We start from the raw sequence: 143,250 nt of genomic DNA on the forward strand, positions 1-143,250 counted from the left end.
AATTTAGTTATAGAAGCGGGGAGTAGTTTGATATTACTATTCCAAGAAAGATCAAGATATCTTAGATGCTTTAACTTGCCAATGGAATTCGGCACTTCTTGAATATTCGAGTGACTCAAATTCAAAGCACGCAAGCATTTAAAACTTGAAACAAGTGTATCATAGACTCGCTTATTCCCCTCAAGTACCGGCAAAAGGAATCCTTTTCCAGGAGGTTGCAGAAGAAGGGTTCTCAGTCTGTCTGCCTCAACCAAGGGAGCTGGAATATCCCATAATGAATTTAATGAATCGAATGTCACGTGGCGAGTTCTTTCAACTACTTTTACTGCATCTGGATTTGAAATTAAGCACTCATCCCCTGCTACAGATTGTGCAAGATCATGTATAAGGTCATGCATTTTGCAACTTTCTATATCTCCATATTTATTTCTTTTTATGTCTTGGAAAAACGACCTCCAAAGCAAATTCATAAAATACTCATGACCAACATCTTCAAGACATATCGTTCTATCTGACGAATGAATAAAGCATTGTGCTGTCCATAACTGAATCAACACTTTCACTTTAATTTCATAATCTTTTGGAAACAACGAACAAAAAACAAAACATTGCTTCAAGTGTGGCGGGAGATGATCATAACTCAACTTAAGTATTGGTAAAATATCATTATCTTGTTGAGTTATTTCGTAAAGTTTATTGGTTTGAAACTTCAACCATTCAGCCTCCGAATTTTTGAAATGTAATAGACTCCCTATGCTCCTTATAGCAAGAGGAACTCGTGCACACTTTTTTACGATCTCCTTTCCAATTTCTACTAACCTTGGATTCTTTGGCTCTTCCACATCTTTAAATGCTATTTTCTTGAATAAATCCCAAGAACTACTTTCAGATAGACCTTCCAAAAAATACGGTGAAGTTGTGCGTGTAATGTCTGCAACTTTTTCATTCCGTGTGGTAATCAAAACTTTGCTTCCCTTCAGGCCACCCACCAATAGATTTTTCAAGTCGGACCATTTATTAGAATTCGCATTCCATACATCGTCTAAAACAAGTAAGTATCGCTTCCCATCAATTGTTTCTCGAAACAAACTTTGCAACGGATCTATCTCAAGACTTTTAGGTTTGTCCTTAGTTGCAGATTCTATGAGCTTTTGAACAATAGTTTTTATGTCAAAAGGATCAGAGACGCATGTCCACAACCTCAGATCAAAATGTCTTTGGACCTCCTCGTCATTGTACACATACTGAGCAAGCGCAGTCTTTCCTTGTCCACCAATCCCAACTATAGGAATGATGGAAACATTCTCTTTCACATTGGAATCGAATAACAACGCTTTAACAACCTTCTTTTCATCCTCTCTCCCAATGACTTCTTCGTCAGGTACAAAAGAGTGTGTATCTTCTCTCCTCCTATGCTCAAGCTGTGTGTGCTCCGTAAAGCTAAAGCTCTTCTTATCTTCTGCTATTTCATTCAGTTTTGCTCTAACTACCTTGATCCTATGACCCATTTTAAGGCCATAAACAAGTTGGTTCGATTTGGAAAAGAATATGCGTGCCTGTAATACCCACAACTATTCAGTATGGTCCATTCCGAAAAGTTAAAACATTTTTTTTTTTGGCTTTGTGTGTAATTAAGGAAAATATGAAGTTCATGTTTGTAATTGTCGTAAATGTAAGTTAGATTTTTTTGAAATGTTTGAATAGTTGTTTCGAAATGTAAGGTAATCTCTCACCAAATTTCACTCATCAAAATAACTAAAAATTACTTTTATCTATTTTGGTGAGCCAATTTTTTAAAGCACATTTAACCGCCTCACTATTTTAATTATTCAATATCATTATTCTATTTAAATAATATTTTTTTTCAGATTTCTTTATTTTTTTCTTTATTTAATCTTTTTTGAATGTTAGTCTTTGTTTAACAGTCATATTTTTGAATATTTTGGAGAAAATAATGGTGTGAGAGTTGAGAGAAGAAAATGGGAGAAAGAAAGGAAAAAAAGTGGTGTTGTGCTGACCGTGTGAGAAAGAAATGAGAAAAAAGGGAAAAAAAAAAATAATAATAAAAAATTGACAATTTTTATAGCTTTTTAAACAGCACTCATCAAAATTAGTTGTGCCTCACCAAAATAGCAAAGGCTACTAGGAATCATGAGCTAATTGTTGTTGTGGACTTATTCTTTAGAAATATGTCGTTGAGGTATTTTAAACTAAAACTTACAAACGACATCATCATGCACGTTTATGAATTTACCTGTTTTGCCTTGTTATCCCCTGCCATGACTTGTCGCCGTAGAAGTTCAGTGGAGTAGTCATCCAGCAAGTCGTCGGCTTCGTACATGACATCCTTGAGCTTCCCCAGCCAATCTTTGACCGCACGGTTGTGGGCCTGTTGCTCCTCCGCATCCAGAAGCACAGCTTGGATGGTGGAAACCGTTTTCCCGAGCTTTTTAAGCTCATCTTTGAAATCACAGAGTAGTCCAATCTCTTGAAGAGCAAGAGAGGCCGAATTCTTAATAATAGTGGCAGCAGTGTCGAAGAGAACTGACTCCGCCATTTGTTGATGGTGAATCAAGTGATTAATGCTGAAACCCGCTGTTGAAGTAGTGATGAGAGGTGTTGGGATCGTAGAATTAAGGAAGATGAGCTTTGCATAAAGCGGAAGGGCAATTGCCAATGGGCACTGCTTTATGAAAGTCCAATGAGGCCGGCCATGTGCGCGCGTTTGTCTCAAGAAAAGGACAGGTTAGCCACCGGAATTGAAGAAAACAAAAAAGCAAAAGTAAGGGACACGTTCAAGTGGGGGATGACAGAGTAGAAGTTGATCATCAGCGATAAACAACGTACGAGAATCGTTCTGATCAGCTGCAAGCAATTTTCATTTTCAATATATGGCGTAACTTTATGTGGGAGTAGTTGGGGATGATTCGTTAAAGTCGCTGATGATAAGTATTCTAATAATGTGGTTTTTAGAAAAAAATAAAAATAAATAAAAAATTTCTTATTGCTTTTTTTCCTTTCCCAATTACTGTTTTTATTTTTCTCTAAATCCCACTTATTAATCAGCACATATATATATATATATATATATATATATATATATATATATATATATATATATATATATATATATATATATATATAAGAACAAAACCAAACAAAAAGAAATCACCTAAAGATTCTATATTTTAATCAAATAAAAAACCAACGAATTTTCATATATTATAAACTACCAAACTTATTCTAAATTAAGAAATATTTTTATTTACTATATATGTATGTCATGTATAACTACTTTTTAAAAGGGTTTGACAATCCCCTAATTTCAAAGTTATCAAAAATTATAGTTATAGACCAAATCTATAATTTTCTTTCTACACGATAAAGATGTCTTTTACTCGTTATATTCAAAAATGGGGGCCTGATTATATACCAAAAAAACAAAAATGAAAAATGCATATTATGGTCATTTGATCGTTTTGTAAGTCCAATGAATGATTTTTTTTTTTTTTTTTCCATGCCATTGAGCGTAGAAAGAGGTCAGGTGTACATGTAGACGTAGATGTTATTTATATTATTTGTAGTCACAAAATGCGAATATTATTTTTAAATATTTATATTTGCATTTGTATCATGTTTTTACTAACCACATATGCGTGGTTATTATCCGTTATCTATTAATGTCCATGAGCTCATTTCACTCTCAAAAAACGCTTTGAGAGTGGAGATAAACAACCCTGGTCTAATAAACTTTAGCGGTGTGAGACACTTTAACACGCCCCTTCACGTGTAGCAACTTTTTGGCCAATCATGTTCAACCGACAAGAGGAAAAAGCCCATCATCACAAGGGACCAGCTCTAATACCATATTAAAATCCACGGGCCAATTTTACTCTCAAAATACGCCTTAAGAAAGGAGGGGACACCATGGCTTATAAAGAGGCCAGGTGAATGTAAACTAGACGATGTAGGACAAATTTAATACGCTCTCTTACTTGTGGCACTATTGGCCAAACACGTAGGCAAAACGGAAAGAAAGGCTCAAAGGAACCTGCTCTGATACCATGATAAAGTTCATTAAACATTACTCTTTCACAAAAGGTACCTTAAAGAAAGAGGTTTGTTTAAGACTTATAAAACCCACAACCCAAGTATACACTGACAATGTGGGACTCTTAACATGCTCTAAACTCATGACCTCTGTTTTGATAGAGGAGAGGACACAATGGCTTATAAACAGCCCGAGTTTAGTAAACCTTAGTGATGTGGGACACTTTAACACGCCCCTTCACGTGTGGCAACTTTTTGGCGAAAAACGTATTCAACTGACATGAGGAAAAAGCCCATCATCGCAATGGACCGACTCTGATACCATATTAAAATCTATTGGCTCATTTTACTCTCAAAATACGCCTTAAAAGATGAGGGAATACAATGGCTTATAAACAGCCTAGGTCTGGTAAACCTTAGCGACATGAGACACTTTAACATTATCTGCATGCATTTTGAGCCTATTTTAGTATTTTAGACTATCTTTAAATTTCTATTAGGACATATTTTAAAGGATTTTAAAAGTAATAGTAATGAACTAGCTATACGAAATAGATCTAACAATGGACGTCTACATATATTTGCACAGTACTGCCACTAGGAGATATAAACATATATTTGAATTATAAACATATATCAAACACCAAATAATTGTTTTGGACAAAAGGATACTCATTACACAATTTGAGAGTCTTTGAGATATGAGAGAACCAAAGATGAGAGGCAAGAGGAAGAAGATGGTGGCTTTGAGCTCTGGTGGCGTCATGGTGAACTGGTGAAGTGAACATAACCAATACTTAATCTCCAAACAAGTCATTTTGGTATTAAAGACCAAAACAATATCATTTTGGTGAATTTAGTAAATATAATATAGGGTTAACTACATTTTTGCTTCATGTAGCTTAACAACTTTATTTTTTTCCTACATAGCTTAACAACTTCATAGCGAAACCATTTCACTTTGTATCGTAGATGGTATCTCACTTATGGTTGAAAATAGATATGGTACCTCCATCCATAAATTGAAAATAGAACTTAGATGCAATATTGGATCTCATTGATATTTTGGTGAAACTGGATTACGCTATGACTCAATTGAGTTTGAGGGAGCGTTTGTGATTTCTCCCATTCAGACCTCTTTAGTTGGTTGCCATTTCTACCCTTTTTGAAAAAAAAGAAGAAGAGGCCGCTGTCGAAGTAGTGATGATAGAGAGGTGTTGGGAGCGTAGAATTAAGGAAGATGAGTTTGCTGTAAAGCAGATGGAGAAGCCAATGGGCACTGCTTAAAGAAAGTCCAATGAGGCCGGCCATGTGCGTTTGTCTCAAGCAAAGGACAGGTTAGCCGGCCACAGGAAGTGAAAAATACAAAAAAGCAGAGGTAAAGACAAGTTAAAGTGGGGGATGACAGACTTGAAGGTCATCAGCCATAATTTATTACTCAATAAACAACTAGAATCGTTCCCAGCAGCAAGCAATTTTCATTTTCAATGGTATACAGGAGGCAGGACAAGTTTAACTTTATGTGGGAGTGATGGGGGATGACACGTTAAAGTCGCTGATGATAAGAACAAAACCAAACAAAAGGGAAAAAGAATTAAAAAAGAATCAACCACAGCCAAATTGAAAAGGACAAATTACCCAACAAAAGCACATACCAGATCAACATACAGATTCATTGAACATCATATATTAAAATATAAATGGAATATAAAATGCAAAATCTCATTTGGGTATAAAACTTTAGACAAGAAAACAAAACGAAACTAAGATATGAACATGAAGAACCTGACTTTTTTCACAGATCTTAAATATAATTTCGACTCTACACAGTTGAGACCCATTTCTTGTGAGACTTGTGCAAGGTCCACAATACATCAACAGCTTGGCTCAAAGTAATCTGCACAATTTAGAGAAGGTAGAGTCATTTACAGGTCATGGGCATGGAATGGATCACATGCATCAAAACACAAGTACTTGAGAGGTCAGCACCAATAATTGTAGGCAAGCTACGTTGATGGTTGAGTATGCAATTATTGGGTCTGTTGGGATTATGACATTAGTCACGTCTGTTATTCAAGCAAGATTTTAGGGTCGTTATTGATATTGAAGGCTAATTGCTGCAAGAGAAAAAGCAGTCTTCCTTGGTTCAAATGAAGAGGAACCATTGACAAGATCCCCTGTAAATCAACCCAAAAAGAAAATGCACAACCATATGCTCTTATGAGCTGCCAAGATTACCAAGTCAAAAAACAGCAATAGGAAATATATGCTCATTTTTTAAATTTAAAAACACATTGCAGAGGAGAAGGTTTACTTGACAAACAATAAGCTAAAAGAGGGAAAATCAAAGTATGATCCAAAATGAGAGCCAACTGTGAGCTAAAATGAACTTGAGCTTTAAATAATACCAATGTTGATATCAGCAAGAATTTTGAGATTTTCAAAATTCGCATTTTAAGTGATCCAAATCCTCACTACATCTGGACATTCTCTTGCTCTAGTAAGTTCTCAGTCAATTCAGCATACCTTGCACTTATTCAATCACACTAACCATTGTGTAACCCTATTGCCCCATTGACCTTTTGGAAAGCTTTGTTGAAATTTAACCTCAATGATTGACTTAGGAATTTCTTTTGAAAAATTACTTAGAATATTCTTCCTACTATGGTCCGATTAAACACCATCTTTCTATCCTCTATATCGAACATGATTGGCCAAAAGTTGCTACACGTGAGGGAGCGTGTTAAAGTGTCCAACATCGCTAAGATTTACTAAACCTAGGCTGTTTATAAGTCATTGTATCCCCTCCTCTCTCAAGATGTCTTTTCAGAGTGAAATGAGCCATGAACTTTAATAGATAACGGATAATAACCACGCATGCGTAATTAGTAAAAACATGATACAAATGTAAATATATGTGTCTAAAAATAATATTCACATTTTGTGACTACAAAAAATATAAATAACATATACGTCTTTGGTTTTTTATTTGATTAAATTATAAAATCTTTAGGTGATGATCGCTTCAAAGCATGCATGTTGTTTTAATTGATAAGATTATTCGATACTCTAGAATTGTGAATCTTGAAATTTAAAGTATTAAAAGAAGTTGTACAAACATACACTAATACTCCAAATGAAAATATATATTGAACTATACAAAATAATTATGTTCTTTTTTTAAATATATGCATTACTTTTTATTATATTGTATTACTAATAATAATGTTCTTTTTCAAATTTGTTTATATAAAGTGATCTTCCAATGGGGGCGTTTCTTCCAGAATAATGATAGTTGTACACCAAGTGAACAACAATCATACAACACCCCTTCATAAGGGGTGGGTCCCACAATGTATGGGACCCACCCCTTGTGAAGGGGTGTTGTATGATTGTTGTACACTTGGTGTACAACAATCACTCCCTTTTCTTCCAAGAAGGTGAAAGGAAGTTGTAATTATCACATTCATTGCCATCCCCCATATTAACGTGACCTGTCCTTTTCTTGAGACAAACGCTCATGGCCGACACTTTCTTTCTGGACGTGATTCACAGGGACGATTTTTCGTTACTTTTTGTTAAAAAAATATTTTTTTTATTAAAAATTAACTACTGATATGACATAAGAGGTCACTTCCTTATTGAATTTGTTTGACAAAGAAATTAAATTTTTTCCACCCTTTTTCATTTATTCCAAAAACAATCAATTCAAAACATTCTAATTTTATATTACATCAATATTTTTTTTTATTATTTAAATAAAAAAAATTCACTACAAAATTTTGTTTTTTTTAACTTTTTTATACAAATTCTTTTTACTTTATATTACATCTATCACTTTCAACTCTCACTATCAATTCTCATTCCCTTACCAAACAAGGTCATTAAAAAATATTATTTTAATAAAAAATGACGGGTGAGGGACGGTAAACTGTCCCCTACAAATCATTTTTCCTTTCTTTAAGCGGTGCCTATTGGACTCTCCATATGCTTTACAGCAAATACATCTTCCTTAATTTTACGCTCCAAACACCTCTCATCAAATTTTTTTTTTTTTTTTTTAAAAAAAAGTACGTTGAGAAAGCAACTAATAAGCTTAGGGCTTAGATTGCTGCACTACAACAGCCCACAACATGGGCACTCCCCTCCTCACATGAGAGTGGGCCCCACCCTCATGTGAAGGGGGTAGTGCACATGTTATGCACTTATTGTAAAAGTATCATTTTCCATAAGCTTAAGAGGAGAAATAAACTAAAATCAACTAACAACTTGTTCTATTGCACGTGTGGTTTGATGCTCATTTTTTTGGCATTTAAATATCATTGCATTAAATGTTACTAACACGAGAGATTGGTTCCTTATTATTTTACATCCATACTGTATGCTTGGCGTACCTCCAGCAGAGACTCATAAGTTTCAAATATTTTTTGTTGTTGCATGTGACTACCTTCGATTTACCAGGAATAAAATTCATCATGATGGCATTATCCCGAATGCTCTTATCATTTCAACTACAATTAACAAGACTGCGCTGGAGCACTATTTTGCGTGGACAACCAAATATGATAAAACTCCTGAAGTCTGGAAGAGTCATTCTCCTCCCTATTTAAAGATAAACTATGATACTACTATCAGAGCAACTTTTTCTACTCAGGCTGTAGTTTGCAGAGACTCTACTGGTTCTATAATCAAGTGTACCTCCCTTATTAGCTCACCTTGATGTGCACTTTACGGTGAGGCTACTGCTGCTCTTCTGACTGCTCTTTTGGAAGTTTTGTTAGGGTTATCTTCTTTTATCTTAGAGGGTGATTCTCTTAAAGTCACAATGACGCTTCAACATCCTGCAATTACTAAAGATTGGAGAATTGCTTCCACCATCTCAAATATTCACTCCACCATCCCACCAATAGTTAGCTGGAAAGCTAGTCATGTTAATCGAAGTGCAAATTTTTGTAACCACCATGTGGCAAATTGGATTGCAACTACAATTCATTCTCGTTACATTCCCATCATTTCCCCTTTATCCACATCTTTTCCTCCATGTATTGGAAAAGACTCCCCCTCTACCTTCTTTATTCCATAAGTTTGTTCTCTCTCTCTTGGTTTTTTTACTATGTACTCACAAAAAAAAAAAAAAAAAAAAAAAAAAAAAAAAAAAAAAAAAAAACTAACAACTTAATATCCTAAATTCCTAATAGGGGGCGGATCTTTCCCATTTACAATAATGATTGAGTTTGGGAGAGCAATGGGTATGCGGTTAGAAAATGAACTGGTTACGGCTCAATGTGTCACTGAATGGGTACAGAAGTTTGTACTTCTTTTGACTTTTTTATCGCTCCAGGAGTTGGAGACTGGAAGAGAGTCAATGATGTCTGAAATGACAGATGATGAGATACGCCAATCAAGGGGGTTCTGGGGATGTTGCAGAGATAGAATGACAACTTGAGAATCACCCTCAATGATAAATTTCTCAAGATTAAGAGAAGTAGCAAGGGAAACTGCTAGACATGCGGCTAAAGCCTCGCCATAATTTGGTAAATAGGGAAAACTTATTGGGTTTTATTATTAGCTAAATTCTGTTGATAAAAAGGTTATTGTATTGTTGTTGAAACTGAGACACCAATCACTTAGAAGATTTTCAAAAATATGTTGCAGTACATTTATCAAGAAATGAAAGTTCTGGAAAGGAAAATATTGCAAGAATATTTATCAAGAAGGAAAAAGCATTACTGTAGAAAATATTCTCCAGAATATTTTGTTCCTGAAAATCCAGATTCCCTGATGAGTGTTTGGACAGCCAGAAGTCATGTCCGGATACAACTGGTAGTAAGTTTGTGTTCTCAGTATGTTTGGAACTTCGACAGCTCAGCGGACGCAAGTCACAATAAGGTCCTATTCTCTCACATATCCGGACAGCCAATTGACACAAATTCCAAAAAGTCACTATTCTACATCATGTCCAGACATAGAAGGCAAGACAGTGGACTCAAAAAAGTTTTTCATACTGATGTCCGGACACTAAGGCAATGTGTCCAGACACGCTTCACAGAAAGCTTACTTTCTAATACATGTCTGGACACCACCGCCTAGAAATCCATTCCTGACTTGTTTTTCAGTTTTCAGAACCTATTTAAATGAGCTTCTATGTAGTGTTTCTATAAGAATTCCATTGTACTAAGAGAAGATTATTTAGGCTTAAATAGATTTATTTATTTTTCTTAGAGTGTTTCTTTTGTATTTGTTTCTTTAAGTGAAGTGCAATAGTCAAGTGTTAGTGTTTGCAAATTCTGCAATTTAGTTATAAAAGCGGGGAGTAGTTTGATATCCCTATTCCAAGTTAGATCAAGATATTTTAGATGCTTTAACTTGCCAATGGAGTTCGGCACTTCTTGAATATTCGAGTTACTCAAATTCAAAGCACGCAAGCATTTAAAACTTGAAATGAGTGTATCATAGACTCGCCTATTCGAATCAAGTTCTAGAAAAAAGAATTCAGATCCTGGATGTTGCAGAAGAAGGGTTCTTAGTCTGTCTACCTCGAGCAAGGGAGCTGGAATATCCCTTAATGAATTTAAAGAATCGAATGCCACATGGCGAGTTCTTTCAACTACTTTTACTGCATTTGGATTTGAAATCAAACACTCATCCCCTGCTACAGATTGTGCAAGATCATATATAAGGTCATGCATTTTGCAGCTTTCTATATCACCATTTTTATTTCTTCGTATGTCTTGGAAAAACGACCTTCAAAGTAAATCCATAAAATACTCGCGACCAACATCTTCAAGACATATCGTTATGTCTGACGAATGAATAAAGCCTTGCATTGTCCATAGCTGAATCAACATCTTCACTCCAATTATAGAATCTTTTGGAAACAGCGAACAAAAGGCAAAACATTGCTTCAAGTGTGGCGGCAGTTGATCATAACTCAACTTCAGTATTGAGAAAATAACATTGTCTTGTTGAGTAATTTTGTGAAGCTTATTGTTTTTAAAGTACAACCATTCATCCAAAAAAATTTTGAAGTATAATAGTGTAATGTCCAAGAAAATATTTAATGAGTTTATTAGGATTAATTAAAATAAGTTTATTAAGTGTGGTAAAATAAAATAAAGTGTTTTATTTTATTCTATAGACTTGTAAATGGTAGTCATGAAAAGAAAATATATGTGGCATTTGTAAGTTTAATCCAACACTAATCAAAAAGAAAAAAAAAAAACTATAATTAAATACAAAATATATATATATATATATATATATATATATATATATATATATATATATATATAGTGAGGCGCACTGTGCGCCTCACTTGATGAAAAAAAAAAAAAGAAAAAAAAAAGAAAGAAAAGAAGATGTTCAGAGGCAGCACGGCTGCCTCTTTTAAAAAAAAAAAAAAAAAAATTAAAGTGTGGGGCTTGCGCCCCACACCTGCGCCCCAAAACGGGGCGCAGCAATTAGTGAGGCGCGCCTCACTCAGTGAGGCGCACCTCACTTAAAAGAAAGACAAAAAAGAAGAAGAGGCAGTCAGTGCCTCTTTCTTTTCTAGCAGAAAGAAGAAACAGAAAAAAAGGGGGGAAAGGCTTCTGAGAAAAATTGTGATCTAGGAAGGTCTAAGGGTCCAATCTCAAATCTAATTTTGGAAATGTGATCTATGCGTGTGGATCTACGTTTTGACCGATCATTTTGAGGTAAAACACTAAATTTATATTTTTGAGATTTTTAATTAAATCTTGTAAATGTGAGTTTAATTGAATGTTCTCTTTAGGTGTTTGGGTATTTGGAGTTTTCTGGAAGCTACCTAAACCTTGGGTATTAATTAGTGAACTTTGGGTAAGTCTTTCTAAAACCCTAACTTTTGGGGTTATGTATCTAAATTGCGATTTTGTGTCTAATCCTAAGTAAACTTTGTGGATTAGTGTTATTTGTGTTAAAATAGCATTGTTATGTTATGGTTTAGTAAAAATAAAATGGTGGTTAGCATTTAGTATGATTAGATTAGTGAATATTAATTTGGGATTTTTTTTAGGTGCTTAAACCCTAGATTTTTAATTTGTGAATTAATTGAATTTAGGTTGTTGATTAATCCCAAAATTATCTATGGATTTCATGAAAATAAGTGTCTATGGGGTTAGGTTTTAATGTTAGTAATTTGTATAATCGGAGATTTTAATTGTAAACCTAATAATAATTCTATGTATAGGCTTAGTTAATTAATAGGTAATAAAGTAAACCTTAGAATTTTATAGGTAACTTAGTGATGTAGCCTTTGAGCGATTCAAGGTGCTACTTAGCATGGTTATTGGTTAAGAAACTGAATGGTGCGTTGTATTGTGTTTTAGCGGCACTTTGTGGGTCGAATCTTGAGTTGTTGGAATTTGGGAGTATAAGCAGCTCAAGGTGAGTATTCTACTCACTGAGAAGTATTATTTTCATAAATGATGAATTGCAAAATATATATTGTTTTACAAATCTGAACCAACTGTATGTTGATTATGAATTGTTTTGGATGATTTGAGTACTTTGGAGTATATTGAAATATTGATGATGTTTTGAACTATGAATATGATTGGTGAGTTTAGAGTGAGTATAAAGATTTAAGTTATGCAAATTGTTAAAGAAATGACATGTTGAATTGATTATGTTTTGTAAAGAAAGCATGTGTTAAAGGCATGATTCGTAAAATAAAAGTATATTGTGTATATTGTTTTGAAGCATGATGCATATGCATATGAACGCTAAACGTGCATCGAAGTGAGGTTCACAACTCACGGGAAACAATGCTTGGGGTAATTCCCATGATGCTTGGGGTAACCCATGATGCTTGGATTAATATCCATGATGCTTGGATTTATTTCCATGATGCTTGGGGTAACCCATGATGCTTGGATTAATTTCCATGATGTGCATTGCATAATCATTCATAGCATGGTTTTGATGAGTGATGTTTTTATATTAAGAGTAGTTTTGCTATACGTATTGGTATGCATAAGAGTTTTAATGGAAAAGAGCTTATGTATATTCCTATCGGATAGTTGCATGATTTAAATGTCATTGATTTCTAACATAAGGGTTATGTAAACCTAAGCAAACAAACCATAAAGTATTATCGTAGGTGAGGTCGTACGTAGTTGTTTCTACAACAAACTTCTGCGTATAATCTTAGCTGCCTATCATGTTTAAATGTTTTCTATAAGTCAGTGTTTACTATATCAGTTATGGGGGTTTTCAAACAAAAATTTATAAAATTGGTGGCTGTTATAGTGTACGCATGACAAAAAGGGAAAAGTTGGTTCTTTGCGAAAACTCAGTGAATAGTATACCTCTGAGGTCTTAGTGTATTTATTTATGCTAAGACGGTGAACTCATTATTTCACCTATATGGATGTGGCTACCCCCACAACCGTATAGATGGAGCTTCTTTGGCTACAGGTACACCCGACTTGGAGGATGACCCCGTAGCTTTGTATTTGGGATACTATGACTAGAGCATGACGCGACAGTTGTAGTGCTATGGACCGCGGGTTGTCCATACTATGGGTATTTTGTATATGGCTCGTGACAAATGCGTCACTTATTCTTTTGTGTAGCCATCCTTTTGTAATAGTTGTAATGATGTTAAGCCTTAAACAGTTAGACATGTGAATAGCTCTTTTGTGTAAACAATATGTTTATATTTAGATATGCTTTTCCGCTGAGTTAATGATTATATCATTATGATTTCCGTTGCATAGATAGAACTCTGATTATCAGGTGCATGTTATGGGGCATGTGCCATATGTTGGCTGAGCGACATGTAGTCGTGCCACTGTGAAGATCCGTTTGTATGTTTTAAAAAAAAAAAAACGGGTCGTCACAAATAGACTCCCTATGCTCCTTATAGCAAGAGGAAATCGTGCACACTTTTGTACGATCTCCCTTCCAATTTCCGCTAGCTTTGGATTCTTTGGCTCTTCCCCATCTTTAAATGCCATTTTCTTAAATAAATCCCAAGAATTACTTTTATATATACTTGCCAAAAAATACGATGAAGCTGTGCGTGTAATGTCTGCAACTTTTTCGTTCCGTGTGGTAACTAGAACTTTGCTTCCCCTCAGGCCACCCACCAACAGATTTTTCAAGTCAGACCATTTATTAGAATTCTCATTCCATACATCCACTACAAAAAATGCTGCAATTCGTCACGTGTCTACAGTAGCGGTTACTGTAGTTACGCGGCCAACTAGCCACTTGTCTTGATGACAACGTGGCAGGTTGCTGAACATAAACAAGTAATTCACGCGGCCATTTGGATACGTGTATTTTTTTTACATGCGTCGAATTGGCCGCGTGTATTTATTACACGCGTCCAATTGACCGCATGTATTTTTACACACGTCCAATTGGCCGCGTGTAATTCTAATTTCCCTCCTCCCCCTTTAACTTTTAATTTCCCCCCATTTTTTTTTTCATTTCCACGTCCCATTACCTTTTCATTGCCGGCTCTCTCTTTTTCATTCCCCACGCCCCTTTGACTTTTCTTTTAAGTTTCCTCTTATTTTTTCTCATTCTGTCTTCATTCTTTCCCTTTTTTCACTATCATTCTCCTTTTTTTTCTTCATTTTCTTCACACAGTCACAGAGAGGGAGATGGAAGAGGGAGACCGAGAGAGCTGGAGAGAGATATTCTGAGATAGATCCGGTGAATGGCGATGGACCTGGAGTTCGGAGGGTCACAGCCCGAGAGGTTAAGCTTGTGGTCGACTGACTCTCAGAGATGGAGGAGATCCGGCCGACTCACGCTCGTCGGCCGGATTTTGAATTTGATTATGGGTTTTTGTTGTTTAGGTTTAATGGCCGACGATTAGTTTTTTTTTTTTTTTCCTGGTTTGATTTCCGGCGACTGGATTGTTGTAGTTTTTGTGATTCTTGGATTTTGTTTGTTATTTGTTTTGGCGTTTTGTTGGTAATTTCTTGGTAATGCAGTCGACGGAGGAATTTTGGGGGATTTTTTGGATTCGATTTCATGGGTAAGGAAGGGGAAGATTACACCGACCTTGAAGAAGTTTCCGGCAATCTGGAAAAAAAAAAAAAAAAAGAAAAAAGAAAAAAAGAAAAGTAGTTTTGGCGAAAGAAAATACCGGTGAAAAAGAAAAAGAGATGAAGAACCGAAAATTATTCTGTTCTTCTTCTCTCCTTTTTTTTTTTTTTTAAAAAAAATAAAATAAAAAATGAAGCAGTTAGCCACGTGTATGTAGTACACGCGGCTAACTGTTTGCCGCGTGTACTTCAATACACGTGACCAAGTGGCCACGAGTATTTAAGTACACGCGGCAAACAGTCAGCCGCATGTACTAAATACGCGTGGCTAACTTTAGTGGCCACGTGTATTGTGGTACACGTGGCAAAATGTGCATTTAGTAACAATCGGATCTAGCACGAATCGCACACATGGCCATTTACACGTGGCAAACTATTTGCCACGTATACTGTGTCCGTACACGTGGCGAAATGCAAGTGGCGAAATGCTATTTTTTTTGTAGTGATCGTCTAAAACAAGTAAGTATCGCTTCCCACCAATTGTTACTCGAAGCTCACTTTGCAACGGATCTATCTCAAGACTTTCAGGTTTCTTCTTAGTTGCTGATTCTATGAGCTTTTGAACAATAGTTTTTACATCAAAAGGATCAGAGATGCATGCCCAAAGCCTCATATCAAAATGCTTTTGGACCTCCTCGTCATTGTACACATACTGAGCAAGTGTGGTCTTTCCTTGTCCACCAATCCCAACAATGGGAATGATGGAAACATTCTCTTTCACATTGGAATCGAATAATAGCGCTTTAACAGCCTTCTTTTCGTCCTCTCTCCCAATGACTTCTTCCTCAAGTACAAAAAAGTGTGAATCTTCTCTCCTCCTATGCTCAAACTGTGTCTCTATAAGGCGTTGAGTGAACCTATAGTTCTTCCTATCCTCTACGATTTCATTCAGTTTTGCTCTAACTGCCTTGATCCTATGACCCATTTTAAGGCCATAAACAAGCTGGTTCGATTTGGAAAAGAAGATGTGTGACGTCCCACATCGCCTGGGAATGAGGATGTGCTTATATGTATAAATGCACCCTATATGACACAACGCGTTTTAAAGCCGTGATGGCAATGAACCTATCAGAACTCCGCAGTTAAGCGAGCCGCTGCGAGAGCAATCCCAGGATGGGTGACCTCCTGGGAAGTCTGGTATGGGGAGCCAAAAGCGGATAGTATTGTGTCATTGAGGGTGGATCGTTACAAATGGTATCAGAGCCATTGCCCAGCCTGAGATGGTGGGAGCGTGCACAAGCCCAAGAGGGTTGCCAGCGGGCACTCGCTGGGATGCCAAGAATGGGGGGATCCCATGAGGGTCGCCAGCAAGGACGCTGGGTCCCAAGGGGGGGTGATTGTGACGTCCCACATCGCCTGGGAATGAGGATGTGCTTATATGTATAAATGCACCTTATATGACACAACGCGTTTTAAAGCCGCGATGGCAATGAACTTATCAGAACTCCGCAGTTAAGCGAGCCGCTGCGAGAGCAATCCCAGGATGGGTGACCTCCTGGGAAGTCTGGTATGGGGAGCCAAAAGCGGACAGTATTGTGTCATTGAGGGTGGATCGTTACAAGATGCGTGCCTGTAATACCCATAAGTACTATTCAGTATAGTGCATTCCGAAAAGTTGAAACATTTTTTTTGGGCTATGTGTGTAATTAAGGAAAATATGAAGGTCATGTTTGTAATTGTCGTAAATTTAAGTTAGATTTTTTTTCGAAATGTTTGAATTAATAGTTGGGTTTAACATTATAATGAGCAAATTGTTTTGCTGTGGATTTATCGTTTCGAAATGTTGTTGAGGTATTTTAAACTAGAACTTACAAACGACATCATGCATGTTTATGAATTTACCTGTTTTGCCTTTGTTATCTCATGCATGTCATGACTTGTCGCCGTAGAAGTTCACTGGAGAAGTCATCTAGCAAGTCGTCGGCTTCGTACATGACATCCTTGAGCTTTCCAAGCCAATCTTTGACTGCGTGGTTGTGGGCCTGCTGCTCCTCGGCATCCAAAAGCACAGCTTGGATGGTGGAAACTGTGTTCCCGAGCTTTTTAAGCTCAACTTTGAAACTACAGAGGCACAGAGCAGTCCAATCTCTTGGAGAGAAAGAGAGCTCAAACTCGTAATGATACTAGCAGAAACGTTGAAGAGAACTGCCTCCGCCATTTGTTGTCAGTGAATCTAATGATGTTGAAACCCACTGTTAAAGTAGTGATGAGAGGTGTTGGGAGCGTAGAATTAAGGAAGATGTATTTGCTGTAATGCAAATGGACAAGCCAAATGGGCACTGCTTAAAGAAAGTCCAATGAATGAGGCCATGCATGTGTGCTTGTCTCAAGAGAAGGACAGGTTAGCCACAGGAATTGAAGTTTTAACGATGAATTGAAGTTTCATCAGACATTCAATCCGACTCAATTGACCCAACATGACAATATTTCTAGAGTACTATCGAAAAATGTTATCGATTAAAACAACATGCATGCATGCTTTCAAATGATCATCACCTAAAGATTATATATTTTAATCAAATAAAAAACCAATGAATTTTCATATATTATAAATTACCAAACTTTTTCTGTTTGGGGTGGTTTGGCCAAAACAAAACTTCCTCAAATAGACTATGTTACGAGATGGATTACATACATAAGTTATATTATTTATTGAAAATAGTATATTAACAAAAGGTAAATACAAAACTTGATTAATAATAAATTATTATATTATTGTAAGCACATCCATGTTGCACTTTGGTTAATCATGAAATATACCTATATACCTATATATCTTAATTATTTCAACACCGCGTGATGAGCGTACAACTGGGCTATCAGCCCACATTTTTGACCTTTGCGTCACTTGGATGATAAAATGATAAGATGATGAGATTTAACGACCGAAATTTGAGACATCAAATCTGAGCGACGAAGAGTAGGAGGAAGACATAATTTTAGAATTACTCCCTATGAATAAAACGTCATTTTCCTGTTCATCCTCTTGTTTTTTTTTTTTTTTTTTTTTTTTTTTTTTTGAAACAAAGTGAACTTCATTAATAATAACAAGCCCCAGAGGGAATTACATTTGACCAAAAGGCCAATACAAGACAGAAGAAGTTCAAACATGCCCGAAGGCAAAACACCACTGCTCGAAGGCCAATTGTGACCGGAGATAAAGAAACTCCACCCACTAAGTCAGAAAAACCCGACTTAAAAGCAGCTACCAAAGGTAAACTGTGAAAAGATCCAGAATATACAAAAAAACATCTACCCAAATAATAAATAAACATTACAAAGATCTTACATGAAGTCCCTCTAAACAATAAAGCACAATAGCACATAAAAGAGAGACAGATCTAGCAAAAAGCCATCAAACAATCCCAAAATGTCCAAAAATTACAAAGGTAGACTGTTCATCCGCTTGTTGTGCCATGATTGGCTATAAATTATACTGTACATGCGTCCGTCATCCGTACATGACGTTTCACAATATATTGCATGTTGAATTTCAAAATATAATTAATATTTATGATTATAATCATTGACATAATTAAAAGGGATCATAACAGAGCATTTATTCAAGTATTTTGCATAATTAAAGAGTTTAATGTGTTTCATAAGCATTTATATACCTTGATCGATCAACATCACTTTCTAACATCTTAACTTTATGATACTGCAAATCATATTCTAATATTAGGTATTAGTCAAAAGACCTTGGGAAACAACAGGCCTCAAGATTCTAAGGTTGAATGGTATAATTGCATGCTCCCCACAAACATGCTATATATGATTCTTTGGTTAATTAATAGCTAGACATTCCTTAATTAGAAGCTAATCATTTAGTTTGAGGATTTGAATTGGCTCTCCCTTTGTAACAAGTGTAGCATCCTCTCTTATGATGTGGCATATGCCGGTGGATAACACTCATCTATTTGTAAGATATTTTTAGGATGGTTTGGTGAAATTCATCCGAAAAAAATGATGCTCCTTAGCACATTTGTAATTTAATGTGCCATAGAGCAACACTTTTTCCGAATGAATTCCAGATAAAGTGTTGCTCCTTAGCATTAACCTTAAGAAAAAGCTCATAAGGGTTACATCTTGCTTTCATTCTTTTATAAAATTTACAATACAAAATACTCATACTTACAGGACAAATGAGGTAAAGAAAGCTAAAAATAAGTATAGTAATCAAATCAATCAAACTTGATTATAACAAACTTTGTTAATTATAATAATCCTATAAGGTAATTATCTTATAATGAATAATCACCCATTATTGAATCATATCTTATATTCTAACAAAAACCCCTCATTTGTTAAGCTTGGTAAGGAAGCAGATTAACTAAAAAAAAAAAAATGAGGTAGATTGAAACCTTGAAGAGTTTTTTGTTTTTTTTTTGTTTTGTTTTTTTTTTTTTTTTTTTTAATGGCGCTTCTAGTTCTTCTAGTGCAACATCAACAACAGTAAGTCCAATGAATAAATCAAATGACACTGAGAATGAGACATGGTTGCGCTATTTCTAACAGCAGATGACCCCAACTTATGGATTATATAGTTAACATTTTGTGACATGACTCAATTGAAATACTAGTAATATGTGATTTTGTTAAGTGTGTAGCCTGTTTTAACTCCTTACTTCTTGCAAGCACATAAACAGGAAGTATGTCCCATCTAAATCCTTCAGAGTTCTGGGTGTGAACCTGAAAAGTGGACATATGTTTGTAGGTAATATGTATTAGAAAAAACGTTAACTAAGACTATAGTTCTCAGACAAATTTAAGGGTTAAAAAGTATTGCTAATCATAATACAAGCATTGTCTTTTGACTTTTTGGTCAATTGTGTTAGATTCACAGGGAAGTTTGGGGGGGGGGGGAACAAAGAAGAGGAAGAAGCTGACATATTGTCATAATATCCTGCATATATACCAATTATTTACAAAGATAATTAAAGTAATGCTAGGGAGTAGAGACCATATATCTTTTTATCATTTTTTATCTTCTCAAAATTAATGTAACTTTTTAAATTACTATTGAATTTGAAATGTACCACTACTGAATTTTGATTCAATAGAGATTTTAAAAGCTATAGTAACTTTGAGAGGATAAAAAGATGGCCTCTAACATTACTCATCTCACCTGTGGCCGTCTGGCATTACTCTTAGCAATAAATGAGCTCATCATTTCTTGGAAAAAATAGCTTGGCATTACTCTTGGAAAAATTGGCTTCATTTTAGAGCTACTTCACATTTTCAAGTAGGGAGCAAGTTGAGTAAAAAGACAATCTCCAGCCAAGAGGAAGTGGAACCATGTGGCAGCTGGAAGGGATGGAAACCAAGATGAAAAATACAAAATGATATATTAGCTGGAGTTCTTTTCAGCAAATAATACGACGTGGGACCTGGATACCTCCCAGTTAGTTATACAGGGAGGTATTTTGGTAATTTCACATTGTGTGAAATTACCAAAATACCCTTCTATACAACCAACTGGCTCCCCAGTTGAAACTCAACTGAAGAGGATCCTATAGCTCATGTGCACCCTCTTCGTAAGAACCTCAAGATCCTCCCCCTGTCAAGCATTCTACCACTTCAACTTTCAGATCCTAATGATATTTGAGAAGATCATTACAAGCCCAATGCCAAATTTGGTTTTCCAACCACAATATTCTAAAAACATTCCATCACTTCACATTTTTGGTTTGTCCAATGAATAATTCTACAAGAGGATCTTCTTGTGTCTCTCTACTAATGAGGTGGATTTTAATCATTTGATCAAAATTTAAAAATGATCAATCACAAGTACAATGATAATTTTAAAAGCCACATCATTAGGCAGGACACAAGAGGGAAACAATACAATTGAAACTGCAATTTCTCTTATCACTATTCTGCCGCAAAAGAATATCTTAAAGTTCCACAAATAAGGTATATGTAACAAAGAAAACCAAGTAAGCTAGAAAAATTAATTACTGAAATTTCACAATTTTTAATGGAATTTTACTTTACAAAAACCCACGTATAGTTGGTGCAGCCGCCAAAGGTACACATCCAATAAGACCAAGGGAAAGCCATTGCCCTCACTAGTTTGATGTTGAATGGTAGGAACTGGAATCAACCTTAATTACTCTGCTATCATAGGATCTGCAAAACCCACACTAATGATAGCTTTAATCATTTCACAGTATATCCTGGAATACAAACAAAGATAGCTTGATAAGATTAGTAAAGAATTTGAAGGTAAGAAGTCTGGATGTTTTACCTAACAACCATCCCTGTATTCACAGTATTCTTCTGGAAATTTTTCAGAAGCCAATAGGGCATCAAGCATGCCAAAGTAAACCTGATAAGAGAGCAAAGCAAAAAATTTAAACACAGACATGTAAATTGGATAGATATAAACCAAAATATCTGTAACGATCCACCCTCAATGACACAATATTGTACACTTTTGGCTCCCCAAACCAGACTTTCCAAGAGGTCACCCATCATGGGATTGCTCTCGCAGAAGCACGCTTAACTGTGGAGTTCTAATAGATCCATGGCCAGCACGGCTTTAAAACGCGTTGTTGTGGTATCAGAACACGTCGCAGCCATGGTGACCCCACCCACAATATTGTCCTCTTTGGTATCTTGAGACTACTCGAACCCTCAACCTCAAGGCTTTGTTCCTTACACCCAACCATTTGGGCTCCATACATGTTGTTGTGGTATCAGAGCACGCCGCAGCCATGGTGACCCTACCCACAATATTGTCCTCTTTGGTATCTTCGGACTACTCGAACCCTCAATCTCAAGGCTTTGTTCCTTATACCCAACCATTTGGGCTCCAGACGCGTTGTGTCATAAAGGATGCATTTATACATATAAGCACATCCTCATTCTCAGGCGATGTAGGACGTCACAATATCCATTTGAGTGCCTTATAAAATCACTCCCTTTTCTGTACCTGACACTACTCCTCTTTTGATGATGTACACACTCACTTTGAACTCAGAAAGATGGGCATAACATTGAAAATTAATATTCATGTACAAATAGGGGAAGCAAGGAAGCTATCTAGTGCCAAAAAGAGCTAAGAATTCCATTAGCACATAATACAGTTCTTGTCCAACCAGCCAAACCTCTTCCACTCATTCATTGCAAATGAGTATTATTTATAGTTATGTTGTGTACAGTCCAAAAGTAGCTATGCATGTATAATTTTTTACTATTAGCTGAATGTCATGTTAAATCTAAGATATTGAAAAGAAACACAAAGATGAAAAACCTCACATTCTTCGCCACTTATAACTAGGCACAAATTTAGATTGTATTTGCTAATCAATCAGCTTCACTCTTATGTGTGTCAGATCTGTGCCATCTAAAGATTAGATTATCAAGTCCCGACATCCATTAAGCTTTGTTCAATTATAGTGAGGTCCATTTAGGAGGCATTTGAATTCCAGGTGGAAGTTAACCAATAAGAAAAATCACACTACTTCAAAGACATAAAATCCTAAAAGAACAATAACATAAAGAGTCTTACAAAAAATTATATATATGAAAATTCCTCACCTATATGCCTTAAAAACAAATTATTCTAACCTTAAGTATTAAAAAAAAAAATATATATTGAATAAGGTATTTGAATGTGGTACCCAAAGGCCTCATCAATGGATCTTCAAAATAGTATAACAATAGAAGAAGCAATGCTATCAATTTCCCCAACCCATTCTATCAATTTCAAGGGCATCATACATAAGCTTCGATACAGAAGTTCACGCTGTCTTTTGGGGTTAAAATTCTTTCAAGCAAGTGTAAGAACCAGCAGATGCAAAATACTTGTTACATGGTTTTTAAGGACAACTGATTCTTGATCATATCTTTCAAGTTCTAAACGACGATAAAAAGTGTTCACCAAATTGTAAGCAGAATACTATATAAAAATGCAAAATATGGTTAACTGAATGTCCCCTTTCTACAAGCTCAGCTCATTGTCATTATTGCAACATTTACTCACCGGAACTTCCTCATCATGGAAGTGCTCTGTATAGTGTCCATTGTTTTGTCTACAAGTGAAGCTAACGTATCCGAGCATAATACAGAAATCCTCCAATGATTCTCACACCCATTTCATGAATTGATTCTTTTCTATGCATATTTCTCTGACCATCAAAAAACCAAATAATAAACTAACACTAACTCAAAATTTCCCAATGAATACAGTAAAAAGGTAAAATCAATCCATGAATAGAGAGTTGCAGTTAGATTCCAGGAAAAATAATAATAAAAGAATCTGTCTAAATCTGAATTGATTATGAGAAAACTCAGAGTTATGCAAAAATTTATCAAGTTTTTATTGAAATTTGGGAGGGAATTGACTTCCATGGTCTATCATAAGTCTTTTACCCAATCTGTCATGCTACCATTTGTAGAATATAAATTACTGTCTAATTGGTGACTTAAAACCCTGAAGAAAAATTGGTGCATTAGGCTACCGATCCATTCCATACGATTAGTAGAAGAACTGCCGATTTGAAAAGTTGGGGATGTGAGCAATTTTTGGCCAATCCTATCCTATTCCTTCTTCACATCTTTCCTCCAAGCGAGGACACCTCGCAATTGGCTAGAAATTTAGAATGGTAAACAAGCTGCAGTTCTAGAAATTTGCAGGACAAACTATTCTCAGTAACCAAATCAACAAAATTCACATATTCTATCACTAAAATTGTGCATGTCTAAACAAAAACATCAAGATTGTGCTTTTAATCCAAACTAAGTTACCAAACACTTACATTAGAGAAAAATATAGAAATCTAAGAGGGAAAAATAGCTTGATTTTAGAGATCCTTTCTTGGCCTTTGTTGATATTATGATCTTTGAGAAGATCATTACAAGCCCTATACTTAATATGCTATTCTAGGAGTACTGTAGTTACCAAAATTGGTTTTCCAACCACAATATCGATATGGCATCAAGAAGATCAAAGCAGCAGAGACATGACATCACTTATTTTCCTTTGGCATCTTAGCAATAAGCGGGTATAGCCAGTCAAAGTTAATCTCTTTGAAGAAGTGAGACTGTCATATCCAAACAGATTACATAAATCTCCACATACATGAATTGCTGGTTTCTAAGAATGTGTTGTGTCAATCAAAAAACCAAATAATAAACTCAACAATAACTCAAAAATTACAGAGCTACTTGTTTTACACAATCTACATTTGACAATGATAAATTCCTAGCTAATAGAGTAATGCAAAATTATATATTACTTTAAAAAAAAAAAAAAAAAAAAAAATTCAACCACAGCCTAATTGGCATGGACAAATTACCAAACAAAAGCACATATGATATTAACATAGTAAAAGAGATCCATTGAACATCATGTAAGAAATTACATATGTGTCTCTCAGACACATTTAATTTGTTGGAAACGGTTAAAATTAAATAATTATCATAACGGTAATTATTTAATTTGTTGTAACGGTTGGAATTTAAATAATTATCATAACGGTAATTATTTAATATAAAGATTTAATATGATTTATTCCACAGTAAATTACATAAAATCAAAACAGTTTTTATATTAATATTTCTGATTTAATTCCTTGATAAGAGGAATAAAATCAGCTAATTATTAAAGATGAGGGTCCCTGACCTACCTATATAAAGAGCCCTATGCATCCATTTATTGGCACCTGTAGGCATAGGTCAGAAGATCTTCAGTCTAAATTTTATTTTATAGAATTTCTATTTATCGCTAAGGCTTCTTCATATGTTTGAGCAAAAATGGCTGGAGGTATTTATATTTAATTCCGCTGCTTATTTTATTTAATTAGCATTTTATTTGATATTATGCTTACACATCATACATTAAAATATAAATGGAATATAAAATGCAAAATCTCATTTCGGCAGAAAACTTTGGACAAGGAAACAAAAGGAAACTAAGATATGAACCTGAAGAACCTAGCCTCTTTCACAAATCCTAAATATAATTTCGTTTCTCACAGTTGAGTTACCTTCCCTGAGATTTGTAAAAGCTCCACAATACATCAATAGTGTGACTCAATGTAATTTGTACAATTTAGAGAAGGTGAAGTTATTTACAGGTCATGAGCATGGAATGGAACACATGCATCATATCGGAAGGCAGATACTTGAGAGTTCAACACCAGTAATTGTAGGCAAGCTACGTTGATGGTTGAGTACAAGGGCGGAGCCTCCTTGGGGGTGGGGGTAGTCCCTAAGCCCTAAAGTTTCCCGTTAAAAAAAAAAATTTCCTATAAATAAATAAAATTTTACTCTTAAATTTTTTATTTTTTTAGTTTAGCCCCACCCATTTTATTTATTTTTTTCTTTTTTTCAATTTGGCTCACCCAAATCCCAAATGCTGACTTCGGTCTATAGACTTGATCAAAGATGGCCCACACATATGCGCTGCAATTATTAGGCTTGTTGGGATTATGGCATTAGTAACATCTGTTATCCAAGCAAGTTTTTAGGGTGGATTGTTACAGATATCGAAGGCTGATTGGTGCAAAAGAGAAAGCAGTACTCCTTGACTAAAATTAAGGAGCTCGTCTATCCGTGGGAGACCCTGGTCCCACGTGGCAGCCTCTTTTACCTTTTGAGTTCTGCCACAATATTTGGGAACAACAGTGAATATGGGAACAAGATATTGAGTTCTGCCGCAATATTTTTTCATTGGATTTTTGTTCTCGTGATAGAAACAAAGGGGGCTTCTATCTCTGTTTTCTGTCGAACAGGGGAGGGGTCTTTTTTGTTTTCTGACAATGGACTAAATAATGTGTTCTACAATTTTCGTTTCTTGTGTTGTTGAGGGGTAATTATTTGGTTTGTAACAAGTAACATATATAATATATTGCAAGCTTGAATACATTCTTGAATTAAGAGAGAAAATAACAATATTTGCTTCTCCTCAGTGACCTCCCGATGCATCATGTCTCCATTACCTCCGAGGGAGGTGCTGATCTAATCCAATGGGTCCAAGGATCTAGCTTTGCTAGTTCCATGCATAAGATGATAGATCCAGATCTTGGAAATAACTATAATTCTAGTGAGCTTAAAAAGCTTCTGGCTGTAGCAAAGCTGTGTATTAAATCTGGGGATAAACCAATGTTTAATATTCCGCAGATACTTCATTATGTCCAGAAGAAGTTAGATGTTTCAGGTGACTAATATTTTCAATGTCCATGTACTTCACAGCAAATTTTCATATATTATTCGAAATTGATTTAATTTTCATGGATGATTATTGCTTAATATCCCAATAATTAGGCAAATGGTTCTTTTCTGTTTACACGATGACAAGCTCTGTTTGTATAATTTTGATCAGATGCTATGCTTCAATGTACTGATGTAGCTCCTACTGGGTGCTTCTTTTCTTTGCAGTATAACATTGTCTCCCAGGAAAATAAATTATACAAGAAAAGCACCTGATTGAATTTAATTACAACTACAATAATGGATCACTTCTTTTTGGGCATGCTTCCTCCTCATCTCCTCCTCATTCTCGACATCATGCATTGTGGTCTCCTCACACTCATCCACCTCCATGTCTGTCAGCTGGGTCGACGACCTTGGTGGCAAAACAACACCCTCCAATGCTGCAACCTGCTCTGGAGTCAAAGAATCAAGGAAGTGGACAGTGAAATGAACAAGTCAAAAATGAATCAAGGAATACAAATACAACCAAAAGGACCCAAATAGCCAAAAATTTGAAATGCCACACAACATATTGCACTCAAACAACCATTCCAAAGCTTAAAGCAACTAAATAGCTTAACAAGTCTCAAACCCATTCCAAAGCTTAGAACTGTATTAATTAGTGAAAACGAGTTAAGGTATATATAGCACTTCATTTACAGTCATGACTGAGATTCCAAGATGTTAGAAGATGATCAAATCGGTTAAGTCCTCCACAATCAAACCAGTCTAGATATATGCCCAAAAAGAAAAACTTATACATTTATAGCATCCAAATACCAAACAAGGAGAAAATCAACAGATACTTCAAAGGAATTGGTTCTTAACAAACTCTAGGATCCAAAAATTAAAACCACATGCAATTCTCTGAAAAGTGTAAACATTTATAGCACAAACAAAGAAAATTGACGCTAGAAAACAAACAAATTAACAAGTCCCTTCTAGAAAAGTTGATCTGCAAGAATGCCTTTACATTCTCTCTGAAATATGCTACTTCTGAATTAACCAAATCAGGACACATATCACAATATCACAACTACCTACATCAAAATAAATTGAATTCAGAATCTGTACAATAACTCTAACTGTTGCTGTATGAGAACAAAAAGAAATTCTAATAATATGTCTGTTAAGTTTTGACTTCCAAAAATTTACACTTTATTTCATCTAAGTTAACTCATATCGTGAAAACTTAAAAATCTTTATCTTCACATAACCCAAATACTTAAATACAAAAATTAGAGTGCCTTTCCCCTCTGAACATTTTGTAAGCATCCATATCGATCACAATGACTAATCTAAACATCATCTTAGAACTCTAATTCAATATTGTTGTAAAATCAACTAATGAATCTAGTTAATGAAAAGGAACCTGCACTAATCATAGGGGAAATGACATACATAGATCTAGAAGGAAAAAAAAAAAAAAGCCTCGGTTTAGTTCTTGACAAATTGTAATAAGAAAGAAACAAAAATTGAAACCTTCTGTAAAATAGCTCATTCATTTTTTTTTTTTTTTTTTTTTTATTAAAAAAAAAAAAAAACTATCTCATTTTCCTTCAAAACCCACTTCCAATATTCCTTTAAAACTCCATATTAACACCTACCCATACCAAGAAATCAAGAAAAATACATGGATAAGTCTCATAGAGAGAGAGACTGACTGTAGAGAGAGGGATTGGAGGTGGGTGGTGCTCTTGGTCGGAGGTGGGCAGCAGCAAGCGGTCCTCGGTCGGTGGGGGAGGGAGACGGTGGTGGTGGAGGATGAGGGTTGGGAGATTTTGAAATTTTGGGGAAGAAGGGTTTTTTGAAATGGGGGGAACATGATATTTTTTTTAAAAATAAATAAATAAAGATGCTGTCACGTGGGATGAGGGTCTGACCCTCGTTCCACGGATTTTTTTAGTGTGGGTTGTTACAGATATCGAAGGCTAACTGGTGCAAAAGAGAAAACAGTACTTCTTGGCTCAAATTAAAATGAACTGCTGATAAGATTCCCGTAAATCAACCTGAAAGGAACAAAAAAAAGCAAGAGACATTTATTAACAATCAACCTGTCAAGAATTCATTTAAGAAGTTGAGCAGCATATCATAAATGAAAAAGATATGCACAAGGAAACTACATTATACTGAAAATGCACAACCATATGCTCTTATGAGAAATATATCCTCATTTTTTAAATTTAAAAACATATTGCACAGGAAAAGCTTTACTTGACAAACAGCAAGCCTAAAAGATGGCCGATCCAAGTATGAGCCAAAATTAGAGCCAACTGTGGGGTAAAATGGACCTGAGTTTTAAACAATACCAATGTTGATATCAGCAATAATTTTGATGATTTCTACAAATAATCCGGATCTATCTGCTGTCTCTATATAAAGTAAGCCGTAAATTGTAGAGAAAAATGCATAATAAGATCATGATAGATCAATGCACTCATTCTTTGCAAACAAGTATCAAACTTCGTTCAGAACATGACGACCTCCCAATAGGATGGATCATGCAAAGGCAGAACCACAAGAGAAACAGTAAAATGAACAACAAATTATAATGCTAAAAGACAATTATTTAATCACAAGTAGCAAACCTCCTCTTAGGTCCATCTTCCTTGACTTGTATATGAGTTGCGATATCAACATTAAGCTGCAGAATAAAATCACAAACTTCAGTTCGACTTTGTCAAGTTACAAAAAGCACATGAAGTTGAAGTTGGTTGAGCTAATTAACTAGATCATAGCCATGAAAACTCTGATTCCCAATATATTACAAATTATACTTTCTACTGAATAAGCCTCACCCATGGCACCGCATGGAAAATGAGAACATTTGGTCAACAAAATAGTTTTGGCTTGCATATAGTTTCTACTGCTTTGAAAATATGCATTTCACATGGGAAATAACTTGTACACATCATGAAGAGCATAAATAGATGAAACTTGTTGAGGAGATAAACACTAACTCCTGTCAAACCATCGGTTCTTAATTATACTTTTATTGGAAGCATAAACACTTAAAAAGACCATAATATAATATAAAGGAAGACCACTCAATCCAAAAACTTAAGTTAATGTAATTGGGTTTAATTGTGTTACATTAATCATTCATAGTTGTATAATCTTTTCAATATGAAACTTATTTCTTTTCCACTCATGGGTTTATAGTTATACCCAACAAAATCCAATAGACACATGTTTCATTTAGTGCCCTTAAAGAATCCAGTTGTGGTAGAATTGAACTAGTAATGTTGAAGCAATATTTATTTTCAAGTCCTGAAATGAAATCTAAGTCCAGTCACGATTGAGTCACAAAATGACACATCCAGAAGAGAAGCATATTCACGTTTCAGTCACAAATGCTACGCAAGATCAAAGCTTTAAGCTTGATAACAAAACACCACCGACTATAATATGAATAGGTGCCTTGAACAAATCGTCATGTTTTGTTCCAAAGAACAACGCCGAAGAAATATGGGCATATTAGTATAAAAATTATACAATATAATAATCTAAAATTTTAACTTCAAAATCCTCAAGGCAATATATTTTCAATTTCTCTTACTGATAAAAAGGAGAGTTGAAAATCCATACAAGGAACAAAAATCCAACGACCCGTAATGTTGGGGAAAAAAAGAAAAATGAGGATGATCACTAGTTTTGGTTATATAACACTGAGAATTCACAATTTCTAATGGAATTTTACTTTACAAGGCCATGTATAGATGGTCCTGCCGCCAAAGGTACACATCCAATAAGAGCAAGCGAAACCCAATGCCCTCACAAGTTTGATGATTTACGGTTGGAACTGGAATCAACTTTAATTACACTACTGCTATCATAGGAGTACTAAGTGGTTGAAAAAAGAAAGACAAAAAACAAAAAAGACTCAATCTTGGGATGGGAAGCAGCACCGTTTGTTGTTGCATCCATAGACTCAGATTCTGTTGACTTTGTCACCATTTTTACCTGCAATACACCAATAATCCCAAAAAAAATAACAATTCCATTACATAACTCAGGATAATATATAGTTCTATTTTACCAACTATCATGTTCCAGCTTACCTTACTTCTTCTTTCCACCACCAATTCCATTACATTAACCAGGCCTTGATTTCAGGATGATCTATCGTCTTTGTGGGCTGCAGCTCCTGCAGAGGATGAGATGCGACTCTATCCGAACCATTTGGTATTAGCAAAACTGTGAATTTGATGTGAGCAACATTATCACCTGCAAAAGCAACAACCCCTTTTTGCAAAATTAGCAAAACTAACATCAACTGTGAGTCAATCGGACCAGGGTTCTGCTATTAACCAAGATAGAAGTTTCCTACCCGGCTTCTCATGAAGAACACATTCCACCAAACCCAGCCGAGCCCTATTTTCCTCCAAGAGTCCTGTTGTAGAGAAACTTCACATGTACTATGAAAGGTTGAAGAGTAGATGGCACAACACACCTTGCTGTGAATGGAAAAGGTAGGAAATTTATGATTTATTTCACTGAAAATAAAACTAGATGCTTTTCATCTTCAAGTGGTGGTTCCTGTCAAACTGCTTCACCTGATGGCTAAGAACACCTTCAACAATTTTGGAGTCATAAGCAGCAGCCACCTTCTGAATTGCATCAGCTACATCTTTGTTCTGCCAAAGAAACAATATTTAGGGAGAAAATTGATTAAAGGAGCAGAAGGTAGGATTTCGCTTTTCCTAATAAAACCATAGTAAAAATAATCATTAAATTTAGATTATAGAAAGAAAAGACAATAAGAACGGCAGCCATATATAGCACTCTGCTTCCATCAGTTAATATGGATCATAAAACACTTGTGTACACATATTAAGTACTATATCTAACCAATCATACATCGATTGAACACAAAATGTGTACCTAACTGTGCACCATTGTTAAAAAAAAATGAAAAGTGCAACTATCCACGCAAGTAGATATAAAAGCATCAAAGTTTAACAAGCATGTAGGTTAGAGATGTATGACTATATGTACAGACAATGAACAAATCAGTAAGAAGAATCAATAGCTTAGCCAGTTCTAGGCAACAGGGAAAGGAGAGAGCCAATATCATATTGAGAACTATGATCCAGGCTTTCATAGTGATATTTAAACCATAGCTTTACTGCAAATAAATACTGATATAAAAAATTATTATCTATGTCAGTCTATTGACAATCAAGCAAACAATATAAGGGCAAAGTTACTTATCCATTTAATGTCACTGACTTCATCATGGTAGAATCTGCTTGTAAATAACATGTCACAGCAATCAGCACAGAGTTTGCAATTTCTTTCATAATGCTTATTCCCAATACTTGTTTCTCCGAAACATGAAATAATTAATGGAGAACATTCAAGTAAATCTTCATAATTTGAACTTTCACCAGTTGTTGCATGAAGTAACTTCTACTGAGACACTATTCACTGACTAACATTACTCATTTATATATCAGAATATTTACAAAATCATATTAATCTAAATAGTTGGAATAAGATTCATAAAAGTGTCACACCATAAACTGAACTGTTCATAAGGTGTTGAATGAGATATGCTTTTCTTCTCGGATCAAGAGTTGAATCTTGAAAAACTCTTCTTATTTCAGATTCAAGCTTGTTTTCTGGTTCATCCCAAGTATATCATTCCATCCAGCCTTGAAAGTGAGATTACTATGATCCAGGCTTTCATAGGCATTAGTGCCTAATATTTTAAATTTGTAACACGATAAAAGATAAAATAAAATAAACAATCTGAATCTTCATCACATTGAATTTTATAAAATCCTATTTAGATATAATTGAACCATGAATATAAATTGCAAAGAATATATTCAAAGGAAGCACTAACAAAAGCACTTCAGTACCCTAGGAGCACAACAATCAATTTCACTTGAAGACAAGCAAGCATTAAAGCAAGTGGAAGAACCTGCAAATGCAAAATACTTGTCAGATAGCTTTTAAGGATACAGCTAGGATTCTTGATCATGTCTTTCAATTTCTAAATGCTGATAAAAGGTGTTCACCAAATTGTAGGCAGAATACTATTTAAAAAAGCAAAATATGGTTAATTGAATGTCTCCTTTTGGCAGGCTCAGCTCATTGTCTTTCTTACAACATTACTCACCCGAACTTCCTCATCATGGAAATGCTCTGTATAGTGTCCATTGCTTTGTCTACAAGTGAGGCTAAAATATCTGAGCATATTGCAGAAATAACCCAATGAATATCACACCCATATCATGAATGGATGCTTTTCTATGCATGTCTCTCTGACCATCAAAAAACCATATAATAAACTCAATACTAACTCAAACTTTTTCAATGAAAACAGTAAAAATGTAAAATCAATCCAAGAATAGAGAGAATTGCAGTTAAACTCCAGCAACAATAATAACAAAAAGAAAATGTCTAAATCTGCATTTGATAATGAGAAAACCCAGAGTTATGCAAAACTTTTCTTTCGTTTTTATGAAAATTTGGGATGGGATTGACTTCCCTGGTCTATCAAAAGTCTTTTACCCAATACGTGATGCTACCATTTGTAGAATATACATTTCAAATGAAGATGCGAGAAATTTATTTATTTTTTCTAAAAAAAAAATAGAAATAAAAATAAAAAACAAGATATTAAACATGTAGGACTGCCATTGAAGTGAAAGATAGGAAACAATACTGGAAATTTGAGAGCTTTGTGCGAATCTGATTTTCGGCATGGTCTGAAAATGTGTCTATTCTTAAACCCTTGTTTGTTCCATGCTACAGTTGGTTCTGCATATGAAGTCAAAGATTATTTATCAAAAGCCTGACAAAGTAAAATGGAGATGAACAACAACAAGAGAGTTAAAAACCTGAAGAATAATTGGTACTGCATTAGGCTACGGATCCCATCCATAAAAATTGCCGAAAGAGTTAAGGCCACAAGCAATTGTTGGCGGATCATAGCTTACATCTTTACATCTTTTCTCCAAGCGAGGACACAGCAAAATTGTCAACGATGTAATGAGGTGAGGCGGCGCATAGCTTCAAGCAATGAAATTAAATTGCAACAATTGTGGATCTGAAGTGTCTGAAGTGAAGTTAGGTTGGCTATCCACTCTGGTAAAGACACCAAATTAGGGCAGTCGATAATTTCAAGCCATTGCAGAGCGGTAGCATGTCTAAGCTCCCTTGGGAGAGACACCAAGCTTGTAACATTTCCTATAGTTAGCCAAAGAAGTATTCAATGTCCCAAAACCTGAAGAATATTTGGTCCCACTGATTCGAAAAGTTTGGGATGTGAGCAATTTTTGGCCAATCCTCGCCTGTTCCTTTTTCACATCTTTCCTCCAAGCGAGTGCAGTCACTAATTGTCAAGCGACGTAAGGAGGTGAGGCGGTGGATAGCTTCAGGCAATGATATTAAATTATGACATCCGTGGATCTGAAGTGTATGAAGAGAAGTGAGGTCGGCTATCCATTCTGGTAAAGACACCAAACTAGGGCAATTCTCAATGCTAAGCAATTGCAGAGCGGTAGCATGCCTAAGCTCCTTTGGGAGAGACACCAAGTTTGTAACTTGTTTTATTTGTAGATGATGAAGTATTGTAGGTCCAAGGCATTGCGCGCCCTCTTCATCCTCATTGCTGATAAGGTCTTTGCAGTGATCAATCTCCAAATATTCAAGTGCGGCGAGATGTTGAAAGAGTGGAGACATGGATATTTGTAGTTTAGGACAGTCCGAAATACTCAGAACCTCAAGAGAAGTTAGGTTTTGCAGCCACTCCTCTGGCAGATATTCAAGTTCCTTTAAGAAAGAAAGCCTAAGACGCTTCAATTTGGAGAGAGTGGAAAAGGGAAAGGAAGAGGAGGGTGTTGCAACGTCTGCCATTATGGACCTTATAGGGCAATTCACGATACATAAAGAAGAAAGACTTGGAAATGATGGGAATAATGGAAGATTATAATTTTGCTCATGCTCTGTTGTTACTACTTCCCTCATCCTCCACCATCCCCTCAACTTACGCAAATCATTAAGTTTGAGACTTTGGAGGGAAGAAGAGGACACATCACTAGCATCATTGCTTATGTACTCCAGTGCACTCAATTTCTTAAGAGAAAAAAACTCTAGAAAAGGGAATCGGTCCAATGGTGGGATATGTTGGCACCATTTACATTTGCTTAGGGTAATTTTAACCAAATTCGAGAGTGAGGACAGCCAGTCGGGAAACCTCACGCCTGCATACCCTTCTACCTTTAATTTTTTCAAATTTAGGTGTGGCCGAAGGTTTTGCAACAGTTGTTCATCATAACCAGCTTCTATATAATGGTCCCACTCTAATTTCAGTCTTCGAATGTATTGTTTCCTGTCCAAGTTTGCAGCCCTGGCTTCTAATGGAGAAGATCTCAAGTGCTCTAAACCCTTGATATGTAAGCTTCCCCTCAACTCATCTAAACCATCCAGATCGCCTAGCCCACCCTTTTGCTTTGGAACAGAACTTTCCTTCTTCCCTAAAATGTAACGTGACAATGTTTGGAGAGCAGTCAACTTTCCCAGTCCATGTGGCATATGAGTCAAGCTCTTACACGCACGAAGCACAAGATGCCTAAGGCTGATCAAGTTTCTAGTGTCTTCAGGCAATTCTTTAAGCCTACCACAAAACTCGAGTATTAGTGTTTGCAAATTCTGCAATTTAGTTATAGAAGCGGGGAGTAGTTTGATTTCATCATTCAAAGAGAGATCAAGATATCTTAGATGCTTTAACTTGCCAATGGAATTCGGCACTTCTTGAACATTCGAGTCACTCAAATTCAAAGCACGCAAGCATTTAAAACTTGAAATAAGTCTATCATAGACTTGCCTATTTGAATCAAGATTTGGCAGAAGAAGGGTTCTTAGTCTGTCTGCTTCGAGCAAGGGAACTGGAATATCGCGTAATGAATTTAAAGAATCGAATGCCACATGGCGAGTTCTTTCAACTACTTTTACTGCATCTGGATTTGAAATTAAGCACTCATCCCCTGCTACGGATTGTGCAAGATCATGTATAAGGTCATGCATTTTGCAACTTTTTATATCACCATATTTATTTCTTCGGATGTCTTGGAAAAACGACCTCCAAAGCAAATCCATAAAATACTTGCGACCAACATATTCAAGATGTATCGTTCCGTCTAACAAATCAATAAAGCCTTGCGCTGTCCATAGCTGAATCAACATCTCCACTTTAATTTTAGAATCTTTTGGAAATAGCGAACAAAAGGCAAAACATTGCTTCAAGTGTTGCGGGAGATGATCATAACTCAACTTAAGTATTGGGAAAATATCATTGCTTTGTTGATTTATTTCATAACGTATATTGGTTTGAAACTCCAACCATTCAGCCTCCGAGTTTTTGAAATATAATAGACTTCCCATGCTCCTTATAGCAAGAGGAACTCGTGCACACTTTTGTATGATCCTCCTTCCAATTTCCACTAGCTTTGGATTCTTGGGCTCTTCCCCATCTTTAAATGCCATTTTCTTAAATAAATCCCAAGAATTACTTTCAGATAGACCTCCCAAAAAATACGATGAAGCTGTGCGTATAATGTCTGCAACTTTTTCGTTCCGTGTGGTAACCAAAACTTTGCTTCCCCTCAAGCCACCCACAAATAGATTTTTCAAGTTAGACCATTTATTAGAATTCTCATTCCATACATCGTCTAAAACAAGTAAGTATCGCTTCCCACCAATTGTTTCTCGAAACTCACTTTGCAATGGATCTATCTCAAGACTTTCAAGTCTCTTCTTTGTTGCGGATTCTATGAGCTTTTGAAGAATAGTTTTTACGTCAAAAGGATTAGAGACGCATGCCCATAGCCTCAGATCAAAATGTTTTTGGACCTCCTCGTCATTGTACACATACTGAGCAAGTGTGGTCTTTCCTTGTCCACCAATCCCAACGATGGGAATGATGGAAACATTCTCTTTCACTTTGGAATCAAATAACAGTGCTTTAACAACCTCCTTTTCGTCCTCTCTCCCAATGACTTCTTCCTCAGGTACAAAAGAGTGTGTATCTTCTCTCCTCCTGTGCTCAAGCTGTGTTTCTATAAGGCGCGGAGTGAAGCTAAAGTTCTTCCTATCCGCTGCGATTTCATTCAGTTTTGCTCCAACTGCCTTGATCCTACGACCAATTTTAAGGCCATAAACAAGCTGGTTCGATTTGGAAAAGAGGATACGTGCCTGTAATTAATAACCACAACTATTCAGTATGGTCCATTCCGAAAAAGTTAAAAACTTATTTTTTTGGGCTGTGTGTAATTAAAGAAAATATGAAGGTCATGTTTGTAATTTTTGTAAATTTAGAGGCACAATTATTTTATTTTTTATTATTTTTCAAAAACATGTTTGGGTTGTTTTTTAGAATTTAAATTCTTCTCAAATTTTATCAATTTTTTTCTAATTTTGTTTAAGTTATCTAAACTATCCCCACATAATTTTAAAAAATAAATTCTTTCGATATTCACAATTTTGAATATAATATAAAATAATAAAATATAATACAAAAAGATCGTATATCCAAACGCTCTAAGAGTATCAGTATCGAACTCGGCAGTTTAAAAGTTTCATCAAATTTTGGTAAAACTTCTCAAAAACTCCTCCGCATCAAGCTGGCTATTGTTTCACCAAAATGACTCTCGTCAGATTCCTTCTCCATATTTATCGCGGATCAACCTCACGCTATTTCATTTTTTATTATTATTTTTCATTCTCGCGCCTTTCTTCATTTTCCTCCGTCACTTTCCTCCCGCAAGATCTCTCTGCCAAGGGAAATCAGCTGCAAGTCTTCAACTCCCAACGGACCCCTCCAGCGCAAACCCAAAGCCCTAGAGCCCTTTGATTCAAAGCCCTACCATTGTCACTCCTCCACCAATGGGATCCTTTTTCCCCTTTCTCATTCTTTCTTCTTTCTCTTCTTTCTTTTCTTTCTTTTCTGTTTTTCTTTCTTCTCTCTTTTCTGAGAGACACCGAGAGACCCGAGAAGAGAGAGAAGCCGACTGAGAGAGAGAGAGAGATCATGAGAGGGAGAGACCGGATCTGAGAGTGAAACCGGGAGAAGACCACCGGAGGTCCGATTTCCGGTGGTCGTTGCTCGAGAAACCGACGGAGGAGAGGACCCAGAACCGGAACCCGTCAGCAGAAACCCGACCCTCCAACGACCCAGACCCGATTTCCGGAGAGCAGAGGCGCGGCTTCCGGTGGATCGTAGGCCAGAGCTGATTTCCGGCAATTCTGGCCGGAAATCCGGCGACTTCCAGAGGCGATTTCAGGTGAGCAAGGAGTGCGATTTTCCGGTGATTTTTCCCTAGCTTTGAACAAAAATTCGCTAGGTAATTTCTGATGAATTCTTGTTCAAATTGTTATAGGTTTATTTTGATTTATGATTTGTTGGAATTATCTTTGATGTTGGTTGATTTTCCGGTTGAATGGCATTCGGTGGGTTATGGGTATTTGTTGAATTTTTCCCCTGCTTCGGTGATGATGGTTCTGATAAATGATTGGGTGTTTTTGGATGTGAAATTATTGGGTAAAATTCACTGATTGGCCGAACCCCCTTTGAAACTGATTTTTTGTTTGATCTTCTTTCTTCCGATTGTGTATGTGTTACGGTATTGTGTTGATGTTTGTAGAAACTTTGATGTTCTTGAGATACAGTTAAAGTAATTATTCTCAAAACTGATAAAAAAAAAGAATATATAATTAAAATAGAGAAAAATTTAGAGAGTTTGATGTAAGAGTAACTTTAAAAGTGATGGATAAAATAAAAAAAGTAAATTATTTGAGCTAAATTTGGAGAAAACTTTGAAGAGCTTGATAAGGATGCTCTAAGTTAGATTTTTTCGAAATGTTTGAATAGTTGGGTTTAACATTATAATGAGCAAATTGTTGTTGTGGATTTATTCTTAAACTAAAACTTACAAACGACATCATGAACGTTTATGAATTTACCTGTTTTGCCTTGTTATTCCCTGCCATGACTTGTCGCCGTAGAAGTTCAGTGGAGAAGTCATCCAGCAAGTCGTCGGCTTCGTACATGGCATCCTTGAGCTTTCCAAGCCAATTTTTGACCGCATGGTTGTGGGCCTGCTGCTCCTCTGCATCCAAAAGCACAGCTTGGATGGTGGAAACCGTGTTCCCGAGCTTTTTAAGCTCAGCTTTGAAACCCCAGAGCAGTCCAATCTCTTGGAGAGCAAGAGAGCCCGAAATCTTAATAATACTCGCAGCAATGTCGAAGAGAACTGCCTCCGCCATTTGTTGGTGGTGAATCGAGTGATGCAGAGACCCGCTGTTGAAGTAGTGATAAGAGGTGTAGGGGAGCGTAGAATTAAGGAAGATGTGTTGCTGGAAAGCAGATGGAGAAGCCAATGGGCACTGCTTAAAGAAAGTCCAATGAGGCCGGCAATGCGCGTTTGTCTCAAGAAAAGGACAACAACAAAGTCGTTGATATTATTCATTATTCATTATTCTTATATCAAGAAGAGTTTATGAAATAAAATGAGGCCGGCCATGTCTCAAGAAAAGGACAGGTTAAAGTGGGGGATGACGCCGGAAGTGAAAAAAACAAACAAAAAGGCAAAAGTAAAGGACACGTTAAAGTGGGGGATGACACCAGCAACTTTGGGGTGCCCCACTCTCATTTTCATTTTTTTTTAATAAAATAAAAAATAATATTTAAATAGTGTGATGAACTGATTGACGTGACACTAACAAAAATTCAAAAATAAGTAAAAAGTTTATGGGTGAATTGATTTCAAATTTAGCTTTAAGTAATAAAAGTTGATTTTTTAAAAGTTAAAAACCGATTTCAAATTTATTATACATTTAAAAAAAAAAAAACTAAAAAATTAACACATCGGCGCAAATGGCAAGTAACAGAAGAGAGAGTGGGAGAGAAAGAGCAATAAAAGTAGGGCTGGACATGGGGCTGGACGGGGTGAATTTAGCACGTTAGTAAATACTTTATGAATTTTTAACACGTTAGGATTATTTTTGTAGTAAAAGGAGATTCTAGCTCGTTTTGAAGTGCTATTAAGCTTTTTTGGTACAATGACGAAGGTCTGCCATTTAAAACTTGTAAACCTATTAATTAATTGATTAAATTTATTTCTTCTTATTGACTTAAATTTATAAGATAAATGGTGATTTAAGATTATATCAGACTGCTCAACCAATTAAATGTACGTCACGTGCATTTCGCTTTGTTAATTCTATATATTAAAAGTGAATGTAAAAGTTGCATGTTTTAAGGAATTATGTGCATCCGTTGATACTTGATAGGTGTAGTTTAATATGCTTTTTGATTGTAAAAAGCAAAAATAGAAGCAGTTTAATTGCTGCTTCGCATTTTTGAAGCTGCCAAAATTTGACAGTTCAACCTAGACATAGTGGATATTAGCACTAATTACTGGCATAAGCAACGACAGCCAATTAATCCACTACAAAGTAGAAAACCTAGTCAACATAATGTGACAAGTGGGACAAGGTTTCATTCTACATCGAACCAAATTGGAGGATAACCCTGTAAATCCACTGATAACCAAAGATCGTACCAACGAATAGATTCTCCAAACCCAGAAAAACAAAAATTAATCCACCGTTACAAAAACCAAAACATCAATCAACCCCATTGTCCTATACAAAACTCAACTACGAATTTACCAATTATTTAACGTAAAAAGAAAAAAAAAATTAAACAAAATTACCTAATGCAAAACAATGCCATAACAACTTTCTACAACCCTTACAAAATGAAAAATGCAGCTAACCATGCACAGGGCCAGGTGTTGCCATCAACGGACTCGGCTGATTAATTGGCCCCGCCGCCATTGTTGCTGCCGGCGGAGGAGGTGGGCTTGGGCTTGGGTTAGAGTGGAAATGATAGGATCAGGGCATGAATTGGGGTTAGGTGGGCTTGGCGGGAAAAACCCAGCGTTGGGGAAGGCCACCGGAGGAGGAGAAGATGAAGAAGAGTGGCAAAAGCCGCCAAAGCATTTGTGGGTCTTCTGGAGGCTGTGGCGGAGAAACCCAAAGTCCCAGACCGAGGCCAACAACCACCACAATGAAGACGAAGATCTTTGTAGCTTTACCCACATAACACATTTCTTCTTCTTTTCAAAGATTTGAGCTTGGAAACTCTGAATCCGAGATGGGTATTGAGGAGGTTGGATTCTTTTTCGTCTTTTTTTTCATGGCGTTGCGGGGTGTAGAAGACGAATGAGAGAGTGATAGTGCAGTGCATTAGAGGTAGTTGGTCTGTCATTGCCATATGTTCTTGATACTTGAATCAATTAACTCCAAAGACCAAACAACCAAACAACTTATCTTCATTCTGAAAGGGTTCTCTCCATTTCCCTCCACCTGTATCTATACATATATGATTCCTTACTCAAACTGAAATTAAACCCATCAAATCATTTCTCTGTGATTAACTTTCTTGGTTCTTTATCCAATCGTGCCTTTCCATTTTGGTTTGCTATTTCAGCCACGCTCATCCAATTAGCCATGGCGGCGAATTACATGGTTGGAGGCCCAAACGGTTGGTGGGATACAACCACCGGCCTGCAAACATGGGCGTCATCTCAATCATTTTCAGTTGGAGATAACCTAATGAGTAAGCAACATATATGCATCTAATTATAGAATTCAAAGTGTATTTCTGTATATACATATGTGGGTGAAACAAACTTGATTCTGCTTTTTATGATTTGAATTAAATTTTCAGTTTTCGACTATGACTCCTGCCAGGCGAGTCACAACCGCCCCAGTCTCTTCTCCAGGCAAGAGATACTTCATCTCTTTCTCTCCCAGCAATCGCCCAACTCTCCCGAAGATAACGATGGCATCTTTTCTGTGATTTTGGAGGAAGATAACGATGGCATCTTCATCCATAGATCTGGATCTTGCCTGAGCTGCGGCAAATAGCGATGGCGTTTTTGCCCCGGAGAGTGCAAATAACCATGGCAGTGCTGATTTCGTCTAAGTTTTTTCTCTGCCTGTTCGTCCAACGGGTGTTTACGATTTCGTCTTGTTTTCGTCTGCCCGTCCGTCTGATTTTGGTCCAGAAGGTGTTTGCGATTTCGTCTAATTTTGTTCGAGTTGCCGTCTTCTCTGATTTGGTCTGATTTTGGTTGAGTTGCGTCTTCTCTGCGATTGGTCCAGTGGGTGTTTGCGCTTTGTGATTCTCGTTTCTCTGTGCTGTTTGGTTGCTGAGAAACGACTTGGAAAGAAAGGGAAAGTAGAAAAAAAAAAAATTTCAAGAAGTGGAAGAAAAATGTTGGTCTTTCTGTATGATTTTCGTTGAATAAAAAATTTAAAAAACGATTATTTTAATAAAGTAGAGAAATTTTTTTTCCAATTTATATAAGATATAGTTAGCCATTTTGCCTAAAATTTTAGATAAACAAAATGCTCTAAATTAAAAAAGAAAAAAAGAAAACAATACCGAAAAATGCCGTGGGAGTAAAAGATAGGAAACGAAAAGAAAAAAAGATAAGAAACAATACTAGCTAAAAATACTGTTTGTCGGCAAGGTCAAGGTATGAAGAAGCGTCTATACTTTGAGGTTCTGTTTGGTTTGCAGAAAAAAGTCTGAGAATAGAATATTTGTTCCGATAGAATAGCTATTCTCTTGCACTCTCAATTTTTAGAAGAATAAGTATTCCTTAAAATAAAGAATATAATTTTCAAAAAAAAAAATTCGTTTTCTATTTTCTTTCAAATCTTTTGTTTAAAAAAGAAAAAAGAAAAAGAAAAGAACAGAGAAAAACTAAACCCATAGTAGCTGGCCAACCACCCCAATGGGTGGTCGGCTAGCCACTATGGAGGGCCAAGGGTGGTCACACCACCCCCCAAGCATTCCGGGGGGTGGTGCAACCACCCTCGGAGCAACTAGGGGTGGCACAAGTCACTCTCAGTTCTCGTTAGGTGTGGCCGGCCACCCCAATGAGTGGTCGGCCACCCACCAATTTATTTTAATTTTTTAATTTTTAGTTTTTTTAGTTTGATTTTTTTAAAAAATAAATAAATAAATAATGTAGGACTTTTTTAGTAATTTTTTTTGAATTCCGATTAAAATATGTGAGTTATTACCAAACAAAATAATAGGAATAGTCATTCCATTCCGCTACCTTCTATTCTCAAGAATAACTATTCATTTTCCTAATAGAATAGCCATTCCGCGAATCAAACAAAGCCTAAATTTTATTTGTTCCTGCCAAAAAGGAAAGATAATCAAATAGAAATATAAAGGCAATAGCAAAAATACAAGAAAATAGATATGAAGATTTTATATGGTTCAGTTTAAGACTTACGTTCATAGGATAAAGTTTTAAGGGCTACAATTTGTTCTTATTTACTTGATTAATTTAAAATACAAAGAGTTCATATTTATAGGAAGTTTGAGATAATACAAAATAGTATGACGGTACACCCCCATCCCACCAAACTCATGTGGTAGTACAACTAGTGCCTATTAGTCCTTAAATCAACTATCATTAAAATATATAAAAAATAAAAAAATAACTATTGCACAACAAAAAATTAAAAATGGTTATTCGCAAGAATGATTATTCTATTCCTGGTCATATTCTTGTTTACCAAATATGAGCTAAATGATATTGATTTTAGAGTTAGACCACTTAAAATAAGGGAATAAATGCAAAATCAGTCACTGTGGTATAAAAAATAATTTAGAGGTCCTTAGAATAGGACACATGTTTATATTTTTACAAGTCACTCTTAATTTTTAGTTCTATATATATATATATATATATATATAATGATACATGTTATCATTTTATTAGTGTTGACGTGACATGCTAACAGAATTCATCTAGTGTTTTGATGTAATTTAACTGTAGAGACTAAATTATAATTTTGTTTATCCCAAGGACCTATGAATTATTTTTTATAACACTAAAAACGATTTGTAATTTAGACTAATTACCATATAAATTGATTTTGTAGTTATCCCTCAAATGAAAACAATTGATGAACCACTAAATAAAAACCAAAGAAATTTTTATATATTATAAACTACCAAACTTATTCTAAATTAAGAAATAGTTGTATTTACTACGTATATGAAATAATTACTTAATTTATAAAAGACTTTGACAAGCCCCTAATTTAAAAAAACAAATTCCCTAAAAAGTTATGAATGCGTGGGATTGTCATGTTAGTCAATCTTAGAGTGCGTTTGAGATTGCGATTCGTAGATAATAAGTACGATTATAAATCAAATCGCATAATATAAATCATTTAGAAACTATATTTTTAAAAATTACGATTTGAAAAGTTTACAAATTTGTTTTTCAAATCTCAAGTAATATGGTACTTTTTTGAAAACTCTGAATTTTAAAGGTTATTTTAAGATTTTAAAGGATAAACTGTAATTTTGTCAAGCACTTAACTATATTTTTAAAAATTATTTTTTTCAAATCACACATTTTAAAATCGTTATTTTTAAATTACATTTTCTAAAATCACAAACCCAAACCATCCTTTAATTAGGTTTTGTTTCCTTGGTCGCCGTTAAAAATGAAGATACTAGATGCTTTAATATAGTATCTTAATATTTTTTATTCAACCACTCGTTGAATGGAATTGAGGTGATACGAGCAAATTACAAATGGAAAGCTCAAAGCGCACTATCTGGAAAAGAGAACAAAAAAAAAAAAGAAAAAAAAAATCAATAACGGGAAAAGATAATACAAGTAACTCATGAAGTTGAAGAACTCATAAAAAGTAAGCATCCATCATTAATCAAAGCCTCAACCTTTCCTTGATCTCGGAATTATAAGATCATCTCAATCTCTATTTCATAGTTAAAATTTAGGGTTAAATACCTCTTTGCCTTATGTGGTTTAACAATTTTATTTTTTTCTCTTTCAATTTTTATTTTTTTTATACGTAGGTATCTGTGCTATGCGAAAAGACGAAAATAGTACCTCCATCAATTTTTCCGTCGAAAACTAACGGATTTTCACGTTAGCGACACGTGATTACACAATTTTTTTCATGTATAAATAATGAAAAAAAATATTTATATTTTTATTAGATTTTATATATATATATATATATATATATATATATATATATATATATATATATATATATATATATATATATATATTTTAATGGACACGTGTCAACTATTGATTGAGTGTGACGTAGCTGACTAACAGAATCTGTTAATTTAGTAGATGGAAAATTGGTCCAAGGAGTGATTCGTAATTATTGTTTACCACAAGAACCTCCCATGAACTTTTTGAACCACACTACCACAAGAAGTAAAAAATAATTATAGCTAACTCCGAAAACCAACGGGGCAATTATCCATAATAAATTCAACAATAACTCAAAATTTTCGAATGAAAATAATAAACATGTAAATTTCCTCTATGAATAGAGCTACTCTGTTACGGAATGCTTTCGCAAACACATAATATGATAGTTTTAGGTTCGTAGAGGGAACCTAGACCTTTAAAGTCATTGAAGGGACCTTAGACCTTTTTCAAACACTAGGCTTGAGATTAATTTTTTTTTTTTTTTTTTTTTTTTTTTTTTTTTTTTTTTTTTCTATTATTCATCAACAACTCTTTAAATAGAGATTACGACTTGACTCCTAATTGAAAGATAACTCTAAGAGATAACTTCCCTAGATGATCTCACAATCATCCTTACGGAGATATATTCGACGTTGATAACATTCAAAATAAACTCTAATAGTCTAGAATTAACTATAATAGGCTATTACTAATTTAAAACTCCTATTCTTATAACATTCCTTTCCCCTTGAAAAGACATTGTCCTCAAGGTCCTAAAATCTTGTTCTTGAAGTCGGTTGCCGGATCTTGCTCTTGAAAATTCACTACAAAAAACTTTGTTATTAGCCACTTGCAATTAGCCATGTGTATGGGGTCATACACATGGCTAATTGCATTTAGCCACTGCCAATTACACGTGGTAAATCCTGTTGTGTTTAAATGCACAATTAGCCGCGTGTCCCTTTATATATGTGGCTATTTAGCCATGTATCATTTAGCCACTTGCAAGAAATACGTGGCTGACAGGAATTTAATTTTTTTGAGATTCTAGCCGCGTGTATTTCAATACACGCGGCTAAAATTTTTGTCCTTTTTTTTTAAAAAAAAAAAAAGAGAAAAGAAAAAAGAAAAAACAGAATTCTATTCTGTTTTTTCTTTTTTCTTCTCCAATCTGGCATACATCCGGCCAGGCCAGGCCGGTCTTTTTTCTTCTCCCATTAATCCATAACCAAAACAACAGCAAATTCATTACACCCAAACCCAGAAAACACAACAAGAAGCCAGAAAAAATAGCAAGAACCCGGCCATTCAACCCAGTCGCCCGAAACCCAAAATCAATACAAGATGGGAAAAAAAACAACAGCATCACGCCGGGACCAAAACAACAACATCACGCCGAAAATAAAACCCAAAATGGGAAAAAAAATCAATACAAGAGAAACCCTAAATCATCAAACCAATTCGCCGGAAATTATCAAACCAAAATGCCCGAAACCCAAAATCAAATTCAATACACCCAAACAACAACAAATCGCCGGAAATAAAACCAGAAAAAAAAAAAATACCAATCCCTGAGAATCGGTCGCCGGAAATCGGTCTCCCTCTTCCATCTCCAGCTCCGATCGGTCTCCCTCTTCCATCTCCCTCTGTGTGAAGAAAAGAACAAAAAAAAAAAAAAAGGAGATTTAGGAACGAAGAGCTTGGGAAAAAGGGAAAGAAGGAAAAGAAAAAATACACGCGGAAATCATACCACAGATCGGATCTCCAGCTCTCTTGGTCTCCGTCTTCCATTTCCCTCTCTGGCTCTTTGTGACTGTGTGAAGAAATAAGGCTGGGGAAGAAAAGAAATAAGGGGAAGAAAGAAGGAAGAAGGGAAAGAAGGAAGAAGGCAGAAAAAAGAAGAAGAAAGAACCGGCCGTCCATTAATGGAAGAAAAAAATAAAATAAATAAATGATAAAGAAAAGTCAAACAATGCGGGCGGTACGGTGCAGAAGAAAAAAAGAAAAGGAGGGAATTTTGAATCACTTGGCCACGTTTATTTGATACACGCGGCCAATTGGCCGCGTGTAAAAAATAAACGGGGCCAATTGACCGCGTGTGCAAAATACACGTGACCAATTGGCCACGTGTGCAAAATACACGCTGCCAATTGGCCGCGTGTGCAAAATACACGCGGCCAATTGGCCGCGTATGCAAAATACACGCTGCCAATTGGGCGCGTGTATAAATTACACGCGGCCAATTGTTTCTACGCCGCATATGACCACGTGGCCAGCAAAACACGCTGCCACCTGGCCGCGTGTCTACAGTAACCGGTACTGTAGACACGCGGCGATTTTCAGTGTTTTTTGTAATGATTGCAATCTTGTGAACTCTGAAATAATATATTCTCAAAATTCTGATCCACTTTTTTTTTTCTTTTTTTTTTTTGAACCACAAAAAACGAAATCTTCTTTTTCTTCTCTTATGTTGACCCGATGACTTCGTCACAAACCAAATTTTATTCGCTGTACCTGAACCACAAAACAAATTCCTTTGAACTTGGTTGTGGACAACATATTTTCTTGAACTTGGTTGAGGAAAAGACACTTTAATCTTGTTCTTTCTCTCTTGGTCACAAACCAAATCGTGAGGTGCCAACCTGGAGGCAAATATGCAGCGGCGCTGGTGAGATTTTCGGAGGTGCGACTGTCTGGGACGTTGGGTACGACGCTTTCTGGCGGTGGCTGGCAGAGATCGAGGCGACGCGAGTACGGTGGATCCGGGACGGCGGAGGCTAGTAATCTTGTTGAGAGGCAACATTGGCTTGTAGATCGGCGGGCCTATAACGAGATGAAGTGGGTCATGTGATGTTTGTGGTGGTAGAGGATACGATTGTGGCTGCTCATAGAGGACCCCATCCAATTTGGCATTAATTTCTTCCATCGTCTTTATCATCCATTCCACTTATTGCTCCAAACGATTCAATCTTTGATCCACCATCAAACTTGACTTTGATACCAATTGTTATGAGAATGCTTTCGCAAACACGTAATAGGATAGTTTTAGGTTCGTAGAGGAAACCTAAACCTTTAAAGTTGTCGAAGGGACCTTAGACCTTTTTCAAACACTAGGCTTGAGATTAATTTTATGCTTTTTTTTTTTTTTTTTTTTTTTTTTTCTATTATTTATTAACAACTCTTTAAATAGAGATTACAACTTGACTCCTAATTGAAAGATAACACTAAGAGATAACTTCCTTAGATGATCTCACAATCATCCTTCTACCAACCAAGATAACAATAGACTCCTAATGAAATAATAAAACATAAGCTTAACACTCATGGAGATATATTCGACGTTGATAACATTCAAAATAAACTCTAATAGTCTAGAAATAATTATAATAGGCTATTACTAATTTAAAACTCCTATTCTTATAACATACTTGCAGTTAGGTTCCAATAGCAATAATAAATGAAAAGAGTGCCCCCAAATCGTTCAACAGGATCTACAATATTTGACATTGAGAAAATCCCAACGTAGCAATGCAAAATTTGTATTAAATTTTTGTGAAAATTTGGGATGGGATTGACTTCCCTCGTCTACCCTTTACCTAATTATACGTGATGCTACCATTTGGAGAATTTCAATTCAAATGGAAACGCAAGAAAAATCTAAAAAAGAAAAAAAGAAAACAATACCGAAAAATGCCATGGAAGTGGTCCTCAAGGGATAGCTCAATTGGCTGGGAACCATGTGCTCATGAAGCGGAGGTCACTAGTTAGAATCCCCTCTCTCCCTCTTATGTGGATATGTCAAAAAAAAAAAATGCCATGGAAGTGAAAGCTAGGAAATGATATTAGCTAGAAATACCAATTGTCGGCAAGGTCTGAAGAAGCGTATATATTTAAAACCTTATTATTTGTTCCTAAATGAAAAAAAAGAAAAAGAAAAAAAATAAACAAATGGAAAAATAAAGGCAATAGCACAAATAAAAAATAAATAAAGATGAAAATTTTATACGGTTCGGTTTAAGACCTACGCTGGCCCACGGGATAAAGCTGTATATAAGGGCTACATTTTCCCCTTATTTATTTGATTAATTTAGAATACAAAGAGTCCATATCTATAGAGAGTTTGAGAGAATACAAAATGGTTTGACAATATACCCCCATCCCACTAAACTCATGTGGTAGTGCGGCTAGTGCCCATTAATTCCTAGATCAGCTATCATTAAAATATAAAAAATAACAAAATTTTAAGAGCTGACAAGCACTACCACATCAATACAATAAGATTGAGGTGGAATAATAGTGTAAAATTTAGCATCTCTCAAGTGAAGAAGGGTCATTCTCAAGAATAATAAACAAATCAAACAACAAAAATGGTTATTCGCAAAAATGATTATTCCATTCCTGGTCATATTCTTGTTTACCAAACGTGAGCTACATGATATTGATTTTAGAGTTAGACCAATTAAAATAAAATAGATAAATGCAAAATCAATTCTTGTGTTATAAAAAAATAATTCAGAGGTCCTTAGAGTAGGACACATGTTTATATTTTTACAACTCACTCTTAATTTTTAGTTCTATATATTTATATATATTTTTTTTTATTAAGAATGACTCATGTCATCATTTTATTGATGCTGATGTGGCATATTAACATAATCCGTCAAGTGTTTTGATGGAATTTGACTGTAGAAACTAAATTGTAATTTTGCCTACTCCAAGGACCTATGAATTATTTTTTATACCGCCGATAGAGATTTATAATTTAGATCAATTACCACGTGAACTGATTTTACATTTATTTTTAAAATGAAAACAATTGATGAGCCACTAAATAAAAAAACCAAAGAAATTTTTATATATTATAAACGAAAAAGTGCACTCTTGGTCCATGTGGTTGACCTAAATTACAAATCGCTCATTTTGGTATTAAAATTAATTCAGAGGTACTTGTGGTTGACTTAATTTACAAATCGCTCCCTAAAGTCAAATTCCGTTAAAAATTTTGACAGATTTCATTAGGCGTCATGTCAGCGCCAATAAGATGGTGACATGTGTCGATCATAATAAAAAAATATATAAATAAATAATACTGAAAAAATTATTATTTTTTTTTAAAAAAAAATAAGTATTATTTATTTATATATTTTTAGTATTCAAAGCTCTTGTTGCTTCACATGCATGCATAAAATCAGATATCATAAAATCAACTTACTTTAGACAAAAAGAAACAACAAAGAGTTGTTAGATGGTAATTGATTAATTCATTCACTGAGGTTAAAAAAATATTCGTGGACCTGTCAAAGTATTTGGACTGTTTATGATATGAATTTTCTCTCTTATTTGGAGATTCTTATGATGTTAATTTCTATCTCTAGGATGTGATCACCACCCACATGCATGCAAACTTTGATGAAAGAATCTCTCCTATTGCTGCTTGGTATTACTTTGAGCAAGTGAGAGAGAAGAGTAAGGTTGGGGGATCCTATCTGTTTAATTAAATAGATTAGGTTAAGATTAACCTATATAATTTTATACCCATGATTCAAAAGACTCGAACCTGACACACAACATATAAAGTTAACAATTTTTTATGTGACCTGCGAATTCGATAGAAACCAAACACAAAATTAACAGGTGAAAATTGAGAGGTCTGACCAATTTAATTAAATGAGTCGGGTTATGATTGACTTTTGTTAGGTTTTTAATGTTGAGAAATTAAGTGTCAAAACATATTTGGTTGTAAGTTTTAATCTAGTGGTTAAGTCAGTGAGAAAGTTTATCCAATGCATGATGATGGATTAAAATTCAAGTGGGCTGAATCCAACTCAAATTGTAAGACCTATAAGATGTGATTAAGCATAATCAATCAAGGAATAGAAAACCTATATAATGTGTTTAAGTCTAATAAATAAGAAAATGAGCCAATTAGAATTTCATTAATTGAAGTTAAAATCGAATTTGTCAATTCCCAATTGAGTACGTTTCAGTGTTTTAATCATAATTTTTGGCTCAAGGATCAAATGGAGATGAAATTAGCGGCGTTAAAAATATAACTCAAAATGCAACGAATATCTATAAAATAGAATTTTCCTAATTTAAACATTTACTATTCAAAAAATTGTCCCTAAATATAAGCCCCAAAATTTGAGCGAATTTTGTTGAAATCCTATTCCAGCTAGAACTAGATTTTCTTGAAGCCTATTTAATAGACTTCTTGGCACGAATCTATAGCAATATTGTGAATTGTTCAAAAGTATTCTGAATTAAGAAAGAACTTGATATTATATGTATACAAAATAATTTTTTTTTAATTTTTTTTTTTTATTATATAGATGTATACAAAATAATTAATTATACAAGAGTTTTAGCTGGTTAGTGGTTGCATTGTTTCTTTATCACAATTTTGTGATTTTTTTTTTCATGAAATATAATTCTTATTTCCACTCAATTGCAAGTTCTTTAGCTTAAAGCAAAACAATAACATAAAGAGTTTTAGAAAAAAAAAAAAAAAATTATATATATGAAAAGGACAGAACTATTTTCTCATGTATGCCTTAAAAGCAAATTATTCTAATCTTAAGTATTACCAAAAAAAAAAAAAAGTTGAATAAGTTATTTCAATGTGGTGCCCAAAGCCCTCATCGATCAATGGATTCAGAAGGGTGATAATTGAATGATTGTATTGAAAGGAGAATGGAAAATGTTTACAGATAAATGACAGAGAACAGGATACGGCTGCAAGAGTTCATGATTAACGCATTCCACCAAACCCAGCCGAGCCCCCTTCTCCTCCAGAGCCCTGTCATAGAGAAACTCCACATGTACTATGAAAGGTTGAAGAGTAGATGGCACAACACACCTTGCGGTGAATGGCAAGGTAGCAAATTTATGATTTATTTCACTGAAAATAAAACTAGATGCTTTTCATCTTCAAGTGGTGGTTCCTGTCAAACTGCTTCACCTGATGGCTAAGAACACCTTCTAACAATTTTGCAGTCATAAGCAGCAGCAACCTTCTGAATTGCATCAACAAGGAAAGGAGAGAGCCAATATCATATTGATCACTGTGATCCAGGCTTTCATAGTGATATTTAAATCGTATGTAGCTTTACTGCAAATAAATATTGATATTAAAAAATATTATCTATGTCAGTCTATTGACAATCAAGCAAACAATGTAAGGGCAAAGTTACTTATCCATTGAATGTCACTGACTTCATCATGACAGAATCTGGATGTAAATAACATGTCACAGCAATCAGCAGAGAGTTTGCAATTTCTTTCATAATGCTTACTCCCAAATACTTGTTTCTCCGAACCATGAAATAATTAATCGAGAACATTCAAGTAAATTTAGGATTTGGCTTAGGTGTTGTAAAAAAAAAAATTACAGCACCATCTTAACCATTGAAAAAACTACTACACATATGCTGTAATATTTGGAATTTATATTTTCTTTTTGCTATTTTTTTTATACTTCTTTTCGTTATAAACTACACCTATGTGAACAAATATTTTAATTTTTTTTTTTTTTGGATTAAAATAAAATTAAGGGTCTAAACTTTTATTGTGTTTTTATTGAAAGATGTGTGATAATTTTTTTTTTTTTTTACAAGCATTTTTTAACTTATAATAAAAAGTACAATAAAGATATGTTTAAATTCTGAAACTAAATTATAATGAAGAATCCCGCGCATAGCACGGGTTATGAGCTAGTTAACATAGTAAAAGAGATCCATTGAACATCATATATTAAAACATAAATGGAACAGAAAATGCAAAATCTCATTTCGGCAGAAAACTTTGGTCAAGAAAACAAAGAAAAACTAAGATATGAACCTGAAGAACCTAGCCTTTTTCGTAGATTCTAAATATAATTTCGGCTCTACATAGTTGAATTTTCTTTCCTTGTGACATTTGTACAAGCTCCATTATACATCAACATCGTGGCTCAATGTTATTTGCACGATTTAGAGAAGGTAGAGTCATTTACAAGTCATGAGCATGGAATGGAACACATGCATCGGAAGTCAGATACTTGAGAGTTCAACACCAATAATTGTCGGCAAGCTACGTTGATAGTTGAGTATGTTATAAAGTCTATCGACTTGATCAAAGATGGGCCACACATATGCATGCACTGCAATTATCAAGTCTGTTGGGATTATGGCATTAGCCACGTCTGTTATTCAACTATTCAAGCAAGTTTTTAGTATGGGTCGTTGTAGATATTGAAGGCTAATTGCTGCAAAAGAGACAACAGTACTCCTTGGCTCAAATTAAGAGGAACTGCTGATAAGATTCCTGTAAATCAACCTGAAAAACAACAAAAAAGAGCAAGAGACATTTGTTAATTAACAAACAATTTCCAAGTATACCTGTCAAGAATTCATTTAAGAAGTTAAGCAGCATATCATAAATGAAAAAGATATGCACAACATATGCTCTTATGAGCTGCCAAGATTACCAAGTCACAAAACACCAATGGCCGGGAAATATATATGCTCATTTTTTAAATTTAAAAACGCATTGCATAAGAGAAGCTTTACTTGACAAACAATAAATAATAGCTTTTTCAATCCTAAAAATTGACCCCTGCTTCTTAAATCCTGTGATTCATGATCATTATTTGGTTTCTTGTAATGGTTTAATTGTTCGATGATACTGTATTGGTGGCGATAGAGAATAGGACGATGATTATGCTGCTAGAGATGAGAGTTTTATTTGGTATTTTTTTGGTAGAGATGAGTGTTTAATTCAAATGAATAAAATATTCTCAAATTTGTTATTTTAATAAAGTAAAGAATGAGTTTAGATAAGCTATTGGAGTAAAGTCTTGAAAGGTGGTTAACTAAGTTAGTAAAACTGATTTTTGGTTAGCCATTTTGCATAAAAATTTACATAAACCATTGTGATAAGTGCTCTAACAAGGCTGATTGACTGTTTGAACTTTCTCCATCAACTAACCAAATCCAGCTGTTAGTATATTGTGGACTATATATATAAGAATGCAAGGAATTCTTGTAGGGATCGGACTAGCAACCCCTCCCTTTACTTTTTAATACTTATCATTTTTAAGTTCTGTGATTAGTTATTTTGTTGTAAAAACTATATTTCATTTGTATTTCATCAGTTTATATATATATATATATATATATATATATATATATATTTCGCTGAATATATATTTCATTTGTATATATATTGTTTTTTTGGTCGTTACTTTTAATGTATGAGGCAGAGGCTCTATCTCATGAGGAGGAAAGGGAAGGAGAGGGAGAGGGTATTAGCCATAGGCCCACAGGAAGTGAAGAAAACAAAAAAGTAAAAGTAAAGGACACGTTGAAGTGGGGCATGACAGACTTAGAAGTTTCATTAGCCATTCAATCCGACTCAATTGACCAAATTAAACATGAATGTGCTAACAACTTCCTTTCACCTTCTTGGAAGTTGGAAGATCACTTTATATCAATAAATTTGGAAAAGAACATTATTATTAGTAGCTAGTTTTGTTAAACAATATACTACAATTAAGTAATGCATATATTTAAAAGAAAAAACATAATTATTTTGTATAGCTCAATATATATATATATATATATATATATATATATATATATATATATATATATATATATATATATATATATATATATTTTCATTTGGAGTATTAATTAGTGTATGTTTGTACAACTTATTTTAATACTTTTAATTTCAAGATACAATTCTAGAGTATCGAATAATCTTATCTATTAAAACAACATGCATGCATGATTTCAAACGATCATCACCTAAAGATTTTATATTTTAATCAAATAAAAAACCAAAGAATTTTTCATATATTATAAACAACCAAACTTATTCTAAATTAAGAAATATTTTTATTTACTATATATGTATATGTTTAACTACTTTTTAAAAGGTTTTGAATATCCCCTAATTTCAAAGTTATCAAAATTATAGTTATAGCTAGACAGAATCTATAATTTTATTTCTGCACTATAAAGATGTCTTTTACTCCTTAAGTCCTTATATTAAAAAATGGGGGCCTGATAATAGCGGAGTGGCCACCTTTAACATTCACACATTATATTCAAAAAAAATTGGAAAATGCATCTTATGGTCTTTATTTATTTATTTTAATTTTTTTCTAATTCATCTTATGGTCAATTGATTGTTTTGTTAGTCCAATGACTATCTTTCTCTTTTTCTTTTTTCTATGCCATTATGCGTAGGAGGAGGTCAGGTGTACATGTAGACATGAATGAGTAAATTGTAAAGAAAAGAATTTAAAACAATGTAAATATAACCTATATTTAATCCCCAAATAAGTCATTTTGGTATTAAACACTAAAACGACATTGCTTTTGGTGAATTTAGTAAATATAATATAGGGTTAACTACCTTTTTGCCTCATATGGTTTAACAACTTTATTTTTTTTCCTACTTAAGTTTCACTTTGTATTGTAAATGATACATCATTTATAGCTGAAAGTGGATATAGTACCTCCATCTATAAATTGATGGAAGTCCACCACAATATCCGCCTTAAACGGCCTGGGGTGTCCAAACCCTAAGATGATTTATTTTTATTTTTATTTTTGTTATTTTAGCCTTGTAGGGGTGGTTAAAGCACCTCAAGGGCAATGAGATTGGTTCGGCCACCTGCAAACAGGTTACAGGGAGCAGCCGAAACCACCCCAAGGCCCTTGGGGTTGATTTCGGCCACCTCAATTTTCTATTTGCTGTGGTTTATCCATAACAAAACTTTTCCAAATAGGCTATGTTACAAGATGAATCTAGATGCATAAGTTATATTATTTATTGAAAATAGTATATTAACAAAAGTTAAATACAAAAACTTGATTAATAATAAACTATTATATTATTGTATAAAAAAAATATAAAATAAAAAGATTCTATTTGAACATTATGTTTTAAGCTAATTCTGGCGTTTCTTCCAAGAAAGTGAAAGCAAATTGTAAGCACATGTGTGGACCTTGGTTGATGAAATACCTATCTTAATTATTTCAACACCACGTGATGACCTCGAGTGGGGCTAGCAGCCCACATTTTTGACCATGCGTCACTTAGATGATAAGATGATAAGATTTAACAACTGAAATCTGAGACAACCGCACATTGCCACATCAAATCTAAGGGGCGAATAGTAGATGGAAGACTTTATATATATATATATATATTTATATTTAAAGAAAAAGTGATATGATTTTTAAAATTATTATTAAATTTTAATTTAATAGTAATTCATTTTAAATTCAATTGTAATTTTAAAATTTACATTAACGTCAAGAGAGATAACAGTCTTAATTTTAGAATTACTCCCTTTGAATAAAAGGCCATTTTCCTGTCCATTTGCTTCACAGCAAACATATCCCAATAGAGTGATTACCAATCAAATATTGTTGTGCCAATCATGCTATAAATTAAAACTGTAAACTATAGAATATAGGGTCAATCTCCTATACTGTACATGTGTCCATCATCCGTACATAACGATTCATAGTATATTGTTCAATTGCAAAATATAATTAACATTTATGATTATAATCACTAACATAATTAATAGGATCATAACATCATTTCTTCAAGTAAACATGTATAAAACTTTTTTATCATTTATAAAAGGAAAATATCGCATTTTGCATAATTAAAGAGTTTGATGTGTTTGATAAGCATTTACATACCTCGATTGATCATCTTCACTCTCCACTCTCAGACATCTTAATTTTACGATACTGCAAATCATATTCTAATATTAATTATAAGGAGTGATGTGAAATATTTCTTGCAGTAGCTCATTTTTTGTCAAAAAAAGCTTGGGAAACAACATGCCTCAAGGTTCTAAGGTTGAATGGTATATTTGCATGCTCCCTACAAACATGTTATGATTCTCTGGTTAATTAGTCATTCTTTAGAAGCTAATCATTCAATTTGAGGATTTGTCTCTCCTTTTGTAACAAGTTTAGCATCCTTCCTTATGATGACATATGCCGGTGGATACTACTCATCCATTTGTAAGATACTTTTAGGGTGGTTCAATGTTAAACACCTACATTCACCATTAAAAAAAGAGTGATGCTATAGAGCACTACTTTTTTCGTAATTCATTCGCAAAAAGTGTTGCTTCATAGCACATTTGTAATTTTATGTACCATGTAGCAGCACTTTTTTTTTTTTGGAAGAATTCTGGGTAAAGTGCTGCTCCTAATTATCATTAGCCTTAAGAAAAAGCTCAAAAGGGTTACATCTTGCTTTTATTTTTTTTATAAAATTTACAATACAAAATACTCATATTTATAGGAGAAATGAAATAAATAAAGTTAAAAATAAGTACGATAATCAAATCAATTGGACTTGATTATAACAAACCTTGTTATAATCCTATAAGGTAATTATCCTATAATGAATAATCACCTATTATGGAACCATATCTTATATTTTAACAAAAACCCCTCACTTATTAAGCTTGGTAAAGAAGCAGATTAATTAGAAAAAGAAAAGAAAATTAAAAAAGGAGGCAGATTGAAACCTTAAGAGATTTTTTTTCCAAAAAACGTTATCAAACGAAGATATATACAGAGAAAATTATATAACGAGGTCAAATAGATACCAATTTAAAGAAAAATGAAATTGCCGAATGAGATGCATGGAAAGTACGTAGCTTTACATGTGTCTATGAATGAAAGCAATCAGATTGGCATATATTCCTAATCCGGCTCAAACGATGGGCGGCAATCCCAGTAGTTTGGTTGAATTTAATTCTCTTGAATGCCTCTTGCAATATTCCCTCAAAATCAGCATAGATTGAACTTTAGTTTTCATCCAAAAGTAAAAAGTTTGTATCTTTCAAAATCACTCTGCTATGGAAGCTCGCTACTTTGTCGACCAGAGCTGAGTTATGTGCCCACCAACCATGCATAATGCCTACACCTTAGATGAAAAGCTCAAAATTTCATAGTATGTACAATTTGTGTGATTAGCACGATGAAGACATCTTGCTGGACTAAAACTCAAAACCTGAGGTAAGAGAGCAGTTTATCAATAAAATAGCAGCATTAATTGGCTAGTTCAGCCAAAGGTTCTGTTCCATCGTTGCACCATCCTATTCAAATGCAGTATCTTCTCGATGGTGGACACAAAGGTTCTGGTTGAGTAGGCCAATTTCCCCCTACTCCATTTAAGGTGAAGCTTTTAACAGATACAAAAAACATTCAACCCTGCTGCCAGGTTTTAAACACAGAAACGCGTAAACTCTTATCTGTTTTAGCATTCAAAGCTCCTTTTGCTTCACATGCATAATCAGATATCATTCAATCAACATACTTGAGACAAAAGGTAATAATAAAGAGTGGTTAGATGGTATTTTGATAAATTCCTAGACTGAGGTGAAAAAATGTGTGGACTCGTAGAAGTATTTGGAATGTTCTTATGATATTAATTTTCTCTCATATATGGAATATTATTATGATGGTAATTTCTATATCCAAGATGTGATCACCAGTCACATGCGTAACCTGCTTTGATATATGAATCTTACCTTGAGTAATGCTAGGGATCCGAGTAGAGACTGTGTTTTTTATCATTTTTTATCCTTTCAAAGTTTGTGACTTTTTAAATTATCATTGAATTTGAGATGGATCGCTATTGAATTTTGATCAAATAGAGATTTAAAAGTTACATAAACTTTGAAAGGATAAAAAGATGGTCCCTAACATTACTCATCTCACCTGTGGCTACTTTGGCATTGCTCAGAGCAAGTGAGACAGAAAAGTACAGTAAAGCTTCCATCCAATTTTATGTTGTTTTCACTTGCAAGAAATGAGCTCATTTCTTTCTTGGAAAAAAATGGCTTCATTTTAGAGCTCCTTCACATTTTCAAGTGGGAGCAAGTTTCGTAAAAAGACAATCTCGAGCCAAGAGGAAGTGGAACCATGTGGCAGAAAGGGATGGAAACCAAGATGAAGAATACAAAATGATATAAAAGCTGGAGTCCTTTTCAGCAAATAACATGATGTGCACCCTCTTCACAAGAACCTCAAGATCCTCCCCCTGTCAAGCATTCTACCACTTCAACTTTCAGATCCTTCTGATATTTGAGAAGATCATGACAAGCCCAGTGCCAAATTTGGTTTTCCAACCACAATATTCTAAAACATTCCATCACTTCACTTTCTTGGTTTGCCCAATGAGTAATTCTACAAGCTCTTCTTGTATCTCTCTAATAATGAGGTAGGTTTTAAAATTACTATTTGATCAAAATTCAATAATGATTTTAAAAGTCATATCACTAAAAAGGACACGAGAGGGAAACAAGAGGGACTTGTAGCATTACATTTGAACAATTAATACAATCGAAACTGCAATTTCTCTTATCACTATTCTGCCACAAAAGAATATCTTAAAGTTCCACAAATTTGTACATTACTAAGGTATATATAACAAAGAAAACCAAGTAAGCTTGAAAAATTAGCGAGACATTAAGCAATGCAAAGACCTTTTATTGAGAAATTTCCTCCTCAAGTCAAGGCAATATATTTTCAATTTCTCTATTAATAAAAAGGACAGTTGAAAATCCATACAAGGAACAAAAATCCAACAACGTCGTAATGTTGGGAGAAAAGGATGATCACTAGCTAGTTTTGGTTATATAACACTGAAAATTCACAATTTTTAGTGGAATTTTACTTTACAAAGCCATGGATAGTTGGTGCATCCAATAAGACCAAGGGCATCAAGCATGCCGAAGTAAACCTGATAAAAGAGCAAGGCAAAAAATTTAAACGCAGACACAAAAACACACATGTAAATTGGATGGATATAAACCAAAATATCCATTTGTAAAACGATATTGTCATTTGAGTTCCCTATAACTCGTTAATTACCAGAAGAGCAAAAGAAAGCAAATGATAAACATTCAAATTAAACATTTGAGTGCCCTATAAAATCACTCCCTTTTTTGTGCCTCACACTAAACCTCCTCTTTTGTTGATGTACACACTCACTTTGAACTCAGAAAGATAGGCATAGAATTGAACTAATATTCATGTACAAATAGGGGAAGCAAGGAAGGTATCTAGTGCCAAAAAGGGGTAAGAATTCCATCAGCACATAATATAGTTCTTGCCCAACCAGCCAAACCTCTTCCACTCATTCATTGCAAATGAGTATTATTTATAGTTATGTTGTGTACAGACTACAGTCCAAAAGTAGCTATGCATGTATAATTTTTTTATTATTAGCTGAATGTCGTGTTAAATCTAAGATATTGAAAAGAAACAAAGAGATGGAAAACCTCACATTCTTCGCCACTTATAACTAGGCACAAATTTAGATTGTACTTGCTAATCAATTAGCTTCACTCTATGTGTGTCAGATATGTGCCATCTAAAGATTAGATTATCAGGTCGAGACATCCGTTAAGCTTTGTTCAATTATTGTGAGGTCCATTTAGGAGGCATTTGAATTCCAGGTGGAAGTTAACCAATAAGAAAAATCACACTACTTCAAAGACATCAAATCCTAAAAGAACAATAACATAAAGAGTCTTACAAAAAATTATATATATGAAAATTCCTCACCTATATGCCTTAAAAACAAATTATTCTAACCTTAAGTATTAAAAAAAATATATATATATTGAATAAGGTATTTGAATGTGGTGCCCAAAGGCCTCATCAATGGATCTTCAAAATAGTATAACAATAGATGATGCAATGCTATCAATTTCCCCAACCCATTCTATCAATTTCAAGGGCATCATACATAAGCTTCGATACAGAAGTTCACGCTGTCTTTTGGGGTTAAAATTCTTTCAAGCAAGTGTAAGAACCAGCAGATGAAAAATACTTGTTACATGGTTTTTAAGGACAACTGATTCTTGATCATATCTTTCAAGTTCTAAACGACGATAAAAAATCTTCACCAAATTGTAAGCAGAATACTATATAAAAATGCAAAATATGGTTAACTGAATGTCCCCTTTCTACAAGCTCAGCTCATTGTCATTCATGCAACATTACTCACCCAAACTTCCTCATCATGGAAGTGCTCTGTATAGTGTCCCATTGTTTTGTCTACAAGTGAAGCTAACGTATCCGAGCATAATACAGAAATCCTCCAATGATTCTCACACCCATTTCATGAATTGATTCTTTTCTATGCATATTTCTCTGACCATCAAAAAACCAAATAATAAACTAACACTAACACAAAATTTCCCAATGAATACAGTAAAAAGGTAAAATCAATCCATGAATAGAGAGTTGCAGTTAGATTCCAGGAAAAATAATAATAAAAGAATCTGTCTAAATCTGAATTTGATTATGAGAAAACTCAGAGTTATGCAAAAGTTTATCAAGTTTTTATTGAAATTTGGGAGGGAATTGACTTCCATGGTCTATCATAAGTCTTTTACCCAGTCTGTCATGCTACTGTCTAATTGGTGACTTAAAACCCTGAAGAAAAATTGGTGCATTAGGCTACCGATCCATTCCATACGATTAGTAGAAGAACTGCCGATTTGAAAAGTTGGGGATGTGATCAATTTTTGGCCAATCCTATCCTATTCCTTCTTCACATCTTTCCTCCAAGCGAGGACACCTCGCAATTGGCTAGAAATTTAGAATGGTAAACAAGCTGCAGTTCTAGAAATTTGCAGGACAAACTATTCTCAGTAACCAAATCAACAAAATTCACATATTCTATCACTAAAATTGTGCATGTCTAGACAAAAACATCAAGATTGTGCTTTTAATCCAAACTAAGTTACCAAACACTTACATTAGAGAAAAATATAGAAATCTAAGAGGGAAAAATAGCTTGATTTTAGAGATCCTTTCTTGGCCTTTGTTGATATTATGATCTTTGAGAAGATCATTACAAGCCCTATACTTAAAGATGCTATTCTAGGAGTACTGTAGTTACCAAATTTGGTTTTCCAACCACAATATCGATATGCCATCAAGAAGATCAACAAAGCAGCAGAGACATGACATCACTTGTTTTCCTTTGGCATCTTAGCAATAAGTGGGTATAGCCAGTCAAAGTTAATCTCTTTGAAGAAGTGAGACTGTCATATCCAAACAGATTACATAAATCTCCACATCACTCCCACAACCCATTTCATGAATTGCTGGTTTCAAAGAATGTGTTGTGTCAATCAAAAAACCAAATAATAAACTCAACAATAACTCAAAAATTACAGAGCTACTTGCAGTTAGGCTCCCATTGCCATAATAATGAAAAGAATGTGCCTCAAATTGTTCAACACAATCTACATTGGACAATGATAAATTCCTAGCTAACAGAGTAATGCAAAATTATATATTACATTCTAAAAAAAAAAAAAAACATTGGTATGGGATTGACTTCCCTGATCTTTATGGGAGAAAATTCATGATCTTTGAAAAAAGAAAAAAAAAAAGAAAACGGTATTGGAAATGCCATTGAAGTGAAAGACAGGAAACAATACTGGAAATGTCAAAGCTTTGCTCAAATTTGATAGTCGGCAACGTATGGTAAAATTGTTGTTTCTTCCTGCATGTGAAATCAAATATGATATATATCAAAAGCCTGACAGAGTAAAACAAAGATGAACAAGAAGAAGAAGAAAATTATTGTCTAATTGGTGACATACCTGAACATACCCCCAAGACAAAGAGGTTTCGCTCGATGGCCTTACCCTAGTATTTTGGACCGGTAGTTTTGATATCATAGGGCAATCAATGATATGTAAAGAAGAAAGGCGAGGAAATAATGGAAGATCAGAATGTTGCCCATGCTCTAGTTTTATGTCCTCGGACATCCGCCATCCCTTTAACATGGGCAATTTCTCAAGTTTGAGAGTTTCAAGGGGATAAGAGGACACGTGATTGTCATCATCAATACTTATGTATGTCAGCAAACTCAAATCGAAAAGACTAAGATTCTTGAGATGAGGGAGTTGGTTCAATGGTGGGATATATTGGCACCTTGCACAACTGTATATGAAAATAGAAACCAAATTCGTGGAAAAGGACACCCAGCTAGATAAGCCCGTACCTCCATACCCAACTATAATTAATTGTTTCAAATTTACGCATGGCTGAAGGTTATCCAGCAGCTGTTCATCATCTGCAATTGCCTTATCACAATCATAACCAGCTTCTATACATGGGTCCCACTCTAATTTTAGAATTCGAAGGTGTTGCTTCCTCTTCAAGTTTGCGGCCAAGGCTTCTACTGGAGAACACCTCAAGTGCTCTAGGCCCTTGATATGTAATTGTCCGCTCAACTCATCTAAACGATCAAGATCGCCCAGTCCACCCTTTTGCTTTGTGAAAAAACTTTTCTTCTTCCCTAAACTGTATAGCGTCAGCGTCTGGAGAGCAGTCAAATTTCCCAATCCATGTGGCATATGAGTCAAGCTCCTACACTCGTAAAGCGCAAGATGCCTAAGGCTGATCAAGTTTCTAGTGTCTCTTGGCAATTCTTTGAGCCCACTACAAAAGTCAAGTCTTAGTGTTTGCAAATTAAGCAATTTAGTTATAGAATTTGGGAGTATTTTGATATCTTCATTCCAAGAAAGATCAAGAAATCTTAGACGCTTTAAGTTTCCAACGGAATTCGGCACTTCTTGAATATCCGATCGACTCAAATTCAAAGCACGCAAGCATGTAAAACTGGAAATAAGTGTATCATTGATTGGCATATGGCTAGCTGTTGTTGGAAATAGCATACTCATTTCATGTGCCCTGAGCAATGGATCTGAAATTGTGCAGTTGTTCCCTGCTATTGACTGTGTAAGATCATGAATAAGGTCATTCATTTTGCATGTTTCTATATCACCATATTCATTTCCTTCTACTTGTTGGAAAAACGACATCCAAAACAAATCCATAAAATACTCGCGACCAACATCTTCAAGACGACGGCTTGAAGCTGATGAATGAATAAAGCCTTGAGCTATCCATAGCTGAATCAACAACTGCACTTCAATTTCATAATTTTTTGGAAACAATCGACAAAAGGCAAGACACTGCTTCAAGTGTAAAGGGAGATGATCATAACTCAACTTAAGTATAGGGAAAATATCATTGACATTTTGAGTTATATTGTAGAGTTCATTGTTTCTAAAATACAACCAATCCTCCGAATTTTTGAAGTATAAGAAACTCCCTATGCTCCTTATAGCAAGAGGAACTTGTGCGCACTTTTGTACAATCTCCTTTCCAATTTTTACTAGCTCTGGATTATTTGGCTCTTTCCCGTCTTTAAAAGCTATTTTCTTAAATAAATTCCAAGAATCGATTTGAGATAAACCTCCCAAAAAACACGGTAAAATTGTACCAGTAAGCAATGCAACTTTTTTGCTACGTGTAGTAATCAAAACTTTGCTTCCCCTCAGGCCACCCACCAATAGATTTTTCAGGGCGGACCATTTATTAGAATCCTCATTCCATACATCGTCTAAAACAAGTAAGTATCGCTTCCCACCAATTGTTTCTCGAAACTTAGTTTGCAACGGATCCATCTCAAGGCTTTCGGGTCTCTTCTTAGTTGCAGATTCTATGAGCTTTGCAACAATAGTTTTCACGTTAAAAGGATCAGAGACGCATGCCCACAACCTCAAATCAAAATATTTTTGGACCACCTCGTCATTGTACACATATTGAACAAGCGTGGTCTTGCCTAGTCCACCAATCCCAACAAAAGGAATGATGGAAACGTCCACTTCCGTATCGGATTTCAATAACATCTCTATAATAGCCTTCTTGTCATCCTCTCTTCCAATGACTTCTTCTTTTGGTATAAAAGAGTGTGTATCTTCTCTTTTACCATGCTCAAACAGTATCCCTATTGGATGCTCAGTGAAGCCAAATTTCTTCCTATCAGCTGCGATTTCATCCAGTCTTGCCCTAACTTCCTTGATCTTATGACCTACTTGAAGGCCATATACAAACTGGTTCGATTTGGAAAAGAAGATGCGTACCTGTTAATACCCCAAATATTTAGTATGGTTTATTCAGAAAATTTAAACTTTTTTGGACTATGTGTGTAATTAAGAAAATTTTAAGATCATGTTTGTAATTTTTGTGAGTTTAAGTTGGATTTCTCTTGTTTTTCCATTTACAACCACCAATTCCATTTGTTAAATTATCAATTGTCCTAAAAGCTTAAGCTAATAGAAAGAGGTAAATTTAATCGCTTAATCAATACTTTAATACTCTCCCTAGCGTGTAGGTTCAGACTTTCTTTTAATAGGTGAAACCTAACACATGAAATATTTGATTGAAATGGAACATAGATGACGAAGTCAAGGTTCAAACTCAAAACCTTTAACTCTAATACTATATTAAATCACTACTAGGATAAATCGTAATTTAATGCCACCAACGTGTCCCACCTTTTCCCTCACCAGACCCGATAACCCCACACTTCTTTTTATACTTTTTCTCGTTTTTGTATTTTCCCTTTCTCTATTCCTCTTTATGCCCCTAAAAGTGGACCCGAATTATTTTGGCCCATGGGCCATGGCATGGCTAGCTTGTTCGGCCATTCCCAAATGTTAATTTTGGTTCTTGTCAGTTAACCAAGAACCAACCTTTGTTTTTTTTTTTTTTTTAAAAAAAAAAAAAAATTAATTAATTAATTTTTAATTTTTTTTACTTTAGGTAAATTATACTTTCATATATAAGGGCGATGTTGAAAAAAGAAAATAATACAAATCAATTCCCTATCCATCACTGGATTTGTGAGACTCACATCGGGTCCCACAAATCTAACACTAAATTTGAAATTTGGTGTAACGCCCCGATCCCACAACGGGTATGTAGAACATATATTTCTTTAAATAACATTTGTATAAATATCTACAAATAAATATTCCCACAAGTTAACCAGAGCATCTATACTCTTTAATATGTTTTATAAATCATTAATGTTTAGTCGTCCAAAAATTTTATATTCACCTGAATACTATCAATCACTTCTTAATGACCACACTAATAACATAACATTTCTCAAGCTAACAAAATATAAATTCTAATACATCATAATTAAACCACACTAGCTTATAACCCGCGTTATGGGTGAGATTCTTCATTATAATTTAATTTTAAAATTTAAACACATTTTTCAATAAAAAAAACATTAAAGGTTAAGACTCTTAATTTTATTTTAATCCATAAAAAGTAAAACTTTTTGAAATCTTTGTTCCCATAGGTGTAGTTTATAATGAAAATAAGTACGAAGTAAAAATAAAATAAAAATAGTAAGAAGAAAGTCTAAATTGTGATTATTAAAGCATTAATAGAGAATTAGCATAAATTTGTAATAATGTTCGTGTGATACCTATTAAATTTCAATATAAATAAAACTAATAAAATTCTGAACATTAAAAAAATAATATAGAGCATATAAGCAAAACCTTTTTTTTTTATGAATACAAAATAAAACAAAATGTTTCACTCAATATTTAATCCAATCAAATAAATTCCCTCACATCACATTCAATGCTTAATCAAATATTTTTTTTTTTCCTTTTTGCTTTCAAAAGCAAAGAAAACACTTCAAAAAAAAAAAAAAGAGTGAATTATATAAATGAAAAAAAAAATAGCATTAAACATTCAAATGAATTAAAAAATAAGACCCTTAATTTTATTTCAATCTATATAAATTAAAACGTGTTAAAATTTTGTTCCCCATATGAGTAGTTTATATAAAATGAAAATAGGTATAAAGAAAAGAAAAAAAAAAGAAAAAAAGAAAAAAAAAAAGAAAAAGAAAAAAAGTAAACTTGTAGATTGTGATTATCAAAGCATTAATAAAAAAATAGGAGTCTCTGACATTATTGGGTTGATACCTAAAATCTCACCACATAATGCTATAATGTGAAAAAGTCTTTTTTTTCTTTTTTTTTTTTCTTTTTTTTTTCATGAAGATTCACACCCATAACATTTTCATTAAAGCACAATAAATTTATTAAAATCATGACAAAACCGGTTTGACGTTTAAAATTCACCGGTTTTTTTACTTCAAAGACAGATTCAATGTTTTAAAATTATGGGTTCACGCTACGTGTCATAATTCTATGCCAACTCTAAGTTGAAATTAGGCTTATATATATATATATATATCCTTATTTTGGTCTTATGAAGAGTCATACCCATGTCATTTTCATTAAAGCACGTACAATAAATTTATTAAAATTATGACAAAACGGGTTAACCTTTAAAATTCACCAATTTTTATACTTAAAAAACCGGTTTAGTGTTTAAAAATTATGAATTCACGCCACGTGTCATAATTCTTTGCTAGCTCTAAGTTGAAAGTCGGCTTATATATATATATATATATATATATATATATATATATATATATATATATATATATATATATATATATATATGATAAGGTTTTCCTAAACTAATGTTTGACCGAAAATACTTCACAAGATAAGCAATATGTTGCTAAACTCCCTAGATTCTCAAATCTTAAATTTCCATCCTCTAGCTAACACATTAAATACAAGTCTTTACCCCATTCTACACCTTGTTTTAAACTGTTTTAAAAATATATTGGCCTCTAAAATACTTTAACAAACATATATAACTTTATACGTTCATTAATATTAAAATTATGAACAAATTGTTGTTGAATTTAATATTATAATGAACACGTACGTTAACAAAGATACCCATAAATGCTCTAGTTATATATAGTCTTATAGATGACTTGAATCACATTTATAAATTTACCGGTGTCATCACTTTTCGCCGAAGAAGTTGAGTGGAGAAGTCATCCAACAAGTCGTCTGCTTCGAGCACGGCATCCTTGAGCTTCCCAAGCCAATCTTTGACCGCATGGTTCGTGGCCTGCTGCTCCTCCGCATCCGAAAGCACAGCTTGGATAGTCGAAACCGTGTTTCCGAGCTTTATAAGCTCATCTTTAAAACCCCAGAGCAGTCCAATCTCTTGGAGAGCAAGAGAGCCCAAGCTCTTCATGATATTCTCAGCAGTGTTGAAGAGAGCTGCTTCAGCTGCCATTTGTTGTTGATTCAGTGAGCTAGAAGGAAGATGCGTTTGCTATGAAGCGGATGATGGACGTGGGCGCGCGCAATGGCCTTTTATACACAGGGAAGCTGCTTATTCGATCGTTGACTTGAAATTAAATTAAGAGAAACGTGGCCACTTGCGATCCAAACGTGGCCACTTGCGTTTTTCTCATATTTTGGTTCATAAATTTTATATTCCCAAGTAAACGAAATGTTAAAATAAAGGGATATATAATCAATTTTATATTCTTGTCCCCGCCATTCCTGCTACTACTGGTGCTCATTTCTGGGTTTGGACATTTTATTTTGCTATTTTTTTTTTTTGGTATTTTAATTCTATGTTGATGTCTTCTTTGTATTGATGCTTTCACCTTAACCCAAATTGGTTGGGTTTAGACTCTTTGTTTGTTATGAAGATCATTCCATTTTCGTTAAGTTCTCTAAATTTTTTATAAATTTTAGCTCAAGAATTTTTATTTTTATTTTTTAAATTTTTTATTTTACTTATCACTTTTAAAAGGCTTCCTACGTTAAACTCTCTAAATATTTTTCTATTTCAACTAACTATTAATTTTTTATTAGTTTTAAGCAACCACTCATAACAAATGAAAAAAGAAGAAAAGTGAAAAGTGAAGTAAAAAGAAAGAGAAATAATTAATAAAATATTAAATAGCTTACGAAATTTGTGAGCTAAATTTGGAATAAAATTTTATCAAGAGTTAAAATAGAGAATTTATAAAGAGCTTGTTGAAGTGGAATTTTTTGAATTTTTCACCAAATTTTAATAAAAATTTTAAAATTGAGAGCTCACTAGGAAGGCTCTTAAGAGATCTCCTACTCTTGATGATATTGTTTACATTCTCAAGTGACTTTTACCTCTTTCTCTCTCTTTTTTTTTTTTTCTTTTTTTTTTTTTTTCTTTTTTCTTGTAATTGTTGTCGCCTGTAATTTGTTTATCATGTACATTTAAAAAAAAAAAAAAACACTCTTCATAAATTCCAAGTATACAAAAGGTTAATAATAGCTCAGTGGCCTTTAAATATCCTACGGACTACAGGTGCCGAGTTGGTGTATTAAAAATGTGCTTTTGAGAAACGTTATTTTGCATTTTTTCTGCATATTCAATTCATTCTTAGAGTAATTTTAATTAAAAAAAAGGAAAAAAAAAAAAAAAAAAAATCGTTGGTACTTTGAGCATGCCACGTGAGCCAAGTATACTGACAGAATGCTAAAAAACATTTTTCTTTACTTTTAGATGTAATGAAGAATTTCCAATTGAGCAATGCTACACACTCTCAAACTCTATAACGTGACTTTTAAAATTACATTTGGATTTAAAATCAATTACTATTGAATTCTGATCCAATTGTAATTTGAAATGCTAAGTTATAAAACGTGGAAGTGGGAGTGTAAGAAGTAGCATTTCTCTTTCCAATTAGTGAGAATACACTAGTTTCTTACATGGTTTTGTCCTAGGAAGTAAATTAAATGTAAAAATGACACCTTTAACATGAAATACAATTTATCTTATGGTCAGGACTTTGTTTTTGTTGTTAAAACAGTTTTCGATTTGGTGACACAAGTTCTAGAAAGTAGTGATGATCTCTTTTTGCAAAATCAGAAAAACAATATGAATGCTTGTTGGGGAGTGTTAGTTGCTCCCACTCTGAGTGCTTGTTGGGGGTGTCAACTGCTCCCACTCTAATGATTAAGTCAGTTTCTCTGGTATAACAGGAGTATTGCTTCAATAACAATAATTTCAAATAGAGAATATCTGGGAGTTTCGTGGCAGCTTCGTGGAACGTGGGCGGGTATCTCGGATTCTCGCGGCTTCTTACCCTTTGACACGAAGTGGGTTAGGTCTTGCATTGGACTTGGCCAGCGAACCTTCCTCTTCCAAGATGACAAGGCTCGACTGACAAACTTTTTTCTTTATCTATGGATCGGGTGGGCCTTAGTTGGACTTTTTGGCCCACTTGCTTTTTGATGGGGACATTCTGGATTCCAAGCTTGTGGAGCTGGGTTTATCCGGGTCGTGAACACTGACTGAGCTCGAAGACATTCCGCAAATTCCTTCTTTCCCCTTTTTTAAAAATAGTGCTCCCTTTCAAGGTCAACTAATTAAGTAAACGAAATGTTAAAATGAATTTGCCGAACGAGATGCATCGAAAGTAGGCGTACTTTAAAAAACGTTATTCAACCATCTGTCATGCTCAATCGATGGGCAATAATCCCAGTAGTTTGGTTGAATCTAATTCTTTTGAATGCCTATTCCTATATTATCTCAAAATCAGAGAATCGATTGCATAATCACTTTTCTATGGTATCTCTCTAGTCTCTACTTTGTCAACGAGAGCTGAGTTATGTGCCCACCAACCATAATGCCTACACCTTGGATGAAAAGCTCAAATTCCAGAGCATTTTACAATTTATGTGATCGCCATGACGAAGACATATATAACAACCATAAGGGGATAGACACTCCAACAACAAAGCCTAAACAGTAATGGCAATACAGAGACCGAAACAGATAATAGACAATGGATCTTATAATGATCCCAAGGGCCATTAAGATCGAGGCCTTTCTAAATAGCCTTACAAGGTGGTAACACAAGGCAAAGGGGCACGGTGAGGAGCCCCATAAAGTAACGACAAAAATCACATGAAATGGTTGTTGAGAGAGAGGTACTATCAAGATCCGAACAGGATCCATCGATAAGGAACAAACACTAACTGCAAAAGTCTCTTTTACTAGATCAAACCACGTAAGAATTGGGAGACAATAACCCTCGCAAAACAATGAAAGCAGCAAAAGGACAGCTGAAAACCCATACAAGGAACAAAAATCCAACAACCCCGCAAGCTCAAATTGAAAAATGAGGATGATCACTAGTTTTGGTTATATAACACTGAAAATTCACCAATTTCAATGGAATTTTACTTAACAATACAACGCCATGTATAGATGGTCCTGCCGCCAAAGGTACACATCCAATAAGAGCAAGTGAAAGCCAATGCCCTAACAAATTTGATGATGAACGGTTGGAATTGGAATCAACTTTAATTACACTACTGCTATCATAGGAGTACTAAGGTTGAACAAAGTACCAAAATTCACTAGAGGGTTTAAAAAAAAAAAAAAAAAAAAAAAGGACTCACTCTTGGGATGGGTAGCAACACCGTTTGTTGTTGCATCCATATGCTCAGATTTTGTTGAAGACTCAGCTTTGTCACCCTTTTTACCTGCAATACACCAATAATCCCAAAAAAATAACAATTCCATTACATAACTCAGGATAATATATAGTTCTAGTTTACCAATTATCATGTTCCAGCTTACCATGCTTCTTCCTTCCACCACCAATTCCATTACATAAATTAGGCCTTGATTCAGGATGATCTATCGTCTTTGTGGGCAGCAGCTCCTGCTCAGGATGAGATGTGACTATCTGAACCATTTGGCATTAGCAAAACTGTGAATTTGATGTGAGCAACACTATCACCTGCAAAACCAACAACCCATTTTTGCAAAATTAGCAAAACTAACATCAACTGTGAGTGAATCTGACCAGAGTATTAACCAAGACAGAAGTTTCCTACCCGGCTTCTCATGAAGAACACACTCCACCAAACCCAGCTGACCCCTCTTCTCCTCCAAGAGTCCTGTTGTAGAGAAACTCCACATGTACTATTAAAGGTTGAAGAGTAGATGGTAAAATACAATGTCTTAAAAAATGCCGTTAAGGCACAACACACCTAGCTGTGAATGGCATGATAGAAAATTTCTGATATATTTCACTGCAAATAAACCTAGATTCTTTCATCTTCAAGTTGTAGTTCCTGTCAATGGCTCTCTTATAAATAGTCGTCTGTTTCTCATCCAACAGCTTAGGCTGAAAATCCCGTAAAAATGAATTTGAGGACTCAAAAGAATAGTGCGCAGAAATGGCATGTTAAGTTAATATTGACTCCATAATTACCTTGCCTTCACCTGTGCTTGTTACAATATCAACATCATAAACTTCATTCTCCCCAAAATTATGCATCTTTAACTCTCGTTTATGGACCAAATACACTCAATACAACGTCCTTGTTACTATCTATCACAAACTGCTTCAGCTAATGGCGAAGAACACCTTCAACAATTTTGCAGTCATAAGTAGCAGCAACCTTCTGAATTGTATCAGTTACATCATTGTTCTGCCAAAGAAATAATATTTAGGGAAAAAAATGATTAAAGGAGAAGAAGGTAGGAATTCACTTTTCCTAAGAAAACCATAGTAAAAATAATCACTAAATTTAGATTATAGAAAGAAAAGACAAGAAGAATGGCAGCCATATATAACACTCTGCTTCCATCAGTTAAGATGGACCATAAAACTCTTTTATACACACATCTAACCAATCATACATTGATTGAACACAAAATGTGAACCATTGTTACAAAAATAAAAGTGCAACCATCAATAGCTTAGCCAGTAGGTTAGAGATGTATGACTAGCAAACAATACAAGGGCAAACTTACGTATCCATTAAATGTACATAACTTCCCACAGCAAGCAACAAAGAGTTTGCAATTTCTTTCATAATGCTTACTCCCATACACTTGTTTCTCCGAACCATGAAATAACAGAGAACATTCAAGTAAATCTTCATAATTTGAACTTTCACCAGTTGTTGCCTGAAGTAACTTCTGCTGAGACGCTATTCACTGACTAACATTACCCATTTATATAACAGAATATTTACAAAATCATATTAATCTAAATAGTTGGAATAAGATTCAAAAAAGTGTCACACCATAAACTGAACTGTTCATAAGGTTTTGAATAAGATAAGCTTTTCTTCTTGAATCAAGAGTTGAATCCTGAAAAACTCTTCTTATTTCAGATTCAAGCTTCCTTTCGGGTTCATCCCAGGTATATCATTCCATCCATCCTTGAAAGTGAGATCACTATGATCCAGGCTTTCATGGGCATCAGCACCTAATAATTTAAACTTGAAACACGAAAAAAGAAAAAAGAAAATAAACAATCTGAATCTTTTCAACACATTGAATTTTATAAAATCCTATTTAGATATAATAGAATCATGAATATATATTGCAAAGAATATATTCAAAGGAAGCACGTGCACTAACAAAATCACTTCACTAACAAGAGACACATAAACAAAGTGGTTGGCTAACATGATCATCAGTTCCAGTCAGTACCCTTGGAGCACAACAACCAATTTCACTTGAAGACAAGCAAGCATTAAAGCAAGTGGAAGAACCTGCAAATGCAAAATATTTGTCAGATAGCTTTTAACGACAGCTAGGATTCTTGATCATGTCTCTCAAGTTCTAAATGCTGATAAAAGGTGTTCACCATGTTGTAGGCAGAATACTATTTAAAATTGCAAAATATGGTTAGTTGAATGTCCCCTTTTCACAGGCTCAGCTCATTGTCATTCTTACATGCATCATTACTCACCCGAACTTCCTCATCATGGAAATGCTCTGTATAGTGTCCATTGTTTTGTCTGCAAGTGAGGCCGACATATCCGAGCATATTGCAATAATAACCCAATGATTCTCACACCCATATCATGAATTGATGCTTTTCTATCCGTGTCTCTCTGACCATCAAAAAACCAAATAATAAACTCAATACTAACTCAATATTTTTCAATGAAAACAGTAAAAAGGAAAAATCAATCCATGAACAGAGAGAATTGCAGTTAAACTCCAGTAACAATAATAACCAAAAGAATATGTCTAAATCTGCATTTGATTATGAGAAAATCCAGAGTTATGCAAAACTTTTATTGCGTTTTTATGAAAATTTGGGATGGGATTGACTTCCCTGGTCTATCATAAGTTTTTTACCTAATACTGATGCTACCATTTGTAGAATATACATTTCAAATGAAGATGCGAGAAATTTATTTATTTTTTCTAAAAAAAAAATAGAAATAAAAATAAAAAAGAAGATATTAGACATATAGGACTGCCATTGAAGTAAAAGATAGGAAACAATTACTGGAAATCTGACGGCTTTGTGCAAATCTGATTTTCGGCAAGGTCTGAAAATGTGTCTATTCTTAAACCCTTGTTTGTTCCATGCTACCGTTGGTTCTGCATATGAAGTCAAAGATTATATATCAAGAGCCTGACAAAGTAAAATAAAGATGAACAACTACAAGAATAAAATTACTATCTAATTGGTGAATTAAAAACCTGAAGAATAATCGGTACTGCATTAAGCCCAATCATTCGAAAAGTCTGGGATGTGGGCAATTTTTGGCCAATCCTCGCCTATTCCTTCTTGACATCTTTCCCCCAAGCGAGGACAACCGTGGATCTGAAGTTTCTGAAGTGAAGTGAGGTCGGCTATCCACTCTGGTAAAGACACCAAACTAGGGCAGTCCGAAATGTTAAGCAATTGCAGAGCAGTAGCATGTCTAAGCTCCCTTGGGAGAGACACCAAGCTTGTAACGTTTACTATTTGTAGCCGACGAAGTGTTGTAGGTCGAAGGCATTGCGCGCCCTCTTCATCCTCATTGCTGATAAGATTTTTGCAGTAAACAATCGACATATCTTCAAGCGCAGCAAGATGTTGAAAGAGTGGAGAGATGGATATTTGTAGTTTAGGACACGCCCAAATATCCAGCATCTCAAGAGAAGTTAGGTTTTGCAGCCACTCCTCTTGCAGATATTCATGTTCCTCTAAAAGATAAAGTTTAAGATACTTCAATTTGGAGAGAATGGAAAAGGGTGAGGAAGAGGAGGGTGTTATTTCGCTCCCTGGTGCTACGGCTCCCATTATGGACCTTAAAGAGCAATTCCCGATATATAAAGAAGAAAGGCTTGGAAATGATGGGAATAATGGAAGATTATAATTTTGCTCATGCTCTGTTGTTACTACTTCCCTCATCCTCCACCATCCCCTCATCTTAGGCAAATTTTCAAGTCTGAGACTTTCAAGAGATGAAGAGGACACTTCACTGGCATCATTGTTTATGTACTCCAGCGCACTCAATTTATGAAGAGAAAGATACTTGAGAAAAGGGAATCGGTCCAATGGTGGGATATGATTGCACCATTTACAATTCATTATGGTAATTTTAACCAAATTCGAGAGCAAGGACACCCAGCCGGAGAACCTCACGCCTGCATACCCTTCTATCATTAATTCTTTCAAATTTAGGTGTGCCCGAAGGTTTTGCAACAGCTGTTCATCATTTGCAATTGCCTTATCACTATCATAACCAGCTTCTATATGAAAACAGTCCCACTCTAATTCCAGTATTCGAAGGTATTGTTTCCTCTCCAAGTTTGCAGCCTTGGCTTCTAATGGAGAAGATCTCAAGTGCTCTAAACCCTTGATACGTAATCTTCCTCTCAACTCAACTAAACCATCCAGATCGCCTAGCCCACCCTTTTGCTTTGGAAAATAACTATCCTTCTTCCCTAAAATGTAAAACGACAGTGTTTGGAGAGCGGTCAACTTTCCCAGTCCATGCGGCATATGAGTCAAGCTGTCACACCCATCAAGCGCAAGATGCCTAAGGCTAATCAAGTTTCTAGTGTCTTTTGGCAATTCTTTAAGCCGGCTACAAAAGTCAAGTATTAGTGTTTGCAAATTCTGCAATTTAGTTATAGAAGCGGGGAGTAGTTTGATACCACCATTCCAAGAAAGATCGAGATATCTTAGATGCTTTAACTTGCCAATAGAATTTGCCACTTTTTGGATATTCGAGTGACTCAAATTCAAAGCACGCAAGCATTTAAAACTTGAAATAAGTGTACCATAGACTCGCTTATTCCCCTCGAGTACTAGCGGATGGAATTCATATCCTGGATGTCGTAGAAGAAGCGTTCTCAATCTGTCTGCCTTGAGCAAAGGAGCTAGGATATCTCTTACTGAATGTAAAGAATCGAATGCCACATGGCGAGTTCTTTCAACTACTTTTATTGCATTTGGATTTGAAATTAAGCACTCATCCCTTGCTACAAATTGTGCAAGATCATGTATAAGGTCATGCATTTTGCAACTTACTATATCATCATATTCATTTCTTTGCATGTCTTGAAAAAACGACCTCCAAAGCAAATCCATAAAATACTTGCGACCAACATCTTCAAGACATATTGTTCTGCCTGACGAATGAATAAAGCCTTGCGCTATCCATAGCTGAATCAACACTTCCACTCCAATTTTAAAATCTTTTGGAAACAGTGAACAAAAAGCAAAACATTGTTTCAAGTGTGGTGGGAGATGATCATAACTCAGCTTTAGTATTGGAAAAATATCATTGTCTTGTTGATTTATTTCGTAAAGTTTATTGGTTTGAAATTTCAACCATTCAACCTCCGAATTTTTGAAATATAACAGACTCCCTACGCTCCTTATAGCAAGAGGAACTTTTGCACACTTCTTTACGATCTCCTTTCCAATTTCTACTAGCATTGGATTCTTTGGCTCCTCCCTATCTTTAAATGTCATTTTCTTAAATAAATCCCAAGAATTACTTTCAGGTAGACCTCCCAAAAAATATGGTGAAGCTGTGCGTGTAATGTCTGCAACTTTTCCGTTCCGTGTGGTAACCAAAACTTTGCTTCCCCTCAAGCCACCCACCAACAGATTTTTCAAGTCGGACCATTTATTTGTATTCTCATTCCATACATCGTCTAAAACAAGTAAGTATCGCTTCCCACCAATTGTTACTCGAAGTTGACTTTGCAACGAATCTATTTGACAACTTTCAGGTCTCTTCTTAGTTGCTGATTCTATGAGCTTTTGAACAATAGTTTTTACGTCAAAAGGAACAGAGACGCATGCCCAAAGCCTCAGATCAAAATGTCTTTGGACCTCCTCGTCATTGTACACATACTGAGCAAGCGTGGTCTTCCCTTGTCCACCAATCCCAACTATGGGAATGATGGAAACGTTCTCTTTCACATTGAAATCAAATAACAGCGCTTTAACAGCCTTCTTTTCGTCCTCTCTCCCAATGACTTCTTCCTCAAGTACAAAAGAGTGTGTATCTTCTCTCCTCCTATGCTCGAGCTGTGTCTCTATAAGGTGTGGAGTGAAGTTAAAGTTATTCTTATCCTCTGCGATTTCATTCAGTTTTACTCTAACTGCCTTGATCCTTTGACCCATTTTAAGGCAATAAACAAGCTGGTTCGATTTGCAAAAGAATATGCGTGCCTGTAATACCCACAACTATTCAGTATGGTCCATTTCAAATAGTAAAAAAAACATTTTTTTGGGCTGTGTCTAATTAAGGAAAACATGAAGGTTATGTTTGTAATTGTCATAAATTTAAGTTGGATTTTTTTTTTTTTCGAAATGTTTGAATAGTTGGGTTTAACATTATAATGAGCAAAATGTTGTTGTGGATTTATTGTTTAGAAATGTTGTTGAGGTATTTTAAACTAAAACTTACAAACGACATCATGCATGCACGTTTATGAATTTACCTCTTTTGCCTTGTTATACCCTGCCATGACTTGTCGCTGTAGAAGTTCAATGGAGAAGTCATCCAGCAAGTCGTCGGCTTCAAAAATGGCCTGCTGCATGGTTGTGGGCCTGCTGCTCCTCCGCATCCAAAAGCACAGCTTGGATGGTGGAAACCGTGTTCCCGAGCTTTTTAAGCTCATCTTTGAAACCCCATAGCGGTCCAATCTCTTGAAGAGCAAGAGAGCCCAAGCTTTTCATGATATTCGCAGTAGTGTTGAAGAGAGCTGCTTCGGCCATTTGTTGTTGTTTCAGCGAGCTAGAAGGAAGATGTGCTTACTTTGAAGTGAAGCGGATGACGGACATGGGCAAAGGCGGGGAGCTGCTTATTTGATCGTTGACTTGAAATTAAATTAAGAGAAACCCAATGTGGCCACTTGCATTTGTCTCATATTTTAGTTCATAAATTTTAATATTTCTAAGTAAACGAAATGTTAAAATAAGGTATAATATCAACTAGAAAGTAGGCATGAACCACGCTTCATGAATCGGAGGTTACTAGTTTGAATTCTCCCTCCCTTCTTGTGTGGACATGTCAAAAAAAAATAAAAAGTAGGCATACTTTAAAAAACGTTATTCAACCATCTGTCCTCTATGAATAACAGCAATCAGATTGGCATTCTTAATCCTGCTCAATCAATGGGCAATAATCCCAGTAGTTTGGCTAGTTCAGCCAAAGGGGAAGTAGCATAGGGAATCCATTTGACGTAGTCTCATGTTCTTAAATCTTAATTTTTTATTTTTTTTAGGTATTAAACATTAAAAGGAAAACTTCACTTAACCTCTTAACCTCCATAACATTTGTAATTATTCGCAAAGTTTTAAAACTCTTAATTTAGTGTATCAAACTTTTAATTTTTTTCAATGTCACCCTTCCGTTAAGGTTTGGGGTTAAATAAGAAGGCAAAATAGATAAAATGACATTTTAAATCCCTAAAAAATTTATAAAATTACAAATTTACCCTTAATTAAAAATAAAAAATTAAGTTATTTTGGTAATTTTCATTGCATTTGTTAGGATTTAACCTAAAATCCTAACGAAGTGGTGAAATTGCAAAATATTAGAAATTCAATACACTAAATTGAGATTTTTGAATTTTAGTGGAAGGGAATGAGATTGCAAAAGTGATGAAAATTTAAATAGGTTAAACGAAGTTTCACCAATCTTAAATTATTGACAATGTCGAAGTATACGTACGAAATGTTAAATCATTGACCATGAATTAAATTAGGACAAACTTCACTTGATTCCCCTAAAGTTTTATCATTTTTGCAATCTCTCCTCCCCTCAAAAGTTAAAAAACTCTCAACTTAACTAGCGTATCGAACTTTTCAATTTTTGCAATCCCACCCTTCCCATTAGGGTTTAGGATTAAATTAGACAATCAATGGGTAAAATAATTCTTATCTCTTTAAACTTTATAAAATTATAAAATTACTCTTAAATTACAATTAATTTTTTTTTAAAAAAATAAATTAGGGTATTTTGAGATTTTTTTCATCACTCCGTTAAGATTTCACAGAAAATCCTAACGGGGTGAAATTGAAATTTTTTAAAGTTTGATACACTAAATTGAAAAGTTTGAATTTTAAGTTGAGATTGCAAAAGTAATCGAAGTTCAAGAAAATTAAATAAAGTTTTCCAATTAAATCAAGAAAATTTCATCAAATGTATGGCGCGTCCATGAGCGTGTCTGATATTTTATTAGTCCTTAAATGTTAATTTCCACTAATCTGAGCTTATTTTAAAGGATCGAATCAAGTTGAAGGTCTAACCGGTGACCGGTTTAACTAAACAAATCCTGTCAATATTGATACTTAATGGGTCAACCCGTATGTCGACCCGGCCCGTCAACCCAAATTATCAGCTACGGGGATAATAAGATGGAGGTTCCATCAGATTTTTATGTGGTCATATGCGTTGTCTCATATTTTAGTTCTTAAATCTTTGGAACTTTGTGTTCTTCCTTCATCCTCGCTGCTTCCCCTCTTCTCATCTCCTTCCTCTTTCTCTTGATGCTTCCACCTTAGGGTTCCTTCTGGCTAGATTTTTCTCTAGCACCATTTGCCTCTTATGAGGTAATATCCATTGCCTTGTGCGATTTATCCGATCTCCTCCTCAAATGATAGCCTTAGTCCCTTCATCACTGCCTTGTTGCATCCTTCGAGCTGCCACAATGCCTCCTCCGTTTGGATAGGCCTTGGGCCTCAGTTTTGGCTTTTTTTTTTAAGCTCAATCTGATATCCCATAGCGACCCCACCAGCCAACACGCCTTACCACCATCTTCTCTGACTTCCCCGCACCCTGTCGCCACCTCACACGTATCTGGTTAGCCTTCACGCGCCTTCGCATCCCCACTATCCCTACTACTGGTGCTGCTGATTTCTGGGCTCGGACATTTTATTTTGCTATGTTTTTTGTATTTCTATTGTATGTTGTTGCTTTCAACAATTCAACTTAACCCAAACTGATTGGGCTTTAGACTCTTTATTTGTGATGAAGATCCCATTTTCGTTGTTATTTTAAACCTTATTCTGATCGGTTTCCTTGGAAGCTAGTCTAAATCTATGATTATAGGAGTTCTCTTACTTCCAATGGTATTGGATGCATTTTTAAGTGACTTCCACTTTTCTGGTTTCCTTTTTGGATGCATTGAGATGCTAGTTATCTATTTAACTTAGGTTTTTCAATTGTTAAGCTTGTATTATTATTATTATTATTATTTTTTTTTTTGAAGAAAGAGTACTGCTTTCATTAAAATAAGCCAAAGACCCAAAGGTCTAATTACATTGTTAAAGAATACTATGACTCCCTAAACATAAAATTAAAACTAATTTCTTATTTGGGAGCAAACTACCTAAAAAACATCCAAAAATTACAAGAACCAAAATTGGAAGCTCCTCTAAACAAATAAACACCACTACTAAAAATAATATAGGGCTGATCTACGCTATAAAAGCGAACAAGTCCAATAATATCCAAGCATCTACAAGGCAGCCTGCAGATATTAACTAACAAAGAAACAGAAAAACTACATCTAAAGAACAAAAAAAAAAAAAAAAAAAAATGCCAACTGAAAAACCACCAAACAGAGACCCAGTGAGGGGAGGCAGGAACCGCTAGCAGGAAGCACTAGATCCTCCGAAAAACCACCAAACAGAGACCCAGTGAGGGGAGGCAGGAGCCGCTAGCAGGAAGCACTAGATCCTCCGAAAAACCACCGTTAGACGTGGGAGAGGGAGGCGGGAGAGTGGCGCTTGAACGCCACGCGCCGATGAAGAGGAGGCAGTGAGAGACACGCCGAATGTCAGGAGACTCAGAGAACGCTGGTGAAACCAATGGTGATGCCTGTGATGTGCAATAATGGCAAGAGAAACTTAGATCTAAATCAGAAAATTTCGACCCAAAACCGTTCCAAAAATCACACAAAACACGGTGAAATCAGCCCCAAAACCAAAAAAACTCTACCTGCAAAAAGAACCAAAAAAAAAAAAAAAAAACCAAAGAAACAAACCAACAACCTCCACCGATTCAAAAAACTGGAAAGAACAAAACCTCCAAAAGCCCAAAAAGCTTAGAGAAAACGACCATTCATCCCTAGAAACAAGCCCACGGGAGAACAAAAGCCACCCTAACCCTAAAGATTAAGTGGAGTCACGAGCACTCGGAGAGGAAGGCAAGAAACCTCTCCCTCCGGGCGAAACAACACTCACCGGAGGGTCTCTCTCCGTTTCTTGTAGTTGTTATCATCTATAGTTTGTTTATGATGTACGTAAAATAAAATAATAATAATTAAAAAAAACTCTCTTTATAACTTCCAAGCATGCGAAAGGTTAGTGATAACATACGTAGTGGCCTTTAAATACCCTACAGTTATTGAGTTGGTCTATAACAAATGTGTTTTACGAGAAATGTTATTTTGCATTCTTTCAGTATATTCAATTTATTCTGAGATCAATTTTAATTAAAAAGAAAAAAAATAAAATTCAATTGTGTATTGAGCATACTATGTGAGTTGAGTATGTTGAAATGAAGCAAAATAGCATTTCTCTTTACTTTTAGATGTATTGAGCAATACTACACACATATTCTCTCCCACATTTGGTGACGTAACTTTTAAAATTACTATGAGATTGGAGATTGATTACTATTGAATTTTGATTTAAATGTAACGTTAAAAGCCATGTCACAGAGCGTGGAAGTGGGAGTGTAGGAGGTAGCATTTCTCTTTCCAATTAATGAGAATCCACCAGTTTCTTACATGATTTTCTCCCAGGAAATAAATTAAATGCGAAAATGACACCTTCAACATGAAATTAGAATTATCTAATGGCCAAGATTTTGTTTTTGCTAAATATGTACAAAATATAATGTCATTTAAAAAATTTAAATGATATGGCAAAATATATATTGTCAATGTGCCAACATATGCAACATTAAATCTATAAAATTTAATCCAAACAATGAAATGAATCTAAAATGGATGCAGCACTCTCACTGGTTTCAAATTTTCAATCCCAGCAATTGAACATTCCCACCGGTTCAAAAAAAATAAAAAGAGGATAATATTAATATAAAATAAGTTTGTTTGGCAAACTTTTGAAAAACTTTTTTTTTTTTTTTTTTCTCTTGAAAAAAAAAATGTTTGCCAAATATTAGTTATCCAAATGGGTTTTCACACGTGTTCTCCATTCCTAAAACGCTTCTCAAAACAATCTACAAAACACTTTTCCAAATACAGAACACTTCTAAAGAAATAACTAAATATATGTACTCTTTCTTTTTTTTTATTCTTTTTTTTTTTTATGTGTGAAGGTTGTCTTGTTACATAAATAAATAAAATCCTTCACTTAGTTGCCCTTGTAAGGGACACCTCTCATCTTTTGAGGGATGACCTTCCCTCCATCCCTCATCCTCATCCTCACCCTCACTCTCGTAGGAGTTCCCAAGTATTTTTTTATTTTTAATTGTACCTTTATTTTTATTTGATTGGTAAAATTATAACTTCATAAGGACACACAAGTCTAAATTATGAGTTAAGTGGTGAATTAGAAACCATTTTAAATAGATAGAGTATCCCATAAATCTTCATGATATCCAATTATCAGTTTAGTGCAACTACAAGATTCATGAAGAGGAGTTTTGTTATTGTCTTTATGGACTGGATCCCATGCAATGGGAGATCCCGACTTTTTTTCGTGCTCTCTACAATTGGGCCGGAAGATGACAATTCAAATTAGAAAATTCCAAAATTAGCCTTCACCTTAGTTTTACAAGCAATCATTTATCCCAAAGCCACTCATTTGCTCAATTCTTGTAGCATTGCTGGCAAGGCTTTATATCAAGTAATTCTGTATGTAATATTCATATTTCTATTGTCTTCTTCTAAAAAAAAAAAAAAAAAAAAATTAACTTTTAAAATCTCTATTAAATTTGTGATTGATCAAAATTCAAATGATGATTTTAAAAGCCATATCATTTTTAAAGAGATACAAGAGAGGCATAAGTATGACATCTACAATTACTCATTTTTATCACATGGGCATAATTAGTCAATAATAATTTTAAAAGGCACATCATTATTAAAGGGACACAAGAGAAATATGGGTATGACTTCTAGAATTACTCACGAATTAGTCCTAAGGGTTACATTGTGCTCATCAACTTGATTGTCTACAACACAAAAGTCCATATTTATAGGGTTTAGAGTAAATATAAATATGGCAATCAAATTCCAACATTTAATTATAATTAACTCGTAAATAGAAAATATTTCAATACCAACCAAATAAAAATATATATGAAAAATATAATTCATATATTCTAACATTTCATATATTCTTTTTTGATAAGTAAAACACAATAGCATAAAAAATATTATAGTAGCATTTCATATATTCTAGCGCCTAGTAGTCTCAAATGAGGTATCTTAGGATAGTCATATAACTTTAACTTTTAAAAGAATATTCTTAACAGCTTCCCTATAGTCAATTCGCTTCCCTATAACTCATTCACTTCTTTACATATAGGGAAAATGTCAAAAAAAAAAAAAAAAACACAAAAAACTCACCCATAGTAGATACCCTATCAGTTCCCTAAGCATTGAGAATGCTTCAATTCTACCAAATCTCTAGGAAGCTGAAAAAGCTTCTCTATCCATTATTTTAATACAAAATATTTTTATTTCCTCTCTCATCTCTCATTTTTTTGCCTTTTATTGGGAATTGTATTGGAATTTTGTGAAAAATGTGAAGGTATGTACAAACTTATATTTGTAAATAAATAATATTTAATTGATATAAGGGAAGGTATTGTAAAGTGCATTTGATAGAGAAGCAAAAAATAGTTTTATTTCTTAAATTTAAGGAAAATTAAAGAGAAGTTACAGTGAATACCAATCCATTCTTCCCAAGTATCTCAACTACTTCACGAGTAAGGTCACATCACAAAATTTTATTTCAAATTGAATTCAATGAAATTACTATGATTTTGCTATGTTAATCTTATTAAAAGTATATATAAGAATTATATGTTTTAAAGACAATGTCAGTCAATTGATAGACATCAATTTAATAGACTTAACATGGTATCATTAATTAGAAAAAAAAAAAAAGGAAAAAAGAAAAAAGAAAAAATGGTATCATTGACATCACCTTATCATTTTAACTATCTTAAATCTTTATTTTATTTAAATAATCTTTTTCAAAATGGAGGTTGTGTATGATGATGAGAGAGAAATATATAAAAGTAAAAATAAAAATTAGTAGTTTTTTTATTGTTTTAGTGAGTGAATATTAATTATGATTGTTGATGAATAAAGTTCACTTTTCAAAAAAAAAATTTCACCAAATTGGTGAGACTGCTATGAATGCTCCAATGATATTATAGACAAAAGTCATGAGTTCAAACTTTAACTCCGTTATTCACTTATCATTTCTCAATTAAATATTTCATGTGTTCAGTTTCATTTAGAGGGAGTTTGAACCATGTTTAGAAAGGTGAATTAAATTGAATACAAAATTCATGTTTAGGTGAGGATAGTGGTTTTTCTCTGCGTAAATCAAGGAATTGAAAAAAAAAGAAAAAAAAAAAAAGACAAATTTATTCAATATTCACAATTTTAAATATAATAAAAAAAAAATCATACATCCAAACGAGTCCTAATCAATCATACATGACAACGCCTTAAAAATGAGCACTATTATTTTGGATGAAAAGCAAAAATAAGAAGCTATAGAACCAGTTTAATTGCTGCTTGCTTCAGGCATTTTTGAAGCTGCCAAAATTTGACAGTTCAACCTAAACATAGTGGAAATTAGCAGTAATTAGTGGCATAAGCAACAGCCAATAACTCCACTAAAAAGTAGACAACCTAGTCAACATAATGTGACAAGTGGGACAAGGTCTCCTTGTACATAGAATCAAATCGCAGGGATAACTCAGTAAATCCACTGATACCCAAAGATTGTACTGTATCAACAAAAAGAAAAAAGATTCTCCATCCAAGAAACACCAAATTAATCCACCGTTACAAAAACCAGAAGCAGGAACACCCGCCGATCGATCAACCGACATTGTTCTATACAAAACTCAACTGAGAATTACCAATTATTTAACCGGAAAAAGAATAAAAATTAAACGAAGTTATCTGATGCAAAACTATGCCATAAGAAATTTCTACAACCCTTGCAAAATGAGAAAAAATGCAGCTAACCATTCACAGGGCCGGGGCTTGCCGTCACCGGACTCGGTTGATTAATTGGCGGCGCCACCGTTGTTGCCACCGGAGGAGGCGGCGGCGGAGGTGGGGTTGGGCTTGGGTTTGGGTTAGGTGGAGGTGGGCTTGGGTTTGGGTTAGGTGGAGGTGGGCTTGGGCTTGGATTAGCGTTGGGTGGACTGGGCTGGTTGGAGATGATAGGATCAGGGCTAGGATATGGGTTAGGTGGGGAAAAGCCGGGGTTGGGGAAGGCCACCGGAGGAGAAGAGGAAGAAGAAGAGTAGCAAGAGTCGCCGGAGCATTTGTGGGTCTTCTGGAGGCCGTGGCGGAGAAGCTGAAATCCCATTACAAGGCCAAGAACCACCAACACCGTCACAATGAAGATGAAGATCTTTGTAGCTTTACCCACATAACACATTTCTTCTTCTTCTTCTTTTTTTTTCCCAAAGATTTGAGGTTGGAAAACTCCGAATCTGAGATTGGTATGTTTCTGATTCTGCTTTTAGCTAAGCTGAGATGGGTACTGAGACAGGTTGGGTTGTTTTTCGTCTCTTTTTCATGGCGTTGTGGGGGTGCAGAAGACGAAGGAGAGAGAGAGTGAGAGAGTAGAGTCAGTGCATTGGGGGTCGGTTGGTAAGGTTGGTTGGTTTGGCATTTGTGCGTTTAAGGATTGGGAAAGAGTTAATTAAATGTGGGCACGTGAAGGCCAATTAAGAGACCAAAAAGAAAGCCAAAAACATGGGTCAAGCACAACGATTCTCTACAATTATTTCTCAAAGGTTGAGTAGATAATTGAGAAAAATTATTTATTAAATTTATCTACTGAATAAATGATTAAACAATCAAATTTTTATTTAATTAAATAAATTTTATAAATAATCTCCAACTACTCACTCTATCAATAAACATATAATTATAGAAATTTTAATCCTTGCTTTTTTCTTACTTTTACTTTTACCTCTTCTTTTTTTCAACCACCTTTCGCTGCAGTCTTGTAGTATGACTTATAAAAGAAATGATTTCTTTTCTAGGCAAGTTATATGGGTTCCAGAGATTTAATAATAATTTAAAAAAAAAATATCAAAAAATATATATATAGCATGTCTCGAATTATAAAGTACTCTTGCCCTTTTTCTTAATTGTGCTTAATTGATTTGATGGACATATCCCCAATGGCACATATGCTCTTTTTTTTCTTCTTTTTTTTTTTCCTTTTCATGATGCTCTTGTTACTAGAGAGCATATGTATTGTTGGAGATATACTGGAGATAGTTTATGCATTTTTTGTCATGCTAAACAGGAGAATCGAGATCATTTATTTTTTGAGTGTGGCCTAAATAGGAGGATATGGAGGATACTGATGGCCGAATGTGGAGTGGTTGATCCCGGTGACTTGGGATGCTCTTGTTCTATGGAGTAGACAGAATATGAAAGGGGCAAGTCTGCATGTTACTACCATAAAACTCTGTTTTCTGCTGCAGTGTACAACTTGTGACTTCATCGGAATGCTCTTCTTCATGGGTGCTTTCTCCGGTCCGAGGAAGGGTTTTTGTCTAAGATTTGATGGGAAGTGAAAGTGAGATTGTTAACCAAATTTTATGCCAAGTAATCTGAATGTTGGAGTTGTCTTTGGTTGTAGTGGTGTCCCTAACGCTGTTGCTAGTTTGGCTTTACTAGAAGGCTTGTTTTGTTCCGTTAGTGCTGTGGGTTTTTGAAGTTGTTTTGTTGGTTCTTGTTGAACCGTGATTTTAGTGTTTATCGGAGTGTTGTATTAGTTTGAGTTTGGGCAATAAAGTTTTAATTCACCAAAAAAAAAAAAAAAAAAAAATTGAATTGGATTATAAGAATTTCTTATGATTGAGTTTATAAATTTGTTATTTGCCTCTTAGCATGTCAAAAGTAAGGGTGTACTTGGGACGGATATTAACCGCATGCATCCGCTATTCACAATTATCTACATACGCAGATAACAGTTTTAAGGTATGCAGATGTCATTATTAATCGTATCAGCATACCCTTTTTAATATAATATATATTTCTTGTTTATAATATATATAATAAATTCACCAAAACGACATTGTTTTAGTGTTTAATACCAGAATAACCGTATTCGTACGTACACTCCTGATCATAAGCACATGGTTTTTTTTTTTTTTTTTTGAAAAAAAAAACTTTTCATATACTCAAAAAAAACACATTACAATTTTTTGGCTGAATTGAAAAATATTCTTCTAATTCAATTTAAATGAAATTAATGTAATTTCTTAAAGTCAGGAATTGGTTTAGAGCCACGTTGTGTGGAGTCCTAGAGAAGTCATTATATAGTGCCATGTTGTTTGCTCTAAATTTGCATTTAATAAATCAAGTCTCAAGGATATTCAAAAGGAGAGTACTGTTAAAGAATTGCATCCTTTATCATAAAAGTGATGTGACGTGATATTTCAAACTTTTTTGATTAATTTTTTTATTTAAATTGATTTTATTAATTTAATTTTTTGTTTAATACTATTTTACATTTGGCTTTTCAAGTATATGATGAATGTGGGTTGGGTCATACGAGAAGAGAATCATCCTTTTGAACATGTTCTGTAATGATGTAAAAATGGGGTTAAGAGTGGTAATTAGCACAACAAAAGCCAGGGGTATACTCGGCATATAAGAGAAATGAGGGGATTAAAAGTTAAAACGAGGCGTTAAAGAAGGGGAATACATTGAGAGTCGAGCGGAGACAAACATGTTTGCCATGTCACTCCTCGGGATGGAGCCGGAATGGCAGGTCTGACTGCCGGCGTCACTCCTTACCAACGACCCTTCATATTCTCCTTATTTACACTAATGACATAGACTAATGTTTGTTGCACTTGCACACCATTTGTACACAAATTTATGTCCAGCAGTTTTTTTTTTTTTTTTTTTTTTTTCAATAAAAATAAAAACAAAAATCATTGGAATTTGGATACATCAAATTTGTGTACAAAGAGCATTCGGCAAATTTTTTAAATTTTAATATAAAATAACTAACTAAAATTTATTTTATTTAGTTTAGTTAATGAGTTTTAAGGGTATTTCGAGAAGAATTGCTCTTAAAAATTCACGTGTGTCACGTGTGAGTTTATTTTCGTAAAAAAGGACGGACTTAGGTAACGGAATGATAATATTACAAAATTAGAAAATTTGGTTGGAGTGCATTGCAATAATATATTTTTTTATATAAAAAAAAAGTAAATGAGATGTAGATCTTTCTTTTTTTTTTTTCTTTTTTTTTTTTAATTTTAATTTTTATATATAAAAAAAAGACCTATAAATGTTTTTCTTTCACTAACAATATCAAGTCAAGCTATTTCTGGAAAAGAACAAAAAGAATACAATGATTTTAGATAAGAAAAGAAGCAAAAGAAACATGACCAGAAGTTTTTTTTACTCTGGCACTTTAAAAGGCCAGTTGCATGCAAACGTGAGGACTCCATTGAAGCTCCACAAGAGTACACCATTTTGGCAGGGTCCATATAGCCCGCAAGAAATGCTCTAACCATTAAACAAGAACCAACAAACCAGAGTTCTCATGCAAGAAGAAAGGTCTTCTGTAATTCCACTAGACTAGTTCATTCATTCTTCAATTTCCTCTTCACCTCGACTATATGTCAGCATAATATCAGTTGAACACTAACGTACAATAGCAAGAAAAGGAAATAAGCTATATATATATATAGTCAGCATGGCAAGCATTATACATTCAACACAAGGAGAAATGGGAAAGATATTTTGGCTTCACCGTAGGCATTTTCACCGGGAAATGCTGTCAGCTAATCGAGTTAAAGGTGCACAAGGAGCACGGCAGCCGGTGCCAGAAAAGAGGCCAGGACACAGGCATGCTCTGGCATTCAGTGCTGCTGGTATGGTGAGAAATCCCCAAGCTCTAGCATCTGAAGCTTCCACCGCAGAACAAGAGGTAAGTGTAGTCTTGGACGTCAATTTCTGCTATCTAAATATCAAAAGCTGTGGTCAGGAAAACTCAGTGAGCGTGTGAAGTGAATTTATTAGCCATGCAATGCACATTCAAAAGTAATTTTTGTCACGTCCCGGGTCATCCTGGTCATTTTGAAAACTATGATGGCAAGAAAAGTAATACAGCTCAAAGAGACAAAATGACCCATTCTGCCACCAATCTCTGGCATATAGCTCCCTCTTTTGCAAAAGTGATTGATCCGGGCATCCATACCCTTAATCTTCAAGAGGGGTCCAGAAAGTAGATCTCATGAAATACATAACCAATTGGTGTTTAGTTCACATATTGGCCCCAGAAGACTGCCAGTAATTATATGCACTCTTTTTCATGCAAAGATAAGGTACCAGTAGATAATGATTTATTTCTTCTATAAAAGGAACCAGTACAGAGGCTAGTAATTTGTAGCATCTCCATTTCCATCCTCTTGTAGACTTCCTAAAACTCTTCTCTTACTCAAAGATGCAGGCTCAGACACCTCTCACTTACAATGAAAAGATGCTAGCAAACTATGTCCCAATCCATGTGATGCTCCCAGTAAGTCTCAACCAAATGCTCTTCACTGGCATTTGATTTATGTACTAATATATGCTTTAAATGCTTTAACTCTTTCTTTGCATACCAGTTGGGAGTTGTTACAGTTGATAATGCCCTAGAGGACAAAGACGGGCTTGAGAAACAGCTCAAGGAGCTACGAGCAGCTGGTGTGGATGGGGTAATGGTAGATGTCTGGTGGGGGATCGTAGAATCCCAGGGGCCTAAGCAGTATGATTGGACTGCTTATAGGAGCTTGTTTCAGCTAGTTCAAGAATGTGGATTGAAGTTACAAGCTATAATGTCGTTCCACCAATGTGGAGGGAATATAGGAGATATTGTTAACATCCCACTTCCCCAATGGGTACTTGACATTGGTGAATCAGACCCTGATATCTTTTACACCAATCGCACGGGTAACAGGAACAAAGAGTACCTCAGTCTTGGTGTGGATAACCAGCCTCTCTTTTATGGACGAACTGCTGTTGAGGTAAGCCCATATATAGGAACTCCATCCTGTAATTAGGGTTCATACTGTTAATGCATGAACATAATCCACATGGTTTAGTATCACATGGTTTATTGAAAACAGAATCCACACTCTGAAATATTATTTTCTGAGATTAACTAGGGTGTTAGTGATATTGTTTGATTGCTTCCTAAGGGTGTTGAAACTAGCTATGATATTAAGACACACTAAACTGGTCGCCACTGGTTTGGTTCAACCAGTAAAATACAAGGGAAAAAAAGAAGAAGCCTTTCTTACTATTTTATAACCCTTTTTTGGCATTATACTGGCCCTTTTAATAAATAATGATTGTCCAAAGATAAGCTATCAACTTCAAGTAATGCAGCCAAGATTAGATCAGTTAGCCAAAAACAGTTTCAGGTGACAGTAATTTAAATAAGATGAGGAGTATGCCTGTCATGTCAAATGAGTTCCCTGCCGGGTTCTGTAGTTATACTCAATATATGTTCTCTGATACAACACAATGTTCTGTGTAGGTTACCATGTAGGAACCTTCTAATGCAATATTCATAACAATTTTCTTCAGCCAATTATTGAATTTGCATTCTAGTATATTCCATAGTGGCCAATAAATATGATTGATCTAAAACACTCTTTATTTATTATCTTATTATGTTTTAGATTTTCGCTTTCACTTTAACATGATAATTAATTGGATAAAATTGAGAAACTATTTACAGTTCATCCTAAGCAAACGTACCTGCCCACCAAATCTTCTCTGGCCGACCTTCGTTTGGACTTGTTATATCTAAGGTTTGAAATGGAACTAATACAATGATCATCTGTTACTCCTATTAAAAATCGATTATTGTTTTATACAGATATACAGTGACTACATGAAGAGCTTCAGAGAGAACATGTCAGATTTTCTAGAAAATGGACTCATAATAGACATTGAAGTGGGGCTTGGACCTGCAGGGGAACTAAGGTATCCCTCTTATCCACAAAATCAAGGATGGGTTTTTCCAGGCATCGGAGAATTTCAGGTGAGACTGGGATTTGTAAGGCTCCTTTGGCAAATTCTTCAAGGAATAAGTTTTATTTCTTTTTTTCTTTCTTTTCCTGTTTGAGATGTTTTTAGCACTTAGGCCACCCACTACTTGCTGAATGCCACAGTGCTACGACAAAATTCTCAAGGCAGAGTTCAAAGAGGTTGCAACAAGTGTAGGCCATCCCGAGTGGGAATTGCCAGATAATGCAGGGACATACAATGACACACCTGAATCAACAGAGTTCTTTGGATCAAATGGTACATACCTTACTGAGAAAGGGAAGTTCTTCTTGACTTGGTACTCTAACAAGTTACTGAGCCACGGTGACCAGATCCTGGATGAAGCAAATAAAGCTTTCCTAGGCTTGAAAGTCAAGTTAGCAGCCAAAGTATATCTAATAACCTTATACTTATCTCAAATTACAAGTAATTTCCATCTGCCATCTTCTATTGATGAAATGGTTCCCACTTCATTGTGAAAACAGGTTTCTGGAATCCACTGGTGGTATAAAGCAGATAATCATGCTGCAGAGCTTACTGCAGGATACTACAATTTGAAAGATAGAGATGGCTACCGACCTATAGCAAGGATGCTGTCTAGGCATTATGCAATTTTGAATTTCACTTGTCTTGAGATGAGGGACTCTGAACAAAGTGCTGATGCCAAAAGTGGACCTCAGGAACTTGTTCAGCAGGTAAAAACTTACAAATCCGCTCCATTTTAACCTGCTTCCATGTTTATCAATTTTTGATTGAGATATACTGTTTCTTGTTGTGAGTTTGCACTAGTTTTTCATGTTATACATGTATTTTTTGATAACATCCACAAGATTGATACATTTTTGTTTTCTCAAATGTTAAAATATATGGGAAACATGAAGTTCCTAAAAGAGAGAAGAGAAGAGTGAGAGACTGCATCTTACAACCTCTCAAGCATGCTTCTCATCAAGTTTCTAGTCTGCAATTAAAGTATATTTTAGAAGTAACAAACATGTTTTGATTAGAAAATTTACAGAACTTATATTCCATTAATAATGCATTTGTTAATAAATAATGTACATTGACAATAGCAATTAAAAATCCAGTTGGTTGATGTGCACATGCATTTGCAGGTATTGAGTGGAGGATGGAGAGAGAACATTGAAGTCGCAGGAGAGAATGCTCTTTCAAGATATGACCGTGATGGTTACAATCAAATCCTTCTAAATGCTAGACCTAACGGTGTCAACAATGACGGCCAACCAAATCTAAGGATGTATGGGGTGACATTCCTTCGTTTATCAGATGATCTATTGCAGAATACGAATTTTAATATATTCAAGACATTTGTGAAGAAGATGCATGCTGATCAGGTAAGCAATTATGATATTGGTAGTTATGTACTTTACAAAGAACATGCTGCTTTAACTTGTAACGATCAAATGCCTTCTCTCTCTCTCTCTCTCTCTCTCTCTCTCTCTCTCTCTCTTGTAGGATTACTGTCCAGATCCAGAAAAGTACAGTCACCATATAGGTCCACTGGAGCGATCAAAACCAAAGATGACGATTGAAGATCTGCTAGACGCAACTGAACCAATGGAGCCATTCCCATGGGACAAAGAAACAGATATGAGCGTGGGTGGTGCACTTGCTAATTTGATAGACAAGATCTTTTCCATATTTAAGTGAAAACACAGCCAAATGGGAAAAGAAGAAGTAGTTAAAGAATAAAAAACAAAAAAGAAAAGTTGGATCACTGACTTATAAAAAGCCATACTGTGGCAATGTTGAAACAACTTTGGTTATCTGCTTTTCAAATAAAAGAATTGAATTCCCATTTCTGCATCAAATGTACAATTAAAATGTGGTTAAGTATGACTCACCAATAATCACTGCAAGAACAAAATCCATCTTTAAAGTGGTGAAACCTATGGATATCTCGCATGATAATCTCTCGGCACATGAGCTTAGAGATTAGTTTTGTCACTGTGTGGCAATCTCCACATACACGAAGATTCTTAGTGATTCTGATTATGGTCCATGGACTTGTGTTAATAAGGGCAAAAGCAATGGCTAGTCTTTCACTGTGATTCCAAAGCATCTTCTCCTTCACTTCTTCGTCGACATCATAAAATACTGAACTTGTATCGGGCTTGTATCCAGCATCCTTCAGTCGCTGATTTATGTCCTCTAACTTGGCATATATATGCTCTGTCTGCTGATGCGACCTATCTCCAACTAGGAACTGATGAACCATCTTGTCTACCTCGACAAAACTGCAGCCTGGTGATTTTTTCAGTCCCTTCCTTCTCACCATGCCTCTTACCCTTTCCACATCATCCCACCGTTTCTCCGCAGCATAAATATTGGAAAGGCAAATGTAGGAACCGACTCCTTTGGGGTTCATTTCAAAAACTTTGTGTTCCAGAATTTCTGCTAGATTGACATTTTGGTGCAGCCTGCAAGCAGAAAGTAGGGCAGCCCATATATCACTGGTAGGAATAGCCTTCATACTTTTGATAAGCTCATACGCTTCATCTAAGTGTCCTGCTCTACCAAGAAGATCCACTAAACATGAATAGTGAGCAGACGTAGGCTTGACATTGTACTCTGTGGTCATTCTACGGAATATTTGTCTGCCCTCATTGATTAATCCTGCATGACTACATGCTGACAAAACTGAAGTAAGAACACCCTCATCGGGAAGAATGTTTTTCGCTATCATAGCATGAAAAATGGCGATAGCCTCTCTTCCCTTCCCATGAATCCCATATCCTGCAACCATAGCGCTCCAAGAAACCAGATTCTTTTCGGGCATCTCATCAAAAACACGATGTGAACAAGTCAAGCTTCCGCATTTAGAATACATGTCTATGAGGGAAGTTCCCACAATAGTATTCACACAAAATCCTTTCTTAACTAGACATGAATGTATAGAGGTGCCAAATTGTAAGGCTGTGATCCGACCACAAGCTCCAAGAACAGTTACAATAGTCACTTCATCAGGCCCTGCCTCTTCTGTAAACATTTTACAGAAAAGACTTAAGCTCTCAAAAGCATCTCCACTCTGTTCATAACCCGAGATCATAGAATTCCATGAAACTGCATCTTTCAACTTCACCTCATCAAATAGTCGCCTTGCATAAGCTATAGAGTTACAACTAGAATACATTTCAATAAGAGCATTTCTCAAAAATTTGTTAGAAAATTCAGCATTGTTTCGAACAGCATAACAATGTAAGGCTTTCCCTGACTTCAAGGCCATCAGACAAGCACAAGCAGAGAGGAGACCAAGCAAAGTAGTCCCATCCACACTCAATCCAGCTTTTCCCATCATATAAAATACCGCTAAAGCCTCTTTTGGGTTCTCGTTTTTCACATAGCCCCATATCATTGTGTTCCAAGAAGTCAAATCTCTCTCAAGCATTCTGTCAAACAGCATCCTCGCCATCCCCATATCCCCAAACTTTGAGTACATCGCAAGCATAGAATTACCCACGTAAATATCTGACTCCAACCCACTAACCAATACCTCACCATGAACCTTCCTCCCAATTTTCTCAAGCAACAAGTCACCACAGGCCTTAAGAACAAACGGGTACGTGAACTTGTCCGTTTTCCACCCAAAACCAAACATTTCGCGGTACAAAGCAATGGACTTCAAAGAGCGCCCACTACAAGCATAGCCCCTGATCATGAAATTCCACAAGAACGAATTTTTCAACTCGATCCCATCAAAAATCAACTGGGCCTCGGCCATACGGCCACAAGTCGCGTAAAATGCAGCGAGTTTGGTGTTCAGGTAAGTGTTGTCTCGGAGAGCGCCACAAGTGGTCATGTGGCCGTGGAGTTGCTGTCCTTTGGTGAAGGATTTGGTGTTGGTGAGTGACTGTAAGATGGTTCCACATTGCTGGGAAGTGAGAGTGAAACCATTTTGTGGGAGTGGGAAGTGAGTGGTGGTGGTGTGAAGAGATTGCTTGAGGAGTTTGTGAGTGCAAGTGCCATTCATGAAGGAGAGGAGAGAGAAGGCTCAGAAGGGGTTTAATTGGGTCAATGAGAGTGTGAAAGGGTCTTGCAATGTGGGAAGGTGTGGCAGGTATTTCAGTTGGAAAATGTCTCTGAGCCGGGGGACACGGGTTCTCTCCAGTGAATACCTACGGCGACGACATTTTGTGAAGAGTTTCTGTTCTGTGGTTGGAAAATGAAAAAAAAGAAGAGTAGCGAATATGGAATGGAGATGCGGGGTATCGATCCCCGTACCTCTCGCATGCTAAGCGAGCGCTCTACCATCTGAGCTACATCCCCTTGATGAATGTTAATCCTGAAAAAGATTATAAAACTAATTTTATCAATAAGATTTTTTTTAGCTCCTTTAGAGCATTTTTAGTAGCCTCACCAAATTAGTTTTTTAGCTATTTTGGTGAGCCAATTTGATGAAAACTCTTAAAAACCACTCCCAGCAGCCTCACCATTTTAACCAAAAAAATTTGATGACTGAAATTACTAGTCAAATTAGACCAGACATTTTCACTCAACAACCCACTCACCAAATTTTGTTTCACCTTTCTCTCTCACATGATTAGCACACTTTTTTCATTTTTTCTCTCATTTTCTTCTCCCATCTCCCATCTCTCACACGATATTGTCCTTATTTCATGGATATGAATGATTTTTTGTAAAAAGATTATATAAAAAAAATATATATATATATGAAAAAATTATTATTTAAATGGAATAGTGAATATTGACTAGTTAAAATGGTGAGGCTGCTGGGGGAATTTTAATAAAGTGGCTCACCAGAATAGAAAAAAGTGATTTTTAGTTATTTTGATGAGTAAAATTTGGTGAGGCTACTAGTTATTTTTAGTTATTATGTTAATCCTGAAAGAGATTATAAAACTAATTTTATCAATAAGATTTTTTTTAGCTCCTTTATAACCTATCTTCTCCAATTCAACTCCCTGATACCATTCTCCCATTGGTATTGCAAAAAAATAAAATATAAAAAACTTCTCAAACTATCGGTCATTTTTTGAATAGTCTCCTAAACTACTAAGGCTTGGATTTTGGCTCCCAAACTATCAAAACCTTTGAAAAATGTCTATTTTGGCAAAATATCTCCATAATACCCCTGTCATGTGTCATTTTTCAATTAAAAAATCAAAAAATTCAAAAAAAAAAAACTAAAATTTTATTTCTTATTTTTTTTTTAATTATTTTTTTTAAAAAAAGATGAATGTTTTGGGTGACGTTATTTCTCAACTGCGACCCGATTTTCCCTACACCACTCCGATCACTGTCCGTTTACAACACTATGATGGCCGATTTTATAGCCTAGCTCGGCGAGTTTCAATTCGCAATCATCAGCTCATTGGTTTCGGCCGGGCTCAAGCTCCCCGAGCTGCAAGTGTGCATCGTGCTTAACAACGATGCTGGAAAGAAGTAGTACGTCCTCCTGTTGATTGCAATATTTTTTTTTTAAATAAAAAAATAAAATAAAATTTCAGTTTTTTTTTTAGTTTTATTTTTTTTAATTGTTTTAATCTTTTTGAATATTTTTTTGAATTATTTTTTAATTGAAAAATGAATGTAGCAGGGGTATTATAGGGATATTTTGTAAAAAAATTGACATTTTTCAAAAGTTTTGGTAGTTTTGAGGGACAAAGTGCAAGCCTTGAGAGTTTGAGGGGTCATCCGGAGAAAGGGTGGTAGTTTAGAGGGTTAAAATTATATTTTTCCCTAAGAATTAATAAATTTAATTATTTAATTTGAAATTTAACAATCTTTCTTTTAATTTTTAACAGGAAAAGGTGCCCGGTATAAACACACTGAGCCACAGCAACATGAGAGCATCGTGGTAAAATCGGGGAAAATTTGAAAAGAAAAAGGAAAGTCAATCTAGTGAATATTGATTAATAAACGAAGACAGTATAAGCTTCCACCCTTCATGTTTGGAAATAGTAATTGTTGTTCTGCATAAAATATGCTAATTAATTAGTTCCAAGTATTTTTATTCATAGGTACCTGCTCTTGATATAAAGGGTTCAGACTTAATCACTGAAGATTCTGATGGAAGGAGGTACCAAGCTTTGATTTTTTTAAATTTAGTCTTACATGTTCCATAGAGGATCAGCATTTGGGCTTCGGTAGACGCTGATATTTTACATATTGGACTTCACTTATTAAAAGAAAGCTTGAACCTTCGAGCGAAGGAAGCGTTAGAGTAGTAGATAAATTGTTCAATTCACCGTTTCCAGTAAGAAAAGGCATCTCATAACTGGGGATTGATGAGCTTTGCTGTTCTGTTCTACAGGAATCCATTGGGGCCACACCTAAAAAGTATTGACTACCTGAAAACACAATTCCAGCACATCCCAAGGTTGAACTTGAAGTGAGGGTCATTTATTTTCATTGTGAGGCAGGATTTTGGAAAGGAAAGATCTTACCATTATATCAGCTTTTTTTTTTCCATGACAAACAGTAGACTAATATCTGTTACTGGCAATTGTTCTGCAACATGCATGGTTTGCTGTATGAAGGTGTCGAAAATTGTAAGACTATATATTGTGTTTAATGTATCTTTCTTATTGCAAGTCATCAATGTTATGTGGGCCAATTAATGGAAGCTGTCATGAAAAATATAGCAGGAGCTGAAATAGTGTCATATTGTGAGATTTTAATACTGATTGTACACCATGAGCTGTGCTGATGGCTTCCCTTATTAGTAAATAGCCCATCATAAATGATGAATTTTCATGAAATTAATGATATGTAAATCATGGTTTTGGTTTGTGTCATGTGCATGTGCATGTGCATGTGCATGTGCCCACGAGATACAAGTTGGGATCAAGAACGTGAAAAAGATTTTTAATTATACGGGAGTTGGTCCGCATTGAAATTCATTTTAGGAGCTAAAGTTAAAACCCAAAAAGAATAAAAATAAAAAATAAAAAAAAATACCAGTTTTCCTGCTAGAACTGTTGGGATGGTGGCAGGTGGCTTTCCTAAAGTACTACTACTAGGCCGGAACTAAAAATTTAAATTTGGAAGGTAAAACTAAAAAGAACAGTTTTTGAAAGGTAAACAAATTTTTTTAAGGAGAATTTAACTTATAACCCCTGAAAAAAGGTACGTAAACTGAAATTTAATCGCTTCCTCTGGAATGGGAAAGATGAAAAGGCTAGAGCCAAAGGTAGCATGGGACCGTGTTTGTGTTCCAAAGCAAGAAGGAAGTTTGGGGATTAAAAGGCTTTCGGTCTGTAATAAGGTTGCTATGTTAAAGCATATTTGGAGTCTCTTTTCCAGGTCTGGTTCTTTGTGGGTAGCTTGGGTGAATGCTAATTGGCTTAAAGGGCGCAGTTTTTGGCAGGTTTCTATACCTCAAAATGCATCTTGGAGTTGGAAGAAATTACTCAATCTTAGAAGTATTGCTAAACCGTTTATAAAACATATGGTTGGGGATGGTAGTAGCATATTTCTATGGTTTGATAATTGGCATCCTGCTGGATGCTTGTTTGATACTTATGGATCTAGAGTGATGTATGATGCGGGTCCTTCTATTGGTCCAATGCTTTCCTCTATTATTAGAGATGGTGATTGGTACTGGACTAGTGCTAGATCAGAGGCTTTGGTAGACGTTCAGAGTCGTCTTCCTGAAGTGATATTGGGGGAAGTTGATAAGGCGGTTTGGGATTCTAAAAATGGTGAGTTTTCTAGTTCGGAGACTTGGGAGAAGCTTAGAGTAGCTCATTCGATTACTGATTGGCATAAGATTGTTTGGTTCCCTGCTAGCATCCCTAAACATTCTTTTGTGCTTTGGCTTGTTTTTCATGGTGCTTTGATCACAAAGGAAAAAATGTGTAGCTGAGGTTTTAATGGTAATATTTCATGCTTGTTCTGTCATGCCTGTGTAGAAAGTAGAGATCATCTCTTCTTCTCTTGTGGTTTCAGTAGGCGTATCTGGTATACTATCATGAGGGACTGTTCAATACCTTACCCCCCTGTTGAGTGGGACGATATTGAAGATTGGTGTAGTTCGGTAATGAAGGGAGATAGTTTCTATGCTAGTCTTAGGAAACTATATTTTGGGGCTGCTGTTTACCATCTATGGAGACAGAGGAATCTTCTTCTTCACGGCGAGACTCTTTTGACCGAAGAAAGGATTATCTCCAAGATTAGATGGGAGGTGAAGACTAGAATGGTTTGTAAATTCCCTTCGAAATCCCCTTGTAACCATAGATGATGGCTTGTTGTTGGTGTTTTCTGCAGATTGCTTTTCTGTTTGTTGGTGTTTGCTGATATACAGATCTGGTTTTCTGTGGGAGGGGGTAGTGTGTGTATTTGGTTATTGTTTGTTGCATGTGATAGTGGTTTAGCAGGTTTTTTTTCTGTTCAAGTAGTTTCCTTGCTTGGGGATTGTCCTATGCAGGATTTGTATCCAGTTTTAACTGGAGTGTAAGGATGTTGAGTTTTGAGCTTATGAAGGGTTTTTATTCATCTAAAAAAAAAAAGGTACGTAAACTTTAAAACGTTTCAGTTTAGGGTATCTATTTTTTAAAAAGTTTCAACCTCAGTCATCTGGTAGAATTTTCAGTTAAATTGTATCAACATTTTCAAAATATCCATTGTGTTTATTTTTTTTTTAAAAAAAATTTATAAAATTTTTCAAAGATTCAAGTATGGGCATTTTTGCAAATTCTATTAAATTCTAACCAACACCTAAATACTAGTAATTTTTTTTCCCTAAAAAAAAAGAACGGGTATTTTGAGAGTTTTAACAGGATTTAACGGAAAATTTTAATGGAGGATTAAGATTAAAACTTTCAAGAAAAAATTATTACCTTAAATTGAAACGTTTTAAAATTGAAATACATTCATTCTAAAAGGTTTAAAAGTCATAAATGAAGTTCTACCAAAACTTTAAGAGAGAAATTTTAAAACTTTGGAGGCTACTTCCACCCCTAATCAGTACCTACTACCTAATTTCAAGATGTCTGCACATTTTCTTCCTTGGCAAAGTATAATATTTTTATTTTTTTTGACATGTCTACACAATAAGGGGGATTCGAACTAGTGACCTCTGCTTCATGAAACGTGATTCCTAACGGATTGAGTTACCTCTTTGGGACAAATTGATTGGCAAAGTAAATATTGATTGTATTGATAGTTCTCTTACCTGTCAAATGCCAAAACGTGCTCAAAATATGGGTTGTCAACTGTCATTACCCTTAATCAATTCTACCTCATCACTCTCATAAATGTTTTCCCATATTTACTAAAAGAAAAAAAAAGCTTACACTTATTGCTTCATTTTTTTTTAAAAAAAAAAAAAAATCTGTTCTCTAAACCAAAAATACACTTTTAAAAAAAAAAAAAAAAAAATATTATCAAATAAATTTTTTTTTATAAGTAAATATTATCAAATAATTTAAAACGCAAAATACTTTTCGATAGACTTCACCAAAAAATATTTCTCACACTTTGTTATCTTGAAACATTTTTCAAACTAAAACAATAAAAAAAAAAAAAATTGTTTAAAACCATTATCAAATTTACCAATATTATATAATTGGGTCTACAAAAAACTGATCAAGCTTATAAAAATGAAAATAAGAAAGAATGTTCATCTCAAATTTTTATTTTATTTTATTTTATTTTTTTTTTCCCAATTTGCTTCATTAGGATTATATATAGGGAAATAAAAGAAGGGTAGAAATACAATTTCCTTTTTTTTTTTTTCAAAAAAAAAAATGTGAAGTAAATATTGTGAAAACCCCAAATCCCATCTTTTTAGGATGTTAGACACACACACAAAAAAAAAAAAAAAAAAAAAAAAAAAAAAAAAAAAAAAAAAAAAAAAAGAGCAAAAAAGCAGTAATAGGTGTCCCACATTGCTCTCCTCACGTCTCTTTGGGCCTCTTACGCGTCATTCCCTCGCTCTCTGGTCACCGCCGGAAAGCATGACACCTTTCGCATGAGCAAAAATCCCAACACGAAATTCTTCCATCGGAAAACATTGAATTTTTTTTTTTAAAAAATAAAAATCCCAACTTTTTTATCCGCAGGGCCGAAAATCCAATCTGACATAGTTTTCAGCTCTTGGGTTTGCTTTGGAGCTTTGCATGATTTGGTTTCTGATTCTTTTACGTTCGTTGGATTGGTTCTTGCAAATGCATTGCATTAACATCGTATTACATCAAAGATTTGATACATGTTGTTGTATACGTATCATGGTCACGTTCCAATCCCAATTCTGAGTTTTTCAGATTGAGAGACATCGAAACAATTGTGGGTTATTCACGAAGTTGTAGGATCTGTCGTGGGGTACGTATTCACAAGGCTGAATGCCATTATTGGAAGCAAAACGCTTTTTGAGAAGGAGAAGGATTGCAGTTTTGTTATGTTAGAAACGTTTTGAATGCTTTTTGTTCACGTTCGATGAAATGAGAAGGAAAGCATGTGGATTGAGTGATTTGGAAAGCAATGGAGTTGAGAAGGGCTGGGTATACGGTGATTTTCGTGATTTTGCTTTGTGGGTTGTCAATAAGGGGTTCAGACGCGAAGAGGACAGCAGAAACATTAGTTAGAAATGGAGGTTCCCAGGAGACAGACGAGGAAATGGTATGAAACCCATGCATTACATTTTATTCAATTTTTTTTTTTTTTTTTTTTTTCGGTTTTAATTATGAGGAAAAATTATAGCTTTTTAGATTTGAACCCATTTTGCAGTTTTGGTATTGGGATGGTAGCTGTTTGGAATAGGCTGCCTTTTGGCTCTGCTTGGTTCTTTTGAAAATTGTTAAAGAAATAAAGCCTAGTTAAATTCCTGAGATTTATGGTTTCTTCGATGCAGAGAATTTGGCAAACTAGTTCAACATAGATTGGTTTTTGATTCTGGATGGTCACTTTGTTTAGACTGATAGTTGGATTTGTTAGTCCTTATCTATGTTGTAAAATTAAGTTTAGGGTATTATTGGGTTGAAATGGATCTAAATTATATCAAAGGTGGCAAAAATTACAAGAGAAAAGATTGATCAAAATTCTCTTCAGCACCAAAAGAAAAAAGGAGTCCTTATCAATTCTGCAATTCTGCCCTTTCGTTCCATGACAACTTTAGAAAACTCTAATCTAATTTTTTCATCCAAAAAACAAAAAAAAAAAAACAGGATCTCAGACAAATATCCTAAGTGGAGTACTTGACCTTTCAAAATTCTCTTCTGCTAGATGACTAAGAAATAGTGTCATAAAGATATGTTTTGGCAATGGCAGGAAGGAAAATTAATTTTCTGAAATTAGGTCTTCACCAATGTCATAGTCTTGGAAAGGTTACACTATATAGTCAAATGAACAGGTGACAGAGTAAGAGGATGTATTATGCAGGGTACTTTCTTGCACTTTCATATGAAACTGCGCAGCCTTTTTTCACCTTTTTTTTCTGCAATGTTTTCTGCTGAAAGCAATAAGCATTCTTTTGCCTTGGAAGATTAGCTAGTTGGGTGCTAGCAGGGGCGGAGCCAGCATTTGAAATTTTGGGGCGGGGGGGGGGGGGGGGGGGGGGGGGGGGGGGTGGGGGTGGGGGCAAAACTAAAAAAAAAGAATTAAAAAATTAGAGGTAAAATTTAAGTTTTTTTTTTTTTCTTTCCTCCGCCCCTGGGTGCTAGAGTATTCAAGGTTCAATGACTGATTGCGTTCTACTCTTGGTTGATACTAGTAGTCAATTTGTCTATTCCCTAGGCGTGTGACCTTAGAAGCCTCATGTTATGAATGAGCAAAAGTGTGATTTTTGATACTCTATGATACAGGGAGAAATGAATATGCAAGTAACATCACACTTGGGCTTCAAATGTTATGGCTTTCAGCCTTTCAAGCTAAGTAAACAGGTTGCCCCTACTATAATTAAGTTCAAGGATCTGGTCTTTCTTAGTTGTTTTACTTGTTCAAGAGCTTTTACAGCAGATAGAAGAAAACAAATTGTGTACGATAAAGGTTCAATCTCAACTAATATCTTTGATTGTTGACACACACCAAGAATGAATATCTGCCATTCCAAAAAGACTGAATACCGGATCTGGAACCAGATTTATTGTACCATTTGCAGGAAAACTAATGTATCTATGAAGATTAAATGAGTTCATAATCTTTTCGAAAGCACATGCTTGTTAACTTACATGTACGTAGAAAAATGTTGCATAATCTTTTCAAAGATTTTATTTAATACAAGTAAGGATTCCAGTTAATTGAGATAGGCCTGTCAAAGAAATAGCAACTGCAATTAAGGGAAGGCATGGAAATTTTATACTTCTCAAACTGAACTCATAGATAGAAGATAGTAAAAGTTTGTGCATAGGCTTGAATGATTTAGAGAGATATTTAATGAAACAAGCTGACTACAGGTGGAGCAGGTATCAATTCATTGGCCAAATTCTCCTAGAAGATATCTGGCTAGTCAGTCACGTCAACAGTTAGCACCAAGACCTGCAACAGCTCTAGCTCCAAGCCCAGCATCAGCATCACCTATTAATGGTCCAGCACCATCTGATCTCGCAGCTTCGAGTTCTCCATCTCCAAATCCAAGGCCCCCTGTTGAGGCACCAGAAGAGCCATCTCCCTCACCAGAGCTGATTGACTCACTTCCTCTAGCTCCACCTCCTCAACATTTTCCACCTGCTCTCCAAGTTGTTCCAGGAAAATCACCAAAAAAGGATAGCGGCAGTGAGACGAAAAAAATTGTAGCTATTGCTGCAACTGCAGCAGCAGTCCTTGTCGTTGTTGCAGTGCTCCTCTTTTGCTGTCTTAAGGGTAGTAGCAAGAAAATTGGCCCAAGAGATGGAAAAAGAGATGAGAAGCCTCTTCTTGAATTAAGTATGAGTGATTTCTCCACTGGTATGTATTTATCAAGTTTTTTTCATTGATTCATTATTATCTTCAATTATGGTTCATGTTCTGATGATCTCTATAAATTAATCTTTCAGGTTCTTCACAAAAGTCTGTTAGTCTAGGAAATTCAAGTATAAAAGACGTATGTGTTGATATCGGAAAGCATCCTCCTTTCCTTACCAATTTGTCCATGAAACATGGAACTTTTGATTCTTTACTGGCTGGGTCGCCATTATCAGAAGGTGCAGGACGAGTACCATTTCCTCTAAAACTTCCTCCTGGAAGATCAGCTCCTTTGCCTCCTGCTCCACCAAGTCCGCCACCTCCTCCTCCTCCTCAGCCCCCACCACCTCCTAAAGCTGCTCGCCCTCCTCCTGCTCCACCAAAAGTAATGCCTGGGAAATACCAACCTTCACGGTTTGGACCCCATCGTCAAAGAAGTAATGGTTCTAGTGAGGGAGGTGATCTTGATGGTGAATCTGGAGCTCCAAAAGCCAAGTTGAAGCCATTCTTCTGGGATAAGGTTCTTGCCAACCCTGATCAGTCAATGGTCTGGCATGAGATTAGTTCTGGATCATTCCAGTAAGGACATGCCTCTATCTTTATAACTTCAAATTCCATCAATAAGCAAAAGTCAAACCTGTCAATTTGACCGCCAAATTCTTTACAAATTTTACAGGTTCAATGAGGAGATGATAGAGTCTCTATTTGGTTATGCCAATATGGATAAAAGCAAAATTGAGCGCAAGAAAGAGTCTGCATCCCTTGAACCTTCAATTCAGTACATACAGATTATTGATACTAAGAAAGCACAAAATTTATCAATTCTACTGCGAGCGCTGAATGTTACAACAGAAGAAGTCCTTGATGCTCTTCAAGAAGGTCTCTCTCTCTCTCTCTCTCTCTCTCTCTCTCTCTCTCTCCTGTAAGCACCTGAAGTGAGAAAATACATGCATAAATAAAAGAAACTTCTTCTTCAACTGTCAATTAAGTGACTGTTCAATTTGATGGTGTGTGCTTTATCCTTGGAGAGTTGTCCATTGATTACCACTCTTTAGTTCCAAATCTATCTTTGTTATTCAGACTTTTTTGGTTATTGTTATTGTTCTGCCAGATGAAAGCAGCAATTTTAGGAAGAAAATGTATTTGGGGTAATTCAAGTATGTTGGCTACAGACCATTCATCCCCCCATTACTATTCTTGTGTACTGATTGATTCAAGAGAGCAAAATGTGTTAGAGAAAATAATAATGAACAAGCACTACATAAATAAAACTAGTGTTAAACCTACACCAAAGTTGTTCAGTAATGGATTTGCGTATGTTGGGTTTAAAGGCATCAAAGCTTATTTTCAATTAATTGAATCAGGTAATGAGCTTCCTGTGGAGCTCCTTCAAACTTTGTTGAAGATGGCACCAACAACGGAAGAGGAACTGAAGCTCAGGTTATTCAGTGGCGATCTTTCTCGACTTGGTCCTGCAGACCGGTTCCTAAAAGTCTTGGTTGACTTCCCATTTGCATTTAAACGACTAGAGTCACTTCTGTTCATGAGTTCCATACAAGAGGAGGTCTTTAACGTTAAAGAGTCCTTGTCAACTCTAGAGGTGAGACAATAGAAATGTGAATTGTGTCTCGCATCTAATTGTATGTTGCAAGGTGTCTCCTATAACATGTTCTCTTTTAGTATGATATACACTACACTTTTATCCCACTTTGCTGGTGTGGCATTGCTAATCAATTCTAGGATCAACCCATGTTTAAAAAAAATAAAAATAAAACAAAAAGTTCAAAGGTTGATTGACAATACCACATCAACAAAGTGATATCGAAGTAGAATAAAAGTGTAGTGTATATCATTACTCTATCTAGAATGGTTAGGAGGTTGAATGTAGATCTAATGTTAGCCAGATTTTATGGTTATATAATCATGCCTCATCTTAAATGTCAGGTTGCTTGCAAGAAACTAAGAAGCAGCAGGCTATTCCTAAAACTCTTAGAAGCAGTTCTCAAAACTGGAAACCGCATGAATGATGGTACCTACAGGGGTGGTGCACAGGCATTTAAGCTTGACACACTCTTGAAACTGTCAGATGTAAAAGGAACTGATGGCAAGACCACACTACTGCACTTTGTTGTTCAGGAGATCATCCGTTCCGAAGGCATACGAGCTGTCCGTACAGATACAGCAAGCCAGAGTGACTCCAGCCTGAAAACAGATGATTTTGCCGAGGATTTCACTGAAGAAACAGCAGAGCATTATCGTATTGTTGGTCTTCAGGTGGTTTCGGGTTTAAGCAGTGAACTTGAAGATGTAAAAAGGGCAGCATTTATAGATGCTGATGGACTAACAGCTACAGTGTCAAAACTCAACCAGTCATTGAGAAAAACTAAAGATTTCCTAAATGCTGAGATGAAGAGCCTGGATGAAGAGAGTGAATTCCATCATGCACTGGCCAATTTTGTGGAGTGTGTGGAAGCTGACATTTCAGGGCTATTGGAGGAAGAAAAGAGAATAATGACTCTGGTGAAAAGCGCCGCAGATTACTTCCATGGGAAAGCAGGAAAGGACGAAGGATTGCGCTTGTTTGCAATTGTACGTGATTTCTTGAGAATGTTAGATAAGGCCTGTAAAGAGGTTAGGGATGCTGGAATGAAGGCAGTGATCAGGACTTCAAAGAAAGAGGCAGCTCCAACATTGTCGTCTTCTCCAGAAATCCATCAGCAGTCTGCAGACATACGTCAGCGACTATTTCCAGCAATAATGGAGCGGCGGATGGACAACTCCAGTTCGGATGATGAGAGTCTATCTCCTTAGCTTTCATTTCAAATAGGTATATATATACATATAAGAGCTTTTGAATTCGTAACTTCTCTTCCCCCCAACTGCCTTCTTTTGAGTTAAAACAAAGCAGCTTTCTTGCATGTGCTTTGGGGGTAGCTGCAAGTAACTGCTAAAATGTTTTGCATCAAGTAACTGCTAATGTCCTATGACCCTGCGAGGGTTAGCTCGAATGGTCGCTCGTTTGGTGTAATACTACACTACGAGGTTGGCTGTTCGAGCCTCCACAATTACCTGATACACGGTTTTTGCGGGTGGAATAGTTGTGTATCCGAAGTTTACCCGACATGGATGGGTTTTAAAGGGCCCTGTCTTGAAGGGTTCTTCGTCATTTAAAAAAAAAAAAAAAAAACCTTAAAAGTCCTGTGAGATGCAAATCACCTAAAAGCAAGGGTTTGTTAACCCCCGCCCACCACATGTTGGTTGATGGTGCTAAGTTCTGCTCCTCTTTGTTTACTTCAAATTTGAACTCACACATCAATCATGCATATATGAGAAATAGAAACATGAGATTTTCCCATTTTGCAGAATTGTTTTGAGGTTTGATGTGGATTACTTTATTTCCATTTTAAGGCCAGGAGAATAGGAATTTTTGCTTAATTTAAAATTTTTTGAACTTTTTTTTTTAAAAAATAATTTTGTTTTCTTTAGTCCCCAATATAGGGTTTAATTAGTTTTAGACGGTTCTCCGTTCATGTCTCTCACACACAAGATTGCAACAACTCTTATTAGCCCATATTTGAGAGATCCATCTATAGCTCCTGTAGAAATACACAGTTTAAGACAAACAAATAAACCTCCAGAAACATTGATGATCTAAATCTGCATTGATGATATTCCAGGTAGCCACCTGACGTCAATATATCTGGAAGTAGCTCTCAGAACCTCCGTTTTGTACAAACTACAAATTTTGCTGAAGATTAAGAGCTTCCTCAATAGTCACATATTTGAATTATTCTTACAAAGTCTAACTTCCTTGTCTTTGGCACCCCATTCAGGTTGGAATTCCAGCAGAACTATAGCGTCCATGTCTCAGTTTCATCCAGCAACAGAATACGAAGTTGGAATTTCATTCTTGGTATCTCAGTACATGATATTTGTCAGTTGATGAAAGTTATATATAATTTTGATGGCTGAGAAGGGACCTGTGTGGCTGTGTCATGTACATTTCTAGTGATGGCAAAAAGATTTTGGTTGTACAGAAAATTGTTTAAGTACCTAATAAACTGCATCTTCTTCATTTATCTGTTATGGATTTTTTTTTTTTTTTTTGTTAATACAACCCAACTTGTTGAATATGCTTGGCTTTTGAAAACTGCAATAAGTAATATTTTTTGAAATAATCCATTATAAGAGACTTAGAGTAATGCTACTCTTTATTTTTATTACACCGGCGGATGTGAGCAAATGTAGCGTGTGTTAAGCGACTTTTCTTTTGTTTTTTTAAAGTAGTTGACATGGAATTACTTAAAACATACCACATCACACCGCATCAGCCGATAGGAAATAAATGTGAGGAGTAGCATTACTCTTATCAATATTATGTTGTTAAGCTATGAGAAACTTAATTACATATAGAGTCAACACTTTTAAACAATAAGTTGACCAACAAAGAAGATTTGGACAAAGTTTTCTCTAAATTGGAATGGAGGAAACTGGTTTGAAAGAAATTCTTTCAATATATCCTATTAAAATTGACATTTGTCTCTCAGATCATGTGATTCTCAAATGTATGAAATAATCGCATATTCTGTTAATCACATTTAAAATGCATGTGATTTTTACATATCCATAAGTATAGATGTCAGTTTAATAAATTAATTTCTTCAAATCTAATTTAGAGAAAAACTTTGTCTGATTTGACAGCATATTTACTTTTGATTGTTTGAATATGTAATTGATAGTTAATTTAAAAATAATAATTATGATTTATAGGAACTTTACCTTAAAAACTAAATATCTTAATCTAGATTAATATTTGAACGAGTTCCTACTAAAATATGTTAGCGATGATACCTCTAAGAGCATCTCCAGCAATGTTAAGTAAAACATCTAATTAAAAAGTGCAATTGTCTACTACTTTTTCAATATACATTCCAAGTGGTCCACAGAGGACGATGGGCTTGGAACACTCACACCCTTAAAGCGTGCCGAGGGTAAAGATGTTCTAAGTAACCATTATTTTGAAAATACCAATTGTGCTCGGAAATTTTACCCCATATTAAAAATTATAGAGAAATGATATTTTACATTTTTCTAGTATACTCAGTTAACATGACATATTTAATATAATTTTAGATTAATCATAATTAAATAATAATAATAATAATAATAAATTAAGTATGACATGTCAACTCAACAACAAAGTATATTAGGAGAATTACAATAACAATTCTCTTAATTAGAGCATATACGGAGATGCTCTAAAGAAAAGATCCACAGATCTGACAAAAGGATGATTGGGACCTGTATTCTACGTAGTCCTGAATTAAAGGCCGAGACGAATATGCCCAGTAACGCAACGACACGTCGTAGAAGTCTCCGGTCAAAACCCTACTACCCCACAATATAAAACCCCGTCTACTTCTCTTCTCGCTTGTTCTCTGACTCTCGCAATGGCTCCGAAGCGTCTCAAAGAAGACCCACCACCCGCCACTACTTCTTCTGGGGAAGAGGAGGAGTCTGAGAACGACGCCGTTTCAGAAGAAGAAGAAGAAAAAAATGAAATATCTGAGAATGAAGAAGAAGAAAAAAAAGAAAAATCGGAGAATGAAGAAGAAGAAGATGATGAAGATGAAGAGGAAGACGAAGACGAAGACCTAGCAAAATCCCCTGCGGGAAAGCCCTCTGTAACGCCATCCAAATCCCAACCGTCATCCGGGTCCGATACCGAGTCCGCGTCTGGGACGGACTCCGACCCCAAGTCCCCGCCTTCCCCGTCCGCCTCCGCCTTCACCATCAAGCCGATCGCGTCCAAGCCCATGGCCCACGGTCTACTCAAGACCACGAAGGCCAACAACAACGTTCCGATATCTGTTTCGGGGCCATCGAAACGGGCAGCGGAGTCCGACCCGAGTAAAGCCAAGGACTCGAAGAAGAGGAAGGTAATATCATCGTCATCAACAACAACAATAACAACAGCAACCAACGGCGACGATGAGGACCCGAAGAAGGTATCTGGGCCTGGAGCTGGGGCCATCCAACGGCTGTGGGGCGAGGAGGACGAGCTGGCCGTGCTGAAGGGAATGATCGAGTACGGGTCGAAGATAGGGTCCGACCCGTATTCCCACATGGGCGTGTTCCACGAGTTCATCAAGAAGAGCCTCCGCGTCGAGGTCTCCAAGGCCAAGTTGATGGACAAGATTCGGAGGATGAAGAAGAAGTACCAGACAAACTTTGACAAGGGTGGCAATGACATGGTCTTCTCCAAGCCCCACGAGCGCAAGGCCTTCGAGCTCTCCAATAAGATTTGGGGCACTCAGACCACTCGAAAGCCCAAAATTAATACCAGTTCCGTGACAGTAGCATTGCCGAGGCAAGAGGTGGTGGAGAATGGGGGAGGAGTGGAGGGGTTTTGGGGGGTTTATCCGTGTTTGAAGGCGGCGTTGGAGACGACGGCGGAGATGGGGTTTCCAGGTTTGTCGGGGTTGGGGACGGGGACGAGGTTTGTGAGGGAGTTCATGGCGAAGATTGGGAGTGGGAAGCTAAAGGAGATGGAGGACAGGTGCAGGGAGGTGAGGGTGGCTCAGCTGGAGGTGTATGTGAAGAGGATGGAATTGGTTCACGAGCTAGGGGAGGTCGTTTTGGAGGCAATGAAAAGGAGGTAATCTGTGGTTTTTGGTTTTGTGTTTGGTTTACTTTGACGGAAAATTGGTTTTGTTTGAAACCCTTTGTGTCGAATTCATAGGGGTTTCCAAATTTTGGTTTACATTATTATGTTAATAAATTGAAATTTAAGTTTTTGGTACGCGGGATTATTTGCTTATGAGTGGTTTTATTGTTTTTGCTTGTTTGGCATTTGCATTATACCAGGGGATCTAAATTGATTTGATGTTGTGCTTTAAATTCTGGTTAATTTTTAAATTCTCTCTGGCTAATTGGTGTGGCCTAGGCAAAAAGAATGAGGATGTTGTTAATCAACTTCTCATCCATACCGAGTACACTTTTCCATTGTGAGTGTCTTTGGCACTTGATTCTTAACTTGGGGTTTTTCTGGGTGATACCTAGTAACATCTAGAGCTACTTCATTGCAAGTTTCAAGGGCGGAGACATCTCAAAAAAGGCAATTTGTAAAGTTATTCGTGTTTTCTTAATGTGTATAGCATTTAGAGAGAAAGAAATTGGCCCCTTCTTGAGGACTGCAATAAGTGCTTTCTCAAAAATCTGTTTTCTTTTGAGATCTCTTTTGGATTTGATTGTTGTACATGTTTCTAACTTTTTCTCAGTGGTTTTGGTAGATCTAATTAATTTTTTAGATTGTAGACGCCTATAGGATGTTTGGCTCTCTAGTATACTTTTTGTGGACGAGAGTTTACTATTTTTTTTTTTTTTTTTTGGCAATAAAATTATTATTCATAAAAGAAAAAAAAAATCAAAGATATAGGGATGTGCGCATTGATGGATTGTAAAAAGATTTGCTTATAGGCGAGGAGATTGTTAATGTGCTAATTCTTTTTAACTTGAAGGATCCGGTTAAGAAGTTAGCTTTGTTTTGATTGTTTTTTTTCTCTAATTAAATCAATCTTATTAGAGCGAAGATGGATGCAACCTAAGTATACATAAAGTATACAAGAGAAACACCCACATAGAGAGAGGGAAAGGAACACATACTAGGTAATGGTAGCTTTGATTTGAATTGTTTAAAAGAGCATTAAGCTTGTTTCATTGTTAAAGGCAGTTTAATGAGCTTTCTGATCTATGGAGATAGATGTTAGTTATGTGAGAGGCTATCATAATAAAAATTGCTTTCCATGTTTTTATAAACATCTTACTTAATTCGTATGAGGCCTTGGTGCTGGTTCAAGTCTTCTCCCCTAGTATGCCCTTTTTTATTTTCCTTTTGAATAGAAGAAGGGGTACAATAGAAGGACTTTCTATGAGATTTTGCCCTTCTTATGGGGATCAATAAGCTTGCATAAGCTGTTGCAAGTTGATGGGCGATATATGGATATTTTTGACATTCTAGTTTTTGTGACTTGAATAATGCTAAACAAATTGAAGCCCATTTTGAAGTTTGCACTTTTGTGCCTAGAAGACACGTTGAAGGTTACACTTTTCATTAACTAGACTTAACGACAGAATCTAGTTGGATTTATCTTGCCTGATAATGGGTGGATATGGAGTAATGCTACATACTATACTTTTATTCTTCCAAAGTTAACATGACCTTTAAAATTAGCATTAGATTCGGGATTGATTATTATTGAATTTTGATTTAATGATGATTTTAAAAGTCATATCAACTATGGGAGGATAAAATGATAGTACGTAGCATTACTCATGGATATGACCCTCCATTGTTTATCAGCTTGTCCTTTGGTCTCTGCATTGGTGTAGTCCATGATTCTTACCATCTGTTTGCTCTCTATTCACTCTGGCTGATGTTTAATTTCATTATCAGGTTAAATACACATTTAGAAGGGGAATTTAAGTAGGACTATAATTGTTTTCATTGAGTTCCTGTACGTCAAGGCAGGATTTGTTAAATTGGACGAAAGTATGTCAATACCAATTGGGTTGATTCAAAATTTGATGATTATTTTGCAAGTCTTCTACTTTCAGCATCTACAGTGTCTTATACTATGCAGTCTTTCTTAAGACTATTTTAGATGAAGCAGCCTCATCCCAGTTTAGACAAATTAGTTTTTACCCATCCTGCTCTAGCCTTTTAGATGGAGATATGGAATCCACTGAATAGCTTTGGCGTAATTAATGGGCGATTTTTACATGGGGATCCATGACTCTGCTTTCTAAGAGTCTTTATAACAGATCATGCCTAGGTCTTTTCCGCCTAGCTTTGTAGATAGGCCAGGTCTGCAGGCGATGTCCAAGTTTGGGTATTGTTTTGGTTTTAAGTCTAATTCGTCCTATATATATATATATATATATATATATATATATATATATATATATATATATATATATATATATATATATATATATATATATATATATTTTTTTTTTTTCCTTCTTAGATAATGTACATTAAATGGGGGAGGGGACTAAGAGTACATCAACAATTACATAAAAAGGTTGGGCAACCCAACAATGAGGCACGAACCAACCTACCTAGTGCAGGTAAACATAAAATAAATGAGAATGTGTTACATAAATGTCACGACCTTATGAATTCTTGGTACGAAAGCACACCAGTTAAGGCGGTAAAAGGTTGTACAAGAAAGTGAGACCCTTCTTGTGCCCCCAAAAGGGGATAGCTGCAACATTGCACTGAGACGAGAATTGCAGTGGTAAGGAATAGGGTTGGCAATTTTTGACACGATCCGTGAACTCGACACAAAAATATAGGGTTTAGGTTTGGGTTAATCGGGTTTGGGATCGTGTTTGGCAGGTCAACCTGTGGGTTGACCAGCCAACCCGATTGCAACCTTTTTTTTTTTTTTTTTTTTTTTTTTTTTAATTTTTTTTTATTTGTTTTCCTTCAACTCATTTATGGCCCGATAACCCGTTTATGACATTTTTTCGAGTTATTTTTTTATAAAAAAATTAATCACAATCGAGTTGACCTGTTCCAACCCGATTATTAATTGGGTTGTTAATCGGGTCGTACTCTAACCCGCCAACCCGACAGATTGACACGAACCTAGCCTGCCAAGCCTAGTACAGAGGGTACTGAGGGAGGCTAGAATGAAGCCACCGACAAGAGGCAAAAACATAAAAGTCTCCGCTACTAGGATAATCCTAATGCATACAGGGGTACAAATAGCCACAAAATAAAACAACATAAGAACAATTCAGAAAAATACCAGAATACAACAAAAAACCCACAAAACATAAGTGTTGACGGAGGAGCGGCAGGGGGCGGGGGGAAGCTGAGACGTCAATGGAGCGGCGCATGGTAGGCTGGGATTGCAGAAAGAAAATAAATTGAGCTTGAGAAATTCGATGTGGGAACCTTGGTAGTGCCAACAAACGACGCGGTGGAGGAAGCAGGCAAGGAGGTGACGGTTAGATGGATTGAATTCAACCAACGTTAAACAACAAAAAAAAAAAGTAAAAAAAACAAAGAAAAAGAAAAAAAAGAAGCTATTTTTCACAATTTAGCCACCCTAATATATATAAGATTTTGGTTATTTTTTAACCTACTTTTTACTAACCATTGTTAGTGAATATTTTGCACAGTTATTGAACATAACACATACGCATAGGGATGTAAACAAAGCAAAGCTACCCGTGAGCTCGGTCGAGCTTGGTTCGATAAAGCTCGACTTGTGCGCGACTCAGTTATTAAATGAGCTACTCGTTGACACGAAAATATATTCGATTATTAAATGATACAAACCCATTTAAAACTCGGTTCGCTTGTTTAAAACTCGACTAGCTCGTTTATATTATACTAAATCTTAGAATTTAGGTGATATACTGATAGGGCATAGTGTATCTACATTATATATTGTAAATTATGTAATAAATATATGATTCATCATTTATATCAACAAGACAACAACATTTATTTTGTATGACTAGTGACTAAATATGATCTAACAATTCATATGAATGTGATATAAAGATTCGTATGTGATATATATATATATATATATATATATATATATATATATATATATATATATATAATGTTATAACTATAAATTCAGTGGTGGACCTAGCATTGACAAATTGTGGGGGTCAAATTGAAAAAAAAAATAGAGGGGCAAAACTAAAAAAATAAAAAAAGTAAGGGTAAAATTTTGAATATATATTTTTTTTCGAATTCATAAATTCTAACTTATAAGTATACAATTCATAGTAATGTAAACTATAAAATTAAAAACTAGTGGTAACTGGATCATTTTACCGCAAAATATTGGTATTTCTTTTTTCGAGTCGAGTTGAGCTTAATTTTTAAAACTCGTCATATGAGCTTGAGCTCGATTTGAGCACGTGATAAATAAGCTCGAGAGCGGCTCGAGCTCGTGATAAATTTAAATGAGCTAAGCTTAGACATGCACTACTCACCTGAGCTCAGCTCGTTTACATCCCTATATACGCACCAAGTATAAAACTACCCTAAAATTTAAAATGTTATATTTCAGTTATTGGGAGGTAATATAATAAAATTTATTCCAACATGTCCGTACCATTTAAAAGCATGTGCTTACTGTCATATGTAAAAATGACACATATTTTTATGGACTAATTTGAAAGAAGTTTCTCCAACAAAGTTTGTAGGAAAACTTTATCGGTGACTTTTTTTGGCAATGTCACTCATAAAAAGTGTTACAAAATTGAGCTTTGGGTGTAGATTGTTTGCTATGAAGATGTTTTGAAGCAACTGGGTGTTATCAACTTTATGGTTTCGAAGCCACACACATTCAGATAATAGGAGTATACGTGGCTTCGTCCTAACTAGATCCTCGAGACACCGTGCAAAGTACTCTCTCGATACAGGTCGGATAAACTTTACTATTTTCTTTTCAAAATTGTATTAATATAGGGTTATTAACAGGGTTTTTTCTTTTCTATTTTTTTTTTTCTTTCTAATTTTGCTTTTCTATTGAAGGGTAGTAAAGTTGTACCCTTTGGATTCTAACATACATGCTTTCTTTCATCCATAGAAGCAGGAGAAAGCTAGACCCTTTCAACTATATATCTAATAAGGACATAAGTTTTCGACAAATTGATTTGTAGGAAATTTCATACAAGTCACATATAATATTGACATGTGTCCCTAAACATGTGAGAAACACATGTTGTTTTAATAGTACGTGCTTCTCACATGCTTTTTTAATAGCATTAATAAAAAAAACATGTGTTCCTCACATGTTTAAATGACACATGTCACTCTTATATGTGGGTTGTATGAAATTTCCTACAAATCAGTTTGTAGGAGATTAATTTCTATCTATCTAACAATTCTAATCTAAAAATACTAAATCATGCCAAATCAAGCAATTACAATTTCAACCATGCATAACAATAGCATTTAAAATTAAATAATAAAAAATCATACCTATTCTTTGTTAAGATGGTCTAAAATTGACACTATTTATATGTCATCCATCCATGCAAATAGAGGCAACAAAATAATACCCAAGAGCAGTAGTTTTTCCAAAGTTGAATGATGGCAAAAGTGAGATTTCAGCCGTTTTTCTTTATTGTTGTTGCCATAATACTTCTCTCAGACTGCAGGCAAGTGGTCAGTGAAGACGCGATAAAATGTTGCTTTGACAATCACATTGGCAGTTGCGTTCCAGGCAAGGATGATGATCGGTGCAACCAAATGTGCCTGAATAATTGTACCAAAGGAGGTTTTTGCAAGGTTTTCAACAGGCCCGCTCCAAATCATTATTGTCATTGTTACTGTTGATTAAGCTAATTAATTAATAGCTTCTGTCAAACAATAAGGAGACTAAAAGTTTCTCCAATTAAATCACTAGCTATGAATTTCCTCTTATGATCATGTCTACAAGCTGTAGACGTACTATCTCATGCCATCTTGTACCTAGATAAAAAAAAGGATGATATGTATATCAATAATTTAATATATTTACCGGTTATTGTATGTGGTTATTGTTCATTTTTGTTAATTTGTTTTGATTGTTTTGAACTATCATTAATTTAATATGTCCTGCTTATTATATGATCCATGTACCAGTAATATATGTTTGTGACTTCGTTTCCTGTTACGAAGACAAACACATTAACAAATAATTCATAATACAGAACAATTTTTGAAAAATAAAAAATAGTTTCATATTTATGTCATATCAAAACACATTTTTAACAAATATATGTTACGGTGAAAAAACACCCAATTCCCTCCTAGATCCGTGAGATGTGAATAAGAAGAATGCTCAAAGATAAACAAGCAATCAAAAGAACATAAGAATTTACGTGGTTAACCGCTAAGGGCTATGTCCACAGAGCTGCATCAGATTTCACAATCATGGAAAAAAAAATAATACATGAGACTTTTACAATGTAGAGATGTTGATTAAACTATTTAACTCTTAATCTCAAAAAACTTTTGAAGAACGTCTATAGAAAACCTTTTATAGAAATCCTTGTAAACAACTTCTAGTTTTTCTACAATTTTCTCATACCCCCAAAGTCTTATAACATGTTCTTTAATAGAAAATCGGAGTATCTAGTGTTATTTTAGATGGCCGCGTCTGGACACTCTACTTGGCTATTTGGACACTACTAGGGTTCCATAGCTTGTTGCTTCGCCTGTCCGGACATACCAACACACTGTCCGGACATGTTGAAACTTGGGCACTCCCTATAGTTTTTGTCCGGATAGGTTATGCTGCTCGTCCGGATGCTCCTTGGATTTGGCGTCCCTTGGAACTCCTTTTCCGAACATGTTATGCTGCCTGTTCGGACAAACTTGATCTAGCTGGTCTTCTATGGCTTTCGTTCAAAGGGTTTCTTCTTCATGTCTAGACACACTCACCCCTACTAGTTTTTAGGGGGCTCCTATCAGGACGATCTCTTCTGTCCGTCCGGACCAGTCTCCACAAACACTAACAATATATCATATCTTGTCCTTGAAACTATTGCTATATTCTTATAAATATTGGGAATATATTCAATAGCAATTTTTATTATCATAGTAGTTAATAAACACTTTATAAAGTAGATGTATGCATGTGGTAAATCGAAATGTCACAAAACGCGGAACTTAACTTTAACAATTGCTTGTGAGATGTTTGGGTGCATTGTTTTTAAAAAACAAATTCTATTTGTATTCATAATTTTTTAAAAACAAATAAGATTTTATCAAGTTTTTTCTAATTTTGTCTCAAGAAATAAAACCATCCAAACATCTTTTTCAACTTTATTTTACCTCAGAATTTGTATAATAATTTATAGTTAAATTTAGATTTTAAAAAATCGATCGACATGAATCAATGCAGTAATTTTCTTTGATTTATTTCTTCCGACAGAGGATTAGGCCGGTGGGATGCTTTCGTTATAGCCTTATAGGGTTTTGAATTTTGCTATGAACATGTGAATGCGATGAGAAATTGTTCACAAAATAAGTGGTTTCCTGCACTCCTCTCTCTTTCTTTCTTTCTTTTCCTTATTCTGAGTACTGATTTTTGTTAATTGTGTCCAATTTTCATTAAATAATGTCAAAATTTTCAAAATACCAAAAGTGTATAAATTTTTTTCCAAGACTTAGATATGGGTAGTTTTGTGTTAAATCCTGATCATCAACACCTAAATCTATAGATTTTTTTTTTTATTTTAATAAAAAAATGAGGGGTATTTTAAAAATTTTGACACCGATCTGTTTGATTTAACAAAAAATTGTAACGGATGAGTAAAATTAAAAAAAAAAATTAAAAGAAGGTTACATTAAAGCTATCCTTTTATGTCACGTTCCTTTGGAAGAGGAATATTCAATACTGATATCCTATTAACCAGGTCCAATAGTTCCCATTTCTTCCTGCACCAAAGAAGAGTCAATTTTCTCGAGCCCAAAAACTGTGCCGCACTTAGTGAATGGTATTTATTTCTTTTATTATATTTAGAAAACATCTCAAAAAGGCAATTCAGAAAGTTATTCGTGTTTTCTTAATGTGTAACATTTGGAGAGAAAGAAACTGGCCCCTTATTGAGGACTGCAAGTCGGAAGTGCTTTCTCAAAAATCTGTTTTTTTTTTAGATCTCTTTTGGATTTGACTGTTGTACATGTTTCTAACTTTGTCTCAATGGTTTTGGTAGATCTAATTAATTTTTTAGATTGTAGACGCCAATAGGGTGTTTGGCTCTCTTGTATACATTTTGTGTAAGAGAGCTTTGCTTTGCTTTTTTTTTTTTATTTTTTTTCTTTACTTTTTTTTTTTCAATAAAATTATTATTCATAAAAGAAAAAAAGAAAAAAAGAAAAAAAAAATCAAAGATACAGGGATGTGCGCATTGATGGATTGTAAAAAGATTTGCTTATAGGCGAGGAGATTGTTAATGTGGTCATTGTTTTTAACTTGAAGGATCCGGTTAATAAGTTAGGTTTGTTTTGAATTCTTTTTTTTTTTTTTCTCTAATTAAATCGATCTTATTTGAGCGAAGATGGATGCAACCTAAGTATACAGAAAGTATACAAGAGAAACAACTTAGAGAGAGGGAAAGAAACACATACTAGGTAATGGTAGTTTTGATTTGAATTGTTAAAAAGAGCATTAAGCTTGTTTCATTGTTAAAGGCAGTTTAATGAGCTTTTTGATCTATGTTAGTTATGTGAGAGGCTATCATGATAAAAACTGGTTTCCATGTTTTTATAAACATTTGACTTTAATTCGTATGAGGCCTTGGTGCTGGTTCAAGTCTTTTCCCCAAGTATGCCCTTTTTTATTTTCCTTTTGAATAGAAGAAGGGGTGCAACAGAAGGACTTTCTATGAGATTTTTCCCTTCTTATGGGGATCAATAAGCTTGCATAAGCTGTTGCAAGTTGATGGGTGATATATGGATAATTTTGACAGACTAGTTTTTGTGACTTGAATAATGGTAAACAAATTGAAGCCCATTTTGAAGTTTGCTTTTTTGTGCCTAGAAGACAGGTTGAAGGTTACACTTTTCATTAACTGGACTTAACGACAGAATCTAGTTGGATTTATCTTGCCTGATAATGGGTGGATATGGAGTAATGCTACGTACTATACTTATATCTTTTCAAAGTTAACGTGACTTTTAAAATTAGCATTAGATTCAGAATGAATTACTATTGAATTTTGATTTAATGATGATTTTAAAAGTCATATCAACTATATGAAGATAAAATGATAGTATGTAGCGTTACTCGTGGATATGACCCTCCATTGTTTATCAGCATGTCCTTTGGTCTCTGCATTGGTCTAGTCCATGATTCTATCTGTTTGCTCTCTATTCACTCTGGCTGATGTCTGCTTTCATTATCAGGTTAAATACACATTTAGAAGGAGAATTTAAGGACTATAATTGTTTTCATTAAGTTCCTGTGTGTCAAGGCAGGATCTGTTAAATTGGATTGAAAGTATGTCAATACCAATTGGGTTGATTCAAAATTTGATGATTATTTTGCAAGTCTTCTACTTTCAGCATCTACAGTGTCTTATACTATGCAGTCTTTCTGGTGTGCTGTCGCAGGCACCCAAAAATAAAATCTTTACTTCTAAAAATATAAATGTAGTAGTGCAAGTAAGAGTCGATCCCACGAAAAGTGATTAGTCGAATTTTATGCTATGTGATCAAGGATGGAGGGTTTTGAATATGAAAATAAAAATAACTAATAAATAATTAAAATATAAAGGAAAAGAACAAACATTGGTCTTAGTCAACTTCCACCATCGGAATCTGTCAATTGATCATCGATGCAAATATATATCAATTCATACTTTGAATATTCATCGTTGGAACTGTTTTCTTATCTCTCCTTAGTAGTAGTTAATTAGAGTTAGACGCGCTCTAATTAACCCTAACTACTAAACAACCTAAGACACGCGTTATAGGTTTAATCTAGTAGCAGCCTTAAGAATTAGAGAGATCGATAAAGCGAAACAACACATACCACGTGGTTGCATTTAATTTTGTCCGATGTTCTTCCTAAGATTTAATAATTGCTTAGACGCGGCAAATCATTAAACCTTAGTTGCTTCACAAATTGGAAGGATCAAACAATTACGGATTTGATATCCAACCTAGCAATAGATTGCAACGAATAATAAACTAGTAGGCCTCCTAGGATTCAATGATCGCCGGCTAGGTAAAATCGCTGAATTGTAGCAAATCATTAAATCTCAGTTGCTTCGCTGATTGGAAGGATCAAACAATTACGGTTTGATATCCGATTTACGGGTTTGATATCCAATGCAGTAGATTGCAACGAATAACAAACTAGTTGGCTTCCTAATTAATTAAACGAGACAATCATGAAAATAAGAATAGAAGAACATCTGATACTCAAAGCATAAATCGAACAATAAAAACAAATTAGATCTCACTGTTTTATTGATTCCGAGGCTTCCGTTTCCTTCGACCAAAGTTTAGAGAAGATGGAAGATAGAAAATGGAAGATGTAAAATTGGAGATTGGAGATGTGTGTTGTGTGTGTCATGGTTCCCTCCTTTTATACACGTTTCATCCCATATGCTAGAAGCCTAGGAAATCTCCTAAAGAAAGATATTGTAAATACTATCATAAAATAACAATACACAAATCTACTAATTAAGGAAAATATTAAACATAAAATAAAGTCCTAGGATAACTAGGAAGGTGATGTTTTCAATGGGGACTTTTGTTGCCATATGTTTTATCGATTATTTCTTTGTTTAAGTCTCCACAAATCTGCCAAGTATGGAGAGAAAGTCAATTTGCTTTGTCATGGAAAGAGATGCTCCTTTCATGTTGTCTTCTTCCACGTGGTCCTCACAAATATCTTCTTTATTTTCTTGGTCCTCCACGCATCTTTTCCTTCCTTTTCTTCCTTTTGCTTGACTTTTTATTTATTGTTTGGCTTGGCTTGATTGGTTGATTGTGAAAAGGTTCAACAAAGCATCTTTCAAATCTGTAAACTTCCGTAAATAAACCGCATCAGATCCACATCAGAATGTCAACTTCAAGCTCGATTTCGACCTTGATTCGTTCAGTATCTCTCAAAACGCAAAACATAAAAGTTGTAGATATTTTTCTTGGAGTTCCACAGCATCTTGAATCATCTCAATCGGATCTTTGATGAGAGAGTTATGTCCAGATTACAAAGTGATGTCGAAACTGTCTAAAATCGCCCAATTAGCTTTGTTTTGCATTTAATGCCTCCATTTGTATCCTAAATCAAAATATAAGAATAATGAGTACATTTAGGCATTAAATAAGTATAAGAGATTAAATATTAAGGAGAAAAATATAACATTTTACATTCTCATCACTTTCTTAAGACCATAAGACCATTTTAGCTGAAGCAGCCTCACCCCAGTTTAGAGAAACTAGTTGGTTGCATACAGAGTCCTTTTAGCTTTGTTTTTACCCATCCTGCTCTAGCCTTTAAGATGAAGACATGGAATCCACTGAATAGCTTTGGCGTAATTAATGGGTGATTTTTACATGGGGATCCATGACTCTGCTTTCTTGGGTGTCTTTTATAACAGCTCATGCCGAAGAGAGTCTTTTCCACCTTCGTAGATAGGCCAGGTCTGCAGGCGATGCCCAAGCTTGGGTATTGTTTTGGTTTAAAGTCTAATTCGTCATTTTCTTTCTTTCTTCTGAGATGCAACATGAAACGGGGGAGGGGACTAAGAGTACAACAACAATGACATAAAAAAGGTTGGGCAACCAAATAATAAGGCCCGAACCAACCTACCCAGTGCAGGTAAATAGAAAATAAAAAGAAATGTGTTAGATAAATGATACAACCTTATGAATTTTTGGCAAAAAAGACAAGAAAACTGGTCCGCTGCAGCATCACACTGAGATTAGAATTGTAGTGGTAAGGAGGGCGCTGAGGGAGGCTGGAACGAAGCCATCGGCAGGAGGCAAAAACAAAAAAGTCTCCACCACTGGGATAAACCTAATGCATACAGGGAGACAAATAGCCACAAAATAAAACAACATAAGAACAATACAGGGAAATACAAGAGCACAACAAAAAACCCACAAAACAGAATTGCCAACGGAGGAGCGGCAGGGGTGGGGGGAAGTTGAGACGTCGATGGAGACGGTGGAGCGGTGCATGACAGGCTAGGACTGTAGAAGGAAAATAAATCAAGCTTGAGAAATCCGATGTGGAAACCTTGGTAGTGTCGACAAACGATGCGGTGGAGGAAGCGGATGAGAAGGTGATGTTTAGATGGACTGCATTTATTTTTTAACATGTCCACACAAGAGGGAGAATGAGGATTCGAACTAGTGACTTCAACTTTATAAGGCGTGATTCCCAGCCAATTAAGCTACCATTTGAGGATGATAGACTGAATTTATATAACCAACGTTAAACAACGACAAAAGTTAAAAAAACAAAAAGGGGAAAAAAAAAAAAAAAAAAAAAAAAACAACGGAAGCTATTTGTTCACAATTTACTGACCCTAAAACATCTTTTATTTATATATATATATATATATATATATATATAAAAGATTTTGGTTCTTTTTTAACCTAAAACATCTTTTATATATATATATATATATATGAGAGAGAGAGAGATTTTGGTTCCTTTTAACGTACTTTTTATTAACCTTTGTTAGTGAAGTTTTTGCACAGTTATTGAACATAACATATATGAACCCAAGTATAAAACTACTCTAAAATTCAAAATGTTAAATTTAAGTTATTGGGAGGTAATATAAAAAAATTTATGGGTAATTACATTTTCCTCCCATCAACTATTAAAAAATGCGCGATACTCCTACAAACTATCAATTCAATCAAAATGGAGTATCCAACTACAAACTTTACACATTTTGCCCTCTTCTGTTAGTTAGACCCGTTAACATGGACGGAATATGCCAGTTTTGGACATTAATTTTGATTAAAAGACAAAAATGCCCTCAATTGATAAAAAAAAAAAACAATTTGGTTTAAATTTATTAATAAAAAATATTAAAACTAATATATTTAATTAAAAAAAGAAAAAGAAAAAAGAAAGCTTTGGGGGAGGGGGTGGCGCACAAGCTACCCCCAAAGGTGGCTCACCTCTGGGGTGGCCGCGCGGCCCCCCAGGTTGCGGGGTGGCCATGAGCCACCCTAGAGGTGATCGGACCCTCCTCTTGGGGTGGCTCATGGGCCACCCCCTCCACCTAAGGGTTTATATATATATATATATATATATATATATATATATATATATATATATATATATATATATTTGGTTTAGATTGAGGGCATTTAGGTCATTTTTTGAAATTGAATTAAGGTATTTAAGTCTTTGCACGAGTTAGGCTGACAAAAAGGGGTAAAACATGTAATTGTGATAGTTGAATGCTCTTTTTTAGTCGAGTTGGTAGTTCATAGGGGCATCGCGTATTTTTTGATAGTTGATGAGAAAAAAGGTAATTACCTCTAAAATTTATTCTAGCATATCCGTACTATATATTTAAAAGCATGTGCTTATTATCATATGTAAAAATGACATATAACATTTTTATAAACTAGTTTGAAGGAAGTTTTTCTAACCTAGTTTGTGGAAAAACTCTGTAAGTGACTTCTTCTTTTTTTTTGCAATGTAACTCATAAAAGGTGTGACAAAATTGGGCTTTTGGTGTAGATTGTTTGCTATGTAGATGTTTTGAAGCAACTGGGTGTTATCATCTTTATAGCTTCGAAGCCACACGGCATACACACATTCGGATAATAGGAGTATACATGGCTTCGCCTTATTTAGATCCTCGAGACACCGTGCAAAGCACTTCCTTTATACTAGTTGGATAAACTTTACTATTTTCTTTTTAAGGTTGTATTAATATAGGGTTATTAACAGGGTTTTTTCTTTTCTATTTTTTTTTTCTCTTTTCTAATTTTACTTTTCTATTGAAGGGTAGTAAAGTTGTACCCTTTGGATTCTAACATATACACGCTTTCTGTCATCCATAGAAGCAGGAGAAAGCTAGACCCTTTTATGTGAGTTGTATGAAATTTCTTATAAACCGATTCGTAGGAAATTTCTATCCATCTAACAATATTAATCTAAAAATACTAAATCATGCCAAATCAAGCAATTACAATTCCAACCATACATAACAATAGTATTTAAAATTAAATAATAAAAAAATCATACCTATTCTTTGTTAAGATGGTCTAAAATTGACACTATTTATATGTCATCCATCCATGCAAATAGTGGCAACAAAATAATACCCAAGAGCAGTAGTTTTTCCAAAGTTGAATGATGGCGAAAGTGAGATTTCAGCCGTTTTTCTTTATTGTTGTTGCCATAATACTTCTCTCAGACTGCAGACAAGCGGTGAGTGAAGACGCGATAAAATGTTGCTTTGACAATCACATTGGCAGTTGTGTTCCAGGCAAGGATGATGATCGGTGCAACCAAATGTGCCTGAATAATTGTACCAAAGGAGGTTTTTGCAAGGTTTTCAACAGGCCTGCTCCAAATCATTATTGTCATTGTTACTGTTGATTAAGCTAGTTAATTAATAGCTTCTGTCAAACAATAAGGAGACTAAAAGTTTCTCCAATTAAATCACTAGCTATGAATTTCCTCTTATGATCATGTCTACATGCTGTAGACGTACGTAATATCTCATGCCATATTGTACCTAGATAAAAATAAGGATGATATATATCATTAATTTAATATATTTACCGGTTATTATATGTGGTTATTGTTCATTTTTGTTAATTTGTTTTGAACTATCATTAATTTAATATGTCCTGCTTATTATATGATCCATGTACCGGTAATATATGTTTGTTACTTTGTTTCCTGTTACGAAGACAAACGCATTAACAAATAATTCATAATACAGAACAATTTTTGAAAAATAAAAAATAGTTTCATATTTACGTCATATCAAAACACATTTTTAACAAATATATGTTAGGGTAAATAAACACCCGATTCCCTCCTAGAACCGTGAGATGCGAATAAGAAGAACGCTCAAAGATAAACAAGCAATCAAAAGAACATAAGAATTTATGTGGTTCACCGCTAAGAGCTATGTCCACCAAGCTGCAACAGATTTCACAATCATGGAAAAAAGAATAATACATGAGACTTTTACAATACAGAGATGTTAATTAAAGGGAAAAGTATACAAAACCCCCACAAACTATCACCTCATTGTCAATGTATCCCCCAAACTACCAATTGTGTCAATGTCCCCCTTTAAACTACTAAAAAATGGCAATTTCCCCCCTAATGACAAAAATACCTTTTATAAAATATTTAAGATAAAATAAAAACTAAAAAATTATTAAAAAAAATATAAAATAGCAAAAATTTATGCCAAAAAAATTAAAAATTGTTTTTTATTTTCTTTTTTCGTTTGTTTATTTTTCTTAAAAAAATAATTTTTAGTTATTTTTTCGTTTGTTTTTTTTAAAAAAAAAGAAAAAGAAAAATCTTTCTTTTTCGTTTCTTTTTTAATTTGTTTTTTTTTAAATATATTTTTTTAGTTTTTTTTTTTTTATTTTCTTTTTAATTTTTTAGTTTTAGTTTTAGTTTTTTTTTTTTTTGAATTTATATGGACATTTTTGTCTTATTCAAAAAATTTTGGGTCATTTTTGTTTTTTTGTTGGTATTAGGAGGAACATTGACATTTTTTGGTAGTTTGAAGGGGGACATTGACACAATTGGTAGTTTGGGGGATACATTGACAATTGAGTGGTAATTTAAGGGGGGATATGTGTACTTTTCCCTTAATTAAACTATTTAACTCTCAATCTCAAAAAACATCTGACGAACGTCTATAGAAAACCTTTTATGGAAATCCTTGTAAACAACCTCTAGTTTTTCTACAATTTTCTAATACTCCCAAAGTCTTATAACATGTTCTTTTATAGAAAATTGGAGTATCTAGTATAATTTTAGGTGGCGGCGTCTAGACACTCCATTTGGCTATTCGGACACTACTAGGGTTTCGTAGCTTGTTGCTCGGCCTGTCCGGACATACCAACACACCGTCTGGACATGTTGAAACTTGGGCACTCCCTATAGTTTCCATCCGGATAGGTTATGCTATCAGTCCGGATGCTCCTTGGATCTGGCATCCCCTGAAACTTCTTTTTGGACATGTTATGCTACCTGTTTGGACAAACTTGATCTAGTTGGTCTTTTACGGCTTTCATTCCGAGGGTTTCTTCTTCATGTCTAGACACACTCACCACTGCTGGTTTCTAGGGCTCCTATTAGGATGATCTCTTTTGTCCGTCCCGATCAGTCTCTTCAAACACTAACAACATATCATGTCTTGTCCTTAAAACTATTGCTATATTCTTATAAATATTGGGAATATATTCAATGGCAATTTTTATTGTCATATCAGAGAATAAACACTATAAAGTAGATGTATGCATGTGGTAAATCGAAATGTCACAAAACACCAAACTTAACTTTAACAACTGCTTGTGAAATGTTTGAGTTCATTGTTTTTAAAAAAACAAATTTTATTGGTATTCTTAATTTTTTAAAAACAAATCAGATTTTATCAAATTTTTTCTAATTTGTTTCGGGAAGTCAAACCATCATAATATCTTTTTCAATTTTATTTTGTCTCAAAATTCGTGTAATTAAATTTAGATTTCAAAAAATCGATTTATATGAATCAATGTAGTAATTTTCATGATTTATTTCTTTGGATGGAGGATTAGGCCGGTGGGTTGCTTTCGTTATAGCCTTTTTTATTTGGCTTTTGAATTTTGCTATGAACATGTGAATGCGATCAGAAATTGTTCACAAATTAAGTGGTTTCCTGCACTCCTCTGTCTCTCTTTCTTTCTTCTCCTTATTTTGAGTATTGATTTTTGTTAATTGTGTCCAATTTTCCCACAGAAATAAAACAAATTAAATTCTGAAAAGTTTTCTTACCATATATATATATTGTTGAATCCTAGAAAAACTTTGAGGTAGACATCAATAAACCTCCTCCGATCCCCAATATATATTGTCTGTATGCTTGGACTCAAAAAATGTGTGCCGAGTGTTCCATAATTTAATTAATATTTTAACGCTTATTTTTATTTGTAGACTCAAAATCTATAAATGATAGAGATCAGTTTTAAATTCAAGACGTTTTCTTTTATACTATGTTAAATTACCACTTATTTTAAAAAATTAAATTGATAAAAAATAAATAAATTTAAGAGAAAACTTCACTTACCACCCCTATAATTAATTACTTTTGTAATTATACCCTTAAAGTTTTAAAAAAAATCTTTCAATTTTTTTTCTATTTCACCTTTCTTAAAATCATGTCAAAATTTTAAAAATACCATTTTTTTTTTTAAAAAAAAGAAAAGTGTATAAATTTTTTTTCAAAGACTTAGGCATGTTAAATCCCGACCAACACCTAAATCCTTAGATTATTTTTTTCTAAAAAAATGAAGGATATTTTAGAAATTTTGACACCCATCAGTTTGATTTAATGAAAAATTCTAATGGATCGGAGGGGTGAAATTGAAAACAAATTAAAAGATAGACATACTAAATTGACACTTTAAATTTTATAGGTATAATTGTAAAAATGATGAAAGATTAAGTAATTTTTTCTTTCTTTTAAATTTATTTATTTAATAAATTTTTTAATGTAAAGAAATTAATCACGCTTAGAGTTCTGTCTTCGATCATGCCATTTTTTTTTAGGATAATGAATTCCACTGATGTTCGGTGCCTTTTTATATCACGTTCCTGTGTCCGAGGAATATTGATATCCTATTGACCAATACTTACCATTTGTCCCTGCACTAAAGAAGAGTCAATTTTCTCGAGCCCAAAAACTGTGCTGTGCAGCACTTATTTCTTTTATTATATTGTTTTATCTGCACATACTTGTGCATGTAAAATGCCATAAACAGGCATTACTCTTTATCTAGACATGACTTTCATTTTCACACTTATAAATACATATTCATTGATGTAACATTAAAAATTATTATTAAATTTTGGTTGAATTGCTATTGAATCTTGAATTTAATATATGATAATTTTTAATGATCCCATGAAAAATAAATGCAGAAAGTGAGAAATGTGTAACACATTCTCAAAATCAAAATCAATGAGAGAATGGAAGCAACTTTTGACCCGGTAACATACTTTATACAAGTATGAAAAGCAACAACTATCCTAGCCAATATAAAAATCACAATCAAAGTCAATAAAAAAAATACAAAGACAACCACCAGGCCACTATCAGAAAAAGAGAGAAGATGGCCGCGTGACAACTCGTTGGATTTCTTCCGTTGGAATGGTCCAAAAAGGTTAATTTCATGCATGCATAAACGATGATGTTTGGGTAGGATATATATATATATATATATATATATATATATATATATATATATATATATATATATATATATATATATCACTTAGAAGATTGTATAACATTCAAGTGACATTTTATAATGCTTCCAAGTATTCATTTTAAGTTAAATAGTAAGTTTAAGTTTGTGTTACAATGTGATAGTAAACTCAATCTCTATTTGCATGCTAAATAAAAACTGAATCCCAATTATTATTATTATTATTTTTTCTAAGAAAAATACTCCTCTTGTTTCTGAGTTTTGAAAACTTTATTTTTTAGTCAATGAGTTAATACCTCAGTTAATACCTCAGTTAAGCTTTTCGTCTAAAAACTAACGGTTCGCTACGTGTCAACCTCAAAAAAATTAAAAATCTTTAGAAATTAATTAAAAAAAATTAAAATTAAAAAAAAATATATAAAAATAGAAAAAATAAAAAAAAAGGGGGTGGCTCACCTTGGGTGGCTGAGCCACCCCTTGGCCGGTCTGAGGTGGTCGAACCACCCCCAATGGGATGGTTCGGCCACCCCTTGACAAAAAAAATAAATAAATAAAAATTCAAGATCGATTTTGGCCTTTGGGGGTGGTTCGGCTACCCTCAAGGGCCAAACCCTCCAAATTTTGTTTTTTCTATTTCGCCCTTGAGGTGGCCAAACCACTCCCGTGGCCCTTGGAGGTGGTTTGGCCACCCCCAAGGGCAAAACTGATTTTGCTATTATTATTATTTATTATTTATTTATTCTGTCCAGGTGGTGGCCTAACCACCCCCATGGGGTGGTTCAGCTACCCTAGACCGGCCAGCCATCCCCCATTTTTTTTTTTCTTTTTTTAATTAATTTTTAATTTTTTTTATATGGTGCCACGTGTCAACCTTTGAGGTTGACACGTAGCGGACTAGTAGTTTTTGGACGGAAAACATAACCGAGGTACCAATTCGGTCTTTTCCTAAAATTGAGGTACCATCTGTGATGCAATTTGAAACTCAGGGACTAAAAAATAAAATTGTGAAAACTCAAGGACTAAAAATGTGTATAACCCAAAAAAAAAAAAAAAAAAAAAAAAAAAAAAAAAAAAAAAACTGAACCTTATTTTGGTGTTAAACGTGCTGTAGCCAACTCATTATGCATTGGTTATTTTTTCTACAAATTAACTAAAACTGAAACGTAGTGTTTCATAATAATTGTAACTATTTACTGCACTCTCAAAATTACAACCCTTTACAAAATTATTCTCTGTACAAAATTCAAAACTATCTACTGCCCCTTGGAGTTCGTCTTTAAATCTGATCAACCATAAGATTCTCTCTCCGTAGATTTGTGGGGATCATATATATATATATGATTATATGATTTTATGGGTTTTTTTTTTTTTTTTTTTTTTAATCTGTGTTTTGTTGTGTTCTTGCGAATTATGTTATGCTTTTCTTTACAGTGTTTAATATTATGCATCAACTTTTTCACCTATTTCAATATATGTATGTATATTTAATTACAGAGTTTTTGCGTAACGATGATTTATGAATTAATTAAGATTTGTGGAGCACAGAGTTCTTGGAGTATTCACTTACTTCTTTGAAAAAAAAAAAAGAAGACTTCTGAACTTTTAAATTGTCAAATGTACGTTCAAACTTCAAATGAAACTATGCAAATAAAAAATATTTACTGCACTCTCAGCCCTTTACCTTAAAGCACAATGATTATGATTGTGTTTCTCAAAAAAGAAAAAGAAAAAGAGATTATGATTGTGTGATCATTTATTTTTACCTTTAAAAAATCGTTCTATACAAAAAATACAGTAAAAAAATTTTTGTTTCAATAGAAACAATCGCTACTTGAGAATTTAGTTTCACTCATCGCCTCTGATGTTCACGATTTTGTAGGAAATGAATCCCTCTCAAATTCCAGTAAAAAATCAGGTATTGTATTATTATTAATTTATAATTATCAATCTCATTATTCAAAAGCCAGAAGCAAGAGGCTTATAGGATTCTTCAAATCTTTACTCGATCTGCCGTATAAACGTAAGGATTTATTTCTAGATTTTATTTCATTTGTAAGAAAACAGAGGTTAATGAATGCATTTATGTAATATATGATTAGTATTTTCTATTTTATTTTTTGGTTTTTTTTGTTTTGTTTTTGTTTTCTATGATTTTCTTCTTCCTTTCCTTTTTTTTTTTTTTTCCTTCTAATATATATATATATATATATATATATTCTTTCATAAATTTTATGGTAAATTTAGTAAAATTATAGTGAGAGAGAAAAATTCACATCATTGTGTTTTGCACAAGGTAAGAAGATTTTTTTGGTTTACGCTGTTATTTAATAATTTTTCAAATCCCTTTTTTTGGAACGTGTAATACACATTGTTTACGTACTTAATTAATGAACGACATTGCTTTCAAGGTTCATTAGAACGGAAAAAATTATACATAAAATACAGTTATTTTCCGTTATATTAGTATGTTTGATTCTTTATTTTTTGTCTTTATTTTTTTGTCAAAATAAATAATGCTCTTACTTTCTTATTCTCTCATATAAGTGGTTTTTGATTTAGCCTATAGAAAAAATTTGGGGTACACATACACTCCATAATTTTTGTTTGCTTTCTTGGAATCGGAAAAATATACAACAAATAATTATTTTCCATTTTTTGAGTAATTTCTCTTCTTATTCTTTTTTTTTTTGTCCCCTTTTTTTGTCTTTATTTTTTATGGTCATGTTAGTTTGTTATCGTTTTTTATTTTATTTTTGTTATAAGTTATATATTATTTTTATTTATACTGTAAAAGTAGTTTATATATATTTTTATTTTTTTAACATTATATATGCAAATGATGATCATTGGAACCAAAGAAAGTAAATTTTTTTTTTCTCCTATTATGAGTATATTTCGTTAGTCGTCCGTTTTCATTCCCCCCCCCCCCCCCCCCCTCTCTTATTTGATGTTATAATTTATATACAAAAAATACAGCTATTTTATATTATAGGAGTATTTTTCCAGTTTCTGTTTATTGTCCGTTTTCAAATTTTTTTTCTATTCTAATTTATATATTATTTTTATTTCTGTTCTAAAAGTAGTTTTTTTTTTTTTTTAAATGTTATATATGCAAAGGATCGTCGGGGAAAAAAAAATATCTTTGTTAGACATAACTTCTTCCTACACCTATGAAGCTATGAATTTATTGTATTGGAGAAAATATACAATAAAAGAAAAATAAAATTAATTTTATACTATATGAGTATTTTCATTTTTTTTTTTGTCATCTGTTTTCATTTTTTATCCTTATTTTTTGTTCTAATTTATATATTATTGCTTATTTTGTGTTAAAAGTATTTGCTTGTATGATATATATGTGAAGGACGTTGGTCGAAAAAAAAAAAAAAAATCTCATTTTGTTGGGACTTCTTTCTATACCTATTAGTTTCATTGAAATCAAGAAAAATATACAAAAAATACAAATCTTACGTATCAATTTTTTATCCTTATTTTTTGTTCTAAATATAGTTTCTTTTACATTATACATGCAATACATATATACACCTCTAGAACGTAAGTTGTATGAGTTACACTTCATTTCATATTGCCCTCAATTTTAAAGGTAATATGAAAACAATATTTATAAAAATGACAATATAATATTTGGCTTCATGTCTAATAGTTTATAAATTGTTGATTATTCATTATTTGATTATGGTGAGAGTATGATTTTTTTTTTTTAGTTTAAATATGTTAATTATTAACAAAATTTTCTTTTGGGTTTCTTTTGTAAATATTGAATACAAGTTATAAATGATGTGAATACACTATTTTGTTCTTTATTTTTGTGAATTCCTATATTATGTAAAAGGTCTCTTGAATTAATGTCTATATAAAAATTGAATAATGTGATTACTTATAAAAAAAAAAATTGAATACATGTGATTTATTTTGACTCCTTACAAGATAATTTACAATATTATACAGCCACATATTTTCAATCTTATTCCAAAATTTTTATTTGTTTCTTAAATTAAATTTAACATTCTAATTTGTTATGCAATATTAATTAGTAAAAACCCGCACATGATGCGGGTTATATGCTAGTATATAATTATAGATGAGTAGTTTAATTTGTTAAGTCTCTGAAATGTGGAGCGAGTGGTGTAGAGGGATCCAGGTGAGATTGGTGAGAGACATTAGCATTTGAAGGATCACATGGACGGATGGACCTGTCTTTCTACTTACCATCAATAACTTGGTAGTGATTGAGACTTTGGGCATTTGCTGGGAGAACAACCTACAAGCAAAGATAAGTGGATTGGAGAAAAAATTGAACTAACTCGCTCACCTCTTGCTATGAAAGACGGGGTTAGATATATATATATATATATATGTTGGATATTTCTTGGGAAGAAATAGTTGGGACCAGAGAAATTCTCCAAGATCATGCAAACCTAACTCGTATCCTTACAAAAAGTTTAACCTCAATGAAATCTGGATGCTGGAAGAGGAAAAGTTCTGTATCAGCAAATTACTCTGCAGATTTTCTCAACGGAGCAAAAAATATTCATTTGTGTTTAAAAATGAAATTTCTAACTGTTAGAAACATGAGAATACATTAATCGTCAGGGATTGAAGTGTGGGAATTTAAAGAAATGTAGTCAACATGTCCTCACAACCCAAGTTACCGACATTTTCTTAATTTTTCTTTATACAATGATTTTCAGGATAAACCCCAATAATGGAGAGCACATGACGTATGTCCTACAAGTAGTCATAGCTGGAGCAACCCTGGCCAACATATCTCAAACAAGTATTGCATTGTAAGTGATGAAATTATTGCAAGCAACTGTAACAATTATCAGTGACATGTCAAATTTTAGGTGCCGACTCCGGACAACAAGTTTCTTCTCTTTTTTATCTCTATTTTTGTTCACTTTTGTTATGATCTCATAATATCTGTTAGGATTGTCGAGGCTATGCAATTTAGAGAAAAGTAAAGAGAAAATAGAGAGAAAACACAAAATGTTCATCTTGTTTAAAATAAAATCTAAAAAAATATATTTCTAGCTAGCAACTGATTTATGAGTAAATATTCAAATTATTATATAAAAATATAGTGTATCCAACAATTATATATAATATAACTGAAAACGACGTCCAATAGAAATACATATCGTCAACTGTCGAAAGGAAGGGGACGGGACATGTTTGGCTCCACCCAAACGTTCATCCCCTGAAGTTTCATATATTTTAAGATCAACCTAAAATTAATAAGAATTTTTTTTTAAAAAAAAAATCTTGTGATAAAGGTGCGCGCAACTAAATAATTTTTCCCTTGACGGACATCTAGATGTTTCTTTAATTAATAATTTTTCCCTTGAGCGTTTTCCTCGTGATAAAATTACAACAACACTAACCGTTGGTCCACCACTGAATCTATTTGTGTTGTATAGAAGCAGAGAAGATTTATTTGTTTCTTCAATAACTTTCTCAACATGTTCATGTACATGAGAATACCATCCAGCTTTCCGATGGAAATAACGTTTTCCTCATCAGCTTCCTCCACCTCATGTTTCCTTACGCCTAAGTGCCCAACAAGTGTAGTTTCGCCACAGCGCAGATCAAGAAGAAGCCTGCCAATAATCCCGTCCGTCACGATCGTGTCAAAGCTCAATGAGTTAACACAAGTTTATCCACGGCGATCAGCTCAGTACCATCCTAGCGTTTGGGACCTCAAACTCATTGAATCCTTAAGCACTCCCTATACTGTAAGTCCACTTGTTGTCATTTTCCTTTCGTATAGTCAGACAATCCCTTCACGATGTGCATGTAATTAAGGTTGTCTTGCAGTATGAATTGTATGCCACCCGATTGGAGGAGTTGAAACGAAATGCTAAATTCTTGCTGACTTCCAATAAAGACCCTTGTGTCCTTTCCAAGCTTGCTTCCACGATGCAGCGGTTAGGAGTTGCTTACCATTTTGAAAAGGAGATTGAAGAGGCTGTCGGTCTTTTGTCTCCAGATGTCACTAGCAATCTTCACACGACTGCTTTGCAGTTTCGAGTTTTGAGACAACATGGTTTTTCGATTACCTCAGGTGATGATATCAATTATAAAACTCGACCCATATAGTTTTCATTTTGTTTCTAAGGGCTACAAATTCACAACTTACATCTGAGTGGTGTTGGAAATTACAGATGTGTTCGACAAATTCAGAAGCGGCGATGGGAGATTCATGGACAGCTTAAGCAGTGACATGGAGGGCCTTTTGAGTTTGTATGAAGCCTCCCATCTTGGAATGCATGGAGAAATTATTTTGGAAGAAGCCAAGGATTTTAGCATCAAAAACCTGAAATCATTGATGGCAAAATTGGACAGTAATTCAGCTGAGCAAGTGAGACAGTCACTGGAAATCCCCCTATATTGGAGGATGCCAAGAGTAGAAGCTCGAAACTTCATTGATGTCTATCAAAAGGATATTGCAAAGAATTCGACTTTGCTTGAGCTGGCTAAGTTGGATTACAATCTAGTGCAACACGTGTATCAACAAGAACTTAAAGAGTTAGCAAGGTATCGTTTACTTTCATCTATATGCATGCTTTCATGGAAGACAAAGCAAAAATATTGACATCTTTGAAACTTGATTCACATATAGGTGGTGGAGAGACTTGGGTTTTAAAGATAAGCTACCTTTTTCAAGGGATAGGCTGATGGAGAATTATTTGTGGGCAATGGGGATGATTTATGGGCCCCAGTTTTCCAAGTGCAGGATAGGCCTCACCAAATTTGTATGCATATTATCAGCTATTGATGACATGTATGATATATATGGATCGCTGGATGAGCTTCTATGCTTCACTGATGCCGTGGATCGGTAAACGTTTTATTATCAAGGATACAAGTTTTTTTTTTAGGAGAAATTTCACTTCTATATACCCTTGAAGTATATGCGATTTTGCAATTATAACTTCGAAGTTTAAAAATTTGTAATGTCGGTATCCCATGATTCAACCCTTTTTAATAGAAGTTGAAAAATTTGCAATATTGGCATCCCATGTTTCAGTCCCATGTAATTTGGGGCATTTTAACAAAAATAAAATAAAAAATTAATGAAATTAGAAGGGGCCGAATCATGGGATGCTAACATAAATTTTTAAACTTCGAGGTTATAATTGAAAAACCTTTTATATATTTTTTGGTGAGTGTAAGTGAAGTTTTGTCTTATTTTTATTTTGTCCAAATCATTACTTGGATCATAAACATTGTTTCCTTTTATTTTGTAATTTGTTGAGTAGATGGGAGATGGAGGCAATGGAGAACCTCCCAAAGTACATGAAGATTTGCTATGTTGCCATGCTTAACTTTGCTAATGAAGTGGTCTTTGATGTTCTCAAAGATCATGGCTTGAATACTTTCCCCTACATTAAGGAAGCGGTAATTAGCCAAAGAAAAAAAAAAAAAAATTGAATTCAGTTCCTCAATCCATGTCGTGAGGGTATAATGAATGATGTTTTTTTCATGGCAGTGGGCAAATCTTTGTAGATCATATTTGGTAGAAAGACAATGGTTTTCTAGTGGATACACTCCAACTGTGGACGAGTACCTAGAAAATGCATGGACTTCTGTGGGCGGTCCCGCAGCCATTGTCCATGCCTATCTTCTACTTGGGTGCACAATATCAAAAGATGCACTTGATTGCTTCAAGCATGGCTCTGAGCTTATATATTCGGCATCCCTCATAACTCGACTAAGTGATGATTTGGGGACTTCAGAGGTACGTCTGGTTCAAATATTTGCAATTAATTTGACCATATTGATTGGATTGAAATAAATTCCAAATGTGGTGACTTTCTATTTCTTTGGTGATCATAGGCCGAAAGCAAGAGAGGTGATGTGGCGAAATCGATCGAGTGCTACATGGTACAAGAAAGTGTATCCGAAGAAGAAGCTCAAGATCATATAAAGAGATTAATAAGCTATTCATGGAAAAAGCTGAATGAGGAGAGAGCCAAAAGTTCTCTGCCAAAGTCCATTGTCAAGATGTCATTAAACATGGCGCGCACTGCTCAATTTCTCTTCCAAAATGGAGATGGTATTGGGACATCGACTGGTGTAACTAAAGATAATTTGACCTCGTTAGTTGTCAAACCTATCCCCTACTGAACTTAGTGTGAGATCCACCATGCATATGTGAGTAAAGTTCTAAATTATTGTGGTTCATAAATGGTTAGTACAAAAATATAAAATGGAAAAATAAATGCTTTTAAATTGTGTTATAGAGTTGCTTTTGTTAAGAAATTATTTGCTTCCACCAATTCCAATCAATTGGGTTGCACTATGTTGTTACAAACATTTCTCCAGGATACAGTTGTGTAAGGCCCCGCTTTTTACAAAAAAACGTAAGTAAAATATTTTTGATTTCCACATGACATTACGTCTTCATCAAAGTTAAATATTGACAGTGGAATAATTTTTTTTTTTTCATTACAATGACACATCAGAACTGACTGAATAACCTCAATATAAAATAATAACATTTTGTTCTGATACAATAATTATATTCAAAAATAATAACATACGTGCCATAGGCAGCACTAATATTACACAGCCATATATTATTCTAATGCAAACTAAAGGTCTTTTTCTTAATCTACCTAGCAGCTACTTCCTTCATTCCTGCAAAAATTTGCATGTGATTGTGGTTAACACCACAATCTCATGCTATGGTTGAATGAGTCAACGATCCTCAACCACATAGTGATACACTGATTTATCTGACAATATACAATACATCCAAATGATGACAGTTATATCCACATACAATCATGCTCGTTCTTTTACATTAACTCTTTACTACTCAAAGTCGTATCTCTACTTATCACATTATTAGTGCCACGTGTTATCACTAATTACTAAGCCATCACTTCCATATCGACTGTAAGTCTTGTGCTTGCCAGTCTACTACGGGGCCTTGTGCTCCCACTGTGGGCCTTGTACCTACCAGCTTTGTTATTATTATTAATATTAAACTTTTGGTTTATTCATCGGTTTTATTAGTGTATTGATGCGTTGGTACCTAAACTTTTGGTTAATCCGTTGGTCTAGTTAATTGCTTGATGCTTTGGTACCTAAACCTCAGTTTTTCCGTCTCCTCAATTCACTGACGCTTTGGTATCTAAACCTCCAGTCTTTTTATTAACAAACCCATATCATACCACAATATATTTATGCCAACAACATCGTACACATAATTTCAACCAAAACATGTTAAACATATTAAATGCCAAACATCATACATACAATTAAATAAAACAACAATCACTACATTGCTAAAGACTAAACCACACGTATCATCCTCAATGAGTAAGAAATACTCACAGTTCTTTCCTGCTTCAAAAAGTATTCACAGAAACGATAACTACAATATAATTAAATATATGTGATAGTGAATTAGTGTAATTCACTAAAAATTCATCTTAATAATGTTTCTATTTCTGAACTTTTAAACCTTAATCTAATTTCCTATTTTTACTTAACCATTATCAAAGCATATAAAATTAGTTCGGTTACATTTTATTACTAATCTTTTATGCGGACCTTACCACGGTATTTATTATATTTATCAAAATGGATCTCATAATACCCTTTTTATTATTATTATAAAAATAGGTATAATAGTTAAAACTTACCGTTTTTTACATTAAAGTTTTGCAATCCAAAATAACTTGAACCTTTAATTAGATGATTTTAAAACAGTTATTGTTTCTGTTATTTTAACTGAAACAGTGAGATACCAAAATAAGTTTAAACCAACATATGGCTTATTTTTATATTAAATAACCGTAATAACTTCATTAATATATTTAAAGAGTTTTACACTTTAAAAAACGATTTAATGAGTTTTACACTTTTAAAAACAATTAGAATAATAACATAAAATAATCTTATTTTATTATTATAAAATCCGTGCAAAATAATGGCATTAATATCAATAATGCCTAATATTTCTTTAAATATTTGGGCAATGTAACGACACTTTTATAAAATAGTGACTTTTTTACTTGGGCATTATAACGAAGTGATTTATTATTTAAATACGTTACTTGAAATACCTTGTTAAAACACAACTTAAAACGTTAGATACTTGAAAACTTTAAAGTCACAAAATATTAAAACAACACTTTATTTAAAACTAAATATCATTTTTCTTATATTTTCTTCCTCTTTCTTTTGTGTTTTCCCTTATCAAATCTTTTTTGTCCTTGTCTTTTGTTGCACCACACACACGTACAGAGGGAGAGTAGCTAGAGAGAGACATGTGTATTTGCCTTTTTTTTTAGTTGACCTAGAACTCTTCTCTTTTATCCTTTCTTCTTCTCCATTCTTAATACCCATCGAGTAGGGGTGTATAACCGGTTGCGGTAGCAATTATTAGCTCATAACCACAACCTCAACTGGGGTCCCCCATTATTCCTATTTCAATAACCGCAACTGTTAGGCTGGTCCCAGTTTTTGACCAACTGTTAGTTATTTTAACCCGGTTATTAATCGGATAACTAGTTTTCATATATCTTGAATTTTTCATTTTTTTTTTTCTTAAATCCAATATTTGCATTCAATTAGATCATTTTCTGTCCTAAAAATTACCAATCTGGAATCATCTTTTGAATCTTGAGAACCAGTTTACCATCGCAGTGCCGGTACTTCATCACATACAGTGTCTATATCCAATAAATTAGAGGGGAAGAAAAAAAAAACAGTATTAACACAATATTTAATTGAGGGGATACACCCATTATTTGAAAAAAGAATAAAAAAAAATGAGTATTGCACTTTATCATCTTTTCCTTGGGCTTTCTTGGCCGTGAAATAGGAGATAGAGAAGAGGAATATAACAGAAAAAGTAGAAGAAAAAATAAAACCATTATGTAAACCATTGCGCCGCAATGAGAAGGGATTGAGAAATCTAAAGAATCTGCAGAGGACCCAAAAAACACTTTATTTTGAGACACTGTCCGGTTATATATATATAATTATAATTTTATATAATAATGAAATCGGTTGCGGTTATCCCGGTTATTAACCGGTTTTTTTGTATGTAATAACTGGTAACCGCAACCGGGTACCCGGTTATCTGGTTATCCGTTTGTGGTTATTTTCAATTTTTTGGTTACCAGTTATTTCCTATTAATAACTGCCCCACTTGTACACCCCTACCACCGAGAGACCGAATTCCAAAAAGGCTTCTAGAGAACTCTTCTTTCTTCTTTTAGTTTCTTTCTTCTTTTAGTTTCTTTCTTTTCTTTTCTTCTTCTTCTTCTTCTTTTTTTTCCTTACTTGCAAGTGAAACGAACGAGAAAGAGATGGAGAAAGAGAAGGAGAGAAAGAGAGAAAGAGAATTTGAGAGAGATTGCCTTTTGATCTTCCTTCCTTTATTTGTTCTGTGCTGGACCCAAACCAAGAGAGAGACGATCAGAGATTGAGAGAGAAGTCTGAGAGAAAGAGAGACTTGAGAGAGATGAGAAGCCGACAGAGAGGATGGGAGAAATTGAGAGAAAAGAGAGTGATCAATCAGGGGAAGGAGTGGGTTCTTTTATACACAATGGATGGTGGAGATTGCTCCACCTTGATCTCATCTAAGGGCCAGGGAGCTTATCGTGGGCAGCAAGCTTGTGATGAAAGGGGGGCTGCGTCTGAATGTAGAAGGAAGGCTTCAAAATCTTCAAGATTCTCTTAAAAATCAGCTTCTTATCTCTAACAAACTAGCATTTGAGTTCTAACTAAACTGAACTAAGTTTTGTTTTCTTTTTAAAACATATGGGCTGGGCTTACATGTGAGGGTTGGGCTGGTTCCATGGGCTGGGCTGAGTTCATGTAGGAATAAAATGGGCCCACAAATTTTATATATATATATATATATCTGAATTTTTGTCCTATTTAAGAGTAGTATGTTTTATGGATGTTTTCGTGCTCTTAACGAAGTCAAAAAATTATGAATTTGGAGGGTAGCTAAAGGACTTCAAGATGAGCGTTCTGGATTTTGAATCAACCAAAACAGAGTTCGTTTGACTCTATTTTTGTTATTCCAAAGTTTGAGGTCCGTTTGAACTTTTATTAAACTGAAATTATAAATGCTTCTTAATAAATGAATATTTATTTTCATAAATATTCATATTTATTCTTTTACCTTATTATTAGGGCTTAAATCATATTTTAAGATATTTTATTTAATATCTTAAAACACGTTGTGTTACAAGTTGCCTTAGCAACTATTAAAGTTTGGTTACGTTTTGTACAAAACAAAATCAAACCAAAACATCATTATAGTTTCTAGGGAAAATTACATTTTGGCCTCCCAAGCTACCAGTTGTTTTGAAAGTAGCCCCCAAACTACCAACCCTTGAATTCTGGCAACCAAACTACCAAAAAGTTTCAAAAAGACCAATTTTGTCGAAATAGGCCTATAATAAACTTGTCATGTGTCATTTATATATATATAAAAACTAAAAAAAAAAAAAATTCAAGAAAAAAGGTTGTGGCCTACCACCCCCATTTTGGCTAATGGGGTGGCTCAGCCACACCAAGTCCGGTTTGGTTGTGGCCGAAGCCACCCCTAAGAGCCTGTTTGGCTTGGGGGTGGGTTTGGCCACCCCCAAGGCCAAACCCTAACATTTTTTATTTTTTTTTGCCCAGATTGGTTAGACCGTAGGTGCAATGATTTATTTCACAGGCGAGGTCTCTGTTTCAAGTCCAGGATGGCCCAGCTACACCAAGTAAAAGAATAGAAGAAGCATCTGACTCCTTCATGCATGCTCTACTTGGTCGGCCATCCCCATATATTTTTTTTAATTTCTAAATTTAATTTAATTTATTTTTATTTTTTAATAGAAAAATGACACATGGCAGGATTATTATAGGCATATTTCGATAAAATTGGTCTTTTTGAAACTTTTTGGAAGTTTGAGGGGCCAGAGTTCAAGGGTTGGTAGTTTGGGGGGCTTAAATGTAATTTTCTTAGTTTCTATTATAGCAAAAAAAGAGAAATACAAATTTTAAAATTGTAGAAGTATTTTGAGAGACATAGAAGAAGATCAAAAAATTCCTTTGTGTCTTCAACTAGTCTCTAGTGGACAATATAGTCAATTTTACAAACATTAATAGTAATTTATTTATTTATTTATTTTTGTTGTTGTTTTAGAACATGTAGCATGTAATACCATATATTGTTGAAAGCCTGAAGGCAAATACATGAGAATAGAGGTACACAACTCCCTACACCCTAAGCCAGAAGGACCTGACTTAAAAAACAGCTGCTTAAACAACACAGAAACAATACAAGGACACTGATTGAGCCTCTTTTTACAATAACGCACACTCTAAAAAGAAAAGAGGGCTAATCTAGGTACATGCCAACAAATAGTCCAATACAAATTTGAGCATTACAAAGGTAGACTGTGACCGGAGAAACAAAGGAATAACACAAAACAGAAACCACAAAAACAGCCAGCATTGGGAATCGTCATCATCGGCGCATGCCGTATTTGGAGCCGGCACATTCTCAGAAGCCCTCTAGCAGCGGACGACGTTCGAAACCACCGATCTCCACCAATTAATAGATGGTAATTTAATTATAATTGTTAGATCATAATTGTAAGTAACAATTACTTCATTTCAACCACAAATCAAACTTAATTTAATCTTATAGCTGACTATACTAACGGTGAAGGAAATCTAACCATTAGATCTACTTTAGAAGCGTCAGACGATCCGGATCAAATCACCAAATCGTATGATCATGACTGTCAACAATTAGCGGTCATGATCTGAATGTTCTAATGTTCAATAATGTAACGACCCGCCTTTTTAAAAAAGGCGTAAGTATAAATTTTGAATTTCCACGTATCATTCTGACATTATCAGAGTTATAAATTGACAGCGGAATATATATATTTTTTTAACAATGACACGTCAGAACTTTTAAATAAAATACTTCAAAATATATTAAAGAGTGTGTAATTAAACAATTACACAAAGATAGTAATAGTGCCACATATTTGGCACCGATAATTTACAACTCAAAATATCATAATGTGATTATTAATACAAACCAACTAGAATATAAACATTGTTCTCCTAACGAACTACAACATAGTAGTTCACCAAAATGGAGGCAGTCTAGCCTCAAAAGACCGCCACTAAGATCCATCTAAACATCTGGATAGTCAGAGCTTCTAAATAAAATACTTCAAAATAGATTAAAGAATGTGTAAGTAAACAATTACACAAAGATAGTAATAGCACGTCAGAGTTTTAATTATATCTTTGTAGCACTCCTCTCGTAATGGATCCTATGGTCTATATTAGTGTGTTGATTGGGATCCTATGGTTCCCTGGAGCCTACGGTCCAGTGTTATCTCACAAAGTTTTATTAATTTTTTACTGGAATCCTACGGTTTCAGTAGCTTGTTAATCGGTTTAGTTAAAAATAATAAATATGCAAATTCACATGCACAACTAAATAAATAAAACAGTAAACACAATATCAAAGAAAGATCCACCAGCATCACCCTCAGTATGTATAAAGATACTTACCTTCTTTTGCTTCCAAATAGATTTTCACACAATTGTTGACAAAGGCTTCTAGAATGAGAGCTAAAACTGCACCCTTACTGTAGCACACGAAACAAAGAATTTTTCTGTTT

At 34.6% G+C, this 143,250-nt stretch overlaps 12 protein-coding genes, 1 long non-coding RNA gene and 1 other non-coding gene across 35 annotated transcripts in view; 6 read left to right on the forward strand and 8 right to left on the reverse strand.

Moving 5' to 3' along the window:
- The window catches only part of LOC133860712 (putative disease resistance protein RGA1), a 13,283-nt gene extending 10,412 nt beyond the window's left edge, over positions 1-2,871 (reverse strand). For both annotated transcript variants that reach the window (XM_062296294.1, XM_062296293.1), the window contains exons 1-2: positions 2,255-2,871; positions 1-1,556 (exon numbers count right to left, since the gene is read on the reverse strand). The exon at positions 1-1,556 is cut by the window's left edge and continues 1,594 nt beyond it. In XM_062296294.1, coding sequence (XP_062152278.1) covers positions 1-1,556; positions 2,255-2,557 — 1,859 coding nt within the window. In that variant the 5' untranslated portion in view covers positions 2,558-2,871. The remainder of the gene's footprint in view (positions 1,557-2,254) is intronic.
- A 9,256-nt stretch (positions 2,872-12,127) lies between these two features.
- On the forward strand, positions 12,128-13,756 carry LOC133862010 (uncharacterized). Its single transcript, XR_009899108.1, has 2 exons — positions 12,128-12,453; positions 13,465-13,756. It is a non-coding gene; the product is annotated as an uncharacterized LOC133862010 (long non-coding RNA).
- A 12,591-nt stretch (positions 13,757-26,347) lies between these two features.
- On the reverse strand, positions 26,348-38,786 carry LOC133860718 (putative disease resistance protein RGA3). 12 transcript variants are annotated; one of them, XM_062296304.1, is made up of 13 exons: positions 38,307-38,786; positions 33,185-36,539; positions 33,010-33,104; positions 32,461-32,530; positions 32,201-32,262; positions 31,853-32,037; positions 30,890-30,970; positions 30,664-30,790; positions 30,395-30,560; positions 30,242-30,296; positions 28,922-28,977; positions 27,998-28,342; positions 26,348-26,746 (listed from the first exon to the last, which is right to left on the reverse strand). In XM_062296304.1, exons 1-2 carry the CDS (start codon positions 38,607-38,609, stop codon positions 33,540-33,542), a joined length of 3,303 nt encoding a protein of 1,100 aa, XP_062152288.1. In that variant the 5' UTR covers positions 38,610-38,786; the 3' UTR covers positions 26,348-26,746; positions 27,998-28,342; positions 28,922-28,977; positions 30,242-30,296; positions 30,395-30,560; positions 30,664-30,790; positions 30,890-30,970; positions 31,853-32,037; positions 32,201-32,262; positions 32,461-32,530; positions 33,010-33,104; positions 33,185-33,539. The 12 variants fall into 12 exon arrangements, with proteins under 12 accessions (XP_062152288.1, XP_062152290.1, XP_062152294.1 ...); XM_062296306.1 differs by having other exon boundaries at positions 32,461-32,605; XM_062296310.1 differs by lacking the exon at positions 32,461-32,530.
- Positions 38,787-39,842: 1,056 nt separating this feature from the next.
- LOC133860721 (uncharacterized) lies at positions 39,843-41,662 on the forward strand. Its single transcript, XM_062296322.1, has 2 exons — positions 39,843-40,968; positions 41,080-41,662. Exons 1-2 carry the CDS (start codon positions 40,860-40,862, stop codon positions 41,277-41,279), a joined length of 309 nt encoding a protein of 102 aa, XP_062152306.1. The 5' UTR covers positions 39,843-40,859; the 3' UTR covers positions 41,280-41,662.
- Positions 41,663-60,397: 18,735 nt separating this feature from the next.
- LOC133861934 (putative disease resistance protein RGA3) lies at positions 60,398-67,491 on the reverse strand. Of its 2 annotated transcripts, XM_062297763.1 has the most exons (4): positions 67,165-67,491; positions 62,064-64,397; positions 61,899-61,963; positions 60,398-60,597 (listed from the first exon to the last, which is right to left on the reverse strand). In XM_062297763.1, the coding sequence occupies exons 1-3, from the start codon at positions 67,450-67,452 to the stop codon at positions 61,919-61,921; spliced, it is 2,667 nt and encodes an 888-aa protein (XP_062153747.1). In that variant the 5' UTR covers positions 67,453-67,491; the 3' UTR covers positions 60,398-60,597; positions 61,899-61,918. The 2 variants fall into 2 exon arrangements, with proteins under 2 accessions (XP_062153747.1, XP_062153746.1); XM_062297762.1 differs by lacking the exon at positions 60,398-60,597 and having other exon boundaries at positions 61,615-61,963.
- Positions 67,492-69,798: 2,307 nt separating this feature from the next.
- Positions 69,799-71,506, reverse strand: LOC133860198 (ERBB-3 BINDING PROTEIN 1-like). The gene is made up of 6 exons (XM_062295845.1): positions 71,441-71,506; positions 71,260-71,353; positions 71,008-71,123; positions 70,801-70,909; positions 70,620-70,703; positions 69,799-69,845 (listed from the first exon to the last, which is right to left on the reverse strand). Exons 1-6 carry the CDS (start codon positions 71,504-71,506, stop codon positions 69,799-69,801), a joined length of 516 nt encoding a protein of 171 aa, XP_062151829.1.
- On the reverse strand, positions 70,620-77,274 carry LOC133860719 (putative disease resistance protein RGA4). Of its 7 annotated transcripts, none has more exons than XM_062296318.1 (11): positions 76,930-77,274; positions 73,681-76,657; positions 73,484-73,578; positions 72,935-73,079; positions 72,673-72,734; positions 71,986-72,458; positions 71,441-71,660; positions 71,217-71,353; positions 71,061-71,123; positions 70,801-70,963; positions 70,620-70,703 (listed from the first exon to the last, which is right to left on the reverse strand). In XM_062296318.1, exons 1-2 carry the CDS (start codon positions 77,107-77,109, stop codon positions 73,703-73,705), a joined length of 3,135 nt encoding a protein of 1,044 aa, XP_062152302.1. In that variant the 5' UTR covers positions 77,110-77,274; the 3' UTR covers positions 70,620-70,703; positions 70,801-70,963; positions 71,061-71,123; positions 71,217-71,353; positions 71,441-71,660; positions 71,986-72,458; positions 72,673-72,734; positions 72,935-73,079; positions 73,484-73,578; positions 73,681-73,702. The 7 variants fall into 7 exon arrangements, with proteins under 7 accessions (XP_062152302.1, XP_062152303.1, XP_062152304.1 ...); XM_062296319.1 differs by having other exon boundaries at positions 71,452-71,660; positions 72,649-72,734; XM_062296320.1 differs by having other exon boundaries at positions 71,271-71,353; positions 72,649-72,734.
- Positions 77,275-84,201: 6,927 nt separating this feature from the next.
- LOC133861433 (uncharacterized) lies at positions 84,202-85,338 on the reverse strand. Its single transcript, XM_062297227.1, has one exon. It carries the CDS (start codon positions 85,100-85,102, stop codon positions 84,677-84,679), a length of 426 nt encoding a protein of 141 aa, XP_062153211.1. The 5' UTR covers positions 85,103-85,338; the 3' UTR covers positions 84,202-84,676.
- Positions 85,339-88,193: 2,855 nt separating this feature from the next.
- LOC133859201 (beta-amylase) lies at positions 88,194-92,570 on the forward strand. Of its 2 annotated transcripts, none has more exons than XM_062294524.1 (8): positions 88,194-88,633; positions 89,150-89,224; positions 89,313-89,711; positions 90,572-90,736; positions 90,867-91,130; positions 91,227-91,436; positions 91,854-92,093; positions 92,215-92,570. In XM_062294524.1, exons 1-8 carry the CDS (start codon positions 88,400-88,402, stop codon positions 92,407-92,409), a joined length of 1,782 nt encoding a protein of 593 aa, XP_062150508.1. In that variant the 5' UTR covers positions 88,194-88,399; the 3' UTR covers positions 92,410-92,570. The 2 variants fall into 2 exon arrangements, with proteins under 2 accessions (XP_062150508.1, XP_062150509.1); XM_062294525.1 differs by lacking the exon at positions 88,194-88,633 and adding an exon at positions 88,896-89,030.
- On the reverse strand, positions 92,505-94,904 carry LOC133859200 (putative pentatricopeptide repeat-containing protein At3g11460, mitochondrial). Its single transcript, XM_062294523.1, has one exon. The coding sequence runs from the start codon at positions 94,727-94,729 to the stop codon at positions 92,600-92,602; it is 2,130 nt and encodes a 709-aa protein (XP_062150507.1). The 5' UTR covers positions 94,730-94,904; the 3' UTR covers positions 92,505-92,599.
- A 48-nt stretch (positions 94,905-94,952) lies between these two features.
- On the reverse strand, positions 94,953-95,025 carry TRNAA-AGC (transfer RNA alanine (anticodon AGC)). The gene has a single exon. It is a non-coding gene; the product is annotated as a tRNA-Ala (tRNA).
- Positions 95,026-100,669: 5,644 nt separating this feature from the next.
- On the forward strand, positions 100,670-107,678 carry LOC133860881 (formin-like protein 3). 2 transcript variants are annotated; one of them, XM_062296516.1, is made up of 7 exons: positions 100,670-101,340; positions 103,113-103,602; positions 103,692-104,178; positions 104,276-104,478; positions 104,964-105,199; positions 105,544-106,426; positions 107,277-107,678. In XM_062296516.1, the coding sequence occupies exons 1-6, from the start codon at positions 101,203-101,205 to the stop codon at positions 106,408-106,410; spliced, it is 2,421 nt and encodes an 806-aa protein (XP_062152500.1). In that variant the 5' UTR covers positions 100,670-101,202; the 3' UTR covers positions 106,411-106,426; positions 107,277-107,678. The 2 variants fall into 2 exon arrangements, with proteins under 2 accessions (XP_062152500.1, XP_062152499.1); XM_062296515.1 differs by having other exon boundaries at positions 107,433-107,678.
- Positions 107,679-109,025: 1,347 nt separating this feature from the next.
- LOC133860882 (STOREKEEPER protein-like) lies at positions 109,026-110,401 on the forward strand. Its single transcript, XM_062296518.1, has one exon. It carries the CDS (start codon positions 109,050-109,052, stop codon positions 110,259-110,261), a length of 1,212 nt encoding a protein of 403 aa, XP_062152502.1. The 5' UTR covers positions 109,026-109,049; the 3' UTR covers positions 110,262-110,401.
- A 23,647-nt stretch (positions 110,402-134,048) lies between these two features.
- Positions 134,049-136,759, forward strand: LOC133861547 (probable terpene synthase 9). Its single transcript, XM_062297331.1, has 7 exons — positions 134,049-134,316; positions 134,399-134,645; positions 134,746-135,118; positions 135,204-135,422; positions 135,844-135,982; positions 136,074-136,322; positions 136,421-136,759. The coding sequence occupies exons 1-7, from the start codon at positions 134,050-134,052 to the stop codon at positions 136,709-136,711; spliced, it is 1,785 nt and encodes a 594-aa protein (XP_062153315.1). The 5' UTR covers position 134,049; the 3' UTR covers positions 136,712-136,759.
- Positions 136,760-143,250: the final 6,491 nt, after the last annotated feature.

The sequence above is a fragment of the Alnus glutinosa genome, chromosome 2, assembly GCF_958979055.1.
Source record: "Alnus glutinosa chromosome 2, dhAlnGlut1.1, whole genome shotgun sequence".
NCBI lineage: Eukaryota > Viridiplantae > Streptophyta > Magnoliopsida > Fagales > Betulaceae > Alnus > Alnus glutinosa.

What these genes read in the sequence shown, in the direction of transcription:
- LOC133860718 (XM_062296311.1), bottom strand. Translation starts at nt 38,609, where the DNA reads ATGGCGGAGGCAGTTCTCTTCGACATTGCTGCGAGTATTATTAAGATT. An exon ending in GGAATAACAAGGCAAAACAG is followed by an intron (nt 36,540 to 38,306) that starts GTAAATTCATAA and finishes TATTAATTACAG; the next exon opens with GCACGTATCCTCTTTTCCAA.
- LOC133860721 (XM_062296322.1), top strand. Translation starts at nt 40,860, where the DNA reads ATGGCGGCGAATTACATGGTTGGAGGCCCAAACGGTTGGTGGGATACA. An exon ending in AGTTGGAGATAACCTAATGA is followed by an intron (nt 40,969 to 41,079) that starts GTAAGCAACATA and finishes TTAAATTTTCAG; the next exon opens with TTTTCGACTATGACTCCTGC.
- LOC133861934 (XM_062297763.1), bottom strand. Translation starts at nt 67,452, where the DNA reads ATGGCAGCTGAAGCAGCTCTCTTCAACACTGCTGAGAATATCATGAAG. An exon ending in GGCGAAAAGTGATGACACCG is followed by an intron (nt 64,398 to 67,164) that starts GTAAATTTATAA and finishes GGGTATTAACAG; the next exon opens with GTACGCATCTTCTTTTCCAA. An exon ending in TGTCTTGGGGGTATGTTCAG is followed by an intron (nt 61,964 to 62,063) that starts GTATGTCACCAA and finishes TTTCACATGCAG; the next exon opens with GAAGAAACAACAATTTTACC.
- LOC133860198 (XM_062295845.1), bottom strand. Translation starts at nt 71,506, where the DNA reads ATGCATAATTTTGGGGAGAATGAAGTTTATGATGTTGATATTGTAACA. An exon ending in CAGATTCACTCACAGTTGAT is followed by an intron (nt 70,910 to 71,007) that starts GTTAGTTTTGCT and finishes CAAATGGTTCAG; the next exon opens with ATAGTCACATCTCATCCTGA. An exon ending in TGGTGGAAGGAAGAAGCATG is followed by an intron (nt 70,704 to 70,800) that starts GTAAGCTGGAAC and finishes GGTGTATTGCAG; the next exon opens with GTAAAAAGGGTGACAAAGCT.
- LOC133860719 (XM_062296316.1), bottom strand. Translation starts at nt 77,109, where the DNA reads ATGAGCTTAAAAAGCTCGGGAACACGGTTTCCACCATCCAAGCTGTGC. An exon ending in GGTATAACAAGGCAAAAGAG is followed by an intron (nt 76,658 to 76,929) that starts GTAAATTCATAA and finishes TGGGTATTACAG; the next exon opens with GCACGCATATTCTTTTGCAA.
- LOC133861433 (XM_062297227.1), bottom strand. Translation starts at nt 85,102, where the DNA reads ATGTGTTATGTGGGTAAAGCTACAAAGATCTTCATCTTCATTGTGACG.
- LOC133859201 (XM_062294524.1), top strand. Translation starts at nt 88,400, where the DNA reads ATGGCAAGCATTATACATTCAACACAAGGAGAAATGGGAAAGATATTT. An exon ending in CAATCCATGTGATGCTCCCA is followed by an intron (nt 89,225 to 89,312) that starts GTAAGTCTCAAC and finishes TTTGCATACCAG; the next exon opens with TTGGGAGTTGTTACAGTTGA. An exon ending in AGAAGATGCATGCTGATCAG is followed by an intron (nt 92,094 to 92,214) that starts GTAAGCAATTAT and finishes TCTCTCTTGTAG; the next exon opens with GATTACTGTCCAGATCCAGA.
- LOC133859200 (XM_062294523.1), bottom strand. Translation starts at nt 94,729, where the DNA reads ATGAATGGCACTTGCACTCACAAACTCCTCAAGCAATCTCTTCACACC.
- LOC133860881 (XM_062296516.1), top strand. Translation starts at nt 101,203, where the DNA reads ATGGAGTTGAGAAGGGCTGGGTATACGGTGATTTTCGTGATTTTGCTT. An exon ending in TATGAGTGATTTCTCCACTG is followed by an intron (nt 103,603 to 103,691) that starts GTATGTATTTAT and finishes TTAATCTTTCAG; the next exon opens with GTTCTTCACAAAAGTCTGTT. An exon ending in ATTAGTTCTGGATCATTCCA is followed by an intron (nt 104,179 to 104,275) that starts GTAAGGACATGC and finishes CAAATTTTACAG; the next exon opens with GTTCAATGAGGAGATGATAG.
- LOC133860882 (XM_062296518.1), top strand. Translation starts at nt 109,050, where the DNA reads ATGGCTCCGAAGCGTCTCAAAGAAGACCCACCACCCGCCACTACTTCT.
- LOC133861547 (XM_062297331.1), top strand. Translation starts at nt 134,050, where the DNA reads ATGTACATGAGAATACCATCCAGCTTTCCGATGGAAATAACGTTTTCC. An exon ending in GAACTTAAAGAGTTAGCAAG is followed by an intron (nt 135,119 to 135,203) that starts GTATCGTTTACT and finishes ATTCACATATAG; the next exon opens with GTGGTGGAGAGACTTGGGTT. An exon ending in TTCACTGATGCCGTGGATCG is followed by an intron (nt 135,423 to 135,843) that starts GTAAACGTTTTA and finishes TTTGTTGAGTAG; the next exon opens with ATGGGAGATGGAGGCAATGG.